This window comes from Aquarana catesbeiana, linkage group LG04 (assembly GCF_042186555.1).
Source record: "Aquarana catesbeiana isolate 2022-GZ linkage group LG04, ASM4218655v1, whole genome shotgun sequence".
NCBI lineage: Eukaryota > Metazoa > Chordata > Amphibia > Anura > Ranidae > Aquarana > Aquarana catesbeiana.
Window position 1 is genome coordinate 330,042,303 of NC_133327.1, and position 133,607 is coordinate 330,175,909.

General features: G+C 42.9%; 2 protein-coding genes and 1 pseudogene across 5 annotated transcripts; 2 read left to right on the forward strand and 1 right to left on the reverse strand.

The window, feature by feature from the left end:
* The first annotated feature begins 42,717 nt into the window (after positions 1-42,717).
* Positions 42,718-70,065, forward strand: SMIM8 (small integral membrane protein 8). The gene is made up of 3 exons (XM_073626907.1): positions 42,718-42,863; positions 46,594-46,751; positions 65,945-70,065. The coding sequence occupies exons 2-3, from the start codon at positions 46,614-46,616 to the stop codon at positions 66,101-66,103; spliced, it is 297 nt and encodes a 98-aa protein (XP_073483008.1). The 5' UTR covers positions 42,718-42,863; positions 46,594-46,613; the 3' UTR covers positions 66,104-70,065.
* LOC141141939 (U2 spliceosomal RNA) lies at positions 65,518-65,602 on the reverse strand (annotated as a pseudogene).
* A 621-nt stretch (positions 70,066-70,686) lies between the features above and the next one.
* Positions 70,687-110,843, forward strand: LOC141140094 (uncharacterized). 4 transcript variants are annotated; one of them, XM_073626903.1, is made up of 8 exons: positions 70,687-70,933; positions 77,159-77,267; positions 79,273-79,388; positions 82,406-82,650; positions 82,915-83,556; positions 83,675-83,747; positions 88,848-88,934; positions 108,313-110,843. In XM_073626903.1, the coding sequence occupies exons 3-8, from the start codon at positions 79,356-79,358 to the stop codon at positions 108,694-108,696; spliced, it is 1,464 nt and encodes a 487-aa protein (XP_073483004.1). In that variant the 5' UTR covers positions 70,687-70,933; positions 77,159-77,267; positions 79,273-79,355; the 3' UTR covers positions 108,697-110,843. The 4 variants fall into 4 exon arrangements, with proteins under 4 accessions (XP_073483004.1, XP_073483005.1, XP_073483003.1 ...); XM_073626904.1 differs by having other exon boundaries at positions 70,688-70,933; positions 79,273-79,433; XM_073626902.1 differs by lacking the exon at positions 79,273-79,388 and having other exon boundaries at positions 70,688-70,933.
* The last annotated feature ends 22,764 nt before the right edge of the window (positions 110,844-133,607 follow it).

Consider the following 133,607-nt stretch of genomic DNA (forward strand, 5'->3'; position numbering starts at 1 on the left):
TTATACATTTTATATTTAGTATACCAGATTATACTCTTTATAAGAGAATGCTGCGGTTGTTTACAGGTTAAATATACATATATTTATTCTCAATAATTTTTTTCTAAATCGGATTTTTTTCGTATAGATCTAAAGCTGTTACATACCTGTTTAATACAAGCTTTATTAGACTATAGTTAAGTCTTGATTGTTCTGTATATATGAGGCTATTAATTTCTATCATTTTTTTATTATTAATGTTATTTTAACTAGTATTAGCCGTGTCCGGGGTTGGTGTCTCCATATAGCTTTCTCTGCATATGACGAGCGGATTACGTTTCCGGGATGATTTGTCCCAAATCATTTTTTTTCAAAAATTCTGACGGACCTAGAAATGGAACATGTTCTAAATATTTCCGACGGAACCAATTCCTATCGGGAAAACTGATCGTCTGTAGGCTGTTCCGACAGACCAAAAACGATGCATGCTCTGAAGCAAGTACGAGACAGAAGCTATTGGCTACTGGCTATTGAACTTCCTTTTTCTAGTCCCGTCGTAAGTGTTGTACGTCACCGCGTTCTTGGCGGTCGGACTTTGGTCGGAGTTTGGGTTGACCGTGTGTAGGCAAGACCGCTTCAATGGAGTTCCGTCGGAATTCCGTCTGAGAAATCTTCGGAGTTTATTCCGACGGCAAAACCAGTTGTGTGTACGTGGCATTATTGTGATTTTTTTTTTTACCAAAATAATGTAGCAGAATACATTGTTGAATACAATGTATTCAACAATGTACATATTACATTGAATAAAATGTTGGCCTGAACTAATGAATACATTTTTTTTTCCACCAAAGAAAGCTCTATTTGTGGGGAAAAAGGACATCAATTTTGTTTGGGTACATCGTCGCACGACCTCGCAGTTGTCAGTTAAAGCGACGCAGTGCCATATCGCAAAAAATGGCCTGGTCATTAAGGGGGTAAAACCTTCCGAGGCTGAAGTGGTTAAACTAAATATGAGATGAGCTGACTTGGTCCAAACACCATGACAATTACGGTCTTATGCACACAGTGAGAAGGCTAAAAATATTTGCTGTAAAAAATTCCAATGCACAAAAGCAAAATTTACATGAGTACTGCCCATGAAGTATTACGGCCATAGAAGTATTCACTTCTATGGGTAGCTGTACACAAAATTTGCTGATGTGGGAAAACACTGGGAGTTTTATGCTAGGCATATTTTCAGCCTTGCAGAGTCTGTGTGGCTTATAGATCACAATAAATACGTTTAGCTTCATATATCGTGCACAACAAAAGCACATATTTCTCAGAATCATGCACTTGAGATGGTCAAAGTTTACGCCTTTTATTTTATCATGCTGAATGCATATTATACAAACTTTTATTTTGAATATAACATGTTCTGGGCTCCTACCTGCTTGTAACTTTTACATGATAAAAAGTAAGGCCCAGAGCGAGAGAAAATAAAATGAAAGATAGTGCAGGGCCGACATGACAGGGTGAGAAGGGGAAGCAACTATAGGGTTAAGGATTGTAGGTGGAGATTGGGGGAGAGGTGGATTGGTTGGAGCAATAGGATAGGGAGGGGTTTGTGGCAGTGATTTAAGGGATAGGTGGGGTCTCCTGGGCAGCAGAGAAGGGACAGGTGACAAGCAGGCAGTTTATTCCACGCTGCTGCTTGTCACAAATTTTTGGATCATGGCAGAGGTGGACAGGATCCGGGCACGGCGACAGCAGCTTCCAAGCGGCTAGAGTGACTTTGGACCCAGGTATTTGCCCCTGATAGAGACATCGGAGTTCGGGTCAGCAGCAGGGGGGCGGAGCATCCCACACACCCAGTGGTCTCTGCCGCCGGAGTGTTTTTTCCCACAGAGACTTCCCTCAAGCGTTTGGTCGATATAGGAGCACTGCCAAGGACCCGTCAGGACCACCGGCCAGGCGAGCAACAGCTTCGCGGATGGGGGCCTGGACGGGATCTCCGGCGTAGGCAGAGCTCGGCGGGCGGGGCCTCAGGAGGTGCGTGCACACCTCCTTTGCCCACCCAGCATCACAGTCCAGAGCTAACAGACTCCTCCCCTTCTGATGCTGTGGAATGTGGTGGAGTCTAGCGTGGGAAGAGCAATGTCATGGCCGCCGGGCTGCTACCAGCCATGGCCGGCGGCCCTAATATTCGACGGCGACCCCTGACAAGAGAGAGAGGGGGGTTAATAGGCAAGGAGAAGGAGGATGGCGGCCTGCGGTACTGCACGGGCTGGAGGTCTGCGCACAATATCGAGGGGCATATCCAGTGCGGGGAGGCGGAGCCAAGTACAGAACGGATCTACGCCATCCGGGCCTTCCTCGCCTGGGGTGCTTCAAGGGTGGAACCACGGATCCCAGAAGTGCGGTCAGAAGGTGAAATGTCCTGCTATGTAGCAAATGACTCGCAGGGACATCCAGCATCGGGGAATTTCTTGAGTGGTGGCTGTTGGTGGTCCTCCCTGGGCAGCCTGGTAAGTCGACTAATTTGTTTTAACAACTTTCTTGGTAATGTAGTGGGTAACTTGTTAGGGTAGCTGATGGGAGCGCGGCAGTCCCTCACGGGGCCATGCCGTGTGTTGCACCTGACGCGTCCGGGATTTATTAGAGGGGGCTGCAAGACCTGGTGTACCGTTTTGCAGGAGGGAACGGGGGGCAATTCCCTGCAGGTGGCATCACGGGTTCAGCCGGGTGGTGGAGTAGTCATGGTGGGGTCAGGGATTGGACCCAGTGTCGTACCCCTCCCCTCCCCTTGGTTACGGCGGTAGCACCCAACACCACGGGGTCCATGGTACCCCCCCTCCCTCCCAGGTCGGAGGGCTGCTGTTGCAGCATCACGGGAGGAGGCCGGAACATCACAGGAAGTCCCGGGAAAGGTGGACGCTGTTCGGACTGCCGAAGCAGCTAAGTGTTAGGGGCACGCTTAAAGCAAAATGTTCGGGAGCGATTCGCAGGGGTGAGTATGGGAAGATTTTCCATGCTACCTCTTGAGAAGTTTAACATGGATAGGATTATGGCCGAGGATTGTAAGAAGGAAGATGAGGAAAGAGGTGGTACAGACTGATACCAAGGTTTTTCGCCAATTGGCTACAGGCATTTGCCATTATGACGAGTGTCATAGGTAAAAGAACCCAGAGCACTGTTCAGCTCTGTTATTACATGACGGCAGTCAGGGAGGCCCAACAGTTCTGGCAGTGTAGGGCCGTCCTTTCCTTCGGTGGGACCACTAAGACATCAGCCCCTGGATGCGGCTCATGTCCTTAGCGCGTGCTCCAAACCAGTTTTACAGGGGGGGCCGGTGGTGCAGCCTCCCCTGGACAACTGGCCACTAAGCAGTGGGGTTGTTATGTGGGCAGTGCGACAAGGGCAATTGCAAGTCTGTTATTTTTATTCACGAGTGCTCCAGGGCGTGGAGGTTCTCCTCCTGGGTACCGGGGCGGGGGTTCTTGTTGGGTTAGGATCCCTTGCTTCCCTGGGTGCAGCTACGCCTGTGTCATGGTATTGGCGTTCCTTTTTACAACATCCAGAGGTGCTCTCTATACAGCTGGGTAAGGAGATAGCGGGGGTCGCAGGGGCGGACCGTTCATGGTGAAGCCTTGGCCGGATTTAATGATTCGCCTCGAGCAGTGGTGACTAAGTATTGAGGCACACTAGTTTTGCCTTATCAATTGTTCTCCCCTCCAGAAATGGGGCTCGGAGGGCAATTGCGGACGTCAAATCCATTTTCGTTTGCTCCATGTACACCTGGACGGTTTACGCCTGCTGTGGTGCTGCTGGCAGGATGAATATTAAGTAGATCGTTGCTTACCCATGGGTGCTCAGTTTCCTGTGCGAGATTCAGTTCCTTTGTGGAATGGGTGGTCCGGGAACTATCAGGGTTGAATTCCGTCATCCATTAATTGGATGTTTTCTGTGCGTGGGGCCTCCTTCCGCTACAGTGTGTGGGGATCTTGAGTCTATATTGCAGTGCATTTAGGGCAGAGTCAGTATTCCCTTAGCATATGGCATGAAGTAAGGCCCTACTACCATGTTTAGTTTGTTTCAGGTATAGTGATCGTTTCGGACGCTAGGGAGTGTCGGTTGCCGGAGGATGCATTGGTGGTCCTCAAGGCACAGAACCATGGGACGTGGGGAATGTGCAAGTTACAGCTTAAAGCTACATTCACCGTTGGGTTTTAAGGTTTGAGTTAATTTTGCATGTCACATTATCCCATGGGCTGGGTTTTTTGCAGCCTGTTAACGGCTGCTACGGCAGGAGTTAAGTCCTCTACACACTTTCTCCTTCTGAATCGGAATAATCGGGAGGACTTGAGAGTGTGGCACACATTTTGGTAGAGTATGATGGGAGATCAGTTAGTAGGTCGGAGCGGGTGATCTGCTTCAAATTGGAGCTTTTTACAGATGCTGCAGGGTCATCAGGTTATGGGGCTTTCTACCAGGGCATTTGCGTGCAGCACCACGTTTCCTGGTTAGACGTGGGTTTTCTAGGTCACATGGTGCTCCTGGCGCTTCTTCCGGTAGTGCTGGCCATGGAAATCTGGGGCGAGTAGTTTGAAAATTAGGTTGAATTGTGACAACATGGGAGTGGTTCAAGTCATTAACCACAGTTTGTCCCAACTCGATTTAAGGCTGTTGCGCCACAGGGTGCTTCTCTGCCTACAATTGAACATCTATTTATATGCGGTGCACCTCCCTGGGGTAGACAATACGCTAGCGGACTCCGTGTCTTGTTTCAGTGGGATAGGTTCAGAGGGCTGGCACCAGCGGCCGAGCAACGAGGGGTTCCTTGACACGGGTTGGCTGTGGGAGATTTTTATTGGACCTGGGGTGGGATGGTTCAGGAGGTCAGTGAGTGAGGTTACGGGGACAGCCTACACCAAGTTATAGCGGGAATGGTGGTAGGTGTGGCGGCTAGCGTGGGTGGATCAGGTGCAGTTGGAGGTAAAGAGGAGGGTCCTTTACGTCGTCTCTAGGAACATGGAGCAGGGTGTCTGTGTCTATAGAGAAGAAGCTGGCGGACTTTCTTGAGTTACAAGGTGGGGGGGATGTTACAACGATGTAAAAATGATATAAAACCGCAAGGCCTGTGGTCTTTGTTAATTTGTAGGCCAATTTTGCTACGAAGTTGCATTATTTAAGGTGTTTTTTCACTGGCTTTTTGGGGGCATTTCGGATTAACGAACGGATCAGTATGGCTAGGAAGTTTTCGGGGGGGGGGTATGTGGGTACAGGACGTGCTCTGGTAATAAGGATCAGTGGAGCGTTTTGCGGCGCAGGTCAAAGGCAGACCAGGAGGGCTAGGGTGCATGGGTGCAACTGTTTTCCTTGCCAGGTTCCACTGTTGTCTGGTGAGGGTGGTGAGGCAGTTTTTTGGAGGTTCGCCCACTAGTGGGGGGGGGCGGTGCTGTAGCATGGGGATGGGTATCCGTTGTCCAAGTGTTTATAGACAATTTTCAGGGGGGTCTACGGGCAGTAGGTTTGGAGTAAGCCAGTATGCCCGCACTCCTTCCGTATCGGGGTGGCCACAGAGGCTGCTCGGTATGGGTGGGACGAGGTGGCTGTTGAGCAGATTGGGAGACAGGTCTCCAGAAGATTCCATAGTTACATGCGCCCTCTATGGTAGCTGATTAATCGTGGACAATGGGGGGGGGGAGTTATCATGCTAGGCGAGTATTCATGGTGGTGTGGGGGTTATCCAGTGGTTTGGTTCTTTCTTTCAGATGAAGGGCAACACGCCTCGTCTGGATCTGGGGATCACTCTTATGTTTTGGGGGGTCAGGCGAGCTGCAGTTTAAGATGGATGGTAGGAAGCTAGGCACTTCCAGGTGGGAGCCGGGTGTTCGCTGGTTAAGGGTACCGGAGATGAGGTGGAACAGGGATGTCCCCAAGGAGCATTACTTTGGAAGCCTTGAGAGGCCAACGGACAGTGTGGTACCACAGGTCAGTGGGAACGATCTGGGTGGTTCGCTTCAATAGGGAGCTCATTTGGCAGTTTGAATTAGATTTTCCGGCGGCTCTGTACAGCCTTCACGGAGGTGCTGGTCTTGTGGACCTACATGGTGGCTCAGACGACTTGGCGTAGGGCACAGTCATTTCTGAGAATTTACAAAATTCAAACAAAAAAAAAGTTGATAAAGTGGTGAGTCGAATTTTATTCGGAACGGGGGCATGGTTACTCACCATTTAGTATTGGAGTTGGATACCGGGCGGTATTTAAGGGGGGATAGGGGTCCATTTATGAGTGGTGGGTATTGACTTGTGGTCCCTGGAGTTGCAGGATGGCATTCATCGTGCATTGCGGGTGTGGCGGGGCCCTCAAGGGTAAGGTGTCACCCTTTTTGGCGGTGGCGGCGTTTGGTCTTTTGGCGGTGGAAGAAAATACAGTTGGGATGGAAGTGTGGGGGGCTCATCAGTGGTATGTGCCCCTCTGGTGTATTCCAGTTACTAAGGTTAGCTGGAATACAGTAATGGTGCACTGCAGGTGTGGGTTGTCTCCGAGCTGGTGTGTCACGGCTGGAGGCCTGGTATGGTAAAAGGTCCTGCAGTGTTACAAGTGGAACAAGTTGGAATTCTGGGAGCCGTCAATAGACCAACAGGCTGATAAGTTGTTTTGTTAATAAAAGGCTGCTATGTCCATTTGTACTCCAGTTCATGTGTGGTCTCATTAATTTAATTAATAGCAAGGGGAATGGTGAGTATTGATGGTCGGGCAGACACAAAACAAGGTGGGACATGTTATCTACACTGGTCAAGTAAGGCTCGGAGCAAGAGAAAATAAAATGAAAGATAGTGCAGGGCCGGCATGACAGGGTGAGAAGGGGAAGCACTATGGAGTTAAGGATTGTAGGTGGAGCATGGGGGAGAGGTGGATTGGTTGGAGCAACAGGATGAGGAGGGGTTTGTGGCAGTGATTTAAGGGATAGGTGGGGTCTCCTGGGCAGCAGAGAAGGGACAGGTGACAAGCAGGCAGTTTCCCACCCACCCTCCCTGTGTTTTGTTTTAGTTTGGTTGGTTTGCTTTATCTCTTTGCAGGTGCAATATGAGCAGAGGACGTCATGACAGCTGATCGTGAGGCGGTGGTTGGTCCTTTGACGATGGAAGAAAATACGGTTGAGATGGAAGTGTGGGGGGCTCATCGGTGGTATGTGCCGCTCTGGTGTATTCCAGGTACTAAGGTTAGCTGAAATATGGTAATGGTGCACTGCGGGCGTGGGTTGTCTCCGAGCTGGTGTGTCACGGCTGGAGGCCTGGTATGGTAAAAGGTCCCGCAGTGTTACAAGTGGAACAAGTTGGAATTTTGGGTGCCGTCAATAGACCAACAGGCTGATAAGTTGTTTTGTTAATAAAAGGCTGCTATGGCCATTTGTACTCCAGTTCATGTTTGGTCTTATTAATTTAGTTAATAACAAGGGGGATGGTGAGTACTGATGGTCGGGCAGACACAAAACAAGGTGGGACATCTTATCTACACTGGTCAAGAGTTTTGAATCAGACAACCCTTATCTTTGTTTTTAATGAGGTTGTCTATATAATGCAGATATTTGCCATCTACTACTGACCCCTTCTGGGTAGCATCAAAAAAGTGGTCCTGCTCTCATTAGGGTACATGTACACAGACAACTGCAGTGTGATCCTGATAAACCGATGGTTGAGCTTTGGCTGGGCCTGCTGTACATCCAACATGGCCCACGACAGAAATGATTCATGTATTTTAAAACTGTGGGTGCAATAAATATTTCCCTATTTAGACAGGCAACATTCAGGTGAAGTAATATTTCACCTACTGCACCTCTTTAAAGCAGGCATTTCCCTGGATCTTCGAAAATGCACATCAAAATTTTGAGAAATATCTTAATGTACTGACAGGAACTCTCTGTAAGGCACAGGTGAAGTCGCCTTCTCAGGGAACATCTGTGGAAGTCTTGGCTGCAACACCAGTGCTTCAACAAACCATGAAGTGGAATTCAGGTGCATGTAAGTGTAGCACTACCCCTCAGGAGCCGCTAGAAAGATGCCCAGGGTTATTTTTCCAAGTTGCCCCAAAGCCAGGCACACAACCACAGTTACTCTCTGCCTCATTGAACAGTCCAGGGGTTTTATTTTTGGGTAACTTGGATGGGGTTAGGAAATTGAATGGGATACTCAAAACTACAGTGGGGACGGAAAGTATTCAGACCCCCTTAAATTTTTCCACTCTTTGTTATATTGCAGCCATTTGCTAAAATCATTTAGGGTCTTTTTTTTCCTCATTAATGTATGCACAGCACCCCATATTGACAGAAAAACACAGATTTGTTGACATTTTTGCACATTTATTAAAAAAGAAAATCTGAAATATCACATGGTCCTAAGTATTCAAACACTTTGCTGTGACACTCATATATTTAACTAGGTGCTGTCCATTTCTTCTGATCATCCTTGAGATGGTTCTATGCCTTCATTTGAGTCCAGCTGTGTTTGATTATGCTGATTGGACTTGATTAAGCCACACACTTGTCTATATAAGACCTTACAGCTCAGAGCAAATGAGAATCATGAGGTCAAAGGAACTGCCTGAAGAGCTCTGAGATAGAATTTTGGCAAGGCACAGATCTGGCCAAGGTTACTAAAATAATTCTGCTGCACTTAAGGTTCCTAAGAGCACAGTGGCCTCCATAATCCTTAAATGGAAGATGTTTGGGACAACCAGAACCCTTCCTTGAGCTGGCCGTCTGGCCATACTGAGCTATCGGGGGAGAAGAGCCTTGGTGAGAGAGGTAAAGAAGAACCCAAAGATCACTGTGGCTGAGCTCCAGAGATGTAATCGGGAGATGGGAGAAAGTTGTAGAAAGTCAACCATCACTGCAGCTCTCCACCAGTCGGGGCGTTATGGCAGAGTGGCCCGACAGAAGCCTCTCCTCAGTGCAAGACACATGAAAGCCTGCATGGAGTTTGCTAAAAAAACACCTAAAGGACTCCAAGATAGTGAGAAATAAGATTCTTTGGTCTGATGAGACCAAGATAGAACTTTTTGGCCTTAATTCTAAGCGGTATGTGGAGAAAACCAGGCACTGCTCATCAACTGTCCAATACAGTGCCAACAGTGAAGCATGGTGGTAGCAGCATCATGCTGTGGGGGTGTTTTTCAGCTGCAGGGACAGGATGACTGGTTGCAATTGAGGGAAAGATGATAGCGGCCAAGTACAGGGATATCATGGACGAAAACCTTCTCCAGAGTGCTCAGGACCTCAGACTGGGCCGAAGGTTTACCGTCCAACAAGACAATGACCCTAAGCACTCAGCTAAAATAACGAAGGAGTGGCTTCACAACAACTCTGTGACTGTTTTTGAATGGCCCAGCCAGAGCCCTGACTTAAACCCAATTGAGCATCTCTGGAGAGACCTAAAAATGTCTGTCCACCAACGTTTACCATCCAACCTGACAGAACTAGAGAGGATCTGCAAGAAGGAATGGCAGAGGATCCCCAAATCCAGGTGTGAAAAACTTGTTGCATCTTTCCCAAAAAGACTCATGGCTGTATTAGATCAAAAGGGTGCTTCTACTAAATACTGAGCAAAGGGTCTGAATACTTAGGAACATGTGATATTTCAGTTTTTCTTTTTTAATCAATATGCAAAAATGTCAACAATTCTGTGTTTTTCTGTCAATATGGGGTGCTGTGTGTACATTAATGAGGGAATAAAAATGAACTTAAATGATTTTAGCAAATGGCTGCAATATAACAAAGAGTGAAAAATTTAAGGGGGTCTGAATACTTTCCGTCCCCACTGTATGTACAAATAGGAGGACACTTATCTTCTATAGAATAATGAGCCTGTAGCAAACTTTTTTTTGTTCATAAATCTTTTTTATTAATTTTCTTAACAAATAAAGAACACGAATCACAACAAAAAAAATCACAATAAAAAAACATCATACACATTGAAATATGAATAAAAACAAGTTCAAAATCCAATGTAACAATAATAAATCTATAAGAGAAAGGGGAAAAAAGAAGAGAGACAAGCATTAGTTCCTTCTCTCCCCAATGGATCCAAACCTATAATCATAAAAGTTCATATGTTATGGATAATGGCCAATGGTCAAGATAGAGATTAATATAAGATGAGAATGCAATCTCGAAGTAGGCCTACCCAAACACTCGGACCTAAGCTCTAGTTCTAAAGCAGTAAAAAAAATATCCTGTGGAAATTGTGTATAAAAGGTGTGATAAAGCTGAAAATATCTGAATAGATGGGAATTTGGAACATTAAAAGTCGAAGTTAGCATAGAAAAAGTGGATAATTTCTGATTGGTAATCACCTGAGAGAGTATTTTTATATCATACTTAGTCCATACAATAGGCTCCGGTGTCTTAAAAAATTGAGGAAGGGTAGGATTAAACCATAAAGGTACATTTGGAGAAAAAGCATCTTTAGGGTAATGCTCACATCTAAGACCAGCCTCCCAGGCTCGCATAGTAGTAAGCATTGAAGGAGTCAACAAATATGGTGCCCTACGACCACTAAATAAAAGAGCCCTAAGAGCATCCATGGAACCTACTACTGCTGCTTCCAACTGGGTAGAGGAGTTATATACATCAGGATTTAGCCACCATGTGGTCGTAACCAGCTGGGTGGCCAAAAAATATTTATATAAGTCCGGAAAGGCTAGACCTCCTTGTTCACAAGGGCACATAAAGGTGGTTAATTTATACCTGGGGTTCTTTGTTCCCCTTAGAAACAATGAAAAAAGTTGATTTAATTTTGTAAAGAAGGACATAGGGAACCACTGGCCTGTAGCAAACTTAAAGTGGATGTAAACCCTCACATAAACCCAGTGAAGTGAACAGCCTCAGATGATACACAGAGATGAAACATATATCCCTACATAAGTTTTACATGTATATCTGCTGTCTTCATCTTTATATACTGTTTAGAAAGTGCACGTCCTGTTAGAACTTTCTCTTCCTGAGGGTGTGGATTCTTGTCATACACTGGGAGACAGCTGATTGGAGGAAAGGCACACCCCCCTCTCCACATAGGCAGAAAAAGGAAGAAACAAAGCAGAGCTATGCTGAGAATACAGGCAGCACAGTGGTGTAGTGGGTAGCACTCTCGCCTAGCAGTAAAAAGGGTCGCTGGTTCAAATCCCAACCACGACACTACCTGCATGGAGTTTGCATGTTCTCCCTGTGCCTGCGTGGGTTTCCTCCGGGTACTCCGGTTTCCTCCCACACCCCAAAGACATGCTGGTAGGTTAATTGGATCCTGTCTAAATTGTCCCTAGTATGTATAAGTGTGAGTTAGGGGACCTTAGATTGTAAGCTCCTTGAGGGTAGGGACTGATATGAATGTACAATGTATATGTAAAGCGCTGCATAAATTGACGGCGCTATATAAGTACCTGAAATAAATAAAAAAATAAAAAAAATAGAATAGACCAGCTCTCTGCTAATCTATTTATAGCACCCACCCTGACACAAAATTCAGCCTGGTTTTATCACAGTTGACAGAGAACTTGTCAGAAGTTATCATGCTGTTAACAGAAGAACGAAGCAGGAGAAAGCCACGGGACTCAGGGCTTTGAAGAGAGATAAATAAGCACTACAGATTAATTTGCCTAGATCGTGAATCGTGTTTACATCCACTTTAAGGATAGTAATCTCCCTCTAGTGAAAAGCCCACGCAAAATCCTTTCACTGGGAATTAAATAGTCTAAGCTCTTCAAGACACAGTCTCTAGGATCTCTCTCTCCAGTCTGTACTCACAAATGTGCTTAGAAAATTGGTTGCCACCTTCCAATATATATACCAAAATTTCTCCCTGTGATACTAAGACTAGATGCTCCGACGACAGTCCCTCGGTCAGCTTTCTGCAGCTTCCAGCAACGCAGGCCTACAGATGGCCCACCTAAGGCCTCAGACCCTGCAGGCACATGACAGGATGGCCTAAGGGGGCAAGCAGCCCCCCCTTAGGCTGTCATTTCCTTCTAAGGAAAAAGACCCACTGCTCTCTGTCCCAGAGTATTTATACAGGCCGGGCGATCCTCCTGAGGGATTGGCCAGGGCTGTATGGATATTTAGCTGCTGATTAGACTCTTCCTGACCTCTAATTTCCAGATCTTTCTGGACTAGTCGGGGAAGCATTCAATCCTGCAACTACTGGAACCTAAAACAGACCAAAACAATCAATACGCCACACTGAATTTGCCTAACAACAAACAGCAGTTCCACTGGGTACAGTGAGCCAGAACGAAATTTACCTAATCCTAACACCTATCTAGGAGGGTGCTACATTAGTAAATTAATTACTATTTGATTTAAAATAGAATTTGTAGAATTGCATGCAGAATAGATTTGAGTGTAAGAGGGGAAGGTCCACTTTAACTCTTTCTCATTGACAGTAAGCAAATATGCGGCCTCTCGGCGGGTGGGCCTTGATGCCAAGTGGCTGCATATTTGTGTACCAGATTGTGAATACAGTTGTGCCTAGAGTACTCTCCCGGCACAGTTACCGGCTACTCGCGATCAGGAGATTTCCGATCATGTGACTGCTGTGGCAGTCAATTACGGCAGTCACATGATCATAAACCCCGCCCCGCCTCGGGGCATCTGAAACCCCTTAAAGGGCCAGGAGGCACAGTTGCCAAGGGGTTCATGAGTATTCTTCAGTTTAACAGTTATTGCAAACAGCATTGGCATAGGTTTTCTATACTCGTTAGAAAATGAGACCTTTCCATGTCACTACACAGAGTAGTCAGTAGCAAATTGTGGGTTTACATTTATCTGGAAATCCCCTATGAATCTGACCTTCCAGTCATACAATAATGGGGAACAACATAATCTGTTGCTCATAGCTAACATTTACATTAAAGTGATTGTGATTTTAAAGCCTTGCTTTGTTTTCATTAAAAATACCAAACATGTCATACTTACCTGCTCTGTGTAATGGTTTTGCCCAAATTCTTCTCTTCTCGGGTCACTTTTCGGTGCTCTTGGCCCTCCCTCGTACTGAGTGCCTCCACAGCAAGTAGTTTACTATGGGGCATCTGATCCGCTGCTCAGACATGGAGCTATGACCCGGCCCGCCCCCTTTCTCTCCTCATTGGCTGACTGACTTTGATTGACAGCAGTGGGAGCCAATGGCGCCACGCTGCTGTCTCAGTCAATGAGGAGGGGAATCCTGAGACACTCCAGCAACATCTAGATGGACTTCAGGTTAGTGTTAGGAGGGCTTTGAGGGGGCTGCTGCACGCAGAAGGCTTTTTATCTTAATGCATAGAATGCATAAAGGTGAATAACCTTCTGCCTTTACAACTCCTTTAAGCCAAGCAGAAAATTATATTCTAGCAATAAACATAGTTTTAGTGTTATAAAATGTAAGACTTTTTTATGACTTTAGAATCATTCCTTTCAGCATAAGCATAGACTCCATAAGCTAAACAAGACAAATACAGTGCCTTACAAAAGTATTCACCCCCTTGGCATTTTTCGTGTTTTGTTGCCTCACAACCGGGAATTAACATGGATTGTTTGAGGATTTGCATTATTTAATTTACAGAACATGTCCACAAATTTGAAAATGTTTTTTATTTTATTGTGAAGCAAACAACAAACAGGACAAAATAACAGAAAAAGTCAATAAGCATAACTATTCACCCCCCTAAAGTCAATACTTTGTAGATCCACCTTTTGCGGCTATAACAGCTCCAAGTTGCTTTGGATAAGTCTCTATGAGCTTGCCACATCTTACCACTGGGATTTTTGCCCATTCCTCCTTGCAAAACTGCTCCAGCTCCTTCAAGTTGGATGGTTTGCGCTTGTGAACAGCAATCTTTAAGTCTGACCACAGATTTTCTATTTGATTGAGGTCTGGGCTTTGACTAGGCCATTCCAACGCATTTACATGTTTCCCCTTAAACCACTCAAGTGTTGCTTTAGCAGTGTGTTTTGGGGTCATTGTCCTGCTGGAAGGTGAACCTCTGTCCTAGCTTCAAATCACACACAGAGTGGTACAGGTTTTGCTCATGAATAGCACTGTATTTAGCACCGTCCATCTTTCCCTCAAGTCTGACCAGTTTCCCAGTCCCGACTGCTGAAAAACATTCCCACAGCATGATGCTGCCACCACCATGTTTCACTGTGGGGATGATGTTCTTTGGGTGATGTGATGTGTTGAGTTTGCGCCAGACATAGCGTTTTCTTTGATGGCCAAAAAGTTCAATTTTAGTTTCATCAGACCAGAGCACCTACCTCCATACATTATGGGAGTCTTCCACATGCCTTTTCGCAAACTCAAAACGTGCCATTTAGTTTTTTGCTTAAACTAATGGCTTTCTTCTGTCCACTCTGCCATAAAGCCCAACTCTATGGAGCGTACGGCTTACTGTCGTCCTATGTACAGATACTCCAGTCTCTGCTGTGGAACTCTGCAGCTCCTCCAGGGTTACCTTAGGTCTCTAACCTAACCCTGACTTGTACTTCTCAACAACATTGTCCCTTACTTGTTTGGAGAGTTCCTTGGTCTTCATGGCACTGTTTGGTTAGTGGTGTCTCTTGCTTAGGTGTTGCAGCCTCTGGGGCCTTTCAAAAAGGTGTGTATATGTATTGACAGATCATGTGACACTTAGATTGCACACAGGTGGACAATATTTCACTAATTATGTGACTTCTGAAGGCGACTGGTTGCACCAGAGCTTTTTATGGGTTTCATAACAAAGGGGGTGAATACATACGCACATGCCAATTAACAGTTTTTAATTTGTGAAAAATAGTTTTATGTATATATTTTTCTAATTTTACTTCACCAACTTAGACTATTGTGTTCTGATCCATCACATATAATTCAAATTAAAAAAACATTGAACTAAAGGCTGTAATGTAACAAAATAGGTAAAGAGCCAAGGGGTGGATACTTTTGCAAGGCACTGCATATAAATGGAACAGCTGTTTAAACATGCATCTACTTTTCAAAGGCATGAACAGGTGTGTAATACTCAACCACGGCAACAGAACATCCCATGATATTCTTCTATGCAAATTGTGAAAGGCAGAAGCTGACAAATGCATATGGCTTTCATACAAGATCCTTTTTAGCGCTGTTATTTCTGCCTGTAAAACCAAGGCAAATTATATGTAAACTGAACTACGCTAACTAAGCCACAAATAACATGTAAATTAATATCCTTGTGTGTAGATCTCACTTTTTTTATATATATAGCTCAGAAAAATACAAGGGATCAGGGCAGTATTCAGTCGTCGTGCAGAAAAGATAACAAAGGTCCTGCAGTCACTGCTGTTATTTCAGAATTGTTATTAACTACAGCACTATACTGTGGATATAAAAAGTGTACACACCCCTTGTAAAATGTCAGGTTTCTGTGATGTAAAAAAATGAGACAAAGATAAATCATTTAAGAACTTTTTCCACCTTTAATGTGACCTATAAAATGAAATCTTTTTAGGTGGAGGGAAGTAAAAAAAAAAATAAAAAAAAATAATATAGTTGCATAAGTGTGCACACTCTTAAACTAATACTTTATTGAAGCACCTTTTGATTTTATTACAGCACTTAGTCTTTTTGGGTATGAGTCTATCAGCATGACACATCTTGACTTGGCAATATTTGCCCACTCTTCTTTTCAAAAACACTCCAAATCTGTCAGATTGTGAGGGCATTTCCTGTGCACAGCCCTCTTCAGATCACCCCACACATTTTCATTGGGATTCAGGTCTTGTCTCTGGATGGATCATTCCAAAACTTTAATCTTCTTCTGGTGAAGCCATTCCTTTTTGATTTGGATGTATGCTTTGGGTTGTTGTCATGCTGAAAGATAAAGTTCCTCTTCATGTTCAGCTTTCTAGCAGAAGCCTGAAGGTTTTGTGCCAATATTGACTGATATTTGGAACTGTTCATAATTCCCTCCACCTTGAGTAATGCCCCTGTTCCAGCTGAAGAAAAACAGCCCCAAAGCATGATGCTGCCACCACCATGCTTCACGGTGGGTATGGTGTTCTTTTGGTGATGTGCAGTGTTGTTTTTGCGCCAAACATATCTTTTGGAATCATGTCCAAAATGTTCAATCTTGGTTTCATCAGGCCATAACACATTTTCCCACATGCTTTTGGGAGACTTCAGATGTGTTTTTGCAAAATTTAGCCGACTTGGTTGTTTTTCTTGGTAAGAAAAGGCTTCCGTCTTGCCACTCCACCCTATAGTGCAGACATATGAAGAATACGGGAGATTTTTGTCACATGTACCACACAGCCAGTACTTGCCAGATATCCCTGAAGCTCCTTTAATGTTGCTGTAGGCCTCTTGGCAACCCCCCTTCTTGTCTTTTCATCAATTTTGGAGGGATGTCCAGTTCTTAGTAAAGTCACTGTTGTGCCATATTTTCTCCACTTGATGATGACTGTCTTCACTGTGTTCCATGGTATATCTAATGCCTTGGAAATGTTTTGTACCCTTCTCCTGACTGATACCTTTTAACAATGAGATCCCTCGGATGCTTTGGAAGCTCTCTGCGGACCATGGCTTTTGCTGTAGGATGCGACTAAGAAAATGTCAGGAAAGACCTACTGGAACAGCTGAACTTTATTTGGGGTTAATCAGAGGCACTTTAAATAATAGCAGGTGTGTATGACTCCTATTCAACATGAGTTTGAATGTGATTGCTTAATTCTCCCAGTTACAAGAGGGTGCGCACACTTATGCAACCACATTATTTTAGTGTTTTATTTTATTTTTTTTTTTTTCAAATGATTTTTTATTAAAGATTTTTAAGTACAAAACATAGTACAAGTTTTTTTTTGTTCATTAACATACACATCATAGGAACATACATTAATCAAAGACAGGTTCAGAGTTTACATTGTAGAGGGTAAGTAATTTTTACAATGTTATTATCTTATTTGTTATGTATGATGAAATATTGATTTATTTAACATAGCGTATTTCCATAAAACAATAAAGTGAAAATGTAGCAAAAGATAGAAGGGGGGGGAGGGGGGGGAAGAGAAAGAGTGGGTAGCGGGTTGAAGAGGGTAGTGGGAAGGGAGAAGGGAGAGGTGATGGAGTGAAGTAGGTATGTTTATTTTTCATTAACCTTACAAGTTTAACTGAGAAATATCGAGGGGTATATATTTCATTTCAGAAATCTCTAATTATCTCTAAACCAATCCGACCATATTTTCCAATGTTTATCAAAGGTAGGTTTTTGTTCAGTTCTAGCTGCTATTAATGATTCAAAGATGTAATTGGTTTGTGTTATTGCGAGGGCTTCTGAAACATTGGGTGCAATATTTGTTTTCCAATATTTAGTAATCAGTGATCTAGCAGCCAGGAGTACATGTGTGATCACTGTACGAAAGCAAGGAGGGAAACTTTCAATACCCAAGTTTAACAGTGCCAAACCTGGGTTTGGTGGTTTTAGTATTCCTGTGATTCGAGATATACACTTAAATATATTGTTCCCAAAGCTGGTGAGATGTTTACATGACCAGAATACATGTAAGATATTGCCCACCTCCCCACATGTTCTTCAGCATAGTGGTGAGTTGGAGAGGGAGAATTTAGATAATCTATAAGGCGTGAGGTACCATCTTTGAGCTATTTTTAGGGAAAGTTCCCAATGATTTACACATCTAGTTGCTTTGTACGTGGTTTTGAGTGCAGTTTCCCATTGATTATTGGTGTAGGATTCTCCCAATTCCAACTCCCACTTTAGGAAAGGTGGGAGTTTCGTAAAAGAAGTTTTATTTTGGAGGAAATTGTAAAATAGGGAAATACCTTTAGGTGTAGCAGGGGGTTTTGTGTAAAATTGCCATATTGATTCGTGTATAGGTATATGGATTGATTTTAAAGATTTTAGAAAATGAACCAGCTGTCTATATTTAAAGTGGTCCGCTAGGGGCAGTGAGTATTCCTCCACTAGTGTATTGAATGTTTTGAGCGTGTTGTTAATATATAGGTCGGCAATCAGAGATATACCTCCTGCGGACCAATTCGAAAAATTGGAGTATGGTATGGTATGGTTCAAGATTGTGATTGGAATAGGGATGTTTATACTTTTAGTTGGGGGTGGGGGAGACTTATGTAGTTCTCTCCACGCTAGTAGGGAGGCCTGAACAGTTAGTGGTAATGATCTTAAGGGATAAGGTTTCCATGTATCAAGTAGTAATAGTAGTCGGAGATCTTGGGTTCGGCTGAGGGCTTGTTCTATGTTGTGCCAGAGGATGTCTGGGGATGGTGATAACCATTGTCTGAGTTGGGTAAGCAAAGATGCTTGATGGTAGTCCTTGATATCTATCAGGCCCATACCTCCTATTGATCTATGTTTAGCTAGAACATTTCTAGAGCATCTGGGTCTTTTGGGTCCCCATATGTAATTTCTAAGAAGAGAGTTTAGTGATTGGAGATGAGTGTTCTTAAGTGGGATTGGTAGTGTTCGAAACACATACAGAATTTGGGGGAGTAGGAGCATTTTGAAGGATGCTAATCGTCCTGACCATGATAATTCTACTTTGGTGAGTCTTTTTGTTTCTTTCGTGATTTTATCTATCAGCGGGTCATAGTTGGCATCTGCTAATTTTGAGGGGTCGGCCGTTATTTGTAGTCCCAGATAGGGGATACTGGATGAGTTCCATGTATAAGGGAATCGTTTTTGTAGATCCACTTGAAGAGATGGAGGGATGTTTAGACCCAAGATTAGAGATTTTGAGAAATTCACTTTATAGTAGGACACTTGACTAAAATTCGTAAGAATATCGTGGGCACATCTTAGGGACTTAGTTGGTGAAGTCAAAAGAAGGATGATATCATCTGCGAATAAGTTAATGTTGTGTGATTTACCTAGCAGGGAGAATCCGGGTGCATCTGGGTGTGCTCTAATTTTTTCCGCTAGAGGCTCTATAAGGAGATTGAATATAGAAGGGGACAGAGGGCATCCCTGTCTGGTGCCATTGGTAATTGGAAAGGAGAGGGAAAGGGTACCTGAGGTGTAGACCTGTGCACATGGTGAAGAGTACAGGGCCAAAATAGCTGAGAGAATGGGGCCTGCGAACCCAAACTTCTTTAGTGTTTGTGCCATATATCCCCAGTGGACCCTGTCGAATGCCTTCTCCGCATCCAAAGAGAGCAGCAGAGAAGGCACCCGACAGGACCCAGCGCGATAGACCACGTCAATAATCCTCCTTGTGGCATCAGATGCTTGTCTACCCTTGGTAAAACCCGTTTGATCTGGGTTGATCAGAAGTGGTAGGAGTGTTATAAGTCTGTGTGCTAGGATCTTGGCGTACAGTTTAACATCTGTATTTAATAGGGAAATAGGTCTGAAGTTAGCAGGTGTAATAGGGTCTTTCCCAGGTTTTGGAATAGTGACAACATATGCTTTGAGCATCTCGGCAGGGAATGAGGCAGAGGACATTGCTTCTAAGTAAATTTCTTTGAGTGAGGGAGACAAGATTTCGCAAAACACTTTATAGTAGCTGTTTGGTAGTCCATCTGGTCCTGGAGATTTACCAGTGGGTAACGTTTTAACTGCTCTGCGGATCTCAGTCTCCGTTATGGGTAGATTGAGCTGTTCTAATTGTGATGCTGAAAGGGAGGGTAGTGTGAGATCTGCCAAAAATGATTGAATGGCATCATCTGAGGGTTGTGGTGTGTTTGTATCTTCTTTTAAATTATAAAGGGAGGAGTAATACTCAGCAAAATTATTTGCTATGTCGTTAGGGTTGAATATTTTGCTGTTATCTGAGCTACGAATTAGGTAAGGGATTTTCATTTGTATTCTACGGTCTCTCAGTCTCTGGGCCAAATATTTGCCAGCTCTGTTACCTGAAGAGTAATGATTCAGTTTAAGGTACCTAATATGTTTGTCATATTGTTCTAGCAACATGAGCCTGAGGTCCGATCTCAACTGGTTTAGTTTGTTTGCTATGTTTGGGTCAGGTAAATTTTTGTTTTGAACCTCCAGAAGTTTTATATCTTTTAGAAGGGAATCTAATTTCTGTGTCCTCTGCCTCTTCATCCGCGAGCTGATCTGTAGCATTATACCTCTAATATATGCCTTATGAGCACACCACATAGTAAATGGACTGTTAACAGTTTTAGCATTAATTTCAAAATAATCTTTTGGATGTTTGTTCACAAGAGCAATCTGGGAGGACTGTTGGAAGATTTGAGGGTTGGCCCTCCAAATGTAAGATGGTGCTGATGCGCATCTCTCCTCTACCGTGAGAGACACAGGAGCGTGGTCCGACCACGTAATGTCATGCACGGCAGAGGAGGATACTTTCTGAAGTAGAGTTCTGTCTACTAAGATTAGATCTATGCGTGAGTACGAGTTGTGTCTTGAAGAGTGAAAGGAGTAGTCCCGCTCGTTGGAGTGCTGACACCTCCAAGCGTCGTACATCTCTTCTTTATGTAGTATGTTTTGGATTGAGGGAAGAGGGCGTCTTGATTTGGAGGTGGTGTCCATTTTGTAATCCACTGTGACATTGTAATCTCCACACATTATAACTGCTCCCTTTTTGATTGAGTTGATCTTACGGAACATCTTTTTCAAAAAACTAAGTTGGCGTATGTTTGGCGCATAAAGATTAACTAGCGTGTACAAATGGCTGTTAAATTCTCCAATTAGGATTAGATACCGACCCTCCGGGTCTACGTGGGTCTCCCGGATTGAGAGAGAAACAGAGTCTCTAATGGCAATAAGTACGCCCCTTTGTTTTTTAGAAGCTGATGCTTGAAAAATGTGAGGAAATTTATGGTGGGAGAACTTGGGGATTGCTGAGGTTGCCCAATGTGTCTCCTGCAAGCACAGGATATCAGATTTTAGTTTGAGGGCCTCTCTCCACACTGAGGCTCTTTTAGCAGGGTGGTTCAGTCCATGGACATTAAAAGAGGTCACTCTAACCGCCATATGTAATTTGTGGGATGATGGTATGTTGGTACCTTATGTGTTCCTGGGTAAGCTTCTTTTGGTCTTAGTTGTAGTTTTCCTTCTTTCTGGATGAGAAGAATTCCTCTAATGGCCTGATCTTGCAGTCCATCACCGATTTGGGGGGTTAAGGGATGAGAAAAAGAAGAGATAAAACAGAGAAAAACAACAAACAAAAATAGAACTGGTGTATAAAAAAAGTGAGATTCCTTCCGGAATCTGATGGCAGATGTACTGCACATTTTTTAGGAGGGGAACTACGTGGGGTGTTAGCTCCATTAGATGTCAGGAAAATCGTAGTTGTGGGTAGCTTATGACATTCGAGGCGAATATTTGTTGCGGCTTTTCTGCTGCTTTTTGTATGACACAACCTTCCACTCGTTTTGGTCATCTAGCTTTGGGGAAGGGGAAGGCCCTGGAGAGGGTTGCTCTGGTAGAATGTCCCATGTGCGTAGCATAGCTAGGCCGTCTTCCAGGTTGGTGACCACCGAGGTCTTGTCATCATGGGTGATGATAAGTTTTGTCGGGTAACCCCATCTGTATGGGATGTTGTGATTGCGCAGTGCCTTAGTCACAGTTAACAGTGATTTACGTTTTTGCATCGTAAACTGTGAGAGGTCTGCGAACATTTGGATATTTGAGTACTGCTCAGGAGGTTGTGAATTTTTCCTAAAGGCTAGCATGAACTGCTCCTTAACATGGAAAAAGTGCACCCGCATCAGAACGTCTCTAGGAATGTTGTCTGGTAGGTGTGCAGGTTTAGGAAGTCTGTGGATTCTGTCGATGACTAGCTCCGAAGAGGGGGTAGATGGTAGATAGACTGACATGAATTCCTGGACATATTGGCGGAGTTGTGAGGGTTGGACACTTTCAGGGACTCCGCGCATTTTCAAATTGTTTCTGCGCGATCTATCTTCGAGGTCCGCGACTTTTTCTTTAAGCCATGTTACCTCATCTGATTGGTCATTATGAGCATCTACCAGGGTATTGTATGATGCAGCATAATCCCCCATTTTTTTCTCCACGTGGTCAACTCTACCCCCCAGTTCCTTCACTTCTGTTTTAAAATTCCGCATGCATTCCATCATGTCTGCATGTAATGAGCTGCGTAATGAGACTAGCATGTCTCTAAGTGTTGTGTCTGAGAGAGGTTGGTTTACAGTGGGGAAGGAGTTAATGGAGTCAGCAATCTCTCTCGTGTCTTCTAGAGAATCATGGCCCGTACTGACCTTTTGGTTGGTCGAATCATTCGACATGCGGGGTTTTGATTTGGCCGGGCTGCCTGAGAGCGGAGTGGAGGCATCTGGAGAGCAGGAGTGTAGGCCTTTTCCGGAGCCCGGGCTTGGTGTGGTCGAATGTGATCCGATTGATGTGACCGGAGAGCAGCCGGCGGCGCCATCTTGGATCTCGCTGTGGTTCTTAGGGGGGAAGAAATCATTCAATTTCTTCGGTTGTGAGGAGTTCTGTCTCTTTCTAGTCATCTCGAGGGGTGGTGCGGGTCTTTAGGTAGGTGCTGGTACCAGAAGGAGCAGTCTGGATCGCCTCGAATTGCTTTAGGTCCTGCCGTCAGAGCAGAGCTAACAGGTCATGCGTCTGTTCTCTAGCGCGGTAGCCACGCCCCCCTCCTTAGTGTTTTATTTTTACGTGACATTTCAACAGGGGTGTGTAGACTTTTTAAACCCACTGTATATATACTTTCTACTTTTGCCTACTAAAACATAAAAAAAATATAATTTAATGTGGTTGTAAAGGTTATTTTCTTTTTATTAAAATACCAAACATGTTATACTTACCTTGCTCTGTGCAGTAGTTATGCATAGAGCAGCCCTTAACCTCCTCTGCTGGGGTCCCTTGCTGGGACTGTCTGCATCTCCTCTTCTCTGTCCACTTTCTTGGGGGGGGGGGGCAAATGTGTGGCCTCGCTTCCTAGCCAGGCTGTGTGCATCCATAAACACGCACTCTTAAAGTGTATGTCAGGTCAAAATAAAAACAAAAGCCCAACATCCCTCTTTTGTTTTGGGGGGGGGGTATAATAAATTACTCTACCTAAACAGGATATTACACTAAACCTATGGGTAAAGAGAACCAGAACCTATGCTAAGTTGAAGAGTGGGTATGATAATAATGTTTGCTGTGTCTCCACGCAGGACCGGGAAGTTGTGAGCATAGGTGACTCCCTTTCTGGGAAATGGAGCAGTTATATAATCAAAGTAATTGGGAGCAGAGGAACTACTGCAATCAGCATATAATATTAACCATAAGTATACAGATGCACACCAGTATTGAAATAGTATGAGTTTTATATAATAGTACATTCATCCAAAGTACAAAGAGGTAATATCAACAAATGGTCCTGCAGGAGTCCTGGTGTAATTGCGCACGTATACCCAGGTATATGTAGTCATTAATAAAGATACCCCCAGATGAATGTTGTAGCAAAATCCAGTTGCAGGGGCCTCTGAGGATAATCACGATGTGGCATCCATCTTGGTGACGAAGACCTAAAGACAGAATCAGTGATGATGGGGAGATCCTCCAACTGTCAAACCAGCCTGAAACGTACCAGCAGAGACCGTGGTTTGAGACTGGAACTCAGTGTCTGCCTAGCTACTCTAGTAGCTTCTAATCTGCCATGCAACTGGACCTCTAACCACCTGTGGGCTATCAGACGCATAACCTGGCTCTAGGCTATACTGAGCTCTAAGCTAACACTAGCTATAAAATCCCAGACCAGAAGGGAGAGGGCTAACTAGAATACAGAAGCTGCATATAAACTTTATAAACTCTAGATTTGCTTGCTAATATATAGCAAGGTAACCACTATACACACACACTGTGTCTTAGACAAAACTATCTGGTATAGTGCATGTGAGATAAAAACAAGATTGCCATTAGTCTTTAACCAAATCCTATGACTAAGGCTACACGCCAAAATGCATAAGGCCTGTAATATTTTGTACCACGCCGGAATAATAAATTAATTAATTGTGGAAGATAGAGCTGCCGGCTTTCCTTTATTTACATGTTTAACCACCTCCCGCCCGCTGTATAGACCAATGATGATGGCGGGGTGGCTCTCTCATTCTGGGACAATGTTATATGGCATCTCCCCAGTCTCATCTTGCTTGCGTGCCTGCGGGTGCACGCAGCAAAAGCGATCGGCGGCACGCTGTGTCCCTGGGACACGGGGCAACCCTGATCTCAGTAAAGAGCCGATGACAAGGCTCTTTACCCTTGTAATCAGCTGTGTCCAATGTAAACAAGGAAATGTCGGTCATCGGCTCTCCTCGCCTTACATTGACAGTGCGTGAGGAGAGGAGAGCTGATGAGTGGCATTTCCTCACAGGGAAGACCTGTACAGATAATCAGAGCAGGGCACTGATCATCAGTTCCCAACAGTGCCCAGCAGGGATGCCAGTCAGTGCTGCCCTTCAGTGCAGCCTATCATTGCCCATTAGTGCCACCTATCAGTGTTCATCAGTGCTGCATATCAGTGCCACCTCAGCAGTGCCCTTCAGTGCCATCTCATCAGTGCCCATCAGTGCAGCCTCATCAGCGCACATCAGTGAAGGAGAAAAATTACTTATTTACAAAAAATTTTGACAGAAACTAAATTCTAAATTTTCTAAATTTTCGATCTTTGATTGATTTTTTCAATTAAATACCACCAAAAGAAGGCTCTATATGTGTGCGAAGAAATTATAAAAATTTCATTTGGGTACAGCGTTGCATGACCACGCAATTGTAATTCAAATAGTGAACAATTGGCCTGGGCAGAAAGGGGGTAAAAGTGGTTAAGGTGGTTGCAAGGGCTAAAAGTTTTTTACCTTCATGCATTCTACGTGTGAAGGTAAAAAACCTTGTGTGTGTGTGCGCAGCAGCTCTTAAAACTTATTTGAGCCCCATCTCTCTCCAGCGACGTGCACCAGAGCAGCGGTTCTCCTGGGTCTCTTCCTCCTCATTGGCTGAGAAAGTAGCAGGAGCCATCGGCTCCCTGTACTGTCAATCACAGCCAGCAAGCCAATGACAAGAGAGGGGGACAGGTGACAAGACGTGCTCAGTGTTGTGAATGAACAGGATGCTGTTGAAGGGCTTAGGAAGGACATATGAGCACTGAGGCATAGAATGGAAGAAGTGGAGATGGGTCAAGATGATATTAAACAAGCAGTGGCAGATACCTAGGAAATGTAGAAAATATCATGAAAAGTATTGAAGTCTCTTATGGATCAAATTGATGATCAAGAAAGAAAATAGGGGCCGTCGGCAAAACATATATATAAGGGGTATGCCATAGGCAAATCTGACCCCCGGCTTTCTTTAAGTGTGACCAGTTAATTTTGACAAATTTGGGGGGAATCCACACCTGATAGGATTGAAATAGATAGAGTAAACCGAGCATTTTCCTCTGCCCCACAAATGCAGAGAAACCAAGAGATGTTATATGCAAACTTCATAGATATGCAGTGAAGGAAGCCATCATAAAATTAGCCCGCAATAGCCCTTCAGTAGATTTTGGAGGTGCTCAGAATTACTCAGATAGATAAGGACAAGTTTAGATATTGTTGGACTAATTTGAATTTAAGGTTCGAATTTAAGCAAAGATAATTTATTGTCCTAAGTAAAAGGAGTTTAGAAGGATCTGCTCATATAAGCATATTTTTGTAGAGAGGAAATTCTCTTCTTTATAGATAGGTGTTGATTTAAAGGTTGCAAAAATGGTAATAGGTAGTTATTGCATAAAATACTTTTGGAAGCCTGGGGAATAATAGGGTTTCTGCTCGTGCCTTTTAACATTTTTCCCCCAATAGGTTGCCGAGTTAGGGGACTTGGTATTCCGCAAGGTGCAGAAGGGGGAATGACTCTGGGTATGGGGGATTTCCCCCATCTCGGACTTATCCCCCAATTAGCGGATAGGTCACAAATGTGGGATGTCTTGTCATTTTGTGGTTTTTTTTTCTTTTTCTCTCCCCCTTTCCTGCCAGATGCATATATGGAGTACTATGGACAGAGTAGGGTTTTTTGTGAGAACAGATGTCGATTTAATGGAAAGAGAAATAATAGGTCTAATGAGCTGTACGTACAAAATGGGCTATGGCTGATAGAGTGAAGATCATTTCTTATAATGTAAGGGGCTCACCTTGTAAAATGGGTCGTCTCTGGTGTGAACTGCGCCACCTGGGGGCACAAATAGTGTTTCTACAGTCGACACCACGCATGCCCCTTTTCCCATTCAATCAGTGGTTTCATGCGCCATCCCCCATTCCAAGGGCTAGGGGTGTTACAGTTGCTTTTCATAATTCATGCCCCCTGATACCCATTGAAATAGGAGCAGATCCTGAAGGCCGATTTCTTTTTGTGAAAGGTAAAATACAGGGCCAGTGTTACACCTTTGCGTCTATCTATGCGCCTAATAAGCGCACCGTAAATTTTATATCTAAAACCTTGGAAATACTAGGTAAATTCAGGGAAGGCTTTTTGATATTGGGAGTCGATTTTAATATTACTTTAGATCCTGGTCTGGACACCTCAGCTGCCAAAACTTTTTTTTTACAACGCTTATGCTCAGTTCATTTAGTGGACAGCTGGCGGGTGCTGCATAACAGGGAAATTAATTATAGTTATTATTCTAAAATCCATGATTCATATTCACGGATTGATCTACTAATGGTTGGATCAGTCCTATTTGAATCATGTGAGTTCTTCTAATATTGAATAAATTACAATAACTGACCATGCTCCTATAACCCTGACTTTCTGTTTGCTTCCGGCTGGTAGGGGGGAGTGGACATGGAGACTGAATGAGTCCATTTTGGATGATATGATGGCCGTGAATTCCCTGTCCCGTATATTGGCATTATATTTTGAGATTAATACGCCCGGTGTTGTGTCGAATCAAGCAGTGAGGGAGCTCCATAAGGCGGTTATTAGAGGGGAATTGATTTCACAGGGATCTCATATTAGAAAGGAAAGACAGAAGGAGATTGTGGATCTTTTAGCAGAAATACACCAGCTTGAAATCAAACATAAAGCTCACCTAGACCCTGTAGATGCCCAGAAACTGGAGACACTATGGAGTGATCTTTCTCAGTGTCTGGACCAGAAAGTCAGAAATAAACAAGGTATTTTGCTCATCGTTTTTATGAACAAGGAAATAAGGCAGGTAGGTTGATGGCAAGACAGTTAAAGAAGCAACAAGATTCACGCCATGTCCATACGTTAAGGGGTAATAATAAACATATAGTGGATACTCAATCAATAGCCGATAAATTTAATCCCTTTTATGGAGCATTGTACAATATAGGCCCGATGCCTGTGGGGAGTGCTAGGGAAGAACAGGGGGGTAGGATTAGGGAATATTTAAAGGCCTCTGGTCTTCCTCCAGAGGCCCTGGAAGAAATGGAGCGGCTGATTACCATTGAGGAGTTGAATGCTGTGGTGGGAACACTGTCAAAAGGCAAAAGTCCAGGGCCTGATGGCTTCACAAACACCTACTATAACAAATTCTGGCCAATGTTGTCGTACCCCCTTTGTAAGTACTTTAACCCAATTACAGCCTATAACCCTTTGCCCACAGAAGCATTCCTGCGTATGTGTCGGGAAGGATCCTCAACATTGTGCTAATTATAGACCCATTTCCCTCCTTACTCAGATACTAACATGTTGGCAAAGATCCTATCCCTCCGATTGCAATATCATATAGTAAGGTGGGTTAATCCGGACCAGACAGGTTGCATGAAGGGCTGAGAGGTCAGAGACAATACTATCCAAGCCCTGCATGTATTACACTGGGTACAAAATGGGCCGGATCAGATCCCAAGTGTGAAATTATCAATGGAAGCGGAAAAGGCATTCAGTAGGGTGAATTGGATCTTCATGACTTAAGTTTTGAGGGAAATGGGTCTGGGAGAAAAGATGATGGGATGGATATTGGCATTGTATGCAGATGGTAGACTATTAGATCACTTTAATATACGGAATGGGATGAGGCAGGGGTGTCCTTTGTCTTCATTACTGTTCGCAATGGTGCTGGAACCATTTCTGTGTATGGTCAGGAAAAACAGGAAGATAGTAGGGATCCAGGTTGGAGCAATGGAACACAAGATTTCAGCATATCTGGATGATCTGTTGCTTTATCTGTCTAACCCACAGAAACCTGTAACTGAATTGATGAGTGAAGTACACAGATTTGGTCTTCTATCTAATTTTAAAATAAACTATGAGAAATTGGTACTGATGACAATCCATGTCCCATGGAGGATGACGACCTCTTTGCAACAATCTTTTCCTTTTATATTGCGTTGTTTTTGTATACCTTACTTGGGGACATACATCACCCCTCAACTTGAGGCATTTATATGATCTTAATTATGGCTCCTTGTTGAGGGAGATAGTGAAAGACTTGCAGAGATGGAGAGGCCATCTGTTGACGTGGTTTGGCAGAGTGAATGCCCTTAAAATGAGTATATTGCCTAAAATCATTTATATCCTATATACCGTGCCATTGGCACTTCCGCAGATTTTTTTTAAACAAATACGGAGGGCTTTCATAACTTTTGTGTGGGGAGATAAACGTCCTAGGTTAGCGCATTATATACTACGGCAAGATAAACAGGAAGGGGGAATAGGACTTCCCGACGTAGCTTTGTATTATAAAGCTATGACATTGGTACGAATTATGAACTGGTGTTATGACTCCTTGAATAAACTCTGGGTGCCCCTGGAGAAGACACTGGCAGGTAGAGACTTGGCCGGGGCCCCTTGGATCCCGGCGGTCTCTAGGGGCCTGTCAGACTGGGTATCGCCATTGACCAGGACAACTTTGTCTGTATGGGATAGATTGAATAGCTCCAGGAGGTATGCACCCCCAGTATCACCTTTAGCCCCATTGGGAGGGTACCCTTGGTTCCCCCCAGGAGAAGAAGAGGGAAGTTTAAATCTATGGGGAAGGGATGGGAAGGCTACTTGTGCCAGGTTGGCACCAAGAGGCACATTGTTGCCCTTAGCGGAGCTGATAACGTCTTTGGGGGAGATACCTGGAAGTACCGACAAATAACGGATTTATTTAATAAAATAAAACCCCAGGTTAGACCCTTAAACTCCCTTACTATATTTGAATCCTGGTGTGTCGAGATTCCCGATTCAAGACATTTATTGTCCTGAATGTTTAAATTGGTTCTTTGTGCTCAACAGATCTCAATCCCATACTTTATTAGAGAATGGGAAAGAGAACTAGGTAAAAAAATTTACATCAGCACAAATCCAGAGACTGATTAGAGCAACACATCATACATCTAAAAGCTCCCAAATGCAAGAGATGTCTTATAAATTCCTGACTAGATGGTACCGTACCCCGGTGCGGCTGGCACAGATGTATTCAGCGGAGGAGGCTCGGTGCTGGAGGGGATGTGAACAGAGGGACTCTTTTCTCCACTTATAGTGGACATGCCCAAAAATTAAAATGTTTTGTGAGAAATTGCCCCTTGGATAAAGAAACTGACATTAAGACCTATAGAATTTTCTTCCCTACATTTTCTTTTTCATGGGATGCCATCCTCTGTTAAATTTTATAAAAGAAGTATTACACCACATCTGTTGAACGCTGCAAAAATACTCATACCTAGGTTTTGGAAACAAACAAAATGCCCCACGATAGGAGATTGGAAAAGGGAGGTGGACAGAATAATGGAAGCTGAGAGATGGGTACACCTGGTTGGAGATCAATATGACAAATTTAGTGATACCTGGGCAGGATGGCTATATTACACCCCAGAGATATCTGGTGAACAGGCGTAAGAAGCACAGACAAACATTCTGTTCTGGTAGCGGTTTCCTGGTTGAGGTAAGTTTTGAATGCATCTGGAGTGGGGGAAGTGTTTTTTTTTTTTTTTTCTTTTGTTTCCTGAACTGGGTTAGTTGAAATAACACACTTATGCCCTGTACACACGGTCGGACATTGATCAGACATTCCGACAACAAAATCCATGGATTTTTTCCTACAGATGTTGGCTCAGACTTGTCTTGCATACCCACGGTCACACAAAGTTGTCGGAAAATCCGATCGTTCTGAACGCGGTGACGTAAAACACGTATGTCGGGACTAGAAACGGGGCAGTAGCCAATAGCTTTCATCTCTTAATTTATTCCGAGCATGCGTGGCACTTTGTGCATCGGATTTGTGTACACACGATCGGAATTTCCGACAACGGATTTTGTTGTCGGAAAATTTTATAGCAAGCTCTCAAACTTTGTGTGTCAGAAATTCCTATGGAAAATGTGTGATGGAGCCTACACACAGTCGGAATTTCCGACAACAAGGTCCTATCACACATTTTCCATCGGAAAATCCTATCGTGTGCACAGGGCATAAGAGCTATTTGGGAGGGGGGTAAAAGGGATACGGGAGGGGAGGATTGTTTCTTAAGTGAGGGGAGGGAAAGAATAAATTGAGCAAGAATACAATATGTTCGGGAGAACACTAAATAAGACACACTATAATGTGGATTAGGATATTAATAAAAATGCCTTTTTTTGTATGGGTTTTTGTGAGTTTTACATTATCACTTCCCCCCAACCAACTGAACCGGAACCCCCCTTTTTTAAATTTTTTTTATTTAGTGATGGTTGCACGATTATATTACTTAAATTACCGATCATGTTTTCCTTTTTTTTAAAATATGTCGGTAATTCATATTTTACTTTTTTTTCATTTATATTTGGCAAATAAGAATCAAAATAATGATTAAGTAGGGTTATTCCGGATCAGATGGATGGGTCTTGGGTGAATTATTATAGTATGTAATGGTGTATTGCTGATAATAATAAGTACTATGAAGATCCCACTCCACTTTTCCCTATCCCCCCGTCTACCCCCCACACACCCACCCACCCACTTTTTTTTTTTTTTTTTGTGTATGTGTTTGTTTAGTTTTTATATATAGATCAAGATATAAAAGAATGTAATGTGATCATGGTTTGGATTGATGTTAAATGATCAAATGTTTTTAAAATAAAAAATTTCTATTTAAAAAAAAAAACGCTTTTCTTCTAATTTTAGTGAATGGCTGCGTGTCTTATTAAATTCCCTTTTGTGGAAAAGTTTTATCCCTATTGTGGGGTCACCAGTACTATATTTGTACATTTAAATCATATCCCCTCAAGCGTCTCTTCTCCAGAGAGAATAAGTTCAGTGCTCGTAACCTTTCCTCATAACTAATGTCCTCCACTCCCTTTATTAGTTTTGTTGCCCTTCTCTGGACTCTCTCCAGTTCCGGCACATCATTCCTGAGGACTGGTGCCCAGAACTGGACAGCATACTCCAGGTGCGGCCGGACCAGAGTCTTGTAGAGTGTGAGAATTATCGTTTTACCTCTGGAGTTAATCCCCTTTATAACGCATGCCAATATTCTGTTTGCTTTGCTTGCAGCAGCTTGGCATTGCATGCCATTGCTGAGCCTATCATCTACTAGGACCCCCGGGTCCTTTTCCATCCTAGATTCCCCCAGAGGCCCCCCCCCCCCCAGTGAGTAGATTACATTCATATTTTTGCCACTCAAATGCATTATTTTACATTTTTCTACATTAAACCTACTACATTTGCCATGTAGTTGCCCACCCCATTAATTTGTTCAAATCTTCTTGCAAGGTTTCCACATCCTGCAGAGAAGTTATTGCCCTGCTTAGCTAAGTATTGTCCACAAATACAGAGCTTGAGCTGTTTATTCCATCCTCCAGGTCATTTATGAATAACTTAAATTGGATTGGTCACAGGTCAGAACCCTGGGGGACCCCACTTTCCACCCCTGATCACCCCTGTTTATGGGGAACTGTATCAAATGCTTTTGCAAAATACAGATACACCACGTCTACAGGCCTTCCTTTATCTAGATGGCAACTCACCTCCTCATAGAAGGTTAATAGATTGGTTGGGCAAGAATGATTCTTCATGAATCCATGCTGTTTACTGCTAATGATACCGTTGACATTACTAAAATCTTGCATATAGTCGCTTATTATCCCCTCCAAGAGCTTGTATACAATTGATGTTAGGCTAACTGTTCTGTAATTCCCAGGGATGTATCTTTGCCCTTTTTAAAATATTGGTGCTACATTGGCTTTTCTCCATCAGCTGGTACTATTCCAGTCAGTAGACTGTTCATAAAAATTTGGAACAATGGTCTGGCAATTACTTGACTAAGTTCCTTCAGGACCCTCGGGGCAAGCCATTTGGTCCCGGTGACTTATTAGTGTTAAGTTTTTCAACTCTATTTCTAATTCTGTCCTCTGTTAGCCATGAGGGTGCTTCCTGTGACGTGTCATGAGGATAAACATTGCAGTTTTGGTTACTGGAGCCCCCCGATTCCCTCGTGAAGACTGAGGAGAAGAATAAATTCAGTACCTTTGCCATCCTCCATCCAGATTCCCTTCATCATTCTTTATTGGACCAATATGAGCTGACCTCCCTTTCTTACTATTTATGTACTTAAAGAATTTCTTGGGATTTTTTTTACTCTCTTCCTCTATGTGCCTTTCGTGTTCTATCTTAGCCATCCTGATTGCACCCTTCCATTTCTTTTTGCATTCTTTGTAAAGTTGGAATACTGATGATGATCCCTCAGCCTTGTATTTTTTGAAGGCCTTCAACTTTGCTTTTATATGCATTTTTACATTGGAGTTAAGCCACTCAGGACTATTATTAGCTCTTTTAAATTTATTTCCCATTGGGATGCACTGGCTAATGCCCTTTTTTAATATGCCCTTAAAGCATACCCATTTTTCCTCCGTATTCTTTGTTTCTAAGATTTTATCCCAATTAGTATCTTCTAGCAAGGATCGTAGTTTAGGGAAGTTGGCTCTTTTGAAATTCAGTGTGTATGTATTCCCCTTATCTTTCCTATTTGTGTGATTTATTCTTAAACTAATTGACCTGTGATCGCTGTTTCCTAAATTGCCCCATATTTCCACATCCGTGATCAGGTCTGTATTGTTGGTAATCAGTAGGACCAGTAACGATTTGTTTCTAGATGGTGTGTTTACTATTTGACCCATGAAATTGTCCTGCAAGACATTTAGGAACTGGCGAGGCTTAGATAAATGCGTGGTTCCTTCTACTCAGTCTATGTCTGGATAATTAAAACCCTCCATTATGATGACACTTCCCAACCTTGCCGCTAATCCAAATTGTGATAGGAGGTCCGACTCCTAACACAATTTCGCACAAATGTGAAAGGAGCCTAAAGGAATTTTTCATTTTTAGGCTGCTTAGCCACTGAAGCGGGCGGGCGTCGGTGGTAAAGCAGGACTATTTTTAGCAGCGCTTTACCATCATTTTACCTGCAGCGGTGCTTTTCCGGTGGTTTGGCGGCGTTGCCCCATTGTTTTCAATAGACAGGGGCACTTCAGGAGCGGTGTATACACCGCTCCTACAGTGGTGCAAAGATGCGGCTTGCAGGACTTTTTTTACTGTCCTGCAAGCGCACCGCTCCAGTGTGAAAGCCCTTGGGCTTTCACACTGGAGAGACAGGAGAGACTTTTTACAGGTGCTATGCAGGCACTATTTTTAGTGCTGTAGCGCCTGTAAAGTGCCTCAGTGTGAAAGTAGCCTTATTGTTGCACTTTAATCATCATTAAAATCACTGCTCCTGAAAAATTAATCCATTTTTGTATTGATACATGTCCCCCAGGGCAGTACCCAGACCCCCAGAAATTTTCCGCTGTTCGGGAGTTCTGCTGCCTACTGAACAGGGGGTTGTTCAGCCCATCTCTACTCAGAAGCTATGGGCAATAATAATAAATGATTACATATAGGAATAATTGCCTAATAATCCCTGCTTCACACCCCTAACTGAAAATGTCCAAATTGGGAGCAAAGTGTCAATATTTTGTGTGGCCACCATTATTTTCCAGCACTGCCTTAACCTTCTTGGGCATGGAGTTCTTCAGAGCCTCACAGGTTGCCATTGGAGTCCTCTTCCACTCCTCCGTGGTGACATCACGGAACTGGTGGATGTTAGAGACCTTGTGCTCCTCCACCTTCCGTTTGATCATGCCCCACAGATACTCAATAGGGTTTAAATCTGGAGATATGCTTGGCCAGTCCATCACCTTTACCCTCAGCTTCTTTAGCAAGGCAGTTGTTGTCTTGGAGGTGTGTTTTGGATCATTATCATGTTGGAATACTGCCCTGCGGCCCAGGCTCCGAAGCGAGGGGATCATGCTCTGCTTCAGTATGTCACAGTACATGTTGGGATTCATGGTTCTCTCAATGAACTGTAGCTCCCCAGTGCTGGCAGCACTCATGCAGCCCCAGACCATGACACTCCCATCACCATGCTTGACTCCAGGCAAGACACCTCTTGTCTTTGTACTCCTCACCTGGTTGCCACGACACACGCTTGACACCATCTGAACCAAACAAGTTTATCTTGGTCTCATCAGACCACAGGACATGGTTCCAGTAATCCATGTCCTTAGTCTGCTTATCTTCAGAAAACTGTTTGCGGGCTGGAAGAGGCTTCCTTCTGGGACGACAGCCATGCAGACCAATTTGATGCAGTGTGCGGCGTATGGTCTGAACACTGACAGGCTGACCCCCACCCCTTCAACCTCTGCAGCAATGCTGGCAGCACTCATACGTCTATTTCCCAAAGACAACCTCTGGATATGACGCTGAGCATGTGCACTCAACTTCCTTGGTCGACCATGGCAAGGTCTGTTCTAAATGGAACCTGTCCTGTTAAACCACTGTATGGTCTTGGCCACTGTGCTGCAGCTCCGTTTCAGGGTCTTGGCAATCTTCCTATTGTCTTGGCCATCTTTATGTAGAGCAACAATTCTTTTTTTCAGATCCTCAGAGAGTTCTTTGCCATGAGGTGCCATGTTGAACTTCCAGTGACTAGTATGGGAGAGTGAGAGCGATAACACCAAATTTAACACACCTGCTCCCCATTCACATCTGAGACCTTGTAACAATAACGAGTCACATGACACCGGGGAAGGAAAATGGCTAAGTGGGCCCAATTTGAACATTTTCACTTTTGTTGCCAGCGGTTTAGACATTAATGGCTGTGTGTTGAGTTATTTTGAGGGGATGGCAAATTTACACTGTTATACAAGCTGTACACTCACTATTTTTTACATTGTAGAAAAGTGTAAATTCTTCAGTGTTGTCACATGAAAAGATATAATAAAATATTTACAAAAATGTGAGGGGTGTACTCACTTTTGTGAGATACTGTAAGTGAGAACCCACAACAACACTTAAGCAATTAAACACTCAAACAAAATACAAATACATATCAAAATGCATATTTTTATTTTTGCATAATATAAAAAAAATGTATACATAAAACACATATGAAAAAAGGGGGAAAAAGATTCTGAATCATTAATACAGGTGTACCCAAAACAAATATCCAGCCCTCTACACGCTTATTTCAGTTGTAAGTCAAGATAAACAACTGCTCAGTCCCCAAATGGACCGTGTATAATGCTATAAACACATTAATTATTCACAAAGAGGGAGGAGAAGAGGGTCACTGATGAGCTCTATGCGTTTCACAACCAAGGCCGCTTCATCAGGAGAAATATGTATCAGAATCCCCAAAGCGAGACTACTGTAGCATACTGGGACCAACCAAGCCTCCAACATTTACAGCATCCCCTACGTAGTGGTATAAATATACAGTATATCCAGAAAAATACTATAATATGTATATACGGTACATCCCTAAATGCAATATCACCACAAGTTACATAGTTACATAGTTGGTAAGGCTGAAAAAAGACCCAAGCTCATCAAGTCCAATCTGTGCATGTGCTTTTATGTAAATATTACATTGTTTATCCTTGTATGTTGGGGTTTTTTAGGTGCCTATCTAATAGTTTATTGAAATTATCGATGCTCCCTGCTAAAACCACCGCTTGTGGAAGAGACTTCCACATCCTTACCGCTCTTACAGTAAAGAACCCTGCTGCACTTCCGCGCCGAAAAGCTCTGCACACTGCCACCTAGCTGTCACTTCCCGGAAAATTGTCTCCTGCCCTTCCCGGAAGACTGTCTATACTATGTAATACCACATAAACCCAGTCTCTGGAGTCAACAATTACTGCAAATGTATAAATCAAGTACACTAGTAATATCCCATTAAACTATCTAAGTTCCACTGCTGACTGTTTACACCAATATACCTATGGTTTTAAATTCAATAACACCAAAAGTCCAGCAGTACATTAATAGCCCAATCCCCAATCTAATATATAAAAACTTGTATGATAACTACCAAACCCCAGAGACAAGTACTAAGATATACATATAGGATAGAACAAGATATACCTACAGGATGAAACTGTTAAAACCTTAGAATATCAGGAAGACCAGCACTCCCTTATTATGTCCATGTTTTGCTGTAGTGCACTATGTGTACCTTTAATAATTATTATATAATATGATAATTTATTTTTACCATCGTGAATATACAGTATATATATAACATTTGATATATATATATATATATATATATATATATATTTTAACATTCAGAACAAAATAGGCCTAATGACAATTTTCTGGTGGTAGTTCCTTTAAGAATTACATGCACCTAATTCAGGTAAGCATTTGTGCCAGTGTTGGTACCATTACCGACAAGTGCACATTCAAGTAGTTCTTACTACCACCAGTTTAAGCCCTTGGCGCCTCCAGCCTCCTGGCCCTTTAAGAGTTCTAAAAGCTGGGAGGTGGAGGTGCCAAGGGATTAAAGTGGTGTAGGCATTTGGGTCATGTGAGCGATGTGATTGGCTGTCATAGCGGTCACATGATCGGAAAGCTCCTGATTACTAATATGCATCGGGAGCTAACCGATCCCTGCCAGCTACTGTGCTGGGAACATGCAGGGAGGGCGCTTTCAGCACAGTAAGTTGTTTACACAGGGCCACATACATGCGGCTGCTCAGCGTTAAGGTCCACCCACCAAAAGGCCATATATATGCGTGCTGTTGGCACCAACAGGTTAAGAACCTTTCTCTATGGCATGAACAAATTCTCAAAGAATTACCACCAGTTCTCAAGTTAAGAAACTGGCAGTAATTAGGACCAAGGAACAATGGGGTAGCCCCTAGAAGTCACACATCTAGATGTCCTGGAGTGATGGATAGAGTTGCAACCTCAGCCTGGACTCCATCCCTCTGAGTTTAGTCATGGGAATCCCAGGCAGGCGGGCGAGCTGGTGACGGGGAGAGGACACACAGGAAACTACTTGGCGAGTCTGCAGTCCGGGTAGGATGGTTATTGGGGCCTGAGTGGTACACACACATTTCCGAGCCTGAATGGTATACACATTTCCTAGGTCACAGTAATTAAGACCAACTCTGAGTTGACATACAGAGGTAAATCAGTACTCAGAGTGGGCCACACCTGGGCTAAAAGCTAAATATAGACAGGATACAGGTATTTTCCTTACCCAAATGTAGCGCACTACCCCCGTAGGAGCTGCTGGGTAGTTCATTCCTTTTCGCTAGTGTGATTCTGTTACCCCCCTTCCTTGAACTCATGACACAGCTGACAGTCTTAAACAGATAAACGTGAAACTTTATTCTTTTCCTTTGGTGCATAGCTGAAAAGAATGTGCGATATGTACAATCTGTATCCTCAGGAAGTATGAGCTGCCTTTATAATCTTGGTTCCTGTAATGGTAGTTATAACCTTTTCCCTTGGTGAACCAACAGCGCCCCTCTGAAAGACACCTTGGGACTCAGATTTTTAAGAAGTGTTAGGCCTCACCTGCCCATCTTGACTTCCGCAATCCTCCCTGGTCGGTTCAGGAAAAGTCAGAGATAGCCCCGATCTACCGCATCCTCTTGACAGTCACTTCCTGCTCCACATGTTCAGAACCATCCCATACGGTAATGTCTGATCCATGACTCCCGGAGATTCCTTAAATGTCTTTAGCCACCTCCTTTCCCTCATGGCACACTCCTCTCCCCCTGAGGGGAGAGAACCTCAGGCTGCACCAACTTCTACATGATGTCTTCTTCTGCAGATCTCTTCCCATTCACCCGTGGAGCATGTGACCCACAGTTTATATGGGCTTGATAGCCCCTGCCCACTCAAATTAATGATTGGTTCAGGGTAACCCATACAAACTATCTGCATCCTGTTTCCAAACCACCTACCCTCCAGCACCTCTCACTGGAAGAACAGGGCATCACTCTTAACATCATCGTATTCTACAGGTGGTCACAACCCCAGTTCTACTCTGTCACTTCTCCCAACCAAATCAAACCCAGCCAGGCTTAAACCAACAGGGTAATGCACTGGAAATTTTACCTAACACTAACCTTCACTAACTAGTTAGCACACACCTAAGTAGGTGGGCGCTACACAAATATGGGAAATTACTTGTCACTGGGTGGGCGGAGCCTGATGGAGAACTGAGAAACCAGTTTCCCATCAGGCTCGCTTTCATTTTGATTGATAAGGCATGGTAGTGGGTGGATTTGAAAGATAATGGACATAATAGTGGCTATGGATCCACCCACTGCTGTGCACTGTGAATCAAAAGTAAAGCTGACCTGATAGGGAACTAGTCTCAGTTCTATGCCAGGTTTCACTGACCCCAGTACAAAATTCCTCAGTGTGAGGGTTGAAGCAGCCAGGGAGGGAGGGCCCTCAGTGAAAAGCGGTTTGGATTCTTGTAAGGCCTTGTTCACATGGGTGTAATACAGCATACACCCCTTTGAGGGCCGTGTTTGCCTGCACCCGTGCATTCCCATGCAGGAGTCCCATTCATGTCAATTGGGAAGCAGCATCTGCAGGATCGCAGTCGCTGCTCCCAATTTGACAGCCATGTAGATGCACAGCCCCAAGTGCACGCTGTCTGCATTTGTGGCCATACACCAGCACCCGCACAGCTCTCAAATTGTCAGTGGCTGGTTCCCCACTTCTTGGGACTGGACTTGTGGTACAGAGTGCCTAGGGACCCAGCCTGGACTCTTAAAAAAAAAGAGAGATGAGATAGAAGAGAGAAGAGATGTAGAGAGGCCCCGGGAGAAGAGAGCAAGCATTAAATTTGGAGAGAAAGAGAGCGTTTCCTGTATACCATAGCAACTATAAGGTTAGTCACTGGGAGAGAGTCGACATTTGGTAGAGACTGGTACAGGCTCAGTGGTACCAGTTGGCGTGACCACATTTCCAAACTGCCATTCAGGGACACCTCCCAACACCCCCCTCATCCAATACCCTGCCTACCCAAAAAAATGTGATGATGATGATGGTTTGTGTCACCATTTTCTTTATTACTATTCCCTCAGTTGTTCTTCTGTGTCACCTTCATATCCCCTCACTTGTCAGATTCATTACTGTCCCCCATTTGTGTCACCTTGTTCTTTATTATTGTCCCCCACTTGTGTCACCTTCTTCATCAATGTCCCCCACTTGTGTCACCTTCTCCTTCATTACTGTACCCCACTTCTGTAGCCTTCTCCTTTACTACTGTCCCCCACTTGTGTCACCTTCTTCTTCATTACTGCCCCCCACTTGTGTCACCTTCTCCTTCATTACTGTCCCCCACTTGTGTAACCTTCTCCTTCATTACTGTCCCACACTTGTGTCACCTTCTCCTTCATTACTGTCCCTGACTTGTGTCACCTTCTCCTTCATTACTGTTCCCCATTTGTGTCACCTTCTCCTTCATTACTGTATACTATTTCATCCAATCCTCACCTTCTAATATCCCCTCGGGGGTTGGGCTCTGGTGAGTGGTCCACTGGTCCCTCAGACAGTCAGGCCGTGGGTGGGAGGAGGAGGAGAACTCGGGCAGCCGTTGATCTGAGCCAACCAGCAGTGCAGCAGCACACAGACGATCACAGAAGATCACAGGCACCAGTCCCGGCTTGGCCAGCTTCTACAAGTCACTATCTCTGCAATGCCGCCGGGCGGCAGGTAGTGGTGGGCCGTGGGCGCCAGAGATGGAGGTGGGTGGAGACACTGGAGTGAAAAAAAAAATCACACACCAGTGCCTCCTTACTGTCTGCAAGTCACTCCCACTCATGTCGCTGGAGAAGGAGGAGAGGGGTGGAGACAGCTGTGCAGTGCAGCAGTAGGCAAAGGCCTCTCTCCATTCAGCCTCACTCTGAGACTGTGATGTCATTGGTTGCTAGATGCTAAGCAGGGCGGCCCTAGCAACCAGTTTGGGCAATCTAGTTAGAAGGGTGGCTGTGTCCTCTATTTCATTCCGGGACACTGTAATGTCCCGGAATGAAGATGCTCAGGACCAGGGACAGAGATTGCAACTGTGGGAGAGTCCCTCAGTCCCTGGCAATCCGGGACACGTGGGCACCCTAGTACTGGTCCCTAAGGCTTGGGTTCACACTTGTGCAGGTGGTTGCCACTGCAAAAAAGATGCACTGCCCCTCAGGAGATGTGTGGGGGTACCACTGGAAACCGCAGTGCACTATGTGGTTTCCCTGCAGCCACATTTTCTGAAAAGGTGCAGGGACCTTTTCCCTGCATTTTCAGGGGATATAGCAGCCCATTCAAATGAATGCACTGCTGTGCATGAGCAATGTGGCTGCAGGGAAATTGCACAAGTGTGAACATAACCTAAATGCTGCACATCTGGCAAGTGGTGTCTTTTGATGGAGAGCGTGTCTGAAGTGTCCAAGTGTCACCAGTGTAATGATGTCAGCCACAGATTACCAAGACTTAAAGGAGTTGTCAAGCAGATCTCCCTCTGACATCTGCTGGTTGGTCACATGACCTCCTTCTGCCATACAAACAGTACATCAGAGAAAGAGAGTGACGGGCGGTGACCTCTGTTTGGTGAGAAGAAATAAGGTATTTAAAAGATTAATTTAAAAAAATGATAGACACTATATACTACATGTTATCCTAGCAGAGGGGCTGGCAGTGATTGTGAGGAATAATATTTGCTCAGAACGGTGCTAAAAGGGGAGGGGCAGCTCACACACAGAGCTGAAAGGCAGGGAGGGGGGAGAGGACAGGGAAGAGCAGAGAGGAGGGCTGCGGATGATGGAGGCACATAAACTGACCACGGTGTCAGGGCTCAACAGCCGTGATAAACCGTGGACAGTTTACGGGGGGGGCAGAACCAGGCAGGATCAGCCAGGTATTCAGGTGATAGAAGGGGCCAAATAACATAGAACAAGCACTGTGCTGTTATTCAAGCTTTAAGGGAACAGGATACTTTCTTTAGGGTAACAAATACTGTAAAGTGACTGTAAAGGCTTAAGGTTTTTTACCTTCATGCATTCTATGGTGCACTAGCCAAGGGGGAGAAGCCAGGAGCGCTGGTGGGGGACCCAAGAAGAGGAGGATTAAGGCTGCCCTGTGCAAAACCATTACACATAGCAGGCGAGTATAACATGTTTGTTATTTAAAAAAAAAAAAAATTTAATATCACTTTAACTCTGCAAGTGCCACTCGCTTCTAAGTTTGGGAGCCCTGACTTGAAGTGGCTGTAAAGGAATGGGGCCGAGTCCCTCTGTCTGTGTCAATGGACGCGGCAGCGGGACTTGGGAGCAAGCCCACATGGGTGCCCCCATGGAAAGGGGCTTTCCGTGGGGGCACCTGATGAAGAGGAGGAGCCATGAGCGCCGGCGGATTGGGGCTGCTCTGTGCAAAACCATTGCACAGAGCAGGTAAGTACAGGCATGTTTATTATTTTTATTTTAAAAACATTGAAGGTTTACAATCACTTTAATGTGGATTTCACGTGACTGCAGCTCCCTGCCTAAGTTTTGGTAAGTAGCGAGCGCAGAGTGTCCACTAGGGTGCCTAATTCCCACCCACACGCACACACTGACACTTTCAGTGCTGTGTATTTGCTCTATGACACCCAGGGCTGATGTTAGAAATCACTGGGCCCCGTACAGCCTACCTGGAAGGCCCCTCCTCCCAATATATCAAAACAATATTTCCTTAAACAATACACAAAAATCATTATTAGCGGACACAAACATAACAGAGAACCCGTGTGAATTAACCCTTTTTTTTTTAACTGAAATTTAAATGTATAATTTAAAAAAAAATGTTTACATTTTTAAAATGATTTTATTTTTGCACTTTTTTAAAATTATTTATTACAATATTAACATTTTTTTTTACAATTGTTTTTTTTTACAGGACAGGGAAGCCGGCAGTGCCACGGGAGGGTGGGCGCAGCACAGTAACAGGGGGGCACAGAAGTGGGCAGAACTGGGAGGGGGATCGGTGCCGGGGAAGCGCAATTACAGGAATGATACCCTGTGTCTGCGTCTCCACGCGCAGCAACTAAAACTCAGCAGGAGGGAGAGAAACCGGCTTTCAGCTGCTGCAGAGAGCCTTACAGGACATCTTTCTGTAATTGCAGCAGAGAGCCTTACAGGACATCTTTCTGTAATTGCAGCAGAGAGCCTTACAGGACATCTTTCTGTAATTGCCCCTCTGCCTGACCACACCGATTTCTCCTGGTGTTCGGGCCCCCTACAGGAGGACTGGTAGTGTTCGTCCCCAACCCCCCCCCGTTGACATTATTTATGAACTCCTCCTTGTTTTTTTTTTACAAATTATTATTAATCATATTTAGAGATTACGTCTAAAAGTACATTTGACAAATAAAGGAGCATGGGAAAGCAGTGTTAAAAAAAAAACGCCCCTGGTTTCAACTACACACAGTACATCACTGGGAGTGGATATAAGTACAGGGTAAGCACTGAACATCATCAAATCCAGACAATCAAATAGCCCCGATGAGCTGCAGTTCACACTCCACCCAGCAGGTGTCTCTATAACGCAAATACAGACAAGTAAAAAGTTACAATAGAAATTCGCGTGTAATATTCAATGTCCTTCCGAGGAACGAAACAACTTCCTGAGACTATGTTGCTGTGCAGTCACGCTGTGTGATGTAGGGAGCCTGAGCTGTCCTTTTCTCAGGTGGGGAATGTATATACGGGTTGTGTAATTGATATAGAGAGCCTGAGCTCTCCTGTCCCCTCCTCTGTGCTTATGTATGGAAAGGCTGTGTGATACCATCTGCACTCTAATGTATACACAGGGGTCACATTGCAGGGAGAGGGACTAGCTGGGATTTTGCTCATTAACTGGCATACTATGCACTGTTTACATCAATGTAAACCACTCCAGGAAGTCTATGCTCACTATTAACCCCCAAAACATAAATCTATTCTCATGCAGCCTACCAATCTTTACAGTAAACACTTCCTGTTTTGGGGTGTCCCCAATCTGGATGACAGGAAGTGTGTTCTGGCTACAGAAACAGTAGAATTGTCAGTCTGGAGGGTAATGTTATGTGCACTAGCAGATTTAGATGAACATGACTAGCACATTACAACTGAACTCTTGCTAACACTTTTTGCACCGAGACTAAACCTACTGATGTAACTGTTAGAACAGATTTAAGACATTTCATGCTGCTTGTGCTCTCAAACGAACTGTCACACCATCAAATGTCTGGTGTCATAACCGATCACACGTACAGCAACTCCAGAGCAAACTAAGCTAAGGGCATATGTGAAGCTAAGGGCACATTCACACGGGCATATGTGTATTTTCTGCATGGAACACGGGTTTTTGCTGGCAGGGATAGCAGAGGCCTACAGTTCTTCTTCTTTTATTCCAATGAATGCCTGTACTATAGGTGTTTATGCATGTTAGGCACAGCTGTATGTATGGGCTCATTGATTGCTATAGTTCTGCGTTTAGAGCATATAGCTCACAAAGCTATATGCTCATCCAAACACATCATTTTTTTTCTGCCCGTGAAAATGTACCCTGACAGGGCATCTTCTTTGGCTGTGAAGGAAAGGAGGGTATAGTTGTGCTTTAAAGCGGAGTCCGTCCCCCCCCCCCTCAGCAAAAAATGAAAAGTCAGTAGCTACACATGCTGCAGCTGCTAACTTTTAATATTAGGACACTTACCTGTCCTGGAATACAGTAATGTCGACACCCCAGCCGATGTTTCCATTGGCTCTCGGGTGCTGCCGCCGTAGCCATTATCTGTTAAGGAAACCATCAGTGAAGTCCATTATTGGCTGGCTGTGCAGCCACCACATCTTAAGCCTTGTACACGCGGTCAGATTATTGGATGAATTTTTTTGTTTGCTAGTCTCAAATCGAAAGTGAAGAGGGTACTCACCATCAGAAAATTTTCTGACAACAGAATTCAATGTCAGAAGTGACGTAATGTGTTGAATTGTTTTGTATGTGTTGTTTCATTTCTGAGCATGCCTAGTCTTGCTCTTCAGATTTTTTTTTTTGTCAGAAAACCGTACTAATGAAAAGAAAATCGGACGTTGTGATCACATCAGACAAAAATTTTCAAGCTTGTACGTCCAGTTTTTGTGTGCCGAAAATTTGTAATCGGCTGTCAAAAGCAGCATACTAACGATCAGATAATCGGCAGACCGTTCATCGGACGAAATTTATCTTTAGATTTTCTGACTGTGTACGGGCCTTTAGACTTGGTAAGCTGCAATACAGTACAGTTTTGTTTTTGGGTTTAATACCGCTCATGAATGTCACATTGCTGGAGTAGAGGTGAGTATAGTTCTGTTTTAATACAATTTTGTGTGCATTGACACACTGTGAGTAGCATTCTGTTTTAGGCTGCAGTAATGTGTAACAGGGGTTTTTTAATTGTTGGGGGGGGAACCTCATTTGAAGTGTACAAAGTGACACTTCGTGGTTGATTTACTAGGTGCCGGTTCACACTATACGGTCATGCAGGACCCTTTTTTTGGCTGCACCAGAATCAGAACACATGGGTGTTCACAGCTATGTGATCCGATTCTGAAAATCGCACTGCATTTTGCAAAATGATTTTGGGGTGTCATTAACCTAACATACACATCCGCAGCGGTTCGCATGAACGGGGTGCGATTTGGATGCGGTGCGTAACCTGCACAAAATTTGCTGTGGATTCGCAATGCACAAGTGTGAACTGGCACTAAAACTGGAGAGTGCAAAATTTGGTGCAGCTGTGCATGGTAGCCAATCGGCTTCTAACTTCAGCTTGTTCAATAAAGCTTTGACAAAAAAACCTGGAAGCTGATTGGTTTCTATGCAGAACTGCAACTGATTTTGCACTCTCCCGCTTTAGTAAATCAAATCCCTTCATGTCACCGCATAGTAGTGTGCTGTATTGCACTTGCTGTGCAGTGCCATCCAGTGAGGTGCAATATTCTATAGCATGTCTGCATTTTATGTCACCTCTGGGCATTGTTGTAGTAAGAACAGCAAGAAATTGTTTTCTATGTGCCTGGTGTTGTTCCAATGCAGAAAAACTGCAGAGCTACCAGTCAACGCTTTTTTTCTATAATGGTACACTGAGCATGTGTAGCTCGATGTACAGTCTCGGCATGATTCTGTTTTGGGATAAAGTAACTCCTCTGTGCATGTTGGGATGTTCAGGATAAAGTAACTCCCACATGTGAAATCATCCCAGCCCATCAACATGAGCGAAGACTCCAAACCCTACGGAAGACCATGTGAAGATGGAAGTGCCAGCGATGGAGGGGAGCACGGACATCGATTGCAGAGCAGCAGGGATTCGCTTTGCTAGGTGAGTCAGCTTAGCACATTATGAAGAAAAGCTTCTGGGGGCCCAAAATGTCTTATGTGCTGTGACAGTTTAGTTTCACTTTCAGGTCTATTGACATGCTTTTTTATGCCTTTCGTAATGCATGAACAAAAAAAAATATCCCACAATGCTTGTTAAAAAATGCAAATAAATGCACGTTAAAGTCTGATTTAATGAACACAAGTACATTTAGGCCGGGTTCACATATGTGCAGCTGCGGTTCCCAGCATGGGGTCCGGTGCGTTCCTGTTCACTGGTTCAGGTGCGAATCGGATCTGAATTTTTGCCTGAATTCACACCTGAACCAGACTTGAACACGCACAGGACCCTTTTGGAATGCAGACTGCAGCCGCCCTGGACATGTGTGAACCGGCTCCACTGAGAGCCGGTCACATTTGCATGTCATGCGAATTGGATGTGGAGAAACTGCATCCAATTCGCACATATGTGAACCTGGCCTTTAGTGTAATTCAGGCAAAACATTAGCTGGGAAGAGTTAGAGCCTCTGTCAGATTGTCCCCAGAACAGGAAATTAGATCTTTTCCCAATCTGATCTGCTTGTGCTGCTTTGTACATGATGGCAAGAGACCGATCCCATGGAGAAGAGGAGCCGAGGTATAAGGTAAGCAAAAAGGTTTTTTTTTTTAATGGCGCCATGGACAAAAACAAGAATTTAGTCCCTGTAAAGCAGAGTTCAGTTTTAAAGAATGGCCACAAATGAAAGTTTTAAAGGCCTATTATTATTATTATTAATATACAGGATTTATATAGCGCCAACAGTTTGCGTAGCGCTTTACAACGTGAGGGCACACAGTACAGTTACAATACAATTCAATACAGGAGGAATCGGAGTGCCCTGCTCGTTAGAGCTTACAGTCTAAAAGCACCATGTTATTCCTTTGTGAACAATAAACTTGCCTGTAATAATGTGAAGTCCCTGGGTTGCAGGAAGGGGTTACTATCGGGCTGCTAAAACATTAAATAGCTCACATGCAGCTGACCCTTTAATTTGCTAGACTTTGCTTGCTCATTTTGACACAAATTTTGTTTGTTTTGTAATACTAGATCACAGCTTAGCTGATAAAATGTCTTCATCTCCCTCGGAGCCCTCAGACATTAAAAATGATGCACCTAAAGAGAAGGATTATCGGACCCCTGGATTCAGAGGTGTAAAGACGACCAGTTTGTTCCGAGCTGTCAACCCTGAGCTTTTCATCAAACCAGTAAGCACTGAATTAATAAGTATAACTTTATAGGTAATTATTTTGTCATGGACAAAGAATCAGAATTATTTTAGAAGTGGAAATCTTTCTTTTGGGTGATTTGTGCCTGGTTCACACTAGTGTGATTTCTGATGTGACTTGGGTTGTACAGAATAGTATGACAATGGAAATCACATTGATGTGAATGGTGCCCATTCACATCAATTGAACGCAATGGGACTTTGGGAAAGGTACTGGTGCTACTTTGGTGTGACGCAGCACGATTTTGTGTGCCATAGACTTCAATGGAAATGCAATCAAGTCGCAACTACATGCGGTATTTATGCGATTCCGTGCAGGTTTTTTTTGGCCAATTAGTCTCCTTCTCCCAGCAACATGTGCTCTTGCCGGGCTGAGAACATGGAGAACAGAGGCAAGCAAAGCCGACGCTGAAAATGAGGAGCTGATACGCCAGATACGTGAATGCCCCTTGTGCCATTTCATAAGGACCACTGCAAGCGGCAGAGTGCCTGGGTGGACATTTCCTGCATTTATTATGAGTGGGACACTTATTCAGCTTCAGAAGAGTAAATAAACGTAAGCTATTGTATTTTTTTTTCATTGATATGCTATATATGTTGTACTTGTATTTGTCTCCATTAGCAGGCTACAAAGTTTTTACTGTATGTAAGCAGTCAGGCCCAGACGTGAGTTCAAGGTGAATAATGTACCTGTTTATTGAAGTCTGCATTGCAATTGCCAGCTATTCAGCAGCTATCATGTAGTTACAACAAGTTTCTGGCTGGCTCAAGGAACCACTGAAAATTATTTTATCATCTATGTGGTTGCTATACAAAAGTAAGCCATCATCTATGTGGTGTGATATTTCAACCTTGCACAGTGTTTGTTAAACAAAATTACCCACCTCCCGCCCACCCTATAGACAAATGACGGCAGCAAGGTGGCTTTCTCATTCTGGGACAATGTTATACAAGATCGCTCCAGTCCCACAGCGCTTGCGCGGAGATCGAGGCGCGCTGTGTTCTGGAGACATGGCACATCCCCAATCTTGGTAAAGAGCCGAGGCCAATCACAGCTGATCATATGTAAACAAGGAAGTGATGGTTATTTCCTCTCCTCACACTGACAGCCTGTGAGAAGAGGGGAGCCAAGCAGCAGCATTTCCTCACAGGGGAGACCTGTACAGATAATCAGGGCATAAACAGTGCCCATCAGTGATTCCAGTGAGTGCTGCCTTTCAGTGACTGCCCATTAGTGCTGCCTATCAGTGTGCCCATCAGTGCAGTCTCATCAGCACACATCTGTGAAGGAGAAAAATTACCTATTTACAAAATTTTCTAACAGAAACTAGGAAAAAACTTTTTTTTTTCAAAATGTTTTTATTTTTTTTTAGCAAGAAATAAAAAAGCCAGTGGTGTTTAAATACCACCAAATGAAAGCTATTTGTGGGAAAAAAATTTAAAAATGTCATTTGGGTACAGTGTTGCATGACCGTGCAATTGTCATTCAAAGTGTGACAATGTTGAAAGCTGAAAATTGGCCTGGGCAGGAAGGGGGTGAAAGTGCCCAGTATTGAAGCGGGTAAAGTGGTCTAAGCCTTTAAGGTTTAAGGCCACAGAAAAGAAACTTCTGTGCTGCAGCTGCCCCCCAGACCCCCCCTTTTTCCTTACTTGAGCCCATCCGATCCAGTGAGGTGCATGAGCGCAACTGCTCCTGCCGCTGTCTCTCTCTTCATTGGACAGATTGATAGCAGTGGGAGTGATTGGCTCCCACTGCTGTCAATCAAATCTGGTGACACAGGAGTGGGGGGCAGGGTAGAGCAGATTCCAACTGTCTTTGTCAATAAACGCAGCAGCAGGACTCGGGAGTGAGCGCACACAGGTGCCCCCAGGGAAACTACAGGTTCCAGGACACTGCTCAGGACACAGCCATCCTGGGACAGCTCAGTAAAAAGCGTGACTGGCCCGGCAAATCCGGGACAGTTGGCAAATATGATGTAATGCAAGACAATCATGTGGCCCCCATGCACCTGGGGCCCCTAGGCAGGGCCCAGGGTTGCCCATGCATTAAGACAGGCCTGTCACTAATAGTACAAAGGAGAAACATTTTTTATAAATGAAGAATTTGCTGCAACTAGCTTCTGGCTTGATGATCCAGATGTGTTTCCCATTAGTGTTAGTGTTTCCCATTAGTAGCTCCCACACAGGTGGTGAAATTACGTGCTCCCAGAAAATGTTGGCTATATTGGAGCATTCTTTCTAAGTTGATTTCTTGATTACAACATCCTTCAGCACATTCTACAGTGTATAGCTATGCAGGTGTCACAGATGGTATAGTTCGCTGTTGATTTCCCAACCATATAAACTCATATTGCGGACTAGCAAACGAATGACTGTTGGCTGGGTACCTGAAAGAGAAAAGAATATAATAATTTCAGTTTTATGTTTTGCAGTTGCACGCGACATAGGCGTAAGAGGAACTGATGCAGACCCCTCCAAAAGCTCGGAGAGGAGTCGAGCTGCTGCCACTACACACTAATATATATATATATATATATATATATATATATATATATATATATATATATATATACACATACATACATACAGTGGGGACGGAAAGTATTCACACCCCCTTAAAAACAGAATTGTTGACATTTTTGCAGATTTATTAAAAAAGAAAAACTGAAATATTACATGGTCCTAAGTATTCAGACCCTTTGCTGTGACACTCGTAAATTTAACTTCATTTGAGTCCAGCTGTGTTTGATTATACTGATTGGACTTGATTAGGAAAGCCACACACCTGTCTATGTAAGACCTTACAGCTCACAGTGCATGTCAGAGCAAATGAGAATCATGAGGTCAAAGGAACTGCCTGAAGAGTTCAGAGACTTGTGGCAATGCACAGATCTGGCCAAGGTTACAAAAAAATTCTGCTGCACTTAAGGTTCCTAAGAGCACAGTGGCCTCCATAATCCTTAAATGGAAGATGTTTGGGACGACTAGAACCCTTCCTAGAGCTGGCCATCCAGCCAAACTGAGCTATTGGGGGAGAAGAGCCTTGGTGAGAGAGGTAAAGAAGAACCCAAAGATCACTGTGGCTGAGCTCCAGAGATGCAGTCGGGAGATGGGAGAAAGTTGTAGAAAGTCAACCATCACTGCAGCCCTCCATCAGTCGGGGCTTTATGGCAGAGTGGCCCGACGGAAGCCTCTCCTCAGTGCAAGACACATGAAAGCCTGCATGGAGTTTGCTAAAAAAACACCTGAAGGACTCCAAAATGGTGAGAAATAAGATTCTTTGGTCTGATGAGACCAAGATAGAACTTTTTGGCCTTAATTCTAAGCGATATGTGTGGAGAAAACCAGGCACTGCTCATCACCTGTCCAATACAGTTCCAACAGTGAAGCATGGTGGTGGCAGCATCATGCTGTGGGGGTGTGTTTCAGCTGCAGGGACAGGACGACTGGTTGTAATCGAGGGAAAGGTGAATGCGGCCAAGTACAGGGATATCCTGGACGAAAACCTTCTCCAGAGTGCTCAGGACCTCAGGCTGGGCCGAAGGTTTACCTTCCAATGAGACAATGACCCTAAGCACACAGCTAAAATAACGAAGGAGTGGCTTCACAACAACTCCGTGACTGTTCTTGAATGGCCCAGCCAGAGCCCTGACTTAAACCCGATTGAGCATCTCTGGAGTGACTTAAAAATGGCTGTCCACCAACGTTTACCATCCAACCTGTCAGAACTGTAGAGGATCTACAAGGAGGAATGGCAGAGGATCCCCAAATGCGGGTGTGAAAAACTTGTTGCATATTTCCCAAAAAGACTCATGGCTGTATTAGATCAAAATACTTAGGACCATGTGATATTTCAGTTTTTCTTTTTTAATAAATCTGCAAAAATGTCAACAATTCTGTGTTTTTCTGTCAATATGGGGTGCTGTGTGTACATTAATGAGGGAAAAATGAACTTAAATGATTTTAGCAAATGGCTGCAATATAACAAAGAGTGAAAAATTTAAGGGGGTCTGAATACTTTCCGTCCCCACTGTGTATATATATGTGTGTGTGTGTGTGTGTGTGTGTGTGTGTATATATATATTATACAAACTACAAAAACTTTAGGCAGGTGTGATGAAATGCTGGAAAGGAAGACTACTTTCAAAAATATATATTTGAATTGAATATCAAATTGAAAAGTGAGTAAATTTTTCAGCCAGATTGTGGCGGAACTCTGGCTCTCGCCCTCCACTCACCACTGTCAAAGGACAGCTTTCCTCTCAGCGGCTCTCACAGATCTCTACCTGCCCTGAACTCACGGCGAGATCAAGATAGGTGCAATGTGGGCTGTGGCATCACATGGTAAGCTGCACTGCGATCCCCATTTGTGCCCGGGTGCAGAGATGCCAACCATTGATCTCCCTGCAAGTGAGAGAGAGGCAGAGTCACCCACACTACTGGGAGGTACTAGAGCCGGGCTGGGTAGGTGAGATGCGAGGAAGCATTTTGGGGAGGGTGTTGGGGAATGAGGGCTGTACAGGGGTGGGTGGGGGAGAGTAATGAAAAGGTCAGAGCTGAGGCGAGGTGGAAGTGAGATGTGGACAACCTGTGAAAAAGAGCTAAACCCTGCACATTTCTCAACCCTCCAAACCAGCATCAATACTTACACAAAGTCAGGGATTTTGTAGGATTAGAATCTGGTGTATGATTAACCAAATATGCCAAACGGGTGTTAATGATCAACAATTTCATATGTAGGTTGAAACACAATCATCAACTGAAACAGAAACAACTGTGTAGGGGGCTTAAAACTGGGTGAGGAATAGCCAAATTGCTACTGAGGCTGTGGAAGACAGTTTTATGTCACAGGTCATACACTATGACAAAACTGAGCCCAGCAACAAGACACAAGGTAGTTATACTGCATCAGCAAGGTCTCTCCCAGGAATACATTTCAAAGCAGACTGGGGTTTCAAGAAGTGCTGTTCAAGCTCTTTTGAAGAAGCACAAAGAAATGAGCAACGTTGAGGACCGTAGACACTGGTTGGCCCGGATGAAAGACCCATGATGCTTACTTCCCTTTGACAGCGGAAGATGTCCAGCAGTGCCATCAGCACAGAACTGGAGTAAAACAGTGGGACCCAAGCACACCCATTTACTGTCCAGAGAAATCTGGCTAGAAGTGGTCTTTATAGAAGAATTACAGCCAAAAAATCCATACCTCTGACATTGAAACAAAGCCAAGCAACTCAACCATGCACAAAAACATAGAAACTATGGTGCATTAAAATGGCAGCAAGTGCTCTAGAATAATCAGACAAAATTTAAATATTTGGCTGTAGCAGGTGGCAATTTGTTCCCTAAATGGCTGGAGGGCAGTACAATAATGAGTGTCTGCAGGAAACAGTGACACATGGTGGAGGTTCCTTGCAAGTTTGGGGCTGCATTTCTGCAAATAGTTGGGGATTTGGTCAGGATCAATGGTGCCCTCAATGCTGAGAAACGCAGGCAGATATTTATCCATCACGCCATACCATTAGGAAGGCGTGTGATTGGCTCCAAATTTATTCTGCAGCAGGACAATGACCCCGAACATACAATGTTATTAAGAACTATCTTCAGCATAAAGAACAAGGACTCCTGGAAGTGATGGTTTGGCCCCCACAGACCCCTGATGTCAACATCATCGTGTCTGTCTGGGATTACATGAAGAGACAGAAAGATTTGAGGCAGCCTACACCCTCAGAAGATCTGTGATTAATTCTCTATGATGTTTGGAACAACCTAGTTGTTGAGTTCCTTCAAAGACTGAGCAAGTGTACCTAGAAGAATTGATGCTGTTTGAAGGTAGAGGGTGACCATACTAAATATTTAATTTGATTTGGATTTCTCTTCTGTTCATTTACTTTCTATTTGATAAAAATTGATAAAAATAACGTTTTAACACTTCTATTTCTGAAACAATTTTATTTCTGAAAGCATTTTTTCACACCTACCTAAAATGTGTGTGTGCGTCCAGGAACTGGACTATTTAAGACCAGTGCTAGAAATGAGAAGGTAAGCTAGCATCTCATATTTTATGGTTTTACAAAAAGGCACAGTGTAATAATGTTGTATTACTGATGAACAAAAACTATTTGTATTTTCAGTACACAATCAAGTAGGGAGGACGCCCATGTTTCTGAGGATGAAGAGGAGAAACCTGTTGCTGGACATGACCATGGTGATGCCGGGGACACAGAATTATCAGCTGCTACTAGCATGCTGCATTCCATTATACCATTGCCAGAAGAGAAGTCAGAAGTGGGTTCCAGTCCTGTGGTTAAGCCTAATGCCGCGTACACACGGTCGGACTTTCTATCCTACTTGGTCCGGCACACTTTCCGACGGACTTTGTCCGCCAGGTGCGCCGGACTTTAAAACGGACGGACTTGCCCACACACGCCCGGACTTTCCGGCGGGCTAAGTCCGCTCGTCTTTCCGACGGACTTTCGCCGGAGTTCCGGCGGACTTTCAGAATGAACGGACTTGTCCACACACGGACAAGTCCGTTCATTTTGAACGTGACTCAGGTGCGACGGGACTAGAAAAGGATGTCAATCTTGCCGCTTTTATCGGCGAGATTGACACCTTGCGAGCCCCGTCGCGGGGCATACCAGGCCCTTAGGTCTGGTATGGATTATAACGGGAACCCCCTACGCCGAAAAAACGGCGTGGGGTCCCCCCTAAAATCCATACCAGACCCCGATCCGAGCACGCAGCCTGGCCGGTCAGGAAGGGGGGTGGGGACGAGCGAGCGCCCCCCCCCTCCTGAACCGTACCAGGCCACATGCCCTCAACATGGGGGGTGGGTGCTTTGGGGGAGGGGGGCCGCCCTGCTGGCCCCCCCACCCCAAAGCACCTTGTCCCCATGTTGATGAGGACAAGGGCCTCTTCCCGACAACCCTGGCCGTTGGTTGTCGGGGTCTGCGGGCGGGGGCTTATCGGAATCTGGGAGCCCCCTTTAATATGGGGGCCCCCAGATCCCGGCCCCCCACCCTATGTGAATGAGTATGGGGTACATGGTACCCCTACCCATTCACCTAGGGAAAAAGTGTAAGTAATAAAACACACTACACAGGTTTTTAAAATATTTTATTAAACAGCTCCGGGGGGGATCTTCCTCCGGCTTCGGGGGTCCCTCCGCTTCATCTTCTCCCGGCGTCCGGTTGGTTCTTCTCCGCTCTCTTCTCTCCAGTTCTTCGGCCGGCTCCTCTGCTGTCTTCAGGTAGCTCTCTTGCCAGCAGAGATCCGGACTTCTTGTCTTCTTCTCTTCTCCAGATGTTGACACGACGCTCTCTCCGGCTGGACTGCTCTCCGAGGGCTGCGTTGTGACTTATATAGGCGGAGACCCCGCCCCCTTTTGATGTCACAGTCCCTGGGCATGCTGGGACTGTGACGTTTTAGGGGGCGTGGTCAACATCACCCATCATCACCCAACATCACTCTCTCTCTCTGATTCCATATCCCATCCCTGCCCTGTTTTTCATGAACAATTGGACCCCAAATAGACTTCACCACCAGATCTAAATATCAGACCCTGCTTCAGAATTTTCCTACACCTATTACCCACAAACTCCACAATTCCACACACCAGCACAGCATTACCTTTCAGTGTCTGCTCTTCTTCTTCTTTTTTTTTTTTTATGTTAAAACATTTCTTACATAGGCCTGGTTCCTAAGCCCTGATTTTAGCCTTATTAGTTAAAAAAAATAATTGTTGAAAAAATTGCCTTCAGGATGCGATTGGATATTCTCTGTTCACTTGCTGCCTAATATACCCCAACCACTTTTAGGTGACATTGTAACAACATAATCAGTGTTATTCACTTTACCTGTCGTGGTCATAATGCTATGGCTGATTGATGTATACATTGTGATATTACTCCCTCCCATTCTCAAGACTAAATAAATTCACTTCTGTTATTCTTTCCTCATAGCTGAGCTGCTCCATGCCTGTTATCAGTTTGGTTGACATTGATAGTGCATGAGTTGGCAGAGAATGTTACTGCAATTTTATGGCAGGTAATGCAATAAAAACTTTTTCTGTATAAAATAAAAAAAAATTCTGTATCATCTGTTGTCATTTGTCATTTTTGTGAAATGTATTAGTTTGGGGAAAAAAATAGCTTTTGGTACTTTCTGAACTATATGCACATGTGCATGTATTTAGTATCATATTGCTTGCAAGGGGGTCCTAGAAAAAAATAATTTTGATGTCCCAACTGCAAAAAAAAATAAAAATCTAAAACCCCAATTACACAAAAGTTGGGACACTGTAAAATCTACATAAAAATAGAATGCAGTGATTTGCAAATCTCATGAAGGCCCCTTATACACTTGTGCGACTTGTCCTGCGACTTGGGACTGCAAAGTCGCATGACAAGTCGTACTCCATGAATTTCAATGAGTACCATTCATAATCTTTGGTCCGACTTTGAGGCAACTTGAGGTCCCTAGACCTCAACATTATACAGGCATTGCTTCTGGGCAGCACAGTGGTGTAGTGGTAGCACTCTCACCTAGCAGTAAGAAGGGTCGCTGGTTCGAATCCCAACCACGTCACTACCTGCCTGGAGTTTGCATGTTCTCCCTGTGCCTGCGTGGGTTTCCTCCGGGTACTCCGGTTTCCTCCCACACTCCAAAGACATGCTGGTAGGTTAATTGGATCATGTCTAAATTGTCCCTAGTATGTATGAATGTGAGTTAGGGACCTTAGATTGTAAGCTCCTTGAGGGTAGGGACTGATGTGAATGTACAATGTATATGTAAAGCGCTGCATAAATTGACGGCGCTATATAAGTACCTGAAATAAATAAAATAAAAATAAGTCATGGCAAAATCACGTAAAATGCGCCGCAAAAAAATCGCCGCAAAATCGCACAACTTTCAGGTTCGCACAAGTGTGAAAGGGGTTTTATTCACAATAGAATATAGAAAACGTATCAAATCTTTAAACTGAGAAAATGTATCGTTTTAAGAAAAAAAAAAAAAGGAATTTTGAAACACTTCTTGGGACAGGGCAACAAAAAGCTGGTAAAGGAAGTGATACGAACAGGGAAGAGCTGGAAGAACATTTTGCAATTGGGTGTAATTCCAGTAGGTCAGTAACATGATTGGGTATAAAAAGAGCATTTTAGGGAGTCTGTGTCTCAGAAGTGAAGATGGGCAATCTTCAGCAATCTGCATCTGAAAATTGTCAAACAATTTCAGAATAATGCTCCGCAACATAAAATAATAAAGACTTTAAATTTATCATCATCTACAGTACATAATACCATCAAAAGATTTCTGGAGAATGTGGAGAAATCTCTGTGCGTAAGGGATGATAAGTTTTCTATTGTGAATAAAATATGGGTTCATGAGATTTGCAAATCATTGCATTCTGTTTTTATGTAGATTTTACAGTGTCCCAACTTTTTTGGAATTGGGGTTGTATATTGGTGATGCTTGAAGACCAGGCGTTTTCTTGCACTTTTTGTTCACATGTAATAATCAGTATTTTTTGCTAGAAAATTGCATAGAACCCCAAAACAAAACATTATATATTTTTTTCAAAGCAGAGGCCCTAGAGAATAATTTGGTGGGTTTTGCAATTTTTTTTTGTCACACGGTATTTGCGCAGCGGTTTTTCATATGCAATGAAAAAATGAAAAAATACACTTTTAAAAAAAAAAATTATGCAAAAAAAGCATTAAAAAAAGATGATGTAAATAGATAACAAACATGTCAAGCTTAAAAATTGCACACGTCCGCACAACAGTGACAAACTACGTAAATGTTACTATCCATAGGCGACGCTTTAAAAGCCTTCACAGGTTATTACTTTAGATTTACAGAGGAGTTCTACTGCTAGACTTACTGCTCACAATCCGATCTTCACGACGATACCTCACACGTGTGGGGCAATCGCTGTTTGCGTGTACGGGGGGACAATAAATATATATATATATATATATATATATATATATATATATATATATATATTTATATTTATTTATTTTAATTATTTCTTTTCTTATTTTTTTTCCCTTGTGACAGCAATAGGCATGTGACAGGTACTCTTTATAGAGGGACCATAATAAAACCCCAAATCTGTAGCTTCAGGCATCACCCCCGTACAATCGTCTGAAGTCAAATGACGTACCAGGTATTTCATTTGGCGGCAAGTGGTTAATGTGATTATTAATCTTTCAACTGGCTTAACACTATTTTAGAACGACGTGTTCTGACGTTCAAGCTGGCTGAAGAGTAATCCCGGCAACTCATCAAAAGTGGAAATGCAAACATATGATCATTAACTACAGTACATTCACAATGAGGGTTTTCTTTCCCCCTTTTTTTTCCAGTTTCCCGCACCTCTGGCCAAATGCGGTACTGCAAACCCCATTGGCTTGAATCCTGCTCGTTTTGTGAGACAACACTTGCAAACCGAGACAGGATTTAAAAAAAAAAAAAAGTTGCTCGTCTTTCAAAACGCTCGTTAACTGCGTTACTCGTAAACCAAGGTTCCACTGTAGCACAAATCGGTGTAAATTGATTAGTCTATGTGAAAATTGTAGAGTCTACAAACTATGGTGTATATATGAAAGGCGTGCAAGTCAAACCGGGACATTTGAGTTTATATAATAAAGGAACAAATTTTAAGGAGTGGAAACTGCATTTATTTTTCGACAAACGCCCCTGCTACATTTATACACTTATCCAAGCGTTTAATGCCTGCAAAGCTTTGGCATAGAAAGATTTATCAGTACCCCTAAAACTATCCTAGGATAGTGTGCTTCACTTTGTCATCAGTGCTGAAATGCTGGCCTCTGACGAACGCTTTTAGGGGTCCAAATAGGTGGAAATCACTCGGAGTGGGATCCAGGCTGTAAGGGGATGTGGCAATACCTCCCAGCCGAGTTGCTGTAATGTGCACGTAGAGCGGTGAGCAGTATGAGCTTGTGCGTTGTCTTGGAGAAACAGGAAGCCCTTAGTGATCAAACAGGCCATTTATGCACATCACTCAGAACATGACAATAATATTCGCTGTTGATAGTGGCCCCGCGGGGTAGAAAATCCACATGAATAACGCCACGTTTGTCCCAGAAAACACTTGTCCTCACTTTACCTGCAGACGCAATTGTTCAACATTTATTTGGTGGTGGAGAGTCTGTAATGGAGCTGTCCCATGCACACACCAACACTGTTGTCTGCCATCTTGAGTAAAGATCTTTGGACTGGCCTGCGACATGTGCGCTGCCTATCTGTATTATGACACTCTTGCCACTTACTGCATGTAGTACCATCACACTAGCATCCCTTTTTATACCTATAAAATTAAAAGGCCTGGTTTGACTTGAACACCCCTTGTACGTTTGAAAATTTATCAACCCTGATGTACTGATTGCCTATCTAATTTCTTGAGGCCCTAAAATCCAGGACAGTACAAATACTCCCCAAATGACCCCTTTTGGAAAATAGACAGTCCAAGGTATTTAGTGGAAGAGGAATGGTGAGTTTTTTTTAAGTAATTTTTTTTGGCAGAATTTTTTGGAAAATTCAGAAATTCAATTAAAAAAAATATCAAAATTTTTCCTGTCATCAGTGCAGTACAGCATCATCATATGGTGAGGCGGTGATCAGGGATACTGACTGGTGACAGAATGTTTAAAAAAAAAAAAAGTATTACATTTTTAAACCTTTTTTGTTATTTTTTTAAACATTTTTTTTCTGTTACAATTTTTTATTTATTTGAATATACTGTCATCAGAGTAGTTCAGTGTCACCATAGTGACACTGTACAACTATTGAGGTGGGGGTGGGGGGTTGATTAAGGTTTTTTTTTTTTCACTGTTAATGCTAATAACAGTGATGATCACTGTTAAAAACAATAGTTTTAACTGTCATGAATGGCTTTCATTTATGATAGCTTGCTTACTATTCTGATGCTGTGATTGGCTACAGCTAGGCACATGGTATAGGGTGCTGTGATTAGCCCAGGTACAATGTGATCGCCGTGGGCCAATCACAGCATCACAATAGTAAGCATGCTGCCACGAATGACTTTTGTTCATGACAGGTTTGCTTACATGTAATCATATGATCGCTACTATTGGTAATAGCGATCACGATACCCCAGCCACTCACACTGGCTGGGTTTTAAGCATCGTGATCCGCTGTGTCTGATCATGGGATCCCGCCAATGCATGCCCAAGGGGACACACCAGTGTGCATGTGATGAGCGAAGTACCAGTATGTCACTTAGCCTTGAGCTGCTTGCAGTAAATGTACTGTGGGCGGACGACAAGCGGTTAAAAAAAAAATTGTAGTTAAAGCAGTAGAAAGCCGCAAATTGAAAAGAAAAAAAATGGGCTCCTGCAGGATAATGTCATAATGTGCTAGTATGCACCTCATGCTAGACCATTATGACAGACTTGCCTTAAAGCTAAGCCCTCTAGCAGCACACTGGGCCTTCCATCTTCACCCAGTCTTCCTTCCAGGTTTAGTCATTTGAATGGCTGAGCTGCGATGACGTTACTTTTGCGGTACAGCGCTCTAAATGGATGGCGCAGTCCATTCAGGGTGCACATGCGCCGGTGATGTCACCGGCTGCAGCTAAATATCTCCTAAACGGTGCACATTTAGGAGATCTCTACTGTACTTACAGGTAAGCCTTATAGGTTTACCTGCAGGTATAATTAATGAAGCAGACTTCACTACCGCTTTAAATTTTGAGTATAATATATCATTTTCATATTGTGAAATCCAGCCATACAAAATTGGGGATTCCACCAGCTGGAATAGACAAATGTGCGTCTATAGATGCGGCCGCTGAGTCCCTACAATGCAATGTACAAAGCTATTCGTGACTGTTTGCAATGCCAGCAATTAGCTGCAGTGATGGTGGCTGGACGCACTCAAAGTGATCAAGAACTAAAAGCGACAACCTCACCTTGCACATGCACATTTGGAATGGATATCCTTTTTGCATGTGCAAGGTGACAGTGTCAAACTTATCAAATAAGGGTACGCTTATGTTCTCACCTTTTCACTGACATGCGTGTGTATTTGATTAAAATTTCTTCATATACAGAACTGTCCTCTCTGTTCCCTATTTGCAATTACTGGATGGACCCGGTGTCTACGCTTTCTCCTCCTCAATCACAAATGTGTAACTGTAGCAACTTTTGCCATGACCAACCACAGAGAGGAGATGACTGCTTAACCAACACTTAGAACAGACAAACCAGGAAGTGAAAAGGAAAAAGACACCTTCATTTTTTTTTTTTTTTTTTTTTTTTTACATTAGAAGATGACCACTTTAATTTATGTCACAGCAGATATGTGTATAATTGGACAAAACAACAAATATTGCAGTATGAAAAAGCTAATATGAAGTGGAAGTGTGAAGTGGATGGATGCTAGAGCGTTTTCTTCCTGCTGGTAAATTTGCTTTCTTGGCGGAGAGTTTACCCTATGCCAAACAAGCAGCTGAAATGTCACCATTCAATGGCCTATGCTGGTGGCATGTTTTTATAATACTCTTCCTCACACATGAGAGATGGAAGATTATGTGCCCACTAACAAGATGTGGACCACAAAGCAATCTAGCTTATTTCCCATTGCTGAAAATTCTCTCGCTGTTTACGTTAAGCCCAGAAACTGACAGTTGTTCACTACTGAACCTTAAGTCTGGTACACATGGGCCGAATGTCGACTGGTTCAATAAAAAAACTGCCTTCATTCGGCCTGTGTGTATGGCAGCCGGTCATTCGGTTGGTTTTTGTCAGATGAGCATGTTGGAAAACCAGCAGCTGACCGGAGTGTTCTGGCAGGGGGGCTGTCCCCCTGTCAGAACACAATACAACAGCAGGGGAGATCGATGTACTAACATCGGATTGTTAGTACAGCTGCTCCGACCTGAGCTGTCAGTTTTTTTTTCTCTCAACCCGCTGGATTGAACAGAAAAGAAAATAGTGGTGTGTACTAGGCTTATTTTTCTTTTTTTACTGTGGAGATCTTTTGTCAACAGCCAGGCTGGGTGGCATGCTGGATAATATAGATCCAGTAGTCACCCCAACGTGGGCAGTGAGTGCATGCAGACCTTTAGCTACAACCTGGGTCGGCTGCGACAGCCCCATTCTGGACTTTGTGACACAGACAATGTTTCCCTGGCCAACAGCCCCCCCCACCTTGGTGGGAGGTGGTTCTGTCTCGGGAGTGATACCCGCCATCACACACCGGGAGGGTAAATATCCCCCTTCCCCCTCCTTCGTGTTTAGCGCAGGTAGTTAGCTGTGAGTACTTCATGGGTTGTTCAACCCAGTGGGGTCTGCGCCCCCCCAGGGCATAATGGCCTGTGTCTATGCCCTCCCTGCTACACTTGCCCTCTTCTCCCCCTCTGTAGGTTTGCTGTGGACTTTGGGCACCTTGCTCTGCCCCCCCCCCCCCCCCCCCCCCCCCGTGTGCTAGGGGCTGGCTGACACCTCCACTCCCCTGGGATGTTGCAGCTCTTCCCTGATAGCTCTGAGGAGTATTGGCTGGTGGGTGGCAGTGCCTCTGTGCCACTCCAGTCGGTGCTCCTGGCCCCCCTTCCCTCTTGGTATGGGATGGCTGCTCTTGTTAGAGGCCTGCATCGGTTATTCCTTTTGTCTGCAGTGCTCTCGGGGGTCCGTGGGGTGGCATGTGGAGGCTGGTCACTATTCCTGTGCCGGTGCCGTCTTGGAGTGGCTCAGGCTGAAATGCCATTTTGAAGAATACTTTTTTACTGATGGCCATTTTGGAGAAGCCTTTTGTGGGCAGCCATTTTGGTGCAGCCTCACGGTCAGCTATCTTAGCGTGGCCTTGGCAGGCGACCATTTCTTGCGGTGCCTTGCCAGCAGATTGCACGGTTGACCCAGAAGCTGTGTGCCCTTTTTGTCTCTGACCCTGTTTCTTTAGTATGGCTGACTTATACAGTACATGCTGGTGGTAGTGGGACTTGGTCTGTGTCTCCCTGACCTCCCCCCCTGAGGGTGTGTGTGTGCACCATTCAGGCGGTCTACAGCCAGGGAGGTTCCTGTCGCCTCACTGGCCATCATGTTCCACTGAGGTGTTCCCCTTGTCAGATGTTCTTCTAAGGAAGAGTGGACCTCTTCTTCAGATGTTGATCCCCCACCTCTAGGTTGAACAAAGGCATCCTGGCAGCCTCCTCTGCACTATTTCTCGATGGATCAGGCAAAAGGTTGTCCAGGCTTATGCCATTAAGGGTCGAGCGCCAATATTGCCCATTATGGCACACTGTACCAGAGCGATTAGTGCCTCTTTGGCATTCTGACATCAGGAATCTGTGACTCAAGTTTGCAATGCAGCTACCTGGTCGTCTGTGCAAACCTTTTAATACGTTTTACAAAGTTGATGTTTTGGCATCCTCACAAGGTTTTGCAAGCAGCTATTTAAGGTTACTTGTTCCTCCTCTGAGCGGTTCTTGGGTGTTGTTACGTGTCCTTATCTGGTTCCCTACTTCTCAGTGAGGCACTGCTTTGGGACGTTCCTGTGGTCAGGAATATAGAAGAGCTGACGTCACCGGGGGGCGTCATCCGGAGGCCCCGTCCCTTATGACATCACTTATGACATCACCGCCCGGGGCATGATGGGGCGGTAACGTCATAAAGGGGGGCCTCCGGATGACGTCATCCGTGACCCCGTCCCATGCCAATGGAATGTGGAGAAGAACCGGAAGAGGCAGAGTAGCCGGAGAGGGGAAAAGAAATCGGAGATGCTGCAGCTGCCTTAATCAATTACTTTAAAAACCTGTGTACTGCGTTTTAATTTTTTACACTTTTTTTTTAGGTGAATGGGTAGGGGTACAATGTACCCCATACTCATTCATATAGGGTGGGGGGCCAGGATCTGGGGGCCCCCTGCCCGCAGACACCGACAACCAACGGCCAGGTTTGTCAGGAAGAGGCCCTTGTCCTCACCAACATGGGGGCAAGGTGCTTTGGCTTGGGGGGCACAGGGCCCCCCCCTGCCCCAAAGCACCCACCCCCCGTGTTGAGGGCATGCGGGCTGGTATGGTTCGGGGGGGGGGTGAGCTCGCTAGTCCCCCCCCTTTCCCGGGCTGCGTGCTCGGATAAGGGTCTGGTATGGATTTTGGGGGGGACCCCACACCATTTTTCAGCGTGGGGGGTTCCCTTCAAGATCATCAGAGCATAAATCGCATGCCAAGGTTGGTTCAGTTAAGACGGCGATCCAACTTCAGTTATATTCAATGGGCTGAAGTAGGATCAAAGTGGGACGGAAGTAGTACAGGGAGCATTTTCAAAGTTGGACCGACTTGTGTCGGACCAGTTAGGATGGCTCTCATAGGGAAACATTAATTTTCACATGTCATGCGACATGAGCTCCCAAGGTCGGAGTGTTTGTCATACAAGTGTGAACCCGGCCTGGGTTTTTTTATTATATAAACAAAAAATACCTAAAAATTTGTAAAACAAAAATGTTTTTCTTAGTTTCGGTTATAAAATTTGTACAAATAGGAAACCATTTATTTTTCTACATTTCTTTGGCAAAAATAACCCAAATCAGTGTATATTATTTAGTCTGTGTGAAAGGTATAGTCTATTGACTATGGTATGTATATTTGAAAGTTGATCATTCCTGATGTACTCATTTCTTGAGGCCCTAGAAGTGCCAAGACAGTATAAATACCCACCAGATGACCCCTTTTTTAGAAAGTAGACAGTTCAAGGTATTGATCAAGAGGCGGGGTGAGTTTATTTTTGCAAAATTATGAAAGGAAGGGCCTATCAGAGTCCCGCTGATTCCTATGGAGAGATCGGACGAAAACAGACAGCATGTCCATTTTCATTAGATCTCATCCAATCCGATCCACCAGACGGATGACTCAATGTATCGCCATATGTCTGATTTTGGCAGATCGGATGGCAGGCAAGTGTCAGTGGACACATCTCCGCTGATATCCGTCTGCCCATAGGAGTCAATGGATGGCCCGCTCGGATCCGCCTGAAAAACGGACAGGTGGATCCGAGCGGGCTTGTCATGTGAAAGGGGCTTTACAGTGATGACCACTGTATAAACAAGAAGAAAACTATTACAGCGCACACATGCAAAAAAACATTCACCTCCAGCAAGGCTAGTTTAAAAACACCTAAACATTCTCAAAAAGACATTTTCAAAAATATGGGGATTTGGTCACACCATATTGCTATATGGTGCTAAGCCCACTTACTGTGACAAAGTACCCCATGATTAGTGGGTCCTACACTATCCATAGATTTGTGAGATCCTGCTTCTCTGAACCATGAGAGCTACACTCTTCTAAATGGGAGAATTTTAAGGTCTCCACCTATGACACAAGTGGACACTAATGAGAGGTACTTAATGAGGGAATAGGGTGCTCCTATCCCAAAAGGATTTGGTCAGAATCCATACAATACACAAACAAGATATTTGGGGGGCACACCTTCACATTAAAGCTGGTGCAGCCATAAGACCATACAATAGAAGAAAAATATTACAGCGCACACATGCAAAAAAACAAATATCTTGTTTGGTCACAGTGTTGTTTATACAGTGTACAATCACAGGTATCACAATTGTACACAATGGCTATGAATGACAGCAATTGTGTACAACTTTTTTTTTTTTTTTTTTTTTGAAAGCCTATGGCGTGCAAAACACACCCCAAAAACTTCACCCGGTGCATAAAAAATGTGCACACACATAAAGAGTGCTCACAAAAAAGTGCCACGGGTACACAGACGTGCCAATTCCCTGATCCCCCGGGGCGTTAGGCTCCAGACGGGGACAAAGGTACTTACAATGGCCTGTCTGGCCGAAACCAGACAGACCCCGTTCTCTGGAGGGCCTGCCGAAACAGGACCCACCCAAGTACTAGGTGGGGCTCCCCCGAAGGGAGACCCCATGAGAGAGGGCGAACTAAGCCAAAAGGCCATGTCCACCCCTTCCCAAGACTTTCAGGGCTGGCCCGAGGACCCGCATCCTTACTCATCGTGCAAAACGTGAAAAAACAAGACGTGACAAAACAAACATAGGTTTCAAATAAATAAAAAAGTGGGGAAAGGGACAGTGGAGAGGAGAGTGAAGAAGTGGCCATTGTGTAAAACAATGACCAGGCCCTCCGGCCAGGAATAAAAAATTCCTCTGGTCCTAGCCAAAAGGCCCGGCCCAAGAGGCAGGTGCTTAAAAAGCGTGTTATATGGTGTAGTGACCTTGGTGCCCAAAATCAAAGTGTCTGCCACACACAGTGATTCTATGGCACCCCTGGCCTGCCACTCCATGGGCACTACTCCATAGGCTTTCAAGTTCAACCCCGACCCACAGCCCAGACCACAGCAGCCCCCACCACAGGCAGAAAGGCATGGAGATCCAGAAGCTTGGTGAGAGCCCTTTACCATCAGGCTCCACCGTCGCTCCCATCACTCCTACCTAATTACATTCGGGAGATACTAGCCACTCCCCCCCCCCCTCAAAGGGGTAGTAAGCGTTCTCTCCCAAATAACTGTCCGTAGCTAGAGCTACCACAATCCAGGCCAGAAGGCCAGGGACCCGACCCTCCGGCCAGACCCATGTGCAGCACCCATCCTCACCAGGAGGTCCTTTCTAGACTGGTTGGGTAGGCCCACTGAAGCCCCCATGGGCAACAGGTGATGACTTTCCCTCAACCGTCTGTCCAGGTCCAATTACACCATCGGATTTGCATGCGCCCTTCCCACTATTGGTCGGGCCAACATCGCCTCCTCTGGAAACTGATAAGAACAGATACTACACTTGATCTTAGCCAAAAGGCCGAGAAGCCGAGAAATTGTGTACAACTGACGCAATCACATAGTACTAGGGCCAGGCACAGTGGCCTGGTATGATGGTATTTATGTCCGGTGGGCACATTGGGTCACAGCCCCAGGGGCCGTGCAGTGGCGCATGAGTGAGAGGACGTCATATGATGTCCACCCAGGATAGCAGAGCACCCATCTGGCCATATTATTGCAGTAGGCTGGGTGAAGAGTGGTTAATGTATTCTGCTATAGGTAGTGTACACAGAAGTATGATGTATCTAAAAGCTGCTCTCTAAACATCACTTCTGCAGTTTAATGAATTTCATCAATAGCGTTTACTAAACATTGATTTTTATTTATTTTACAGAACAAACCAGTAATGGCATTTGGACTATTTACAATAACAATGTGTGTTGCCTATATTGCCTATTTACATGCGACAGAGGAAAATAAAAAGGACTTGTATGAAGCAATTGACAGTGAAGGAAACCGATACACAAGAAGAAAGACCTCCAGATGGGATTGAACTGTCAATGCTTTTTTTTCTGACTACTGAACCAAGCTCAAATGACTGCCACAGAACAAAAGAAATATAACTGAAGAATTACTAAAAGAAAAGGAATCGTTGTCTTAACAATTTTCATTCTACATTGATGAACTCTTTCTGTTAGAAGGCAGCGCTATTAGTCACTAATAAAAACAGCCAAGATCTAATGTATGTTTTATTTACTTTTTAGAATATACTATACCGTTGTATATTTATCAATGAGAGCTGTGTGGTAGTAATGACAATTGACATTAGGTATATTTTAGAAATGAATATGCAAGCTTGGTCTAAATATGAATGTGGTCATGAACAATGATTCCATACAAACTTCAACTAAGCTCATACTCAATAAAGGAATGAGTAAATTCTGCATTGCAGTGGTGCAGTTGAACTCACCTATAGAAATACATGTTCTAAACTGGATGTTTTATTAACGGCATAACAGCAGCTATATTAACCTCTTGCCACCCGTCCACCTTCAAATGAAGGAGGGACAGTGTGGCTCTCGTTCTGGGAGGACGTCATTTGACAGCGCCCCAGAATGGCACGCAGAACGGCGATCGTGGCCGCGCCATGTTGCTAGGACATGGCGCGACCCCAATCTCTGTATAGAGCCACAGCTCTTTAACCATGTGATCGGCTGTGTCCGTAAATACGGAAGTGCCGTGAATTGGCTCGGCTCTCCTCGCCTCACACTGACAGAGTGTGTGGCGTGGAGTGCCAATCAGCGGCATCTCCTCGCAGAGGAGACCTGTGCAGGTAATCGGGGCACTGATCATCGGTGCCCGGATTACAGGAAAGCCAGCAGTGCCACCAATCAGTGCTCATAAGTGATGCCAGTCCGTGCCTCCCATCAGTGCCTGCTCATCAGTGCTGCCCATCAGAGCCTCCCATCAGTGCCTCCCATCAGCACCACCCATCATTGCTGCCTATCCATGCCACCTATCGCTGCCCATCAGTGCCCACCACTGCCGCCTATCAGTGCCCACTATTGCCACATATCAGTGCTCATAAGTGCTGCCTCATCAGCACACCTCAGTGAAGAAAAATTACTAAGTTACTGATAGCAAATAAGAAAAACTTTTTTTTTCTTCAAAATTTTCAGTTTTTGTTTTTTGTTTATTTTTAGTAAAAAATAAAAATCCCAGCAGTGATTAAATACCACCAAAAGAAAGATTTATTTGTGTGAAGAAAAAGATAAAAAAACTAATTTGGGTACAGTGTTGCATGACCGCGGGTACACATTGTACACGAGGTATAATTGAGAACTGTATGTGAAATATATTTATATATGTGCAACACAACTTTATTATAAGCAACTGTGTCTTTTTTTTCAGGTCGGTGACATGATTGTAACAGTCCATATGACTGTTGTTGCTGATTATAACAGCATTACATTGACACATACTGTACTACAAAGTATAAGGAAGTATTCAAATGGGTGGTTTAGCCTGATGCTAATTGCAGTGGCAGGAATCTTGTGATTTCTGACGCTGCTGTGAGCAGCTAGCTCCTGCTGCTGCAATTGGCTCTGGGTCAAATTGCCCATGCAAATGCTGCCTAAGGCCTGATTCACACCTATGCATTTTTAATGCTTTTTGCATTTTGCAGATTTGCGCTACAGCCCATTTAACATGGTTTCCTATGGAACACATTCTATAGTGCAAATCTGCAAAATGCGAAAAGCACTAAAAATGCATACATGTGAATCAAGCCTAAGTATGCTTTTCATTCAACTTTGCTGCTCACTTAACAAATAAAATAATTATATTTTTAATATTATAATATAGGATTTATGGAATGCCAAAAGTTTGGGCAGTGCTTTACAAAATAAAAGGAGAAGGTACAGTTGCAATGCAATTCAAGACAGGGGGGGCTGCTCATTAAGGCTGGGTTCACACATGTGCGGTGCGAATTGCAGCTCCGGTTTCCCTGTGAAGAGAAAAATTATTCATTCAGCGTTCTCATTGATGATTATGTGCCTGCAATTCGCACTCCACTGCCTAGAAAACACACACATTTTTTGTGCAATGCGGATGCAGTGCACATATGTGAACCAAACCTATTGAAAAGATGTTCTGCGAATATTGGATGCGGGCAAGCTGCATCCAATTTGCATATGTGTGACCCCAGCCTCAAGCTTACAATCTATAGGAAGCGGTGGGATGAGCTATGGTGGAATTAGTCATTCGAGAAAGTAAAATTCAGTTGCTAGCTAGAGGTGGCATAAGCTACTCTAAAAAGATGAGTTTTCAGGGATCGCCTGAAGGCACATAGAACAGGACATAGCCGTATAGGTTGGGGTAGGGAGTTTCAGAGGATGGGAGAAGTCCTGAAGGCGAGCATTGGGAGGAGGTGACCTCAGAAGGAGCAGAATGGACAGTTTGGATGATATTTTGAGATGAGGTTGGTGATTTAGCTGGGCAAAGTCCTATTATTTAAAAAACAGAGACAAATTAAGAGCCCTTTCACACTGATGCCCTTTGCTGCAATAGAATGCACTGTTCCAACACAACAAAAGCACATCAAAATTTTTCCCCTTTGCGCAACTCCTCCAATGTAACTTTTCACATCACTGAGTTGTTCCATTTTAAGTCAAAGAAAATGCACCGAGTGTGCTGATTTCCCCCACCCCCTTCTCCCCTCACATTCACAGTGCCATCCAAGCTGAAAGAGTTCCTGGCTGTCCTGCCCAGTCTTCTTGGCGGTATCATGTATGTGTAGCTATCCTCTGGTTGTTAAAGACTCCAGCAGGTGCCACCTCCTCCTGAACATCCAGCTTTTCACTAGTTGTTAAGCACACCAGTGGGTTTCAGCTCCTAACAATTAGCCACCAGCTGCAAAAATGCATTCAAACTGCATATGCGATGCATTCAATTTTAATCAACGCAATTAAAAATGTAACATGCGTTTTTAACACTCACCAGTGCGAAAGGGCCCTTAAGATGTGATTTATAGACAATAATTGATGACTCTGATGTCTTTATGTGTCAGAAATATATCAGTAAATAAAAGTGCCCATGTACATCAGTGGCTCAAAAAATACTGAAACTAGAAAATTAGCATTGCAACAAGATGACCAATATTTTCAGAAGGAGGTCAGCAATAGCAGCCTACATATTACACCCAGTACATACTTCTTTTAATAGGATAGTTCATATCTGTGTATATTGATGCCCACTGGTGAACTTAGTATAATATAAATATACTGTATATGCTATAGTTTGACCACCTGCCGACCGCCACTCACAGTAAATATCCTGCAAATAGGCGGTGGGTGCAGGCTCAGCAATGTACATTGCTGGCTTGCTTTCAGGTTTGGGACGTGCATGCCAACCCATGCTGTGATTGGACAGAAGTTTTCAGCTAATGATTGAGGCTGTTACCCGCGGATCGAAACACACATAGAGTTCTGTGTTTACAAACACACAACTCTTAAGTGTTGTGAACAGCGATCAAGATTAGTAAATAAAAGCAGCACACATTACACTTGTTAGACACACAGTTAACCCCTTTATTGCCCCTAGATGTTAACCCTTTTCCAGTCAATGTTATTAGTACAGTGTCAATGTACAGTATTATCACTGATCATTGTATTAGTGTCACTAGCGATGTCAGCGTCGGTTAGTGACCCTCCCAGTCAGTGTCTGTTAGCACCAGATTGTCCACCACCCTATCACAGTCACACTATAAATTGCGGATCACCGCCATTACAGTATATCATCTATAGATGTGTACATTTCAGTATATATACCACAGTTTGTAGATGCTATAACTTTCACACAAACAAATTCATATACACTTATTGAGATTTTTTTTTACCAAAGACGTACATTTTGGCCTGAATTTATGAAGAAATTTGATATTTTTTATATTTTTATTGGATATGTTTATAACAGGAAGTAGAAAATATTGTTTTTTTTTTTCAATATTTCCTGTCTTTTTTTGTTTATATAATAAAAAAATAAAAAACCCAGTGGTGATAAAATACCCCCAACAGAAAGCTCTATTTGTGTGAACAAAAATTATATAAATTTAATTTGCGTACTGTGTGGCATGTCTGAGCAATTGCCAGTTAAAGTAGCACAGTGCTGAATAGCATAAAATGGCCTGGTCATGAAGGTAAAATCTTCTGGAGGTCAAGTAGCTAAGCTTTTCGGCTGTTGTCAAAAACATACACAGAAAGTGATTTACTCCACGCTACAATACTCATAATCTGTAATATTTTCTATGTACGAATATACTGTATATACAGTATATGGCTAGTATATTCAGTAAGTCATACTGTATTATTTAAAGAGAATGAGTTAACCCTGTCCCACTTGCATCCTCAGTTTACAGTGTAAAATTCCTAATATCGCCTTTATATATGGATTAAATGCCAAATAAAATATACAATTTTTTAAGATGTGTTGTTTTTCATTCTTGTCTCTGTCCTATACTCAGCAATTTTTTTTTTACGATTCACATAAGCATGTTTTGCCTCTTTTTTTTTTTTAAACTATTGCTCATATTGTTTTTGTTGTAAGCAAATGGATGCATCTGAGCAAATGGCGTTACTGTGGAAACAGGTTTTTCACTAGGCAGGCGATCTGTTATTGAAGGATAATAAAGGGGCGCACTTTCAGCATTACGTAGAAGCTATAAAATACACTCTTCCCATTCAGCTTCTTTACTTTGAAACACAGAGAAAGAAGGACTGTTTGCCTTTATTATTTACCTTGTGCAGAGATGAACACATTGAGCGGTAATGGCGCTGTCTAAAAGCAGGCATATTCTGAAAAAAGGAAGAGGCGAAGACCATCATTGGTAAGACAAGAATGTTCTATGCGTATATGTACCAAAAGAAACCATCACCTTCATTATAATAGAAAGAGCACCCACAGATAAATGCACATAGGCTGCTGTAGATACTGATTTTTGTACTTTGCACTTTGCTTTGTAGGTTTGAAAGATACAGTCATTGTTTGCCATTCAGTGTTCACTGTATTGAAAGTAGCTAAAAAAGCAGCTACAGATTAAGGCTCCATGCACACTGGAGCTCAAAAAAGCTTTTTCTGGATGCCAGATTGCTGGCAGAAAACGCTGGTTGAAAAACACGCTTTTAACAGCGTTTTGTACTAGCATTTATGAGCATTTTTTAGCATTAGCGTTTATGGGCGTTTTTAATAAAAATACACAGAGTACACTCCAAAAATCCCACAATGCATTCCCAAACTCCCACAATGCATTGAAAAAATAGAACGTCGAATGCTAATTAACGCTTGTTTATGCGTGTTTATAGCTTTATAGCTTTATTTGTGGTCAGAAAAACAGCACTTTGAACGCGATTTTATGGCGTTCAGAGAACAGCCCAAGAAACGTCCATGTATGCATGGACACATAGGATAACATAGAGTGGAGTTTATGGGCTGTTAAAAAAAAACGCCCAAACTCCAAAAAACGGTCATTTATGAGCTCGAGCGTGCATGGAGCCTAATAAGGTAATGCCTGAATTTTGCATTTACTCAATAAAGTAGTAAAAAAGAACAGCAATGGTGTACAGAGTGTAGCAAATCTTAGTACCCAAGCAGCATTAGGATCAGTTAAAGTGACACTAAACGGGTTTTAAAAAATTCTATTCAAGCATGTATTCTTAAGTCCCAAAAAATATCTTCTATTACTCTCAGCTTCCTCCAAATCTCCAATTCCTTTTTTTGTTGCTGGGATCCAACGCTCTGTTAGAGGGTGGACCCACTGTATGTAGGAACGTAGCCACCTTCTCTCGCTTGCTCCCAAGATGGACTATGGATTATGGGATTTGTAGTGTGCACAGAGCTGTGTACATGAACGCAACTAACGTGTACTACTCGTTTTAAACACATGGAAGTGGGGGGGGGGGGGAGGAGAAGGATTATGCAGAAATATATTACAGGGCCATTAAGTAGTAGATGTGTATAAATTACTTTTGGAAGATAACAATACAGTTTGGTGTCACTTTAAGAAATTCATTCTCGTTTCCTAAATGTTACTGTACTCTGCACAGCTTCCTAACACTGCTGGTTCGAGTGAATTTTTATCAATGCAAATATTTCAAGAATGGAATCTAACTCGGGATGCTGGAAGCATATTATCAATGCAAATATTTCTAGAATGGAATCTAACTCAGGATACTGGAAGCATACAATATACTGGATGCATAGATAGTTCTGAAATTGAGATATTGCTAGTGTTGGACCAAAGAACTAGCAAGCAACATGTTTTATGTCAAATGTTCTGTTACTTTTTTTTTTAATATATTGATTCTTTAGTTCAGATGCATAAGTGAGGTACTTGTCACATTATAGGCACCTGGGACATAAGAATATCCATGTGTTCAACTGCAAAAGTACTTGTGTGTACTAGTGTGCAATGAGTAGCGGCAGTGAGAGGCAATGTGATGCGTTATTATGACATATCGCACTTTTCTTTTTTGCTTTATTTTTTTTCTCTTTTTTAAAGTGTCCCAAACGGACACTACATTCTATTCTATGCACCATAGAATGTTGTGACACAGTGCAATCTGTTGCATAAATATGCAAAACCTTTGCAATCTTAAAGTGGAACTTCACCCTAAACAGGAAGTTCTGCTTTTAAGAATCCTCCACCCCTCTAACAATATTGGAGGTTTATTTTTTTGGGAGGAGCAGGTACTTTGTTTTTGGCAGGTTCCCGCTGCCACTTCTGCTGGAATCGCCTCGGAAGTTCCACCAGAAGTTGTCCCCCCTCTTCTCCCTGCCGCAACCTCTTGAAACACATTACAAAGCATTCCCAATTGCATGCACAGTGGAAAACCATCTGTGTAACTGCTAGGAGTCACAGTCGGATTCCCACACTAGACATGCTGGCGCCAGGAACCCAAAGACCGGTGAAGAACTGGCCTGGGTGAGGACGGTGCTGGATTACTAGACAGCAACTACAGTATTTCTGGCTGCTAACTTTTATTTTTTTTCTAGAGACTGAAGAACCTCTTTAAGTGATGCACTGCAACACACCTCAATGCAGCGTTATAGTGAGAACAGGGCATAGAAACCAATTGTGCCGGATTACCAAATAGGCAGAGTAGGCACACATTGTTTAGAAAAATGGTGAAAATCGAACGTACCCAAAAATTTCTCAAAAAACCTGGAGGTTTTCATTTTTCACTTACCATTTTCAGAATTTGTAAAAGACCCCCAAACCATATATTTTCTGAAAGCACATGGGCAGTAGAATAAAAAGAAGGTGCTACTGATTTTTAAGGCAGCGCGATATTAGCACAAATGTTTATTAAATCAATATTTTCACAAAAATACACTAAAATCATTATTAGTGTACATAAACACAACATAACAAAATTCCTGCTAAATTGCTACTAAAGCATCGTTCACATGTGGCATACTAAAGTGTGCGCCCATGGGGGGCCATGTTTACCTGCACAGGAATGCACAGGTGTTCCGTGCATCCCCATACAGGCAGTCCCATTTATGTCAATTGGGATGCAATGGCTGCACAGGCATAGCTGCTGTTCCCAATTTGACATCCACGTGGGTACACTACCCCAAACCAGACAGTGTGAGCTCAGGGACATGCATGCGGATCTACATGGATGTAAAATTGTGAGCAACGGCTTTGTTCGTGCAGGTGCTACACCCCAGGTTACATCAATGGAACGGTCTGCACAGAGATGCACGGAACATTTGAGTGTCCCTGTAAAGGTACACTGTATATGCCCTGTGTGAACAAGGCCTTAGGCCCCTTTCACACAAGCAGACCGATCAAGTCTGCCTATCTGTTTTTCAGGCGGGCCCAATCGGACCACCCATTGTTCTCTATGGAGAGGATGATGTAAATGGACAAGTGTCAGTTTATACCCGCCTGCATCCGATCCAGTGCAGTCCGCTAAAAACAGACGGATACATATTCTATTCCCCATCCATCTAGCAGATCGGATGGTATCAGATGGAAATGGACAGGTGGTCTGTTTCCATCGGACCGACCCATAGACAATAGCGTGCTATATGAAGGGGATAAGAGGGGAGAGTGGGGGGAGTATTTCTAAGTGAAAGTTAGAGGCGGGAGGTGGAGTGGCAGGGGACAGGGAGGCAGCAGCGTGGGTGGGGAGGGGCGGTCACATTAGGGGATAATAATTAGGCTAACTACACTACAACTCCCTAAAGATAAGGGGGATTTAGCCGTTCCAAATGCTAAAATGTACTTTTAGCAGCACAACTCCAACAGGTTGCAGGATGGGGAGTGATCGACTGGACAGATCCTATCCAATCGATACTTCCGAGTAGATCTTCACAATTTCATTTGATAGCTCAATTAGAATCAGGTAATTTTTCTTATGCGCACAGGGCTCTACCCTGGGGCTCATACATAAAGTATGGCAGGACATGATTATGCAATATAGTAATATTTCAGTCTATTCTCCCCTATGGGGAAATAAAAACTATGAGGAAGTGGGCAGACTAAAAATGTTTGGAGTATGGAGAGAAAAGGGGATAAAATATATTGCACAGCTTTATACAGATAATATATTAAAAACATTTCAAGATTTGCAGAAAAAAATACTTAATGCCCTCCCACACCTTTTATATCTACAACTGCACCATGCGCTACAGAGTCAGTTTAAAGATAACAAAGTTAAGATACAAAATATGCCACTTATGGATTTTCTTGTAAAGATACAGGTTAAGGGGGGGTCTTATTTCCATTCTCTATGGCCGTTTGACTGAACAATCGAAAAAAAGGTAAACAGCTGTTTAGCCAGAAGGGGATGGGAAAAAGACCTTGGAAAAACGTCAGATGAAACATGGCAGTGTATATTGGAACATGTAAAGTCCGTATCCATCTCTCCACAGCAATGCTTAACCCAATTATATATAATTGTTCAAGAGCATCTGCTGACCTAATGCATATGCTTTGGAAATGCCCTAAACTGTTCAGGTATTGGCAAAATGTGGTAGAGACTACTAATTAGGCGTATCAAACACAGGTACAGGTAGATCCAAGAATATGCTTATTGGGCCAATTAGATAAAGAATTATACACTCAAGTAATTAGGATACCCATTAATAGGATGCTATTTATAGCACAAAAACTGATAGCAATAAAATGGATATCCTCCAAAACTCCAACATATGAGGAATGGTGGATACAGGTAAATGATGCATTGTTAAAGGAATGGCAGGTGTATAAGAACAGGGGTTTAGCAAATAAATTTAATGAAATGTGGGAACCATGGCGGATGCTACCAGGGCTGACACCATTTATTTTGGAATCAGATGGAAATATAAAGGTCAATAGACAATTCACTAGCTGTAGATTAGTTAAGGAATGATAGCTAAAATAGGAAAAAGTAGTATGGAGGATTCATGAAGGGGAGAGGTATGCTAGTAACTGATTTTGTTTGGCCCAAGGGAGGGAGAAGGGGAAAAGAAAAGAGAAATGTATTTTTTTTGTAATGTTATTGTTGTATGTATTTTGTATTTTTATGTGTGTTTCACAATGTGATTGTAATGGAGGAAAAATGTTTATAAAAAGAGATTGGAAAAAAAGAGACATACCCAAAAAGACTTGCAGCTGTAATTGCAGTGAATGGCGGTTCTATAAAGTATTGACTATTTGTAAAACATTTTGAAAACCATATATTATTTTCCTTCCACTTCACAATTATGTGCCACTTTGTGTTGTTCTATCACATAAAATCCCAATAAAATACATTTACGTTTTTGGTTGTAACATGACAAAATTTGGAAAAATTTCAAGGGGTATGAATACTTTTTCAAGACACTGTATCGCCAACTGTATCCACTATCCTATAATAATAATGATGAAGCTTTCTTAAATTGTTTACAAAAGATAGAAAAAATGAATTAACTCAATTTGAAACGAAAACTTTACATTAAAGACTCTATAGATAAAATACTGTATTAAAGTACCCAATATCAACTTACATAAACATAAATAGTATATATATATAGCATAAATAGTACATAAACCATAGTCATCAGGTTCACATCACAGTTTGTCTCTTAAAGGCTCGTCTTCTTTGAGCTGTCAGTTTGTAAACAAAATGTTGGTGCAACCTACGTACGTGTAATGTAATGTACAGTAGTGATGGTCTTCTCCATCTAGCAGCCACATGCACATTACTTAGTTAAATGTTATCCCACTAGAGAGTGCACACAAGAAACCTCCAGAAACCTTTGAGGGGGGCCCCAAGCTTTTGACTGCCTAGGGACCTCCACAGAGTTTAATCCAGCACTTTAAGGTTCAGTTCATATACTGTATATGCGAATTGGATGCGTTTTGAACGTCATAACATGTAAACCGGCAGGCTTCTCAAAGCAGCTGGTTCACACAAATGCGGGGGTTGCTGCAGTGTGGTTTAAGACTCAGTTCACACATATGCGGCTGCGGTCTCAGTGCAAGAGTCCGGTGCTGTTCTGTTCACCAGTTCAGGTGCCATTAATGTGCAAATTTTTACCTGAAATCAAACCTGAACCGGACCCAAAATTGCACAGGACTCTTTTTAAAACTACACCGCGGCCACCCCATTATTAATATTATTATTATACAGGATTTATGTAGCGCCAACAGTTTGCGCAGTACTTTACAACATTAGGGCAGACAGTAGAGTTACAATACAATTCAATACAGGAGGAATCAGAGGGCCCTGCTCATTAGAGCTTACAATCTAAGAGGAAGGGTCAAGTGATACAAAAGATAATAACTGTGGGCTGATGAAGAAAATGAAAGTACAGTTGTTAGGTGGAGGCAGGATAGGCTTCTCTAAAGAGAGAAGTTTTCAGGGATCACCTAAAAGTGAATAGAGTTGGAGAGAGTCGGACCGATTGAGATTGAGAAGGCTGCTGGTTCACATGTTATGCAAATCGGATGCCATTCAAAACACATCGATTCGCATATATGTGAACCGAGCTTTAGCTTCATTTATCTGATTTAGGTAAATATTTTTTTTTTACTATTTTTTAAGTGAAATAAACTCAGTCCTTGTTTGTATTTACCTAGAAAGGACCACAAACGGATAAATGAAAGGATGAGCTGATAGTCGACAAGAACAGAGATGACATTTCAACAGTTCCAATTAATCTGCGATTTTTATTACCTTTTAAACAAAGTAAGTATATAAATTTGCTTCTTCATGTAAACTAAATAAATGTTTAAAGTGGTACTAAATGAGAATGGGGAAAGGGGCGGTGGGACTTTAAATCAAGCACAGGTATACAAAAATAATTTAATAATGATCATAATATCAATAATCTGGTACATAATAGTAATCAATGCAGTATATATATATATATATATATACACACACGCACAAATTTACATGTAATAAAAACAAATTATCACATAGGGTAAACAATTGATATTGCATAATGCACATATGAAGAGTATGATAAGTAGAAACGTGGCATTAAACAGCTCTACACGTTTCATGGATTGATTCAATCATCAGGAGAATGCACGTGACTTGGAATATGTAATATATGATAGTAGAAATATCTGTACGGTCTGACCCTGCCAAGGAGAGGGGTTGGTAATAAAAAGTAAGAATAAAAATTAAACCGATAAAAGCACCCACAGCCTAAATTACTTACAGACGTAACTATATGATGAGAATGTGGAATTGCAGATCGGAGACCCTCTAAGGGCATCGTCACCGGGAGCTGAGGTGGCGTGGAGCGTCCCAAAGCCCAGCAAGGACAACATCCAGAGAGGTAGATTTCCAAGAAGTGAAAAATTATCATGGATAACCATGAGTGCTGAAACCAAACAAGGACTGCTGTGAGAGTAATATAATGTATATAGTGTGCAAAGTGTCCTGTACTCGGTAAAGGGCACGGCAGATAATATTATTATTATTATAATAAGAAGTGTCAGTGAAGTCCAAGCTGGTGCATATAGGTTACAAAAATTGTGAAAGTTGGAAAGCAGAATCATGAGAAAGGTTAGATAAAGACCAAATACCTAAAAGTACCAATTGAAAGTAATGGTGAAAGAAAAGTAAACAAGTTACCTGAAAATGAACCATAAAACTTCCAATTCAAAGTGATACAAGAGTGAGCCATAGAGGGTAAATAGAACCACCAGGGTAAAACAGCCTCTTGCGAATGGGGCCTATAAGCACACAGCCGCCACACGTCCACCAACATCACGCAGGCGTAAACTAGGGGAGGGAGGCGCCAATAATCGGATGGACAGGCTGTCCAATATTCACGCCAAAACATCCCTCTGACCAGCTGCTAGGTGGACAAACATCGCCGGTGAGGCGGTGCCACGCTGCATGTAGCCACATATCTGGCGCAGATGGCGTGATGTCGACACATGGCGCAGGGGTTTCCACCCACCCTGAGAAAGGGGAGGAGGAGATCCCGTAGCACATGTCGCAGCTCCCGGAAGAGATGGAAACAAATGCTCCTAAACCAGATCGTGTGACACACTGATCAAAACATAAGGATGACTAGATATCAAGGAATGAGAAATAATAACCCCATCCCATGGATATAGAACCCTATAGAGAGTGGGGAAAAAATTCAGGGCAAAATGTTGGAGTAGAAATTACATAATATTGGTTAATATCATCAGACCTAGCTAGATATGAACTATGTGCTTCCATCCCTATAATTAATATAAAGAAAAGAACAAACTGGGACCTTAAATGAGGTGGTGACCTGGTAAGGTCCAGTGCCTCCATCCCTGTCTAAATGAGAATGGAGAAAAGGGCGGTGAGACTTTTAACCCTATGTGATAATTTGTTTTTATTACATGTAAATTTGTGTATATTGATTCCATTATGCATCATGATTACTATTATGTACCAGATTATTGATATTATTATCATTATTACATTATTTTTGTATACCTATGTGCTTCATTTAAAGTCCCACTGCCCCTTTCCCCATTCTCATTTAGACAGGGATGGAGGCACTGGACCTTACCAGGTCACTGCCTCATTTAAAGTCCCATTTTTTTCTTTTCTTTATAATAAAGTGGTACTAAAGGCAAAATCAAAAATGACATACAGTATATGATGCAATCTGTCACTAGCATTAACCATGCAGACCAGTAACAGTTTTTTTTACCTGTTGATCCTGCATTTTTTTTTCAACTTCTTTTAACAGACCAAGCTATCCAGCAAAAGTAGCAGTTAAATCACGTGTCAAACACAAGGCCCACAGGCCAAATCTGGCTGCCAGGCCTTTTCATGTGGCCCTTATCCCCAGGGGGAGGGATAGAGGTGAGATGCGGACAGCCTGTGAAAGGGAGCTGAACCCTGCACCATGTATGTAGTTCGTTGCTCAACACTCCATTTTGTACATAGCGCATGCCTTATCTCTGCACTCTGTACTTAGCGCACGCCTGAACTCTGCACTCTGTGTGCACTCTCACTGTGTGCAATTTGGCCACACCCACCATTTGCGGTTTTGGTTGAGTTCCTGCAACTATTCTCTGAGAAAAAAAGCCCTGCATAAATTTATATAGTCTTAGGCCTCTTTCACGATTGGTTCAGGTCCGCCTTTCAGTTTTTTACGCGGACCTGAGCGGAATCTCCATAGACCTCTATGGAGCGTCGGATGTCAGCAGTGACATGTCCGCTGACATCCGACCCGCTCCGATCCTAAAAAGTGTAACGGAGGAAAAACCTACTTTTCCATCCGTTTTCGGATCGGGTGACGATGGACTCTACGGAGAGCGGCACTGTGACAGGTCCGTCGCTGCACATTGTGCAGCGATGGACCTGTCATCTGCCTGCTCAGCGGGGATCCACGGAGCGATCCCCACTGAACAAGCGGATGTTCATGGGACGGATCATCTCGGATCCGTCCTGTGTGAAAGGACCCTTACAGATAAAATTGGCCCTTTGAGGACAACCATAATGCTGATGCAGCCCACAATAAAATTGAGTTTGACACTGCTGAGTTAAATGGTCAGCTTTTGTTTATTTGTAAAAGCTTTATCCCAAAAAGAAAAGTGGGTTGAGCTTTAATTTGTTAGTCATATATGTAAGGTCCATCTAACACTCTGCAGACTCCTGCTGTCAAAAGGTGACTCAGTTGCTCCTCTACAGATAAAGTAGACACCCTAAGGCTCGATTCACACCTATGCATGTTGCTTTTGAGCGTTTTTGGAGGTTTTTTTTTCATGCTTGGCACGTTTTTGAGCAGCGTTTTTGCCGCGTTTTTGCGGCGTTTTTGCCGCGATTTGCGTTTTGCGTTTTTTTTTTTTTTTTCATTTTTTTTTACAGTCTTAAAAAAAAATTACAAAAAAAAAAAAACGGCAAAAACGCACCAAAAACGCACCAAAAACGCTGCAAAAACGGTGCACTTGCGTTTTTGATGCTTGTCCATTGAAATCCATTACATGCAAAACGCTGCTTTTTGCATGAAAAAAAGTCCCCGACCCTTTCCAAAAACGCAGAGATACAAAAAAGCATTGATGTGAACATGTTCCATAGGAACCCATGTTAAAAAATTCCCATGCATTTCTGCAAAATGCAAAATGCATCAAAAAACGCGCTAGTGTGAATGGGGCCTTAGGCGGCAAAAACGCGGCAAAAACGCGGCAAAAACGCGGCTCAAAAACGCGGCAAAAACGCGGCTCAAAAACGTGGCAAGCATGAAAAAAAAACCTCCAAAAACGCTCAAAAGCAACATGCATAGGTGTGAATCGAGCCTAAGACATGAAGTGTGTTTCTCGCCAGATCACCAGGTGAAAAAAAAAGGAATAAAATGCCCAAAAATTCATGGTATATAATTTTTATTTTTGCATTTAAAAACCATTTTATTTACATGTCTGTTCACACCTAAGACTTTTAGGCAGCTTGGTTAATTACTGCTGCAGTGTGTTCAATAGTGTTCTTCTGGCCTGTGTTCTGTCAGATTAGGCGACCCGTCGGATTTAGTAACGTAAGTGACATTCCATTGCTGCCATCTTGGTACACCCCACACTCGGCCACACTAAGACTACAGTCTGAAGTCACCAAGCGGACATCTTTTTGCACCCACCGAAATCTTGCAATTCACACTTATTTTTACCACTAAACTGAGCTATTATCATGAAATACAGTATTTCAAAGTCCGTGACACTGTTTTGATGTTGAATTTTAAAAGCAGCGGCAAGCCTGCCGATCTCATACATTTGATAATCTGACAGAAGACCGCTTGTTTTAAAAGTAAACATCAAAACAGTGTCACAAACTTCTAAATACTGTATTTCACGATATAAGCTCAGTTTAGTGGTAAAATAAGTGTGAAAAGCAAGATTTCAGTGGGTGTAAAAAGATGTCCTCTTGGCGACTTCAGACTGTAGACTTACTGTGGCTGAGTGCAGGTGTACCAAGATTACCGTTACGGAACGTCACTTCCATTACACGATTTTCACGGGTTCGCCTAATCTGACGGAACACCTGTTGCTTTCAGCAATTTGGGTGTGTAATTCAAGGGATCCAATGAAAAGATTTGCAGGATGCAGTGCTTAGGCCTGGGCGGCCAATCGGTGGTCATGAACACCATTACATTAGTGAGGGAAGCAGGTTATTAATTCTATGTAAGCACTGAAAATCTCTGACAAAATTTTATGTAGGTTTTAGACCCACATCTCCAACAGACGAACAGAACAGGTCCTTAAAAGTGCAGCACTACAAGACAATAAAAAGAGGGTGCGCCACCTTAGCGCATTACCTTCAAACACTGTTTATTGATAACTAAAAGCAAATTACATACTGACAAACAAATTGAGTTAACAGGCATGTCAAAGAGCCACTACTGCCAGATCTGGAAACCTTGATCTATAGCACGGGAAGAAGCCCTCAAGGTCCAATATGGCTTACGAGTTTTGAGGAGCAAACACTCTTTCTCAGACCACCTCCGAGGAAGAGGAGGTCTCTCTCAAAATGCGTAAGCCATATTGGATGTTGAGGGCTTCTTCCCGTGCTATAGATCAACAAAGATTACCCGTGCTATAGATTAACAAAGATTACAAATGATTGATATACCTGCTTACTCAGTTTGTTTGTGAGTATATTATTTGCTCATATTTATCAATACACAGTATATGAAGATAATGCACTAGGTTGGTGAGCCCTTATGAAGGGACACCCACAGTCCTACAAGGGTGGCAAGGCATGGTAGTATTACAGAGCAATGCACAGAACACTATCTTATTACTTACGGTGCTGTACTCTGAGTACGTACTTAAATTTAAACATTTCAAATGTATCATGTTGTATACAAGTGAATATTCTTGGTATTTCAGGCTGCCCATTGGCAATATGAGGTTTTAGATCGGCTTTCTATTAAAGATGCCTTGTGGAATGAGACACCTGTGAAGGAAAGCAACAGAAGTCAAATGGTATACATTAGCCTTCTATGGAGAAGACAGAACCATGCTCTTTTATCTCAGGTGTCACCACACAATCCAGAGGACTGGCTGGAACTTGCCAAACTTTCTAGCCTACTTCCAGAAGGCTTAAGGAAAAAAGGGATGTACTTGTCATCTAGGTATGTTTGTGGGAATACAACAGTTGTTTTGTACAGAGAAAAATAATAAGCACTTTTATTTACTTTCTTTCATAAATCTTCAGACAAGTTTTATTCAAGAGCAAACACCCAATTCTAACTATTTTCCTGCTTTCTTTCCTCTCGCTGTATAATAGAAATATATATATCTATATACCGTATATATATATATATAGCTGGAATATCTATATACAGTATATATCTATATATATATCTCTGCAAGCATTTCTGTTCCCCTCCTAATAGGTGTCTTCTGCTGTGGAATATTTTGACAAGCAAATCTGCACAAGTCCATCAAAGTGATTTACAGCAACTTATATCTTGGAAGAACACTATTTCCAAAGATCCTGCCCTAGAGATAACTTCTTTAGATAATAGTACATATGATTTCTCAGTATTTCCAGCGAAAACTGTTTGTGACCTGAAAACTTTACCACATGCTGGGGTTCTACAAGCTGCCCCTGTGGAACATTTAAGAAATAATGAACCTAGTCAGTCTATACATGATTTAATAAATCCATGGCTGAGCATACCACTTGCAAACTTTTCTAATGGAGCCCATCAACATGTTAAAACGGAATTTGGTGCCAAACAAGCTATAAATACATTTGGTCAGATGTATACTACAAAGCAGATATCTGACAATAATGAACCTTATTTTAAGTCCATTGGCGTCCAGGCCATTGTTTGCAAGCCTGTAGGAACTCAAAAATCCTGTGGAATCCAGACCGACAGTTGCAAGTCCCTCAGTACCACAGATGAGAAAATAGAACATTACCCAAAAAAAGAGGACATCTTTCACAGCTTAACTAAACATTTTTGTAAAATAGGTGCCCATTCAAGAACTGTTTGGAACCGTTGCCATTGTGAGCACTCCAATTGCAATCAGTAAGTGTTATTTACAAATGTAACCACCAGAGCAAATTCATTCATGAGCATAGTTGTGCTTTGATATACACTATGGAGGCTGTACTGTTTTTATAGTGTATCTCATTTTCTTAATCAGACTAATAGACTGGGAAGAAGAAGTCCTCTGCAATATCGAGGAGCTGCTGAGACGTGCTGAAGCTATACTTCAGGTGTAGTACCAGTATGTCTTGCTTTTAATGTTTCACATGATCACATTTGCCTAAGGACAAACTAAGATCTGATATATTCAAACATCATGCCTATACCCTATCCTTTATATATCATTAAATGGGATTAATCAGCTTCCTGTTTTCGCTTCCAAAGGATTATGTCTCCATCAGTATATTTAGCTGTTCAGACAGTGAGATTCTATACCCACCACGCACATTGATCTCTTTGGAGTATCCAGGCCCAAGCATAACATTGTTTACTCTCTAGTGATACACTACTCTATGATACAAAGCTCACTTTTCATTATACATGTCACCAGTGGAATGTACTGAAATGTACACATGTACACACAGCTTACTTCCCAGTATCCATGGCACATGTTAGATGTATGCCACAATACATGCAACTCACTTCCCAATCATCCTTGTTACTAGTTAGGTCTGCACTCCAGCACACAACTCACTTACCAGTATCCGTGTCACCAGCACACTTCAGAATGCACAGCACTTACCACTATCCTTGTCACTAATGAAATCTACACTCCAGCACACACAGCTCACTCCCCACTATCCTTGTCACTAATTGCATCTACTCACCAACACACACAGCCCACTCCCAAGTATCCATGTCACCAGTGAGATCTACACATAGCACACACAGCCCACTCCCAGTATCCATGTCACCAGTGAGATCTACACTCAGCACACACAGCCCACTCCCATTATCCATGACACCAGTGGGATCTACACTCAGCACACACAGCCCACTCCCAGTATCCATGTCACCAGTGAGATCTACACTCAGCACACACAGCCCACTCCCATTATCCATGACACCAGTGGGATCTACACTCAGCACACACAGCCCACTCCCAGTATCCATGTCACCAGTCATATCTACGCTCAGCACACACAGCCCACTCCCAGTATCCATGTCACCAGTTAGATCTACACTCAGCACACACAGCCAACTCCCAGTATCCATGTCACCAGTGAGATCTACACTCAGCACACACAGCCCACTCCCATTATCCATGTCACCAGTGAGATCTACACTCAGCACACACAGCCCACTCCCAGTATCCATGTCACCAGTTAGATCTACACTCAGCACACACAGCCAACTCCCAGTATCCATGTCACCAGTCAGATCTACACTCGGCACACACAGCCAACTCCCAGTATCCATGTCACCAGTGAGATCTACACTCTAGCAAACACAGCCTACTCCAAGTATCCTTGTCACCTTTGAGATCTGCACTCCAGAACTCACAGCTCACTCCCCACTATCCTTGTCACTGGCGAGATCTGCACTCCAGCACACACAGCCCCCTTCCCAGTAACCATGCCACCAGTATAATCTACACAACAGCACACACAGCTCACTTCCCACTATCCTTGTCACCAGTGAAATCTACACCACAGCACACACAGCCCACTCCCAGTATCCATGTCACCAATGAGATCTACACTCCAGCACACACAGCCCACTCCCAGTATCCATGTCACCAATGAGATCTACACTCCAGCACACACAGCCCATTCCCAGTATCCATGTCACCAATGAGATCTACACTCCAGCACACACAGCCCACTCCCAGTATCTATGTCACCAGTGAGATCTACACTCTAGCAAACACAGCCCACTCCAAGTATCCTTGTCACCAGTGAGATCTGCACTCCAGCACTCACAGCTCACTCCCCACTATCCTTGTCACCGACGAGATCTTCACTCCAGCACACACAGCCCACTTCCCAGTATCCATGTGACCACTATAATCTACACAACACACACAGCTCACTCCCCACTATCCTTGTCACCAGTGAGATCTACACTCCAGCACACACAGCCCACTTCCCAGTATCCATGTCACCAGTATAATCTACACAAAAGAACACACAGCTCACTCCCCACTCCCCACTGTCCTTGTCACCAGTGAGATCTGCACTCCAGCACACTACAGCCCACTTCCTAGTAATCATGTCACCAGTGAGATCTGCACTCCAGCACACATCTTACTCCCAGTATCTAGTTCAGTGGCGAGGTCTACACTCCAGCACACACGGTTTACTCCCCAGTATCTATTTCACCAGTGACATCCATACTCCAGCACACACACCTCACTCCCCAGTTTCCATCTTACTAATGAATGCCCCTTTCAGTACACAAAAGTCACTTGCCAGTATTTACTCAAGTAGTGTTATGCTCTTTAAACCTTTGCACCCATGCACTACAGTTAGTCACTGACTGCTCCTGCACCCACACACTTCACCACAGACCATCACTAATCTAATAGTACCACAAACTTTTGAACTATGTACTAACACTACATTCCTCAGACTGCTGAACTCTAAATGAATGCAGTTCAAAGTGCTCTCTGATTGGACGAGATGGAGAGGCAGAGACATTACAATCTCCACTTTGGCCAATCAGAGAATGCTTTGCACCCATTGAGAAATAGCAAAGCGTTCTCTGAATGGCATCCATGCCAAGCGAGCAAAAACTCCTGTGTTCAGTAAGCAGCAGGGCAGCTGCTCGGCATAGGACCCGGAAGCAAGCGGACATTACTATAACAGCAATTCCTACTTCGATGATTTCCATCCTCCAGGGGAATCCCACACGTATGGTCATACATACTTACATTGGTCCAAGCTGGGCCACTGAAACTGTGTAAAAATACACATGCCTGAAATTCAACGTTAACCACTTGACGACCAGGGACATACTGGTACGTCACTGCTGGACTTCAAGTGGTTAAACCGGGATGATGCCTGCAGCTGCAGGCATCATCCCAGTATTGTTTTTTTTAGAGCCGACGGTCAGCTTTTTTGTAAAAGCAATCCTAGCAGCTAACTAGCCGCTGGATTGCTTTTACAAGTGGCAGGAGGGGGGACTTCCACAGCTTTATCGGGCTCTCTCGTCCCACCAGGAGACCCGAGCAACCAGCCAACAAAAGTAGAAGCTGGAGCAGCTCTGATCACCTCTATGATATAGGAATGAGCATTCATCACTTCCGGTTTCCCCGGATGTAAACCTCCACAGCACCATTTTTAAAACAGGAAAGCATCTAATCACATCGATTTTGGTGTGATCAGATGCGTTTAAGGGCAGAGGAGACATCTGGGGTCTAATAGACCCCATATCTCTCCATAAAGAGTACCTCTCACTGCCTATTGCTATCACAGGGGATATTTATATTCCCTGTGATAACAATAAAAGTGTTTAAAAATTAAAGAGACAGTGTAAAAAAAACAAAACAAACCGTTACATTTTTTTTTAAGTGCCCCCATCCCCTGTGCTAGCGTAGAAAGGCAAACGTACAAGTCGATCTTGACACACACAAACAGCGATCATCCCACACATGTGAGGTATCACCGTGAACATCAGATCATGGCCAGTAGTTCTAGCAACAGACCTCCTGTATAAATCTAAAGTGGTAACCTGTAAAGGCTCTTAAAGAGTTGCCCATGGATAGTAAAATTTACATTGTGTGTCGCGGTTGCATAGGCGTGGGCAATTTTAAAGCATGACATGTTTGGTATTTATTTACTCAGCATAACATCATCTTTTAAATTGTACCAAACTATTGGGTATTATATTGTGTTTTTGTGCATTAAAATTCAACAAAGTGTATTCTTTCCAAACAAATTACATTTGAAAAACCGCTGCGCAAATACCGTGTGACATAAAAAATTGCAACACCCACCAATTTATTCTCCAGAGCCTCTGCTTTAAAAAATATATATAATGTTTGGGGTTTTAAGAAATTTTCCAGCAAACAAATACTGATTGTTAAATGTAAACAAAAAGTGTCAGAAAAGACCTGGTGCACTACACCAGTGGTTCTCAACCCTGTCCTCAAGTACCCCCAACAGGCCATGTTTGCAGGTTTTCCTTTATCTTGCACAGGTGCTTTAAATCAGTCAATGGCTTGGTATTTTGCAGAGCTATTTTATCTAAGAGGAATTCCCAAAACATGACCTGTTGGGGGTACTTGAGGACAGGGTTGAGAACCACTGCACTACACCAATGTTTTCATGAAAAACTGAAGTCTATGTTCACTGTGTGTATCTCAAGGCTTTTTTTTTAAGATTGCCTGAGATATGCCTTTCAGCTTAATAGCATCAGCTAGCATGGTCTATAATTTCTTCTCTCTGCTTTTTCTTAAAGTGTCACTAAATCCACATCATAAAAAACTCTCAATAAATGATGTATTACATGCTGTTCACACTCTGAGATTTGTTTTCTGTACTGTGGAAAAAACCTGGTTGATCCTGCTGTTCTCTGCCTCCACCCTCTGTCTGTGCCCCCAATTCAGCTAGGGATTTGCAGCTGTGGTGGCAACTCTGCACATGCTCAGTTTTCAGTGACTTTCTATACTGAGCATTTCCTCCCTATCACATCTGAGCAGCCCATGTGATTATAAAGTCACACATGTGGACGTATACACAGTGATAAATGACAGCCCACTCCCTCCCTCCTCCTCCATGCCCACTAACCAGCTAAAAAAAATGGGAGCGGGATATTACACATAGATTAATGGAGGCTTCACCTCCCTCTTATTCTAAGACACAGGCTGGAGGGGCGTGACACTCACACTATGGTTTTTCCACAAAATAATAAAGATTTTATTTTAAATATATATTTGTATGCCAATTTAAAGCAGTTTATTGATATTATTTATGTTTACTCTGTATTCCAAAGGCTGCTTTTTTTATTTTGAACATGTGACCAGCAGCAGAGGACTAGAAGCTCCCCCTGCTTATGTTTCCCTGCAGACAGGCTGGGAAAGAGCTGGGTCATGTGACAGCTGTATATTGATTAGGAAAAAGGTACTTGTTTTTTATTAAAATAATTACAGCGCCATCATCCACATACAGAAATAGAAGAGACAATGTGAATTAAACAGCGTGTGTTTAGTATCACGTTAAGTAAAAGGCATAAGTACAGAAAAGATTATATCACTGTACACCCCTCCCAATAACCTGTTCAAGCAATGGGCTTAGACGTGCTTGCTTATAGAACTAGTGCATTATCACATGTATGGTTTATTTCTGTTTAATTATAGTAATAACATAATTGCTCTTTTTATTACTTAGGAGGAGGAAGATGTACTTAATCAAGAAAAGTCTAACAACTTAGAAAATGACCAGCAACACCTGCCTGTATACCATATCTCTCAAAATGTACGCCAAATGTTTATTCATACTAACATATAATGTGCCATGTTTATTAAGTGTAATCTAGGGCAGTAGGATAGTTCATACCTGCAAGTAGGTAAGACAGGTGAATATGTTTGTTGGGTGCCTACTGAATGACACCTTACCTTACCTTGCCCCCAATACTGGGAGGTGTTTATTTGTATTTTCCTGTTGGGCTCCTGCAGTGGGCACAAGTGCTATATAACCGAATAGGGGAGGAAAGACAGTTCATCAGTTAAAACATAGACTTGTACCTTAAAGTGGTTGTAAATATACATGTTTTTTTACCTTCCATTAAGGTAAAAAAAACACTCCAGTACTTCTTCCTCCCTTTTCTCTAAACGCTTACCTGACACATCTCTCGATCCAGCACAGCCCCACCAGTAGCTCCTGCTCTCCTCTCTTCCTGGATTCACGGGCTTCACTGAAAGCAGTGGGAGCCATAGGCTTCCGCTGCTGTCAGTCAAACCCTGTGAGGAAGGAGCAGAGCCAAGCCATCTACGAACACACAAAGCCTGGCTCAGGATCAATCCCCCACAGGTGTCCCCTTAGTACAAGGCTTGCTATGGGGACACTCAAAAGAGAGGAGGAGCGGAAAGCGCTGGCAGGGGAGCTGCCAAAGAGGAGGTAAGAAGCCATACCATGTTCTTATTTTAATAAAAAACACAAATTAAGATAATTTTAAGTTAAAATATCCTGCCATAATCATACAGACACACATTCACTAGTCAGTTTTGGGTGGGAGCCCACCTGAATGGTTAGGACTTTTTACAGAAAAAAAGTGCATAAAAGTTAGTGTCCTTGGAGAAAATTGAAGCCAGGACTCCAAGTTCAAACCCACATCTCTACTTTGTGGTTTAAAGATAGGCATGAATTCACAAAGGGAGTAACATATTAAACATATTTGCTCTACTTATTTCTTTCATAATGCCAGTTCTACATGTGTTAAATATAGCTCAACCCTTTTGCATACCTTTTAGCATTCCTGATATATTTATTTTGCATAATTTATTGTAACATAACCTGATCTTTCCTTCTGCAAAAGGTAATTATGACTCTTACGATCTCATGAGCAGCTACATTAACCTATAATGTAATACTAAAATAGCTCTATATATTTTGTGTATAGCTTTTTGTAGCCATAAGGTGGTGGTCAGACATGCGCAATCTACTTGCCACAAGATCACTTTTTAAAGTGGAATTTGATTAAAAAAACTAACAGGTAGTATTTTTATGACAGAAAATACCCTATTGGTCTCCCTGCGTGTCAGTGTTTGTTTACTCCTAGCCACATATGTGCAGCTCAGCATACATTTGTAGCACTGCTCTGTGCCGTGATGATGTAAGTTGCAAGTGACATCATCATGGCTCAGTCAGCCAAGCAGCTGAAGAGTCGGGACCCAGAAGGACAATAGGGAAAGGATAGCAGCACCCATGACTGGTGGAGGCACTGACATGGCAATGCTGGAGGGGATCACTAGCCAAGTAAGTTTGCCATAATATGCCAATATGCTGTGCATATTAGTACATTATGACTAAAAGCTCTATTCTTTTTAGAGAAGGTTTAATTCCACTTCAAATTTTTGGTGTAATAATAAATAAGCAAGAACAATAAAACCTTGGATTGTGAGCATAATTCATTTCGGAAACATGCTTGTAATCCAAAGCACTTGTATATCAAAGCAAATTTCCCCATAAGAAATAATGGAAATTCAGATGATTCGTTCCACAACCATTTATTCATAAATCCTTCAGTTTATATTCCATACAAAAAGATTATAGCAATGTGACCAGGTGGTGTAACCATAAAGTGTCCATCCACAAATGCAGCCTTCACAAGAGGATTGAATAAACGGTCCCTTTATGTGTAACGTCCTACATACACACAATTAACCACCACTGCGCCTCGGAGCAAATCAATTAAATGGTGATAAACATCAATTGGTAAAGCCTATCTAAAGCTGCCACTTAGTGTATAATAGTATCTAAAAAATATTTTTAAATCTTGTGACGTGATAATGATGTATTGCAACCCACGTGAAGAATAAAAATGTGGCGCTATTCTAATCACTCTTTCCGTAATATTACCATTACAAGTGAATATCCTAAACTAATAACCCTTTTATTCAAAGGGTGTGAATCAAACAAATAATTAGTGAAAAATAGTGATAATAAAAATCAGAAAATAAAAACAAAAAAACAAAAAACAAAAAACACCAAAACGCAATGAAGTGACTTCAGTGACTCAGTGATATTGCTGAAAATCGCAGATGTGTCACTTCTATAATTAAGTGTGCAGTTGATCAATAACACACTCAGCATGAACTTCGTGACTAAATAACATAAAAGGTCCAATAGTAAGTGTACATATGTGAAATAAAGAAAGTCCGTGATGAAGATGCACAATAAATAGTGTCACAGCAAATCTTGGAAGATCCTGCAGTAAACTTGAACTCTCCACCACACCTCTGTGTTCAGTGTTCCCTCTCCCAATAGACAGTCTCTTACCAACTCTGTATGCCTCCACTTTCGTATGAGGCTAGCAAGCATAAGAATATCCAGGCAATCAGAAGGGGTTAAATGTATTCCATTCAGGGACTCGTTCCATATGTAAATGAGAAAGAACTCCCAATAGTGTGATAACGTAAAAACTTTTAATATCCACACTACAAAATACACTACAAAAGGTACACTCACATTGTGTCAACTTTATAACAGCACATCAAAACACTCCACGGCACTCTGTGCACAGCAATCTCAACAAGGTAATCTGGGTGGTCTATCCTAAGGTTTTCACATAGGGTGTGTGGTCACGGCGGACCTCAATGCCAACAGCGTGTGTAGGGATCTATCTCACCCACTCCTCGCTCGCTCTTCCAGTGACTCCTCCGTCTCCCTGACAAGTGAACCGCAGCCCCTTGTTCTCTTAAGCCACACAGTCTCTGGTGTTTATCCTTCTCTCGGCCTTGCCCCCGACATGTTTCGCTACAACTGTAGCTTATTCATGGGATAGGCCGCTCAGATTGTCAATCTACTTATATAACCTCCCTCCCCTCTGTCTGTCTAAGGGGATCTCAGTGCGCATGCGCGTCCCGCGTGTCCCGCGCATGCGCAGTTAGAGTGTCCCCATAACGCGCAAACCACAGCTATATGCAGCTGTCTGTTTATCCTGTCATGTTATTCTCTGCAGCGGTTTCAAGTTATTGACATCCCACTGCTCAATATCTATGGATCTAGGTGTCCTAAAACCCAATGACAGTTTGAAAGTTATATTGAATGTCCTGGAATGTATTTCAGAGCGCTTTATGCGCTTAATGCTGATACAAACTACACAATATAGGAGTGCTTTAATTCCCTCTCCATTGATCCGAGGGATCCAGAGCTTCTCAAATTGTCAGCTAGTACTCTCATTGGTCTGTAGCATTGAGTGTCCTCACTAACACACACCAAAAAGAGGTATAAAACCATATATTAATAATCTGTAGCTCTAGAAATTAAAAAATATAAAAAATATATATATAATGCATAAAATTATATCAAATGGAAGAATAGGCTTGGCTAAATTCAAAATAAAATGGGATCAGACATATTGCATCTGATGTTACTACAACTGCCTCTATTAATATCAGTTATATGTATCCAATTTCAGGAATATTATTACAGTATTCCAAAAAATTCTGCCTGAAACCATTGTATATCTATAGCTATATCACATATCATTATATTAGGATATCTATACTCCATATTCTCACATAGGTAATATATCCATTAATTCTAATTGGCATGGTCATATCTCGAAGCTATCATCTGATTATCTTCAAAGAATAATAAATCAGAGACATACATACAGTACGTACAAAAATATATATAAAAAATATATATATAAAAAATATATATATATAAGGATAAAAAAATTATTATGTAAAAAACTGGACAATCTACTAACAGGCACCGCATTATCTTACTGTTAGGAAAGTTCTGTATTCATCTTATCACAAAATAACACCATTTATCCTGCAGGAAGTATGAATACAACTCTGGGGTGTATGGGGAAACAGTACCAATTTACCTGGAGGCAGGGATTAATGTACCAATCTTAAACCCGAGAAAATATGCCTGCTCAGCTAAAAATCGTTGATGAAGCAATTGAGGTCTAGCTCAATGTTGAGCCCCCTCGGAGTGAGGCTTTTAAACAGGAATATCCATTCCGTTTCTCGGCGTGACAAATCCCTCACTCTGTTCGAGCCTCTCCAGGAGGGGTATACCACCTCTAAGCCACAAAATTGTAGCAAGGATGGGTCCCGTTGATGTTTCTCCCTAAAGTGCATAGACACGCTATGATACTTGTACCCATTTCTTATGTTGGTCAGATGCTCACTAATCCTAATCTTTAGTTGCCTTTTCGTTCTACCAACATAATACAAGCCACAGGGGCACCACATGAGATATACAACATGTGTGGTGGTGCACGTGCTAAATTCCTTGATCTCGAACCTATCCCCCTCTCTGTTGGTGACAGTGGTGACACCTCTATTCCTAACCTTTACTGTCTTACAGCAGACACACTTCCCACAGCAATAAAAGCCCTTAAAACCAAAGGACAAAGATCTTGAATTAGGTGGATCAAGGATCTTTTTCACTATTTGGTCCCCTATACTCGGGGCTCTTCTATATATAAACCTCGGCTGAGTTGACAAGATATCCCCCAGATATTTGTCTCTACATAGTATGTGCCAGTATTTTCTAAAGATATGCTCAATGTCCTTATACTGACAATGGAACCCGGATATAAAGCTTAATTGATGTCTGGTTTCCTCATTTTGTACTCCTTTTTCTTTCAGGCATTCCTCTCTAGGGATCTCAGCAACTTCCTCTATTATTTCGGCTAATACGTCTTCCTTATAGCCCTTCTGCATAAATTTTTCCTTCAGGATATCTGATTGAGTTAGGAAGTCTTCCTTCAACGTGCAATTCCGACGGATCCGCAGCAGTTGGCCCTTCGGTATGTTTTTTATCCATGATGGATGATGTCCACTAGCCACGGACAAATAACTGTTGCGGTCCGTCGGTTTGAAGTACACCTTGGTTTTCAGTGATCCATTCATTTTTTCTATAGTGACATCAAGAAAATTGATCGACTCCTCACTAACTTGGTATTCCAATTTAATATTGTTTGTATTGTTGTTAAGGTGTTTCAAGAATACCTCCAACGATTCCTTCGTGCCCTGCCATATTAGCAAAATGTCATCAATGAACCTTCTGTAGAAGACCATTTCAGGTCTATTGATGTTAAAAATGCGTCTGTCCTCCCATTCAGACATGAACAGGTTGGCGAGGCTGGGGGCGTATTTTGCCCCCATTGCCACGCCAACCTGCTGGGAATAGAAGTGTCCATCGAACCAGAAGTAGTTGTGGGACATGCAGAAATCTAGTGCATGTCCCACAAATTTCTTCTGTGCAAAAGGAATATCGTCCCGTTTGCTGAGCGCCCAATTGAGGGCCAGCGCTGCATCTTCATGCTGTATATTGGTATACAGCGACGCTACGTCGGCTGTCACCAAATAAGATGTCACTGTGGAGTCAAGCTTCACTGGTTCCAACAATCGTAGCAAGTCCGAGGTATCCTTCAGATATGCTTTCGTTGTCTTCACACTGGGTTGTAGGAACTTGTCTAAATATTCTCCCAGTCTCGCAGTAACAGAACCAATCCCGTTTACTATGGGTCGCGGAGGTGGATGTAGGGTGTTTTTATGCACTTTAGGTAGTGTATATATCACTGGTATGCGACTTGCGCTTGGAACTAAATACCTTTTTTCCTTAGGGTTCAGGGCCCTCATCCCAAATCCCCATTCTACAAGCGCAGCCAATTGTATACTATATGAATCTGTGGGATCTGACTTCAATTTCATATAAGTATTTTGGTCACTCAGTAGTTCCACCAGTTGATCATGGTAAAATTTCTTATCCATGATTACCACACCACCACCCTTATCCGCTGGACGGATAATGATGTTTTTCCTATTTTCCAAGGATTCGATCCCCTCCTTAATGTAATAGGGATTCACCCCTTTTCTAACAGGTAATTCCTCGATATCTTTTAAGACGAGATTTTTAAATACCTCCACAAAGTGGTTGTTTTGAATCAAGGGGTTAAAGATGGACCTGTTCTTTAGGCCACTGTCTATATTAACCGGGGTCCGTGAAGCCCTCATATTTGCTTCCACTGGGTGACTCAGAAAATGCTTTTTTATGTTCAATGTCCGAATGAACTTGTGTGTGTCAATATATACCTGGAATTTATTCATTTGTTTTTTAGGTGCACACTTTAGGCCTAAATTTAAGATGTTAATCTCCTTGTGGTCTAACGTCACCCCACTTATATTATAAATTCCGGTATTCACATGTCCCTCGGCCGTTTTTTTGGGTTGCCTTGATCGGCCAGCCCTGCATCCCCTCCTTCTCTTGGTGGGGGCCCTGCGTATGTGCCTTGCGTGTGGGGGGGTCCAAACTTTCCCCCCTTCTGGTATTGTGTTCGGGGGTGTCCCCTCGGTGTTCCCCGTTTCCCTCCCCTCCCCCGTTGTCCTAAAAAAGAATGGTTATATGGTGGTGGGTCATAGTAGCCCTCATCTTCCAACTCTGCATATCTATTATACAACGGGATTCCATTATTCCTATCCGAATAATGGTTCGGTGGGGGATGTTGTCTCCACTGTTGATGTTCCTGTGGAGGATGATATCCTCTTGGTTCATCTCCTCTATATGGTGACTGATAATAGTAATCATCTCTTCTTTGTGGGGTGTTAATTCTGTGGGGTTTCGGTGTTTGATAATTGTACTCTCCCCTTCCCTGTCGTCCTGGTCTGGGTGAGTATCCGTATCCTTCATTGTGATTGTTATTCCTCACCTGGTGGTCCCCATTGTGGGTGGCACCACTAGGTCCTTGTTTGTTCTTTTTTAACAAAGCTTTTTGTCCGCCTTCCTTCTGTATAGGTTTAGATTGGGCTTTTCCCACAATGGGTTCTGTTTCCTGACTTGGATCCTCTGCAACGCCTTCCTGGTTGTCACTATTATTACTTTGCCAGGAGTAAATCTTGTTCGTCCTAAAATCATTCGAGTCTCTCGTGAATTTCTTCACCTTCTTTTTTTGTATTTCACGATCCATCTTCTCTAATTTTGTTTTCATTTTAGTGTTAAAATCTTTAATTTGGTTGGATTCCTTGATGGGTTCCAATTTCTCTTGCAACAACCTAATATTCTCATTAATCCTACCAAGTTTGATATGCTTTCTTTTTAAAACCAAGCTTTGTAGTTCCCTACCCGCTCTGTTAAAAAATGCCAGCCATTCTTCCATAAAATGCGGGTCATTAAGACCATCCTGTGGGGGTACTTCCCACCTAAGGCTCCTAAAAATTAAGTTTTCCTTCTGGTAGTGTTCAAAAGTGAACACATCCCACCACGCTTTTAATTGTTTCTCAAGGAGATTTTCCAATGATCTCAATGTTCCTGCAAAATCCTCCTCATCCACAGTCATAACTTGATTACTTGAGAAAACATGTTCAGGATTCATTTGTCTATTAGACAAATAATTAAAAGGGTCCATGGCTGCTAATGGATATCAAAATCAATAAATGAATAAACGGTCCCTTTATGTGTAACGTCCTACATACACACAATTAACCACCACTGCGCCTCGGAGCAAATCAATTAAATGGTGATAAACATCAATTGGTAAAGCCTATCTAAAGCTGCCACTTAGTGTATAATAGTATCTAAAAAATATTTTTAAACCCCTTCTGATTGCCTGGATATTCTTATGCTTGCTAGCCTCATACGAAAGTGGAGGCATACAGAGTTGGTAAGAGACTGTCTATTGGGAGAGGGAACACTGAACACAGAGGTGTGGTGGAGAGTTCAAGTTTACTGCAGGATCTTCCAAGATTTGCTGTGACACTATTTATTGTGCATCTTCATCACGGACTTTCTTTATTTCACATATGTACACTTACTATTGGACCTTTTATGTTATTTAGTCACGAAGTTCATGCTGAGTGTGTTATTGATCAACTGCACACTTAATTATAGAAGTGACACATCTGCGATTTTCAGCAATATCACTGAGTCACTGAAGTCACTTCATTGCGTTTTGGTGTTTTTTGTTTTTTGTTTTTTGTTTTTTTGTTTTTATTTTCTGATTTTTATTATCACTATTTTTCACTAATTATTTGTTTGATTCACACCCTTTGAATAAAAGGGTTATTAGTTTAGGATATTCACTTGTAATGGTAATATTACGGAAAGAGTGATTAGAATAGCGCCACATTTTTATTCTTCACGTGGGTTGCAATACATCATTATCACGTCACAAGATTTAAAAATATTTTTTAGATACTATTATACACTAAGTGGCAGCTTTAGATAGGCTTTACCAATTGATGTTTATCACCATTTAATTGATTTGCTCCGAGGCGCAGTGGTGGTTAATTGTGTGTATGTAGGACGTTACACATAAAGGGACCGTTTATTCATTTATTGATTTTGATATCCATTAGCAGCCATGGACCCTTTTAATTATTTGTCTAATAGACAAATGAATCCTGAACATGTTTTCTCAAGTAATCAAGTTATGACTGTGGATGAGGAGGATTTTGCAGGAACATTGAGATCATTGGAAAATCTCCTTGAGAAACAATTAAAAGCGTGGTGGGATGTGTTCACTTTTGAACACTACCAGAAGGAAAACTTAATTTTTAGGAGCCTTAGGTGGGAAGTACCCCCACAGGATGGTCTTAATGACCCGCATTTTATGGAAGAATGGCTGGCATTTTTTAACAGAGCGGGTAGGGAACTACAAAGCTTGGTTTTAAAAAGAAAGCATATCAAACTTGGTAGGATTAATGAGAATATTAGGTTGTTGCAAGAGAAATTGGAACCCATCAAGGAATCCAACCAAATTAAAGATTTTAACACTAAAATGAAAACAAAATTAGAGAAGATGGATCGTGAAATACAAAAAAAGAAGGTGAAGAAATTCACGAGAGACTCGAATGATTTTAGGACGAACAAGATTTACTCCTGGCAAAGTAATAATAGTGACAACCAGGAAGGCGTTGCAGAGGATCCAAGTCAGGAAACAGAACCCATTGTGGGAAAAGCCCAATCTAAACCTATACAGAAGGAAGGCGGACAAAAAGCTTTGTTAAAAAAGAACAAACAAGGACCTAGTGGTGCCACCCACAATGGGGACCACCAGGTGAGGAATAACAATCACAATGAAGGATACGGATACTCACCCAGACCAGGACGACAGGGAAGGGGAGAGTACAATTATCAAACACCGAAACCCCACAGAATTAACACCCCACAAAGAAGAGATGATTACTATTATCAGTCACCATATAGAGGAGATGAACCAAGAGGATATCATCCTCCACAGGAACATCAACAGTGGAGACAACATCCCCCACCGAACCATTATTCGGATAGGAATAATGGAATCCCGTTGTATAATAGATATGCAGAGTTGGAAGATGAGGGCTACTATGACCCACCACCATATAACCATTCTTTTTTAGGACAACGGGGGAGGGGAGGGAAACGGGGAACACCGAGGGGACACCCCCGAACACAATACCAGAAGGGGGGAAAGTTTGGACCCCCCCACACGCAAGGCACATACGCAGGGCCCCCACCAAGAGAAGGAGGGGATGCAGGGCTGGCCGATCAAGGCAACCCAAAAAAACGGCCGAGGGACATGTGAATACCGGAATTTATAATATAAGTGGGGTGACGTTAGACCACAAGGAGATTAACATCTTAAATTTAGGCCTAAAGTGTGCACCTAAAAAACAAATGAATAAATTCCAGGTATATATTGACACACACAAGTTCATTCGGACATTGAACATAAAAAAGCATTTTCTGAGTCACCCAGTGGAAGCAAATATGAGGGCTTCACGGACCCCGGTTAATATAGACAGTGGCCTAAAGAACAGGTCCATCTTTAACCCCTTGATTCAAAACAACCACTTTGTGGAGGTATTTAAAAATCTCGTCTTAAAAGATATCGAGGAATTACCTGTTAGAAAAGGGGTGAATCCCTATTACATTAAGGAGGGGATCGAATCCTTGGAAAATAGGAAAAACATCATTATCCGTCCAGCGGATAAGGGTGGTGGTGTGGTAATCATGGATAAGAAATTTTACCATGATCAACTGGTGGAACTACTGAGTGACCAAAATACTTATATGAAATTGAAGTCAGATCCCACAGATTCATATAGTATACAATTGGCTGCGCTTGTAGAATGGGGATTTGGGATGAGGGCCCTGAACCCTAAGGAAAAAAGGTATTTAGTTCCAAGCGCAAGTCGCATACCAGTGATATATACACTACCTAAAGTGCATAAAAACACCCTACATCCACCTCCGCGACCCATAGTAAACGGGATTGGTTCTGTTACTGCGAGACTGGGAGAATATTTAGACAAGTTCCTACAACCCAGTGTGAAGACAACGAAAGCATATCTGAAGGATACCTCGGACTTGCTACGATTGTTGGAACCAGTGAAGCTTGACTCCACAGTGACATCTTATTTGGTGACAGCCGACGTAGCGTCGCTGTATACCAATATACAGCATGAAGATGCAGCGCTGGCCCTCAATTGGGCGCTCAGCAAACGGGACGATATTCCTTTTGCACAGAAGAAATTTGTGGGACATGCACTAGATTTCTGCATGTCCCACAACTACTTCTGGTTCGATGGACACTTCTATTCCCAGCAGGTTGGCGTGGCAATGGGGGCAAAATACGTCCCCAGCCTCGCCAACCTGTTCATGTCTGAATGGGAGGACAGACGCATTTTTAACATCAATAGACCTGAAATGGTCTTCTACAGAAGGTTCATTGATGACATTTTGCTAATATGGCAGGGCACGAAGGAATCGTTGGAGGTATTCTTGAAACACCTTAACAACAATACAAACAATATTAAATTGGAATACCAAGTTAGTGAGGAGTCGATCAATTTTCTTGATGTCACTATAGAAAAAATGAATGGATCACTGAAAACCAAGGTGTACTTCAAACCGACGGACCGCAACAGTTATTTGTCCGTGGCTAGTGGACATCATCCATCATGGATAAAAAACATACCGAAGGGCCAACTGCTGCGGATCCGTCGGAATTGCACGTTGAAGGAAGACTTCCTAACTCAATCAGATATCCTGAAGGAAAAATTTATGCAGAAGGGCTATAAGGAAGACGTATTAGCCGAAATAATAGAGGAAGTTGCTGAGATCCCTAGAGAGGAATGCCTGAAAGAAAAAGGAGTACAAAATGAGGAAACCAGACATCGATTAAGCTTTATATCCGGGTTCCATTGTCAGTATAAGGACATTGAGCATATCTTTAGAAAATACTGGCACATACTATGTAGAGACAAATATCTGGGGGATATCTTGTCAACTCAGCCGAGGTTTATATATAGAAGAGCCCCGAGTATAGGGGACCAAATAGTGAAAAAGATCCTTGATCCACCTAATTCAAGATCTTTGTCCTTTGGTTTTAAGGGCTTTTATTGCTGTGGGAAGTGTGTCTGCTGTAAGACAGTAAAGGTTAGGAATAGAGGTGTCACCACTGTCACCAACAGAGAGGGGGATAGGTTCGAGATCAAGGAATTTAGCACGTGCACCACCACACATGTTGTATATCTCATGTGGTGCCCCTGTGGCTTGTATTATGTTGGTAGAACGAAAAGGCAACTAAAGATTAGGATTAGTGAGCATCTGACCAACATAAGAAATGGGTACAAGTATCATAGCGTGTCTATGCACTTTAGGGAGAAACATCAACGGGACCCATCCTTGCTACAATTTTGTGGCTTAGAGGTGGTATACCCCTCCTGGAGAGGCTCGAACAGAGTGAGGGATTTGTCACGCCGAGAAACGGAATGGATATTCCTGTTTAAAAGCCTCACTCCGAGGGGGCTCAACATTGAGCTAGACCTCAATTGCTTCATCAACGATTTTTAGCTGAGCAGGCATATTTTCTCGGGTTTAAGATTGGTACATTAATCCCTGCCTCCAGGTAAATTGGTACTGTTTCCCCATACACCCCAGAGTTGTATTCATACTTCCTGCAGGATAAATGGTGTTATTTTGTGATAAGATGAATACAGAACTTTCCTAACAGTAAGATAATGCGGTGCCTGTTAGTAGATTGTCCAGTTTTTTACATAATAATTTTTTTATCCTTATATATATATATTTTTTATATATATATTTTTTATATATATTTTTGTACGTACTGTATGTATGTCTCTGATTTATTATTCTTTGAAGATAATCAGATGATAGCTTCGAGATATGACCATGCCAATTAGAATTAATGGATATATTACCTATGTGAGAATATGGAGTATAGATATCCTAATATAATGATATGTGATATAGCTATAGATATACAATGGTTTCAGGCAGAATTTTTTGGAATACTGTAATAATATTCCTGAAATTGGATACATATAACTGATATTAATAGAGGCAGTTGTAGTAACATCAGATGCAATATGTCTGATCCCATTTTATTTTGAATTTAGCCAAGCCTATTCTTCCATTTGATATAATTTTATGCATTATATATATATTTTTTATATTTTTTAATTTCTAGAGCTACAGATTATTAATATATGGTTTTATACCTCTTTTTGGTGTGTGTTAGTGAGGACACTCAATGCTACAGACCAATGAGAGTACTAGCTGACAATTTGAGAAGCTCTGGATCCCTCGGATCAATGGAGAGGGAATTAAAGCACTCCTATATTGTGTAGTTTGTATCAGCATTAAGCGCATAAAGCGCTCTGAAATACATTCCAGGACATTCAATATAACTTTCAAACTGTCATTGGGTTTTAGGACACCTAGATCCATAGATATTGAGCAGTGGGATGTCAATAACTTGAAACCGCTGCAGAGAATAACATGACAGGATAAACAGACAGCTGCATATAGCTGTGGTTTGCGCGTTATGGGGACACTCTAACTGCGCATGCGCGGGACACGCGGGACGCGCATGCGCACTGAGATCCCCTTAGACAGACAGAGGGGAGGGAGGTTATATAAGTAGATTGACAATCTGAGCGGCCTATCCCATGAATAAGCTACAGTTGTAGCGAAACATGTCGGGGGCAAGGCCGAGAGAAGGATAAACACCAGAGACTGTGTGGCTTAAGAGAACAAGGGGCTGCGGTTCACTTGTCAGGGAGACGGAGGAGTCACTGGAAGAGCGAGCGAGGAGTGGGTGAGATAGATCCCTACACACGCTGTTGGCATTGAGGTCCGCCGTGACCACACACCCTATGTGAAAACCTTAGGATAGACCACCCAGATTACCTTGTTGAGATTGCTGTGCACAGAGTGCCGTGGAGTGTTTTGATGTGCTGTTATAAAGTTGACACAATGTGAGTGTACCTTTTGTAGTGTATTTTGTAGTGTGGATATTAAAAGTTTTTACGTTATCACACTATTGGGAGTTCTTTCTCATTTACATATGGAACGAGTCCCTGAATGGAATACATTTAACCCCTTCTGATTGCCTGGATATTCTTATGCTTGCTAGCCTCATACGAAAGTGGAGGCATACAGAGTTGGTAAGAGACTGTCTATTGGGAGAGGGAACACTGAACACAGAGGTGTGGTGGAGAGTTCAAGTTTACTGCAGGATCTTCCAAGATTTGCTGTGACACTATTTATTGTGCATCTTCATCACGGACTTTCTTTATTTCACATATGTACACTTACTATTGGACCTTTTATGTTATTTAGTCACGAAGTTCATGCTGAGTGTGTTATTGATCAACTGCACACTTAATTATAGAAGTGACACATCTGCGATTTTCAGCAATATCACTGAGTCACTGAAGTCACTTCATTGCGTTTTGGTGTTTTTTGTTTTTTGTTTTTTTGTTTTTATTTTCTGATTTTTATTATCACTATTTTTCACTAATTATTTGTTTGATTCACACCCTTTGAATAAAAGGGTTATTAGTTTAGGATATTCACTTGTAATGGTAATATTACGGAAAGAGTGATTAGAATAGCGCCACATTTTTATTCTTCACGTGGGTTGCAATACATCATTATCACGTCACAAGATTTAAAAATATTCACAAGAGGATTAGACGCAAAATCCAGTAGGAGCTACAGAGTATAAAAGAGAAGAGAGGCACCTCTAAGTGTAGCAATATGGTGACATTTAATGAAGGTACAACATTTAGCAACTCATAAGGTTGATGATTAAAACAGGCACATCTAAGTATGCAGGCATCCGGGGTAAAGCTGTCCACACAGACCATATTTAGCACCGCTGGCTCTCACGGCTGTCAGTTTGCAATTGTGACTGGGAAGATTACCCTGCAGTAGAGCGTTCTGAAAGTGAGGCTTGAAGCGCTTATGGAGCGCAGTGTAGAAGGGATGACGTAGATTGCGGTGTGGAGGATGGTCTATATGGACAGCTTTACCCGGGTGCCTGCATACTTAGATGTGCCTGTTTTATTCATCAACTATGAGTTGCTACAGTAAATGTTGTACCTTCATTAAATGTAACCATATTGCTACACTTAGAGGCACCTCTCTTCTCTTTTATACCCAGTTGTGACATGATGCTACTTGTATATCAAGACATCGCTCGTTTATAAAGTCAAAATTGATACAAAAAATTTGCTTGTCTTGCAAACCACTCTCAGACCAATTTACTTTCAATCCAAGGTTTTACTGTATAGCTTGAGCATTTGGGTTTATGTACTGGGAAAAAAACTGCAAACCTTTTATTTTCAAGGGAGACAACAGCAACAGGCTAAAAGATACAGTATTCAACTTGAACAACCAATTGCTTCCATGAGGATTCTACAGTCCCTCGTGTTTTGCTTTGTGTCTTTTAAGATCACTGTGCGGTAAACCAAGGAAGCATAAAAAAACCCTCTGTAGTATACTAATGTGCTTAGTGTACAATTTTAGGAAAACAATACACAACATACAGAGTATCACAAAATATGCATATAATATACACGTGCACAAGGTATCTATCCTTTCTAGCATGACAGCGTATGCGATAGGGATATACTAAACAATTACTTGTAGATGGGTTGTAGATTTTGTGTCATCCCCACACTAAAGTCTTTTGTTCCCTCCCCCCTACTTCTCGCCAACATCACTTCCTGCTCCATGAGCTCCATGAAACCAGGCGAACTAGTTAATTATCATATGAATGGAGGAAGCCTAACTTCTAAAAACAACACATGGAAACTAAAATGTATTATTTCATATCATATTTATGCTGTAAAAATCACCAAAATAGCCACAGAAACACATTCCACCTCTTGATTTTTGTAGCATAATATAGGAAAAATTGGAAACTTAGCAATTCTCAGCAGCTCTTAAAGCCTTTGTCCAGAAGAGGGTGAAATAACCCCCCCTCTATTGTAAATGGGAGTAAAAAAAATCAATTTTGACCTATTTTGACAGTTTATTGTCCTCCAGACCATATGGAAATGCTCAGATGAAAGTCCAATCCAATTCAGCCATCATTAGGAAATCATCTGCATCTTCCCCTCACGTTTTCATCTCTTCTTCTGATCTGCCTCATCTTATCTGGCTTGGTCATCTGCTCTGCCTGCTCCACCTCTCAAGGACAAAGCAGATTATATGTTCCTTCCAACTGTGTCAAAACATATAGCTAACTGCTTACATTTCTGCCCATTTCTGACCGCAAGACCATTTTAGGATGCCCGCTGTTGCCTTGTGACGTTTTCACAGAAAGGCATAGATTTCCAGTGGAAAGAATAAATCTGCATCTCTCTTCATGCTGTGCTGTCCTGGAAACACAAACCTGCTGCTAGTTAGTCTTTACAGCATGGCAATCTCTAGCAATGTGCTCCAGTCTATGACAACAAAAACACCCAATGTAACTGAATATAACGTTCCTAGCCATTTGCTTCCACCTCTTAACCACTTCTCGACTGGCGCACGTCGGCAGAATGGCACAGCTGGGCAAATGGACGTACCTGTAAGCCCCATTTGAATTCCCCGCCGTGCCATCGTGTGCGCGCCGCCGGCGGCGCACGCGCGCCAGCCAGGGGCTTCGTGAGTCAGGTTGCAGGTCCCACAGACTCGATCACCGCGGGGATACCCGCGATCGCCTCACGGAGAGGACAAACGGGGAGATGCTGATGTAAACAATTTTAGGAAAAAATCTCCCTGTTCTGCCTAGTGACAGAGTCACTGATCTCTGCTCCCTGTCATCGGGAGCAGAGATCAGTGACATGTCACAGCTAGCCCATCCCCCCTACAGTTAGAACACATCCCTAGTACTGACTTAACCCCTCCCCACCCCCTAGTGGTTAACCCCTTCATTGCCAGTGTCATTTACACAGGAATCAGTGCATTTTTATAGCACTGATTGCTGTATAAATGACAATGGTCCCAAAAAATGTGTCAAAAATGTCCGATGTGTCTGCCATAATGTCGCAGTCACAATAAAAATCGCTGATCATTGTCATTACTAGTAAAAAAAAAATTATTAATAAAAATGCCATAAAACGATCCCCTATTTTGTAAACGCTATAACTTTTGCGCAAACCAATCAATAATCGCTTATTGTGATTTTTTTTACCAAAAATATGTAGAAGAATACGTATCGGCCTAAACTGAGGGAAAAAATTGGTTTTTTTTAATTATTTTTTGGGGATATTTATTATAGCAAAAAGTAAAAAATAATGCGTTTTTTCAAAATTGTCGCTATTTTTTTGTTTATAGCGCAAAAATTAAAAACCGCAGAGGTGATCAAATACCACCAAAAGAAAGCTCTATTAGTGGGAAAAAAAAGGACATCAATTTTGTTTGGGAGCCACGTCGTACGACCGTGCAATTGTCAGTTAAAATGACGCAGTGCCGAATTGCAAAAAGTGCTCTGGTCAGGAAGGGGGTAAATTCTTCTGGGGCTGAAGTGGTTAAGCAAAGCTGGTATAAGAATCCCATCTATTTCTACTCTAAGAACACCCTCCGTAAGTAAGTCCCTGTTTGTCTCCTGGAGATCATAGGCCTTGCCTCCCTTTTGTCTGATTCAACTCAGCCATCACTATTTGAGTTGATCAGATTCAGTTTCCCGCCTGTGTGAAGTTACAGTGGCACATGTCCTACCTATAGGCTTTGGCCCTTTGTCATTTTTTAGGGGATCATTAGACATGTTCATAATCTTTGCCTGCAGTAGTTTTGTCCTACTTTTTAAATTCCTTCCCTTGCTTGCAGTGCCTTATAAGCACTCAGTAGCCACTGCAAGCTGCTCTTTAACCACTTCAATACAGGGCACTTATACACCTTCCTGCCCAGACCAATTTTCAGCTTTCAGCACTCTCACATTTTGAATGACAATTGCACGGTCATGCGAGGCTGTACCCAAACAACATTTTTATAATTTTTTTCTTACAAATAGAGCTTTCTTTTGGTGGCATTTGATCACCTCTGGGGTTTTTATTTTTTGCACTACAAATTAAAAAAAACTTTGTAAATAAGTTTTCTCCTTCACTGATGGGCACTGATGAGGCTGCACTGATGGGCACTGATGAGGCAGTACTGATTGGCACTGATGAGGTGGCAATTATATGCAGCACTGATAGGCGGCACTGATAAGCAGCACTGATGGGCACTTATAGGCAGCACTGATGGGCACTCATTGGTGGCACTGGAGGGCATGTATAGGTGGCACTGATGGGCAGCACTGATAGGCAGCACTGATCAGAGGCGCTGGGAGGCATCACTGATGGGCACAGAGTACCATCCCTAATGGGCAATGATTGCCATCCCTGGTGGGCTCTAGTGGGCTTACCTGGTGGTCATGGATGGGCATCCCTGGTGGCCATGGGTAGGCATCCTTGCTGGCCATGGGTGGGAATCCCTGGTGGCCATGGGTGGGCATCCTCAGGGGGGCTGCACCTATAATCATTCAGTGCAGACCCCCCTGTCAGGAGAGCAGCTAATCGTCTCTCCTTCACTCTCGTCTGTCAGCGATAGTAGAGGAAAAACCGATACACGGCTTTTCCTGTTTATACTGTGATTGGACACAGCTGATCACATGGTAAAGAGCCTCTATCAGATGCGCTTTACCTCGATTGGAGATGCAGTGTGTCAGACTGACACACCACCGATCGCCGCGCTGCGTGCCCCCACAGGCACGTGATCGCGGCTTATCCTGCTGGATGTCATATGATGCCCAGTCAGGATAACTGAACCACTTCCCGGCCATCATTCTGCTATAGGCCAGATGGGAAGTGGTTAAAGGGGTTGTAAAGTTATTATTTTTTTTTTTTTTAAATAACAAACATGTTATACTTACCTTCACTGTGCAGCTCGTTCTGCACAGAGTGGCCCCGAACCTGGTCTTCTGGGGTCCCTCGGCGGCTGTTTCAGCTCCTCCCCGCAAGCATTTACCACCTTCATGCGAGCTCCCTCGCACGGTGGTGAGTGCTTGCGGGCGGCGGCTATAGCCGCTCGCTGTATCACTCGGCCCCGCCCCCCAGCGCGCCGCGTCATCGGATGTGATTGACAGCAGCGCGAGCCAATGGCTGCGCTGCTTTCAATCCATCCACTGCAGCCAATCAGCGACCAGGCTGAGCTGCAATGAAGCTGACGAGGACGAGGAGCGAAGATTCGAGGCGTCAGGCAAGTAAAACGGGGGGGCTGGGGGCGGCGGTACTGTCAAAAGTTTTTTCACCTTAATGCATAGAATGCATTAAGGTGAAAAAATTTTTACCTTTACAACCCCTTTAAATTAGTCTTGTTCTACCTCTACCTTTCTCTTCATTTCAGATTCTGTATGTAGAGGAAGTGCCATCCAAACATAGTAACACCTGCATCACTTCCTTACTGAACCCAAAACTTTTAAGACTAATTTCTGAGAAAAAGTCATAGACTCTCTCACCCCAAGCTCTGTTCAAAGGAGGTGCATACCTAGCAAGTTCCCTGGCAACAGGCATCCATTAATTGTCTCTGGCCTAGGTAAGCAGGTTGCACACTACCTCCTGGACACCAGAAACCTCTGTAGCCTTGCTTTTACTAAACAGCCTAAACTGCATTTTTCCTAGCACAAGCAACTGGAAACACTACAGAAAACAGGTCTGCTTCAATTGAAATTTAGTGAAAATCCCGGACAAGCCCCCTATTGTTTTGCTATGTGTCTTTTAAGGTAGTAAAGCAAGGAAGCATAGAAATAAAAACTCTGTAGTATATTAATGTGCTTTACTAAACAAGAATGCTGTACTCACACAAACTTTATGATAAAATTAACAAATGCATTTATTTTTATCTTAATTAGAGCACAGGAGTGGATCAAGGATACGCTTTTCTAGAAAAAAAACAATGCTTGGATTCAGCTCATCCAGATACTACCAAAGAATACAATGAAGACTTAAAAATGAAAAAACAAAGGCATCTGTGTAACATCATCCAGGAACTGGAAGAAGTATATACCATTGAGGAGTGCATTATGGAGGAAAACCAAAAGATAAGGGAATTCCATGAACTGATGCAAAGGGAGCTTATTGACGAACAGCAGACTTTTTATAAACAGGTGAAAGAAAAAGTTTTCTTTTTGAAGTCACTTGAAAGAGAAGTACATCAGGTAGAAAACCTGGAGAAAAAATTGGCAAGGGAGGATACAAATAAGAACAAACAAAAAAAGCAAATGGACAAAATTTAAAAAAAATACTGCCAGAGTGTAGTCAAGGCGAACAAAAAATTGCATACAGAGTCGTAGTGCCGCCATTTTAAAGAAGGAGAACCTGAACTTGCTACAACTAAGCTTGTAAATAATCCTAAAAGCGTATATGTCTATGAGCCTGTCTATAAACCAGGCTAATATGGAAGAGCTGGGCTTAGTTGCTATGCCTGGCTAATGCCGTGTACACACGGCCGGACTTCCCGACAGAAAAAGTCCGATGGGAGCTTTCGGTCGTACATTCTGACCGTGTGTATGCCCCATCAGACTTTTTCTGTCGGCATTTCCGACGGATTCAGATATAGAACATGTTCTAAATATTTCCGTCGGAAATGCCGACAGAGTTTAGCCCGTTGCTAAGTCCGGCCGTGTGTACGTGGCATAATGCCTCGTACACACGGTCGGACTTTGTTCGGACATTCTGACAACGAAATCCTAGGATTTTTTCCGACGGATGTTGGCTCAAACTTGTCTTGCATACACACGGTCACACAAAGTTGTTGGAAAATCCGATCGTTCTAAACGCGGTGACGTAAAACACGTACGTCGGGACTATAAACGGGGCAGTGGCCAATAGCTTTCATCTCTTTATTTATTCTGAGCATGCGTGGCACTTTGTCCGTCGGATTTGTGTACACACGATCGGAATTTCCGACAACGGATTTTGTTGTTGGAAAATTTTATAGCCTGCTCTCCAACTTTGTGTGTCGGAAAATCCGATGGAAAATGTGTGATGGAGCCTACACATGGTCGGAATTGACAACAAGGTCCTATCACACATTTTCCATCGGAAAATCCAACCGTGTGTACAGGGCATAAGACTACAGAATAGTCCCATATATCTGTGAAAACATGCCCACACTATCCAGTAGTATCAGGCCTAATCTGAGGACTATTACTTCATGTATGGTGCTTAGATAATTCCTGCAACCAATAGGTGTTTCAGTAATAAATGCAAATTTCAGCTTATTTTTTTCAAACCATAAAAACGTAGGTGTCATTATACAGTGTTGTGATATACAGTATATGTCAAACATAATGGAATTTGTTTTTGGTATTTGTAGCTTTTGAACTGTCCTAGCCGCTCTGCCTCACTCCTCTGCCGCTGAAAAAAACAGGAGGAAATCCCTCTAAAGTGAGGAAATCCCTGGTTGTCACCAGGGTCTCCAGAACAAGTGTCCTCATTGTAAGATTTCCCTTTTATTCATGTTCTGGTGACAACCCTAAATTTGTGATTTTCTTTTGCTTTCACTTTTGGTAATAGCAATGATGGTAAACATGACAAATAGAGAGAGTGGATCCCCCTTATGGGGACACAGACAGCAATAAAAACCTAACCAGTGCTCTAATTCCTCTCTAGTTTTTCCAAAACTAAAAATAAATGTTGTCTTTAGTTACACTTTAATTAAAAAAAAAGTACCTTCATTTGCACTCTCTTTAAGCTCTCGTTCACACCGGTGCAATTTGTCATGTGATTTGACAGTTCCAAATCGCATGACAAGTCGCACGTTATTGTTGGCAAAGGAACTGTTCATATTGCCACAACTTGCTGATTTTATTGCAACTTGCATAGACTTCTGTTAAATGAAGTCGCAAGCCGCAATGAAATCAGCAGTGCACTAATGTGCGGCTTTGAAATCGTGCCGCACCGGTGTGAACCAGGGCTAAATTCCTTCTTGCTGCTGTAATCTGACTTTCTGTTGGAGGTTAGCCATGTTCATTCGCCATTGTCCCACTGTATTCAGGATGAGATGGACTATGGGATTTGTAGTGTGCACAGAGCAGTGTACAAGACCGCAACCAACGTGCACTGTTCCAAACAAACGGAGGTGAAGCGGAAAAGGAGAAGTTTGGGAACTTACAGAGGACATTACAAAGAGGCAGAAAAACACAGTAAATACAGTTTCATGAAAAATACATTACATTGGATGTGTATGGATTATTTTTGGAGAATAAGGATATCGCTTTGTCAATCTATAAACCCAACATTTTATATTCCTGATGTGCCTGCTGTACCATGTATTTGTATGAAAAAGTATCCTGTTCTTTTTGTTTTGCTTCCTTTATGTGAAATCCTTCGTGTCCCTGACAGTCACTCTGCTTTCCTATTAAAAACTGATCACACTAGACATGAGAGCACAGCGTGGTCAGTTCTCTAGCTGTGCTGAAAGCTCAGCCTGCTCTCCTTCAATGATTAGACTTGTCCTGATCAGCCCCCCACCCCCTCTCACAGCCATTTACTGTGAAGATCAGTGTGCTGCTGTTTTTCCTCTCCCAGCTCTTATGCGGCTGAGAACAGAGGGAATGTCATCACTTAAAAAAGGGAAAACATTTTTTTATATTTTTTTTTATATGTTTACACAAATGTTTTACCTTTCATTTCTATTTTGAACTGAATGAGTTATTTTACAAGATGAGGGATTACATATACTTTAAACTTCCTGTCCACCATTTTACAGAAGAAACAAAGAGAATGAAAGTCTTTTTCACAGTGAGTGATAGCATGAAAATCTCTACTCAAGTTTAACCTATTATAAAAGTTCAGTGCCTAGGGCAGGACCAGCATTAGTTTCTGAGGACTAAACAGCACTCATACTTGCCAATATAGGTTACAAAATATAGTATTCACTTAATCCTGAAATCACATTGTTTATTGTGGTGCATTGTTGCATGCACGTTAAAGTGTGTTAGGGAAATACACCAATAGGCACTACAGTTCATATTGTTTATAAAGTAAAAAAAGTTTTGTTGAATTCTTTCTCATATTGAACTCTAAGAAATGTTCTGTATGGAACTCATGGTAATTGCACTTTTTTATCTTATCTTATTATGTGCAGGATATCAAATACAATTAGGAAGGAAATCAAAACGGTTGTTAAAGCATGCTCATATCCTTACCACCACATATGCTATTGTGTTGCTGAATGTCTAATTCTTGGAACCAAAATGTTTGAACTTTTCAATGTGTAAGGCTTCATGCACACCGTGCCTACATTTACTGCGGAAAACGATTTTGCCGCACTTTGCGTTTTCCAATGGCCAGCAGTCAAAACGTTCCTATCCTGAACGCAATTTTTCTGCTTTCAGGGGAGGAAGTTTAAAGCTCACCTAAACGCGGCAGCTCCTAAATTCTGCTAAAAAGCCTATGTGTACATTGATACATAGGCTTTTATAGAGTTGATTTTAGGAGCTTTAGCAAAAAAAACTTGAAAAGCTCCTAAACTGAAGTTTAGGAGTTGCCAGTGTAGGCTAGTGTACATGAAGCCTGAAGACATTTAATTCAAACAGGGGGCAGTGAGCGGTAAAAGCAGGCAGTTTGAGCCGAGGTGTTACTACCCCCCGATCGCCCACCTAAAGAAACAGGCATCTGCACCAAAGGGTATGCTTCTGCAATGGGCTGTACAAATACCATAGCCATGGTTCTTTACTTTGTGGCCGTGGAAAAAAGGTAACTGTGTGTTGCTTTCAGTGGGTGGTGCTGCCCAACTCAACCCATTTGAGGCCACATCAAAGGCTGAACCACTATGCCACAATCACAACTGGGGCACAGTGGTTTAGCCTTTTCAGGTAAATAGACAGATCACCTTCTCACCACCTGTCAAATGCCCACTTTTTAGAGGGGCAGCAGGGGTTGTTGCACATTGGGACGAGCCCTAAATAACTTTTGTACCTCTCCACTGGTTGTCCAATTCCTTCACAGTACTGCTGGAGATCTCTTTGTTCCTGATGTGTTTCAATGGGGGGGGTCCCCTTTTTATCAAGGCTCTGATGAAGAGAGGACCCCCCCCTGAAACTTGTCAGGCATTTAAGACCAGGAGCTGTCTCACTTGGACTAGAATTTGTGCAGTGAATCGGGTGATATGGATCTCTGTTGATATTGATGAGCTTGATACTGCTTGCTGTTTGTAAAAATACTCCTGTTTTATTACTTGAAAAAAGGGATCTATAAAAGGTAATGCGCAAGGCTGGAATGCCCTCTTTATTTGTTTTTTTTTAGCATTGCATACTGCAAAGTCCTGCAAACATATTTATACTTGAACTGTGGAAGAGTAAAGGTCCAATAGCTCCGGAGCCTCAATTTTGAGTGCAGGAGGCTGTTTCTTTCATCTGCATTTTGGGAATAACTAGAAGGAGAAGGGTTGGAGACATGACAACAGAGCTGAGCTCTATAATGCTGTGTACACACGAGTGGACTTTTTCGACCGGACTGGTCCAACGGTCTATCCGACGGACTTTCGGGCAGACTTCCGACGAACTTTCCGAACAAATGGGACTTGCCTACACACGATCACACCAAAGTCCGACGGATTCATACGTGATGACGTACGACCGGACTAAAATAAGGAAGTTGATAGCCAGTAGCCAATAGCTGCCCTAGCATCGGTTTTCGTCCATTGGATTAGCATACAGACGAGCTGACTTTTCGATAGGAACTGGGTCCGGAGGAATTCTGACGTAAAGATTTTAAATATGTTCCAAATCTAAAGTCCATCTGATTTTCGACCGAAAAAGTCCGCTGCAGGTCCAATGCAGCCCACACATGGTCGGATTGTCCGCCGGACTCGGTCCGTCGGACCAATCAGGTCGAAAAGTCCGCTCGTGTGTACGCAGCATAAGATTTACAACTCTCATGTCCACAGTTGGCCAGAAGTACAAGGGAAGCTGTATGATCTGCCAGAAAAACAAGGAGTTTAACTCTTTGTACTTAGACACCTAGGTGTCCTGGTGTCAATCTTTTGCAGTTCCTGTGCAGCAAAACTTAAACTGAAGGAGGGGGAAGCAGCACAGGAAGCCAATCAGCTGTGCTTCAATGCAAAGAGCATGTTGATAGGAGGAAAGCGCAGACTGACAGAGAGATGAGTCAATCAATCTGCTGCTTTTTTTTCACTGCTTAGTCACAGGCTGGGTACCGGAGATCTGCTGTGTGGTAGGGCAAAGCTGTGTGTATCTCAGGACTGGATAGGCAGAAATACAAATCTTTAAGCAGATAAAAGAGTTCCCAATAATGCATTTCATCTGCGTATTTAGGCTGTTTGTTTGGAGTTTAGCTTTAAGCTAATGCTACCAAGGTAACACATACAGTATTTCACAAAAGTGGGTACACCCCTCGCATCTTTGTAAATATTTTATTATTATTATCTTTTTAATAATAGTAATTTTATTATTATTTATCTTTTCATGTGACAACACTGAAGAAATGACACTTTGCTACAATGTAATGTAGTGAGTGTACAGCTTGTATAACAATTTGCAGTCCCCTCAAAATAAATCAACACACAGCCAATAATGTCTAAACCGCTGGCAACAAAAGTGAGTACGCCCCTAAGTAAAAATGTCCAAATTGGGGCCAAAGTGTCAATATTTTGTGTGGCCACCATTATTTTCCAGCACCAGAGCTTCACAGGTTGCCACTGGAGTCCTCTTCCACTCCTCCATGACGACATCACAGAGCTGGTGGATGTTAGAGACCTTGCACTCCTCCACCTTCCGTTTAAAGATGCCCCACAGATGCTCAATAGTGTTTAGGTCTGGAGACATGCTTGGCCAGTCCATCACCTTTACCCTCAGCTTCTTTAGCAAGACAGTGGTCATCTTGGAGGTGTGTTTGGGGTCGTTATGTTGGAATACTGCCCTGCAGCCCAGTCTCCGAAGGGAGAGGATCATGCTCTGCTTCAGTATGTCACAGTACATGTTGGCATTCATGGTTCCCTCAATGAACTGTAGCTGCCCAGTGCTGGCAGTACTCATGCAGCCCCAGACCATGACACTCCCACCACCATGCTTGACTGTAGGCAAGAAACACTTGTCTTTGTACTCCTCCCCTGGTTGCCACCACACACGCTTGACACCATCTGAACCTAATAAGTTTACCTTAGTCTCATCAGGCCACAGGACATGGTTCCACTAATCCATGTCCTTAGTCTGCTTGTCTTCAGGACAGCCATGCAGACCAATCTGATGCAGTGTGCGGCGTATGGTCTGAGCACTGACAGGATAACCCTCCACTCCTTCCACCTCTGTAGCAATGCTGGCAGCACTCATATGTCTATTTCCCAAAGACAACTTCTGGATATGACACTGAGCATGTGCACTCAACTTCTTTGTTCAACCATGGCGAGGCCTGTTCTGAGTGGAACCTGTCCTACTAAACCACCGTATGGTCTTGGCCACCGTGCTGCAGCTCAGTTTCCGGGTCTTGGCAATCTTCTTATAGCCTAGGCCATCATTATATAGAGAAAAAATTCTTTTTTTCAGATCCTCAGAGAGTTCTTTGCCATGAGGTGCCATGTTAAACTTCCAGTGACCAGTATGAGAGAGTGAGAGCGATAACACCAAATATTACACACCTGCTCCCTATTCACACCTGAGACCTTGTAACACTAACGAGTGACATGACACTAGGGAGGGAAAATGTCTAATTGGGCCCAACTTGGACATTTTCACTTGGGGGTGTACTCACTTTTGTGGCCAGCAGTTTAGACATTAATGTCTGTATGTTGAGTTATTTTGAGGGGACAGCAAATTTACACTGTTATACAAGCTGTACCCTCACTACTTTACATTGTAGCAATGTGTCATTTCTTCAGTGTTGTCACATGAAAAGATATTACACAAAATACATATTTACAAAAATGTGAGGGGTGTACTCACTTTTGTGAGATACTGTATGTACGGTGAAAAAATGGTGGGCATTAATGCCCAGACACCGCACATAAGCTTTGCTGGGTGGCAGATGTTTCTGTGCTGAGAACAAGCTCCCAGCATGCTCCCAGCAAAGAGACTGAGCTGTCAAAGACAGCTCTTGGTCCCTACTAGCAGTCGCCAGCCAGCAGGACAGGCTCCTGATTGTGTAACCACCATGAAGACCAATCACAGGGGTCACATGGTCATTGGTCCTTCCTTTTTAAAGGTTGCTGATTTGGGTGGGAAGGGATAAAGGAAAAGATGTACTGAAGGAAATATAAGGACTGCCATTGCTGACCTCCTAAAAGGTTAACAGCCTGATTATCTTCAACATCAGTGTTCATGTGTATCAAAAGTCAAAGAGAGCTCAGAACTCTTGATCTACATATTTGTGTCAGTTCAGTGCCTTACAATGTATCGAAATGAATGGACTGTCAAGACAATCCACAGTCTAGTAATTTCAGTGGGAAAGGTCAACAATGACAGTTTGCGTATTATCTTACTACGGATTTCCTTTACAGAGCATGGCAGAGCCTTTGACTATTATTATTAACTTCTATTTTCACAACATCATCATATTCCTTAGCAGTTAACAGCAGACAGCAACGGAAACTTAAAGGAGAAGTACAGCCAAAGGCTGGCTGTACTTCCCCTGTGGATCACAGGAGTGCAGTTCGCTCTGCACTCCTGTGACCCATTTTTCAGCAGAGAGTGGACTGAAGTCACAGAGCCGGTCCAGGCTCGGGCAAGATCGCGACAATGGAGCCAGGATCCACCCACATGCCTGGACCGGCACCCAGCTCAGCCTCTCAGCGAGCCACCGAGATCCTGAGCCACCTGCTCTGCCCCCTCCACAGCCAAGTGCTCCAGTGAAGGGGGGGGCAGAGCAAAGAGAGGCTGAATGACAGTGCCCAGCTCTCTGCTCAGGAGCTCTGAGAACCGAGTAATCAACTTTTGTTTGAATGCTCAGTCTTAGAGCCAGAAGTGGACAGATGCTGCATCCACCTAGGTAAGTATGATTCTTTAAAAAGAAATCCTGAATGTCTCTTTTAAGGTGAGTTGTAAAGCTTCAAAATAGCAAAACAGCACTGTTGAGTGCCAGTGCTTTTCAGGACTACTGAGCAGTATTGGCATTACAGCGGATCAGTAGAGGGTTCCAATTAGGACATAAAGTACCTGTCACACACTAGTAGGGTACGAGTGGGCAGACAATAGTATAGGGTTTTTTTTACTTTCCGGAAAAGAAAAACTTGTAAAAATGAATTTGTTGTTAAAAAGATAAATGAGTCACTTTTTACATGGCACTTAACTGGCAATTCCAGCCAAGGCTGCTGTTAGAAATTATGGGGCCCCAATACAACCTACCTGACTGCCCCCCCCTACATACAGCCTACCCTAGGCCCCCAGCCCCACCCAGGAGTGCTGAAGACTTGGCAACCCTGGAGGTCAGAAAATTGGGGATGAGGGGGTTGGGGAGGGTGTTCTATGTTAACTTGACTTCACATTTTTTTCTGTAAAGGTGAACCAACACTTTAAATCAGCCTCCATTCAGGTTTAAAATCAGCTGCAGCATTCACTATAGTAATTATTACTATATATATATATATATATATATATATATATATATATATATCTATATATAGCTCTATCTATCTATCTATCTATCTATCTATCTATCTATCTATCTATCTATCTATCTATCTATCTATCTATCTATCTATCTATCTATATATATATATATATATATTATTAGAAACATTTATGGGCTTGTTTGTACTAGCTTATCTCTCAGAAAAGTGATCTACATCCAGATTGCCTTTGACAGGAAGTGAGGAGGCACTGTTTTGTCTCTTTGCCACCTGTTTTAACCACTTATGCCATGTACACACGACCAGACTTTTCGTCGGACTGAACTCTGAAGGACTTTTCGAGTTCCGACGGAAATCCAACGAAACGGACTTGCCTAAACACGATCACACCAAAGTCTGATCGTTTTGAACGTGATGACGTACGACCAGACTAGAATAAAGAAGTTCATAGCCAATAGCTGCCCTTGCATCCTTTGTTGTCAGTTGGACTAGCATACAGACGAACGGATTTTTCGATTTCACGAGTCCGTCGGAAAGATTTGAAACATGTTCTTTTTCTAAAGTCCGACAGATTTTTCGACAGACAAGGTCCAATGAAGCCCACACACAATCAAATTGTCCGACAAAGACCGGTCCTGTGTACATGGCATTAGGCCTCCTTCACACAGCTATTTAGCTGCATCCCCCAGATTCTAGCTGAAAGAATCAGTGGATTCATGCTGCTGGGGTGACAGGTGCATGTGAATAGTGGCAGCCGCTGAGCCTGTATAAAGCAAGCTGTTACCTGTGTTTAGGGGCAGGTGTACAAGTCTGGATGTAGTCAGATGTGACCAGGCTTGGATGACACTAAACTACAAGTGCAAACACTCTGCAGCCATGGATGGTATTCTTGTGTGCTGTCTTACACTGTGTGTATCTGGGTAGAGTACCCCATACCAGTAAAAGTGCTTGGTGCAATCTCTACAAGTCAACACTGCCTGCTGCCACCGTCCAGATGACAATTCCTAGCTGTACAAAGTGTGCCCCGCAATCCCGCACACACCGCTAGCTGCACCCCCCGCCCTCTGCCCTCAGGAGTTACAGAGAGATCAAAGGCAGACAGGCATCTCCTGCATATCTCTCTGCCAGCTAGGGCAGGAACTTTAAACTTTAAAGATGCGGCATCAGCTGCCTACAAGTCAAAATTAAACAAATAGTTCCTACTCTGTTAAAGCCTTCTGGGCCCTTCTGATGATATGATGGGGCCCAGGGAAATGATATTTTTTTTACTGGACATTCTAGGAGACAGTCATGCATTGAAAACTGCATACAAAAGGACCGGTGGGACCCCCTTATACCCCCTTATCTGCGGCCCTGAACCCAGCTGCTTGGATTTGCAGCATAGCTATGTATGTAGCCTTACTAGTTTGCTTATGCTAGCTCCCAACCAAACTGTCACAACATCAAATAACTGGTGTCATAACTGATCACATGTGCATCACCATGGCAAATACAGATCAAACAGAGGCTAAGATGGCAGCTTCCTTGGATGTAAAGGATAGCAGGGTAAGAGGATTGACTTCATTTTCACACTGCCAACATCTCAAGACCAGGTTCATCTCCTCCTATCCCTAAATATAGGCAAAGGGCTGGGCCAATCCTAAAGCCAGACCTCCAAAGAAGAGGGACCAGCACAACAAGGGAATATGAAATGAAACCCCTTCAAACACAGTTTCCTAACTGCTAACACTTCAACTAGGGATCGACCGATTATCGGTGAGGCTGATTATCGGCGGCTGATATTCACTTTTTTTGAAGTATCGGGCACAAACATACCCAATATTACTGATGTTGCTCCAAGGGGTTTAAACTGGTTCCATTCTCTAGAGTGGACGGTCGGCTTTATTGTAATAACAACCGATGCGGCTCAGCAGCCGCTCGGCTATTAATACAAGCAGCGGGAGGGGACGTCCCCCCTCCCGCCGCCATCTTCTGCTCGCCTGGGCTCTCCCATCCCACCAGGAGGCCCGAGCAAACCAGCTGGCACCTCCTCTGGCTGACCGAAGCCCTGAACAAAGCCGATACTTCGTTCGGTTCTCGTATCTAGTAACCCAGAAGCTATGTCATGACATCACTTCCCATCACTTTCAATATTACTGGCATCTTAAAGGCACCAGTTTTAAAAAATATAAAGTATTCAAAAACGCCAATCATGACGTTTTGAATACTTTCAAGTGCAGAGGAGGGGTTTGGGGTCTTTTAGACCCCCGATTCCTCCATAAAGAGTGCCTGTCACTGCCTATTACTGTCACAAGGGATGTTTACATTCCTTGTGACAGCAATAACAGTGATAAAAAAAATAAAATGTACAGAATATCAGCACACAATATCGGCTATCGGCCTGAGAGGTGGTCAAAATATCGGTATCTTATCGGCAAGAAAAAATGATATCGGGCGATCCCTAACTTCAACTAAGCTTTTAACTGAACGAATACTAAAGTATACACATAGCAGGGTGGATATAAATCAATGATTTAAAAAAAAAAAAATCAGATTTTTTGGATTTAAACAATTTTTTTTGATTTTTATCAAATTTATTTTAATAAAATGCTTTTGAAGTAAAAAGCTATCTAAAGATAGTTTTCTATTTAAGATACATTAATAATTTTGTTTATTCAGCATGAAATGGAGCTTAGTTATGTAGCATGAGGCTGTATATTCTGCAATATTTACATTTTTTGGTAAACTTATTCAATGAATCCAAGCTCTGCAAGCTGAGATTACATACACTACATAGATGCATTCACACAATTTCACAGTAACCATGAGATAAAACAAAGTTCAGGAATATTCCTTTATCCCATTGTATTGTTTATGTGCACTACAAACTGTATGATTGAATCGGTTATGAAAATGCTGTTTTACTAATCTGACAGCTTATTATTCTACATAGGAAACCTTCATTTTGTTTGCAAATATTAAAGATTCTAACTACCAGCAAGAATGAGTCCTTACATTTAAAGAGCACCTTTCATTTCAGATCCATCATGGCAGCGCCTGTTAGCGTGCATCCACTCACCAGCTGCTGCTACGTCCCTCACCTTCTTGTGCCACTGCCGCATCACCATCCATCCCATTAAAGTGAATGGGACTGTCGGTGAGTTAACAGCGGGTCAGAGGAGGAGCCACTGCAGGACAGAGATGACAGTTGCTCTTTAAAAATTATGATTTAAATCTAGCCTTTTTACTAGTGATTTAAATCGACTTGATTTAAATCAAACCCTCCCTGACACATAACCATTTGTCCAGTGAAAGTGCACAGTAAACATTGATCAAAAATGAAAAAAATACCACATTTGGCAACTAGATGGCGCTAAGTATCATAGAAATCTCTCATAATACTTAGCTCCATGTAGTGGCCAAATGCAGTATTTTCCATCCCAACTCAATCATTTACATTTGAATAGCACAGGATATAGATTTTTTACATTTCTTTTTTGCCCCATTCACACAGAACGAATATACCTGTACTTTCACTGGAAAATGGCAAATTCTTTATAAATCAGCCCCTTAAAGAGATAATTGTCAAGAAAGGAACATGGTGGTTCTACTGCAGAACTTTCTTAGAACTGCTAGTTGACTGGTTGATATTGTAATTAAATGGCTTCAGTACTTTTAAAAGAAAGGATATGGCATTTGTAGTACATTCTGTACTTTTAAAGGAGAAGTAGGTCCAAAGCTCTTTTGGCCTTACTTCTCCTGTGGGTCACAGGAGTGCACTTAGTTCTTAGTGCTAAAGCCCGCTGTTGGTTGCCATCATTGTGACGGTCCAGACTCTGGAGGGATCCACCCACATGCCTGCACTGGCAGCTGGCTCAGCCTCTCAGCGTACCACTGAGAGCCTGTGCCAGCCGCTCCCACCTCCTCCACAGTGAACACTGGAAGGGCAGAGCAGAGAGCGGCGGTCTTTGATCGATTGATTTGCGGTGTAGAGGCAACGGGGAACAGATGCATCATCGGATCGATGCTGTATTTACCTAAGTGAGTATAAATGTTTTGTTTTTTTTTAATTTTCAAACTTCTCCTTTAACAAACAGATATGCCAATAAGGAATTCTAACACTGTTGATCTGTGTGCTTGATCCAGACCAGCAACTGAGAATATTAAAGCCAGTAGGCAAGAATAATAGCTGGGCAATTGATATTTTAAGAAGTCCAGCAATGACAGTCTCTACATGTTTACAAAAGTAATCCTTTCCCTTGCCTTACCTGACCTAACGTGACATTAAACAATATCCTTAATTTAAAAAAAATTAACTATACACATGCACTACTTGCTGACCTTGTCATCTATTGTTCATGAAATTGTTTCTTACTGTGTAATGTCCCCCTTGAGCTCCTAAACCTCTACTTTCCCCTCTCACCTCTGTTTGTTTGGATGAGAAATGCACGTTAGTTGCAATTAAGGATGAGCTCAGGTGGCATGTTCGCAACTCCACGTGCCCACGCCCGCCAGGAACCTGACCCTCCGCAATGCTAATCACAGGCAGTGAGACATTTTCCGGTCTGCAGCTGCACAGATCAGAAAATGTCTCACTGCCTGTGATTAGCCCTGCGGAGGGTTAGCTTCTTGGCAGGATCAGGCACGTGGAGTCGCGAACACGCTTGAGCTTATCCTTAGTTGCGATCATAAACATTGCTCTATGCATACTACAAATCCCTTAGTCCATAATCCTTATTTCATTCAGGGAGTGAGAATGAGAGGGTAGCTATGTTCCTACTAAGGATGAGCTCAGGCGTCATACGGCACGTGCAGAGCCAGGAAGTCGGCACTGCACAGCACTAATCACATACAGTGAGACATTACCCGATCTCTGCAGCCGCGCATCGTGACAATGTCTCACTGCTTGCGATTAGCGCTCCGCAGTGCCAACTTCCTGGTGGGCTCTGCACGTGCCGTATGCGAACACGCCTGAGCTCATCCTTAGTTCCTACATATAGTGGAACCATGGAGAACCAACGTAGCCACCCTCTAACAGGAAGTCAGATCACAGCAGACAAAAAAGGAATTTGGGGGAGGCTGAGAACAATAGAAAGTACTTTCTGAGCAAGGAATACATACTTGAATAGAATATTTTTTTAACCAGAGTTTCGTGTCACTTTAATCTAAAGCCTTGTACACACAATCTGACTTTCTGACGGGACGTGTGATGACAGGCTGTTGGCGGAAAATCCGACCATGTGTATGCTCCTTCTGACAATTGTTGTCGGATTTTCCGCGGACAAATGTCGGATGGCAGGTTTTAAAATTTTCCGCGGACAAATGTCTGTTGTTGGATTTTCGGAGCGTGTGTACACAAGTCCGTTGGACAAAATTCCAAAGTACAAACACGCATGCTCAGAAGCAAGGATGAGCTGGAAGTGGTCGGTCTTGTAAACTAGCGTTTAGACTTAAAACTAGCAATAGAACTTAACCAAAAAGTGCTATCTATGCATCTAAAAATATAGAAAATATAACAAATCAAATCATTATTTAACCAAAAAAATAATGTCAAAGCAATAACTCCAAGGCCAATAATAAATAACATAATATCTCCTCCGATTTTTGCAACATGTCTGGTTGACGAACGGCCGTTCAGAAACGAACTGAAGAGCACGAAATGAAAAGCGCAAAATGAAAAGTGAGAAATAAAAAGCGCGAATCAACACTCACCAAATTAGCAGAAGGAGCCCAAAGGGTTCCACTAAAGAGCTGAAAAACCACGTAGTAGGTTCGTGTTTGTTGGCCAACATTTCCTTGCCGTTTGTATGGAAGAAAAAGTTTGAGCCAACGCCCTTCGGACAAAAGTCCACGGTTTTGTTGGCCAACAATCCGATCGTGTGTACAAGGCTTAAAACCAACGTAACCCCTAAAACACCTATGTTATCAGTACCAGATGTGTTGCCTGCATCAAAATCTTGCAGTACTCTTAGCTGCCATGAAGTGCCATAAAAATGATTCTCCCTATCTAAAATGTTGATGGCAGGATCATCTTAAAGAACACATCAGTTGTGAATGCTTTTATCGTAACAAGTCTTCTTATCTGGCAAGGTACTCTGTCTCAGCTTGAGTTACATAGTTACATAGTAGGTGAGGTTGAAAAAAGACACAAGTCCATCAAGTCTAACCTATGTGTGTGATTATGTGTCAGTATTACATTATATATCCCTGTATGTTGCGGTCATTCAGGTGCTAATAGTTTCTTGAAGCTATCGATGCTCCCCGCTGAGACCACCGCCTGTGGAAGGGATTTCCACATCCTTGCCGCTCTTACAGTAAAGAACCCTCTGCGTAGTTTAAGGTTAAACCTTCACACTGGTGCATGGAAAACACTGCATGTGATTTGCACAGGAATTTTGCGATTTGAGCCATGCATTTTGCATAGCTCAAATTGCATCGCATCTGCACAAAAATGGTGCAGGACCCTTTTCTTCCCCGCACCTGAATTGCATCTCATGGGTGTGAACACCCATGCCATTCGATTCTGGCAATCGCACTGCATGTTGCGATCTATTTCAGGGTGTCATTAATCTAACATTGACACCCGCAGCAGATCGCATGGACACCATGTGATTGCTTTGTAGTGTGCGATGCGGGGAAATGCAGCAAATCTTGTTCGTTTCCTGCGTCGCATTAGTGTGAACCAGGGCTCAAGATAATTTTCGAATTAAGATGGCTTTAGGTAAGAAAGTGATCCGACCCTCACTGTAGGAGCCTATTCACACCGTTTATGACATTCTCCATTGATTTCAATACAAATCACATCTGCCAAAACAGACAAGTGTAAATTAGCTTTTTTAAGGCCCCTTTCACACCACTGCAACTTCAAAGCCGTGTGATTTTGTGGCCACGACTTTTGCCATGATTTCAGGGAATGCCTTTGTAACTCTCATCAAAGTCGGACCAAAGTAGTGCAGGAACTACTTTGAAGTTGGCACGACTTGAAGTTGTAATAATATGAATGGTTGTCATTGGAAATCATGGGGAACGACTTGTCATGCGACTTTGCAGCCCCAAATCGTAGGACAAGTCGTACAAGCGTGAAAGGGGCCTTAGTAGGACAGCACATTGTAGTGATAGATACATCTCACCCTCTTGTGGTTAAAAGTAGGATTACAGCTGAAAAAAGTCTAACTAGGAGTATTAGTTTATCCTGTTTTGAAAGAAAAAAAAAACAGATTTAGTTATTATAGACCGAGCATATACACAGGTAGAAGCATTTTTAAGATTCTCCTGAACATATCACTACATCAAGAAGCAAAAACAGCAGACAATTGTGCCAAATCTTTTGTTTTATTATTAGGCATCAGGTTGCTTATGATAGTTAATCACCCAATTCTCCCTCCTGTGTTCATCAAGAGAACAGAGGGCACCTGTATGCATTTCTGTGAATCATCATCTGTCCACATATATAAGATGCAGGCAGAAGGGGCTGCTTGACAGATACAGAGTTGGAATATTGAAGGTGGTGGTGAGAACAATAAGACTTATAATTTAACCTTGTTAATACAGTTTGCATGACTTGCTCTCTATTAAGATAGTAGGACCTTGTAACCAGGTGCACATGATTGGAGCATTTGAGATTATTTTGTTTCTTGAGTACCTCAAGATTTACCAAAACCATATGAGGTCAAACCTAAATGCTTTCAATTTGCATGTAATCAGGCAGACCTTTCTACCACATAGTTAAAGGTAAATCTAAAGGAAATAGAACATCAAAAGTTGTACAGTGTGTATCCAGCTTTACTGTTTAGGAAACCATTTGCTCATTTTGTTTAGCCATCAATTTCTACACCTAATGATTTAACTACTAGTAATTTATTTTGCATGAGTATGTTCCTTAAAAAAAACCTGTTAAATTACAGCTTGAGAACTGCTAGCAAGAGGTTAAATGTTGTTAAAATTGCAAATGTAGCTTAGCCCTGTATTGTTAATGAGTAGGCTGCTTCTGGTGACCTTTTACACGTGCTAATTGGTGTCCTAATGATCCAATTGCTGCAATACTTTGCGTTACAGCTCCAGAGCAAGAATGCAGTCAGCAGAGGAAGCCATTTCTCTTACAGGTTTTCTTTTAAACTCTGTTTGCAGGTTCTCTAAATGTTTATAGAATTCTGATACTTGTAGCACTCTACCAATAGGTAGGTGCTAGTAAGGGTTATTTTACTAGGGTTTTTTCAGCACAGGCAAATTTAGGCAGGCCTATGCTGCAAGCTAGGCCTGTCTGTTTTTGATCTGGGAGTGGTTGGAGTAGCAGCTGGTGTGACCACCTGTGCTCTAGCTCTGGGGTGCCTCTCCTGCTTTCAGAGAGAAGATTCTGGAAGAGGGACTGGGCCTAGAGCTGGAGTGGCAGGCAGGTCATGTGGGAGCCTTGACCAATCGGTATTGACAGGGGGCGGGCCTCCTATATGAGTGAAGTGAGAAATGGAATGCTAGACAGCAGCATGCCCCCATCTGGGGGGGAAAGGGGTGTACCAATCGCAGGAGGAGGCCCTTGGAGAGCTGTGAGGGAAATTTCCCTCTACACGGTCATTGGGAATGTCTTAGTCACCACACGGTCAGTGGCAGAGAACTCCTGAAGCAGAGGGGCAGGTGAAGCTGTCAGAACGCATAGTCTGGTCAAGTTCCTCAAGGACTCAAGGCTGCGGAAGGTCGGTGAGTGTTACCACAGTGGTGGTCTGGAGGTGCCAGGAAGTCTGTGAGGGAACTCTGCTTCTACAGGATCATTAGCAGAGTCTTCATCATACACAGATGGGGAGTCCTGGATCAGAGAAGAGACTGTGGGATCTGTGTCAAATCTATGTGGCCTGAGGGCACAGGATTTGCAAGTTTGGGCTGGCTGTAGTCCCCCGTCTTAAGTTATTCTTTCAAACATACTAGGCCTCCGGGAGAGGTTCTGCAGGCCTAGTAGTGGCGAGCAACAAGAGCTGGTAGAGGGGCTTATTCAGAGTGAGTCCCTTTTACCCAATAGAAGATGTGACATACTTTAGTCCAGTAACTACAAATTTCTGCAGGAGGAAACCAGTGGAAGTAGAAGAAACCAAGTTTGTGCAGGAGGAGTAACAGTCTGCATGGAGATGCAGGAGGAGTTTTACAGTCAATGTCCATGCACATCTAATCTTCTGGCTCTAACATTGTGCTGTTGTAATTAAATTATAAATAATGGCAATGATGAATCCTATGGGCATCCCATATTCCTAACCCCTATCAAAGTTGTACCACCCTAATAAAACGACAAAACAAAACCAGCAAGACAGTTCATTGTCTCTGGAAGTGATGTATGTGGGGTGGCTTGTTCGTTATTAGCTGCAACACCATGGCTACATACTGATGCAGCATTTTTTGCTCCTAGGAAATCATGGACCGTTTAAGGAAAATGATAAACAAACTTGGCCAGCGTTTGTCCTCGAACAAGCTCTTAAAGGTAACATTTTAAACCCCTTGCTGTCTGTTTGCATAATAACCCTTTCATGACTAAGCCTATTTTTGAAATTTGGTGTTTACAAGTTAAAATCCATATTTTTTGCTAGAAAATTACTATATATATATATATATATACACACACACACACACACACACACACACACACACACACACACACACACACACACACACTAATTTTTTTTTTTTTTTTTTTTTTTATTTTTTTTTTTTAGCAGAGACTCTAGAGAATAAAATGGAGATTGTTGCAATATTTTATATCACATGGTATTTGTGCAGCGGTGTTTTAAACGCAAATTTTTGGAAAAGGGACACTTCCATGAATTTTAAAAAATCCAAACAGTAAAGTTACCCCAATTTTTTTTTTTTTTGTATAATGTGAAAGATGTTACGCCGAGTAAATAGATACCAAACATGTCATGCTTTATAATTGCACACACTCGTGGAATGGTGACAAACTATGGTAGCTATGAATTTCCATAGGCGACGCTTTAAATTTTTATTTTTTTTTATGGTTACCAGGTTAGAGTTACAGAGGAGATCTAGGGCTAAAATTATTGCTCTCGCTCTGACGATCGCGGCGATACCTCACATGTGTGATTTGAACACAGTTTACATATGCGGGCACGACTTCCGTATGCGGTTTTTTGCTGCGGGGGCGCTTTAAAAAATGTTTAGACTTATAAATTGTATTTTAAAAAAAAAAAATGTTTTTTTACTTTTATTGCTGTCACAAGGAATGTAAACATCCCTTGTGACAGTAATAGGTGGTGACAGGTACTCTTTATGGAGGGATCGGGGGTCTAAAAGACCCCCGATCCCTCCTCTGTACTTCAAAGTATTCAGATCGCTGAAAACGGGGATTCTGAATACTGTGTATTTTTTTTTAAATTTGGCGCCATTGGCTGCCGAGTAAACGGGAAGTGACGTCATGTCGCTTCCACGTTTACGTTGAGATGGCTGGAACGAAGCCGCCCACAGCTTTGTTCCAGCCCGCCCACAGCCGCCGGAGGCAGCCGATTGGACACCGGGCCTCACGATCACACGGGAGGCCCGGTAAGAGCGGCGGGAGGGGGGGTGTCCCCTCCCGCTCCTCCGGTATAACAGCCGAGTGGCTTTTAGCCGCATCGGTTGTTATATACGGGTAGCCGATCGCCCGCTCAAAACAACGGTACCGGAATGATGCCTGCAGCTGCGGGCATCATCTCGGTATAACCCCGGAAAGCCGAGTAAGCACATATGCGTATGGTCGGCGGGAAGGGGTTAAAGGTGTACTCTAGTGGTTCTCAATCTTAAGACCAAGACGCAGCAAAATCTACCAAAGAATTCCATGTCTCAATTAAAAAAAAAAAAAAAAAAAATTTACTGGGAAAGTAGAATTTTAAGGGAAACTGCTGTAGAATTGCTGACCCTGTAGGGTATGCGGTTTCTGGAGGGAGCAAGGGGCAACTGTGGAGGATAGGGCCACTGAAGGTCTTTTGGGGGCTGGGGCCTTTGCATGGGGAACTAGAGTGCACTATGGAGGCTGGTACTGCAGTCTATGGGAGTAGGGAGGTGCTGTAGGAGCTTACAGAATCTGCAGCTGGCTGGAAGTTTGGGAGAACCACTGCTCTAATCAGAGGGGACTGTGGTGTGTGTGTGTGTGTGTGTGTGTGTGTGTGTGTGTGTGTGTGTGTGTGGCCTCTCCATTCAGAAATTAGTGGTTTGTATTACAAATTAGTGTTAGTGGTTTGTATTACAAATGCCCCTCCCTAATTCGGATAATGTACTAAATTTGTGGATGCATAAAAGCCAGAACCTTTGCCAAGTAGAAGCATAGGTTTGGTAATAAAGTTGTCAGGGCCTCTAATTCCCTTTCTGGGAAATTATCCAGTAATTGGGAGCAGAGGCACTACTGTAACCAGCATATAAGCAGGGCCGTCTTTAATGTGGGGCAACTACCCTGGGCCCAAAGCCGCTGCCCAAGGTTGCCACCAGTAAATTTAAGTGCAGTTTGTAAAAATCAATTTTTACAACTGTCTAAGAAATCAGCACCTCCACCAAAAGACACACTGGGAGCATTGGGCGGGCACCAGCCACTGAAGGATCAGACAGCTGAATTTCTCCATGCTGCAGCCCTGTCATGGTGGCATATGTCCTCTGTTCCATGCACAGCAAGTGCTCTGTGGCCACACAGGCCTGAGTGGCACCTACCTGCTGTGGAGGAGGGGTGAGCAAGACTGGTCTTAACTGAGTCAGCTCAGGTGAGACCGCATACAGAGCAGGCACCTTAACCCATAAACTGCTGGAGGGAGCAGTGTTCCTACACTACTGTCACTGCACTGATTTACTATCCCAGGGGCTTGCCATTCTATTGTCAGTCTACAATTGGAGGGGGCCCTGGACTGCAGAGATTGGTCTCTCTCTCAAATGGAGGGCCTCCATGCAGAGACTGTTACATTAACCTCTAGCAACCAATGAGTGGTAGTGATGCACAGTAACCTTTAGCAACCAATCAGTGAGTGGTAATGATATGCTGTAACCTCTGGCAACCAAAGAAAATGTTTGCCCAGTGTCCAATATTAAAGCTGGCCCTGCATATAGCCATATAGATGCAAGTCAATATGGAAATAATTGCTTTATGAGAAGATCAATAATAGTATGTGCATTGAATGCACAAACAGGTGTTATCAACAATGGGCTTGACAGAAGTCCTGGTGGAATTGTGCACATACACTATACCTGGGTATATATGGTTATATCCGATGAATGTTGCAGCAAAGTTTAGTTGCGGGGCCCCTGAGGATGATCATGATGCGGTGTATGTCTTGATAATGAAGACAAGATCAGCATGGGAAGATCCTCCAACCAGCCTGGAACACAGGTTCTTGCCAGCAGACACTGGTGTGACACTGGAATGTGGAAATCAACCATCTACTGTGTTTTAGTCACCTAGTAGATTCTAATCTGCCGTGCATTCGGGCCTCCATCAAGTGGCCATCAGATGGCTAACCTGGCTCTAGGCTATGCTGGTTATTGAGCCCCAAGTTAAAACTAGCTATAGAAGATCAGAAGGGACAGGGTTAATAAAATGACAGGAGCTGCAAATAAACGGTCCTGCAATTAACCAGTTCACCTGCTAATACTAAAGGTGACCCATAAACAATGTAGTAGCACAGACCTAGCTATCTCTCTCTCTGTGAGAAAATGGGACATGCAGCTGTCACAAGAATTCAGATACTGTACACACTTGAAGCTAATGGCAGCTGCAGTTAAACTATTAGACTATAGGAATACATGCCTAATAGTCTGTTTCTGGTTTGGGTGAAGTACAGCAGCAGCCCCTACATGTATAAGGTCATGTGGCTCAGTTCTGTCACTAATTCCTAAACACCCCTTTATAAAACCTCAGGTTTTTACAATCGGGGTTTCTGACCCAGCTACCTGGGACGGAGTACTGATCTATAACCAATTAATTAAGCACAGCCACTTACAAATTGACAGGGCAGCAAATCCCTACCCTTTCTTGGCTCTTTATACTGTATATGTGACATAAAATGGTGTGTGTTAAAGAAAAATGTTTTTTTTTCGTTTTTTTTTTTTTGTTTCCTTTGACAGTGTGTTTTGTTGAACACTGCGGTTGAGCTCTTTGGTTGTATGAACTCTCCCTCTTTTGTTACACCAAATCAAAGCTATTATTGGGTAAGTTGTGGATTTTAAAATTGCTATTTTTTTTTTTTTTTAGATTTAGAGTCTTTTATCAACCAATATGTAGTGTGATTATGATGCCTGTTTGCCTATTGGTCTTTACTATCAGTATGTAGTCACCCAGAAGATGCAGCAAGCAAAAGTCCATGCCTGATAAGATTGCATGTTCTAGGTAAGTGGCTCCAGTTCTGAAGCCACTGTATCAGCATTATAGCCAGGAAAAAACCCCTTTCAGGAGGAGTTTGTTACAAGATCACAAGCAGCTGAATCGGCTGCTTTTGACTTGATATCGGTGGAAAATTCCTTTCCAGCTAGATTTGTCATCAAATATAAAAAAAAAAATCCTAAGTACCCCTGTCTCAAGAGGTTTCCTGTGTTTGATGGTTTTGGTTCTTGTGCAATATCATTGTATGTGTGCATGCTGCAAACACACATAATCCCAGTATAATCCCTTCCTAGGTCCAGTCTTTCCCCTAGAATAATCCTCCCCAAGGCCGCTGATAAGCCAGTACAGCTAGCCCTTCTGTACTGGGTCTGGGCCCATCAGTTAAAAAGGGTGGGCCTGGGCACCTGCTGAGCAGTATGGCTGGCTGTACTGTCTTATTGCAGACACCAAGCCTCTTCTTCCTCCCTCTGCAGCACTGCCAGCTTCTCCTCCTCTTCCCCTCCAGCTGCACTGCAGGGAGATTGGTCCTAGTACATGTGCCCCTTCCATCTGCTGTCCGTCCCCCCATTTTCTCCTTTTCCCCCCACAGCGCGCTACAGGCTTTTCCTCCTCTCCCACCAACAGCTGCACAGAGAATGTATTAAGGTAAAAAAAAAAATTCAGCCTTAACCACTTTAAATTTATTATTTTCAAATAAACACAGTAAAGAGACAGGTGTAACAGAGCAACGAGGGGATACTTCATGAAAGCAGAATAAATCTCCATTTTGACCAGAATATGCTTCAGGAAACTCAATGACTTTAGGGACCTGTTCACCATACTGCAAGCATAATCTGAATCCAATGAAATTTCTATTGTAAATAAAATGTAGCTTTATAAAATTGTAACTATATTCTTTCTAGGAAAGCTTTGATTACTATTCTACACTACCAGGTGCACACTCTCAATGTCCCGAAATCACTGGAACAGCTTTATCAACAGAAGGTATGCCTGCATAAAACTTAAGGAAACATGTCATTATAATCTGCTTGTAAAATTGCATTCACCTAAATGACCCTCCAATCAGGAGAAATCACCCAGGAGCATAGATAAATTGGGGGCAGGGATAGGAGGGTTCTCCCCTCAATGTCCATGAACAAATTAGAGCTTACAGGCACTGCTTCTTCCACAGGTCACATGACCCAGCCAAGATATGGCAGGGCCAGTGAGCAGATTATGGAGGGGGGAGGGGGATCTGTACTTGGAGTAGGGGCAATATTTTTTTACTTTTTTATTTATTTTTTTTCTTTGTGAGGGAGGTTGCTTTCGCTCTGTCTGACCTGTGTATTAACATATCCCAAACTCTGCATTATGTGCTTCTGACTCTTTTGTGCATTAGAGCCCATTCACACCTGAGCGTTTTGTAGCTTGAAGCCTCAAGCTACAAAACCGCTTGAGGGGGGAAAAAAACATTATTCTCTACGGAGATGGTTCACATCTCCACTCTAAGTCGCCTGAAGCTCAAACAAGTTCTGGACCCTTTTTTGTCGTGCGAATCGGGCAGATTTGGGCGTTTTTGGAGCAGGAAGCAGATGACCAAATCTAACATAGCAACAAATGATGAAGCAGGTGATCATTTTTCTTATTGGCTAACAAAAATGCCAAAGCTCAACGCTAGACAATGCTGCATGGAAACTTGCAAATATGCCTGAAAAAAATGCGCGACAGCGCCAGAAGAAACGCTATGCTCAGGAGTGAATGCAGCCTTATGCGCTCTTCAGCTTTACACTCTATGAACAAGGCTGAACATGACTTGAACAGCTCATACAGTGCCTTAAAAGTATCATACCCCATTACATTTTCCATTTTGTCATGGCACAACCAAAAATGTAACTTTTTTTTTTTTTTTTTTTTTTTTGGGATTTATGTGATAGACTAACAAAGTGGCACATAATTGTGAAGTGGAAGGAAAATGATAAATGGTTTTTCAAATTCATAAACATGTGAAGTGTATGGCGTGCATTTGTATTCAGCCCCCCGAGTCTATATTTTGTAGAACCACCACCTTTCACTGCAATTACGCTGCAAGTCTTTTTGGTATGTCTCTATCAACTTTGCAGGATTGGCGTGTAATTTTTGCCCATTCTTTGGCAAAATGGCTCGCGCTCTGTCAGATTGGGATGGAGAGCAGCTGGTGAACAGCATTTTTGCTGGCCTTGCCACAGAATGTCAGTTGATTTAGGTCTGGACTTTGACTTTGCCATTTTAACACCTTAATATGCTTTGACCTAAATCATTCCATTGTAGCTCTGGCTGTATGTTTAGCCCTCATGCACACAGGCTGTTAAAAAAACGTTATGAAAACGCTAGTATTTTAGCAGTGACTTTTTTCAGCGTTTTTGAGTGTTTTTGAGCGTTTTTCCACGTTAGCGTTTTTGAGCGTTTTTATTTTTTTTCAATGGATCAAAAACGCTAAAACGTTGGTGAATGACGTTTTTGAGCGTTTTTCAGCGTTAGAGCGTTTTTACAGCTGAAAAACGTCTCTCAGAACCCCACTGGGTCCTGGGTTTTTTTTTACAGCTTAAAAAACGCCTATGCCACTTGCAGCTCAAACGCCTAGGTGGGCATGAAGCCATAGACTAACATAGACAGGGCCTTTTTAAGCTGCAAAAAAGCTAAAAAAAGCAGCTGTAAAAACGTCCGTGTGCATGAGGACTTAAGGTCATTGTCATGCTGGAATGTGAACCTCCACACAGTCTTAAGTCTTTTGCAGACTAAAAGGTTTTCTTCTAAGATTGCCCTGTATTTGGCTCCATCCATCTTCCCATCAACTCTGACCAGCTTACCTGTCCATCCTGAGAAAAGCATCCCCACAACTTGAAGCTACCACCACCATGTTTCACGGTGGGGATGGTGTGTTCAGGGTGATGTGCTGTTTTCTGCCACACATAGCATTTTTTGCTTTTTAGGCTAAAAGTAAAATTTTTGGTCTCATCTGACCAGAGCACCTTCTTCCAACCAAACCACCACTACATGGCTTCTTGCAAACAGGACTAATGGCTTTCTTCGTGCAACTCTCCTAGTTCTGTGGACAGATTCTCCCACCTGAGCTGTGGATTTCTGCAGCTCCTGCAGAATTACCATGGGCCCCTTGGCTGCTTCTGATTAATGTTCTCCTTGCCCGGCCTGTCAGTTTAGGTGGACAGCCATGTCTTGGTAGGTTTGCAGTTGTCATAATCTTTCCATTTTCGGATGATGGATTGAACAGTGCTGATATGTTCAAAGTGTGGGATACTTTTTTTATAATGTAACCCTGCTTTACACTTCTCCAC

Coding starts and splice junctions, on each gene's coding strand:
- SMIM8 (XM_073626907.1), top strand. CDS start 46,614: ATGTCTTCATCTCCCTCGGAGCCCTCAGACATTAAAAATGATGCACCT. Junction 46,752..65,944: donor CTGAGCTTTTCATCAAACCA/GTAAGCACTGAA, acceptor TTTATTTTACAG/AACAAACCAGTAATGGCATT.
- LOC141140094 (XM_073626902.1), top strand. CDS start 77,214: ATGACATTTCAACAGTTCCAATTAATCTGCGATTTTTATTACCTTTTA. Junction 83,557..83,674: donor GAGCACTCCAATTGCAATCA/GTAAGTGTTATT, acceptor TTTCTTAATCAG/ACTAATAGACTGGGAAGAAG. Junction 83,748..88,847: donor GTGCTGAAGCTATACTTCAG/GTGTAGTACCAG, acceptor TTTATTACTTAG/GAGGAGGAAGATGTACTTAA.